The 119516-nt window shown below is 33.5% G+C and overlaps 14 protein-coding genes and 1 long non-coding RNA gene across 19 annotated transcripts in view; 7 read left to right on the top strand and 8 right to left on the bottom strand.

Moving 5' to 3' along the window:
* Positions 1-480, bottom strand: part of LOC108206492 (exocyst complex component EXO70H1) — a 2322-nt gene extending 1842 nt beyond the window's left edge. Inside the window, exon 1 of the mRNA XM_017376813.2 lies at positions 1-480. This exon is cut by the window's left edge and continues 1842 nt beyond it. Within this exon, the coding sequence (XP_017232302.1) occupies positions 1-315 (315 nt within the window). The 5' untranslated portion in view covers positions 316-480.
* Positions 481-3741: 3261 nt separating this feature from the next.
* On the bottom strand, positions 3742-9915 carry LOC108206392 (UDP-galactose/UDP-glucose transporter 5B). The gene is made up of 11 exons (XM_017376674.2): positions 9633-9915; positions 8881-8994; positions 8574-8666; positions 8321-8386; positions 6694-6792; positions 5887-5957; positions 5159-5271; positions 4819-4907; positions 4577-4663; positions 4418-4486; positions 3742-4296 (listed from the first exon to the last, which is right to left on the bottom strand). Exons 1-11 carry the CDS (start codon positions 9741-9743, stop codon positions 4180-4182), a joined length of 1029 nt encoding a protein of 342 aa, XP_017232163.1. The 5' UTR covers positions 9744-9915; the 3' UTR covers positions 3742-4179.
* A 7051-nt stretch (positions 9916-16966) lies between these two features.
* On the bottom strand, positions 16967-19889 carry LOC108207009 (uncharacterized). 3 transcript variants are annotated; one of them, XM_017377470.2, is made up of 2 exons: positions 19666-19889; positions 16967-18596 (listed from the first exon to the last, which is right to left on the bottom strand). In XM_017377470.2, exon 2 carries the CDS (start codon positions 18209-18211, stop codon positions 17303-17305), a length of 909 nt encoding a protein of 302 aa, XP_017232959.1. In that variant the 5' UTR covers positions 18212-18596; positions 19666-19889; the 3' UTR covers positions 16967-17302. The 3 variants fall into 3 exon arrangements, with proteins under 3 accessions (XP_017232959.1, XP_017232957.1, XP_017232958.1); XM_017377468.2 differs by having other exon boundaries at positions 16967-18579; XM_017377469.2 differs by having other exon boundaries at positions 16967-18574.
* Positions 19890-22003: 2114 nt separating this feature from the next.
* Positions 22004-31228, top strand: LOC108209500 (ABC transporter B family member 20). The gene is made up of 11 exons (XM_017380433.2): positions 22004-22529; positions 23751-23805; positions 23913-24088; positions 24223-24423; positions 24764-25023; positions 25098-25408; positions 25497-25720; positions 25818-26158; positions 26838-27616; positions 27719-27960; positions 29489-31228. Exons 1-11 carry the CDS (start codon positions 22155-22157, stop codon positions 30719-30721), a joined length of 4197 nt encoding a protein of 1398 aa, XP_017235922.1. The 5' UTR covers positions 22004-22154; the 3' UTR covers positions 30722-31228.
* A 1496-nt stretch (positions 31229-32724) lies between these two features.
* Positions 32725-34305, bottom strand: LOC108208342 (uncharacterized). Its single transcript, XM_017378866.2, has 2 exons — positions 34136-34305; positions 32725-33709 (listed from the first exon to the last, which is right to left on the bottom strand). The coding sequence occupies exons 1-2, from the start codon at positions 34169-34171 to the stop codon at positions 32813-32815; spliced, it is 933 nt and encodes a 310-aa protein (XP_017234355.1). The 5' UTR covers positions 34172-34305; the 3' UTR covers positions 32725-32812.
* A 1004-nt stretch (positions 34306-35309) lies between these two features.
* Positions 35310-36625, bottom strand: LOC108210081 (transcription factor MYB59). Its single transcript, XM_017381338.2, has 3 exons — positions 36386-36625; positions 36162-36291; positions 35310-36059 (listed from the first exon to the last, which is right to left on the bottom strand). The coding sequence occupies exons 1-3, from the start codon at positions 36498-36500 to the stop codon at positions 35594-35596; spliced, it is 711 nt and encodes a 236-aa protein (XP_017236827.1). The 5' UTR covers positions 36501-36625; the 3' UTR covers positions 35310-35593.
* Positions 36626-58288: 21663 nt separating this feature from the next.
* On the bottom strand, positions 58289-69042 carry LOC108209053 (uncharacterized). 2 transcript variants are annotated; one of them, XR_010288845.1, is made up of 8 exons: positions 68098-69042; positions 66384-66640; positions 65166-65242; positions 62363-64921; positions 60649-60905; positions 59431-59507; positions 59020-59110; positions 58289-58904 (listed from the first exon to the last, which is right to left on the bottom strand). It is a non-coding gene; the product is annotated as an uncharacterized LOC108209053 (long non-coding RNA). The 2 variants fall into 2 exon arrangements; XR_010288844.1 differs by having other exon boundaries at positions 59020-59186; positions 68098-69041.
* A 2258-nt stretch (positions 69043-71300) lies between these two features.
* LOC108209052 (protein SOSEKI 5) lies at positions 71301-72961 on the top strand. The gene is made up of 3 exons (XM_017379761.2): positions 71301-71691; positions 71783-71852; positions 71933-72961. The coding sequence occupies exons 1-3, from the start codon at positions 71436-71438 to the stop codon at positions 72813-72815; spliced, it is 1209 nt and encodes a 402-aa protein (XP_017235250.1). The 5' UTR covers positions 71301-71435; the 3' UTR covers positions 72816-72961.
* Positions 72962-77607: 4646 nt separating this feature from the next.
* Positions 77608-82434, bottom strand: LOC108210105 (ras-related protein RABE1c). The gene is made up of 8 exons (XM_017381371.2): positions 82045-82434; positions 79348-79420; positions 79163-79263; positions 78788-78853; positions 78301-78398; positions 78146-78208; positions 77981-78073; positions 77608-77888 (listed from the first exon to the last, which is right to left on the bottom strand). Exons 1-8 carry the CDS (start codon positions 82115-82117, stop codon positions 77805-77807), a joined length of 651 nt encoding a protein of 216 aa, XP_017236860.1. The 5' UTR covers positions 82118-82434; the 3' UTR covers positions 77608-77804.
* A 2991-nt stretch (positions 82435-85425) lies between these two features.
* LOC108208660 (histone H2B.3-like) lies at positions 85426-86145 on the top strand. The gene has a single exon (XM_017379196.2). It carries the CDS (start codon positions 85518-85520, stop codon positions 85944-85946), a length of 429 nt encoding a protein of 142 aa, XP_017234685.1. The 5' UTR covers positions 85426-85517; the 3' UTR covers positions 85947-86145.
* A 1542-nt stretch (positions 86146-87687) lies between these two features.
* Positions 87688-93944, top strand: LOC108208663 (small RNA-binding protein 11, chloroplastic). Of its 2 annotated transcripts, none has more exons than XM_017379199.2 (4): positions 87688-87814; positions 87899-87967; positions 88042-88148; positions 93573-93944. In XM_017379199.2, the coding sequence occupies exons 1-4, from the start codon at positions 87778-87780 to the stop codon at positions 93630-93632; spliced, it is 273 nt and encodes a 90-aa protein (XP_017234688.1). In that variant the 5' UTR covers positions 87688-87777; the 3' UTR covers positions 93633-93944. The 2 variants fall into 2 exon arrangements, with proteins under 2 accessions (XP_017234688.1, XP_017234687.1); XM_017379198.2 differs by having other exon boundaries at positions 88042-88169.
* Positions 93945-94611: 667 nt separating this feature from the next.
* Positions 94612-95424, bottom strand: LOC108208658 (histone H2A). The gene is made up of 2 exons (XM_017379194.2): positions 95144-95424; positions 94612-95053 (listed from the first exon to the last, which is right to left on the bottom strand). The coding sequence occupies exons 1-2, from the start codon at positions 95357-95359 to the stop codon at positions 94808-94810; spliced, it is 462 nt and encodes a 153-aa protein (XP_017234683.1). The 5' UTR covers positions 95360-95424; the 3' UTR covers positions 94612-94807.
* A 6185-nt stretch (positions 95425-101609) lies between these two features.
* Positions 101610-103727, top strand: LOC108208662 (actin-depolymerizing factor 2). The gene is made up of 3 exons (XM_017379197.2): positions 101610-101764; positions 103017-103282; positions 103386-103727. The coding sequence occupies exons 1-3, from the start codon at positions 101762-101764 to the stop codon at positions 103534-103536; spliced, it is 420 nt and encodes a 139-aa protein (XP_017234686.1). The 5' UTR covers positions 101610-101761; the 3' UTR covers positions 103537-103727.
* A 1854-nt stretch (positions 103728-105581) lies between these two features.
* Positions 105582-107248, top strand: LOC108208657 (tyrosine--tRNA ligase, chloroplastic/mitochondrial). The gene has a single exon (XM_017379193.2). It carries the CDS (start codon positions 105675-105677, stop codon positions 107118-107120), a length of 1446 nt encoding a protein of 481 aa, XP_017234682.1. The 5' UTR covers positions 105582-105674; the 3' UTR covers positions 107121-107248.
* A 7069-nt stretch (positions 107249-114317) lies between these two features.
* On the top strand, positions 114318-119006 carry LOC108207480 (two-component response regulator ARR12-like). Its single transcript, XM_017377922.2, has 6 exons — positions 114318-114437; positions 116080-116175; positions 117613-117715; positions 117903-118049; positions 118426-118571; positions 118742-119006. Exons 3-6 carry the CDS (start codon positions 117619-117621, stop codon positions 118811-118813), a joined length of 462 nt encoding a protein of 153 aa, XP_017233411.1. The 5' UTR covers positions 114318-114437; positions 116080-116175; positions 117613-117618; the 3' UTR covers positions 118814-119006.
* Positions 119007-119516: the final 510 nt, after the last annotated feature.

Below are 119516 nucleotides of genomic sequence, written 5' to 3'. Positions count from 1 at the left end.
GGAGCTCTGATTTTCCGATATGAAGTACTTCATCGCGAACTGTAAGTCCTCAACAGCCTTGAAAAATGCTCTGGATTCAGCACGGTCATGGTTAAACAGAGGCGATGCTGTTGCTTCTGATAACGAGTCAGTGTTCCATCTCATGATAATCAATTCTGCCAATTCCATGTTTTCGTCGATCATCGATGAGCAAAAGGTGGTCCGGGTCGGCTGTGAGGGAGATTTGGGGGCAGAAAACCAGTTCTTCATAGTCATTTGTGGAGTTGGTGAGCATAGAGGGTAAGTTGGAGGATGGAGAGGGTGAGGAAGGGGCATATATAATATAATGTGTTTTCTTTTTGGTAGCTAGGTTTAGTTGACTAGGTACTGTTTTTTTTACATATTTGTTACTTGGATACAGTTGAACGCGGATACAAAGAAAGGCAGGGGAAAGAAGTGGAGAAGGAATTGCAGCAGGAGATTTGTGTGTGTGGTTTTGAATTCGAGCACCTTCAAATTGTGTGAACTTGGAGCTTGTATTCTAGTTCTGCTTTATTCTTTTTGGAGTTTCTACTTTCCGTCCTGAGTTACACCTATATTGACCAAATTTGATTAACTTTTTGCAATAACTAGAAGTCTAGAATTATTAAGTGTAATCAGCGTTCTAAAGATACCTGATTCAAATAAAAAATTTCAATTAATTTATATATCTTATCGATTTATCCACTACATTTCCGATTTGACTAGAAATCGTGAACTTTCCAAAAAGTTCCGATAAATCATGAATTGACACACGAACCGATTTTTTCTGGATTCCGATTTCTGCGATCATGAATGTAATTGTATATTCATCGGTGGATTTATCCTCTATTATCTCACGATACTTGATTTCGACTCTTACTCACCCCGATTATTATTAGATATAGCATGCAAGTCTAAATATTAATTTAATTAAAACAGGCCTTGATGTGGCAAAATAAATAGAGGCGAGTCAGAAAGAGTAACCAACTGCCCTGTACTAGCCATAAATGGTTATGATCGGTCGCCACAGACTTTTACTCAAGTCCTTAAATTTTGCATAAAGTGTAATAACTTCTTCATCTATAAGAATTTGTGGCCTGCGCTTTGCAACTTCAACACAGGCCACAAACCTACCACCAACGCGGAGCACAGTCCACATTTATTAATGCACTGATTTAAACTATACGAAACGCAATAATAATTTCGATTCAAAGCGTTCATCAAAGCTTTGTAACCAATATAGGAACAGAATTAAAAGATCCGTGGAGTCTCATGATGTTAAACTTAAGCATAAATGCATAATGCATACTTATGTGGTAATTAGATTAGTGACAGATTTAGTGCCCTCTGAACGAGCAATGTCAATTTTCAAACATCTGTACCACACAAAGTCGTAGCAGAGACGTAGAGTAACATCAATACCATTTTATATTGTAACTTCTGGAATACAACTCAACTAGACCTAGCAATTTATGACCCAGCAAGGCAACATCAAACTTCTGCATGTAAATATGCCAAAATGTTGTTTTGTTCTCTCCAGTCTCTACACTAAACAAGCTTAAAGATCCACCTAACGTTGATTAATAAGATTATAAACTTCTTATTTTTGTTATACTTGTCGTTTTGTAACACAGTTTTGGAAATATTATTTTGACTTAATCAAATTGAGAGTATGAATTATATATATTTTCAAATTTTAGATTACATATATATATATATACATATATATATATATATATATATATATATATATATATATATATATATATATATATATGATCAAAACTCCTTAAAAGATCAAATCTAAAAGTCGGAGGAGATAATTTTAAGAATTTGATACTTTTAAATATATAAGTGAAATTGCCATCAATAATTTTCTTTTTACTGTGAATGTAAAGTGTTTCTGTGATCACATGATCAAATTATTATGAACATATCATTAAGCAAGCTAAATATTTTGGTAAACCTCTCGAGTCAAACAGGACTACTTCAAAGTTAAGAATCTCTTTAAATATAAATTAGTTACCGCAAAGTATTTGTTTATATACTCTTTTAATGCATTATGATCGGGAGTTTATGATATATTAAAGTAGCGTGTTTCTTATAATAGAGATTTATTTATTGTTGTGATGTTGAAAATAACTCACTTTAAATTGATAAAGTACGTTCAGTTATAAGTTTTGGTTAAGTTTTCGCAGGAAGGAATCTTTGAGAACATCGGTCGTTTTGAAAAGAAATATTTAACAGTATCACATTAACAAACACATCGTCATCCATTCGTAATTGTATAAAAAAGTAATTATTTTTCACTAAAAGTTCTCAAATAAAAATTCTTCACTTATATTTTTAATTGAAATTATTTTTTTAAAAACAATATCTTAAAATACGTGTAAAATTTAAGATAAAGACTTAAAACACGAAGGAAGCGTATAACTTTGCAACTACACAGAACTTACAACTGTGAAAGAAAGAACTAACTTCCAGTCGATAGCAGAAGTAAAATACAACTTTTAATATTTACTTTTTCTTACAGAATTTCCTTTAGATATGTGACCGGCATGGATTTTCTAAAAATTACTTCCACCGTTCTTATTCATACTCCTTTATATGTAGCAATATAAGTATCTTAGAATAGGTTTAAAAATAATATACACAAATAAAAATAAATTGAGCAAATACATTAAACTATAATCTATATTTATTATCTATCAAATCTTAGAACTTGGTTTGACAGGATACTGAAATTCAGATATACCGGAGCTCAAGTATGTAGCATGTACCATAGAAAGTCCAAACAACAATTTGAAAGGGGAAACATCTCCACTAGTGTTATTTTAAATTATCTTACTCAGTGGTCGCTAAAGCAAAAAGGAAAAGAGATAATTCGAGATTTAAAGTATGATTAAACACTACTTAAAACTTTTCTACCTAGGTTTTTATTTTGTGATTGGTGATTACATTACGTCGATGTCCACTACATTTTACACATAGCTTTACAAGACAATTAAAGGACTTGTAAGTGTGTTTTCACATATATAGAGTACCTTAGTGGATGTCTCTATTACAGTTTTAAATCATTGATTTCTGATTACCCATGTACACAACTTTAATACTTTCATTAAGTAAATATTTGTACGAAAAGGATTTTTAAGCAGGAAAATAAGGAATTCTATTCATACTATTCAGTGCGTCGTAGGTGACGTTTTGTTGTTTCTGCGAACTTGAAAGATAATAGTTTTAAACACGGCTTCACTCCTAGAAATCTGGTTTCCGATTCATATCTATATCTTGTTTCAACCATTAACCGAGCCGAATTAACCATAATTTTTAAGGTTTTCTTATTATAATTTTGTAGTAGTTTGGTCTGGTTACTAAATAGGAGTATAACTTAATAACCATAACACTTAAGCGCCACAAGTTCTAGGGTTATCAAGCAAGGAAGACTAACTAGACAATTAGAACGATCATGCGTATAAACGTCTTAAACAAGCACTCAGCAACGGAAATAGCAAAACTATGTTTTAAAGATTGCATTACCTAGTTATTACAAGCATAAATTTCACAATGGTTCACATTCAAAACCTATATAACAGGCATCAGTTGTCAATACACACAGTCTCTGCTATTACTACCACTACAGGCCTGCAATTCAGTTTGACTGGCAAAAGTAGAGAGCCATTTTTAATGAAAATATCTTTGTGTTTCGTATATATTGGGACAAAATAAGTTGAAACATCACCATGCTTAAGTTAATCATGTAAAACAAATATTAATATATTTGATTAGCCTTGGGCCATTACAAAATCTTGCTAATGTTGTTAATGACAAATTATATTGGTGGCCATTACAAAATCTAGGCAAAGTTCTATACTAGGAGTCTAGGACTACACTAATCTAAATGTACCTAGTAGATGGAAAATTTTATCAAAGAACAAAACAAAAAATAAAACAGCTTTGTGGTTACTAGTTATACTTTCATCTTCCCTTGGGGAAATAAATAGCGTGAAAGACTGGTCAGCTAAATTATAAACGGAGTATGAAGTGTTGCTTTTGGAGGAGTAAGAATAAAACCACACCTCTCACAACCTTTCAAGGATGTCACTGCTTACAGGCAAAACTCGCCCAAGCAACATATATATATGAAAGGGAACCACAACTTACCAGACAGGAGTATGTTGCCTATGAATTCACCTTTAAAGGAACAGATTCCGCACTTTCCTCGTATTTTAAGGGTAAAGGCGTTCTAGGCTTCTCTCTGAAAAACGCTCTTGCATAAAGGGTAGAAAAGACGATAACCTATTGAATAAATGAACAGAAGCGGCTATGAGTCACATTATTTGATACTGACAAATACAAGAAGTTGTGAACAATACTATCTATATATATTACTGACAAAGGAACTGGAATTTATACTTACAGCACCAATAAACTGCTCCCAGCTTAACGGGTGACCAAACCACAGACATGATAGCAAAATGCTAACCAACTAAAAGAGATCAAAATATTAAAGAGCAACATAATTAGTAACATGATCTACAAAGCTAAAAAACCCAGACTCTTGGTAACTAATCATTACCTGTCTTGTGGTCATAATGGTAGCAAATGTAAGTGCACCGAATGTGCGGATTGTATAAGATATGAAGAACTGACTAGCTGTTGCTACCTGCAAAAAACTTTATATTAATTGTTCCTTTACAAATAGTATAGGTGCAGTTATATACTCTTGCCATATATTATGGATCAAAAATGGAAAGGAAAGTATAGTAGGTTTTTGCAACAGTTAAAGCTCCCTACAGAATAGCTTTAAAGATAACTTACAGTTGACAAAAACACAATGTCCAGTAAACAATCATTGTGACGGTATATAAAATCAACTGCCATCAGAAGATGATTTTGTAAAATAAGACCTACCAACAACCAGAAAAAATAAATTATTAATCATTTCATGTTCACAAGTGCATCACGTATGTCTAGAAGCAATAAGAGGACAGGGGACCTAGTGACATTCTCCCGAGGGAATAATGGAACATAATAAAGGAGTAACTGCATGAAATAACTTGATATATTGCGACCAAAATAAAAGGTACAAGTCAAGTAGACGTATCTCAATGCAATATACATTTGGAACTAAATAACATTAAAATACAAGGAGACAAACCTATGAAGCTCAGAATGCAAGAACATAGTGTTGTATAGAATATCTGATTGTGTATTTCCATATCATAGCCCTTGAATAGTTTATCTTGGAACGTGCTAGTAAACCCATCAAGCCTGAACAATTGTAGATAAGGAAATAGTTAAGGCAATGGACCAGCATCCTGGAGAGTCATACTAAAGCCATCAAGGTTCTGATTTTTAATTTAAAGAAGCACAAATACATTTTTGGTAGGATTCAGCAGCATCAAACTTCTAGATAACGCATTTGACATTTCTAAAGATCCAGATTCCTGTTTAACACATGTATATGCTATTGCAATGTCTCAAGAAACAATTTCATATAGTTTTCATAATATTAAGGATGTATAACTTTAGTAGCATAAAGAAATTTAGCACTTCAACAGAAGTGAATGAGGTATCTAGCGACTGAAATTTTACAAGAGGCCTCGCAAATTAATGCTTATAAACTTCAAATAGAAAGATAGAGTGCTACGGTTTTCTAAAAGGTCATGAGATTCAATTGAGCTCATTTAGCATTAAATCATTCCAAACGGATACTTAAGCATACATTTTCTAAGCCTATGCTTATCCAAAATTCAACTTGGAGAAGACTCTCTTGTACTCTGGAGGAGATTAGTCAGACTAACTACAATTCTATAAATTTTTTCAAAGTATAATAAATCAGTATAGAGGCATATATAACATAGTAGAAGAGCTTTTGATGTATACCCAAGATAACCGACCATCAAAGAAACGCCCCAAACCGTGCTTTCTCCTCCCCTGCTAATATCACCAGCTGACTATAAGGATATCACTTTCAATCATCAGTATTATGTATAAGCTAGTAAAGACCATTAACACGAATTAAATCATAAATCAATCAACTAAAATATACCTGTTATAGTAATCTAGGAACCTTAATGCACCATGGACTTTTAACTCAACTCAAAAATATATAAATTTCAAAGATGCTTAGAAGGTAGAAGATTGAAGGGAGGGAAAACAACAGATAGATTAGTAGGAGATGCTCAAGGTTGGTAAAAAGTAAAAATCCATATCTAGGAAATCCCAATTCAAGAGAAACCTATATATCAAGTGGTCCACAATAAAATTTCTATAACAGTTAAATTTTTTAAGGGGTGGTAATTATTTAGTTGACACTATCGTTTAATAAATTTTAATCCAAATTTCTGATTCTTCCAGTTTGGTTAGGCCGGAGTCTGTGACTCATCAAATAAAACTGCAACAGCCAATGGGGGTTTACCTCCCTGAAAAATCGTGCCAATTATGTTCACAGTAAAGAACCAAATCATCCTTAAATATTATAATTAGGTTATTTGCTCAATAGATGACATAGGTCATAACAATTTTAGGTCAAATTATAAATGTTGAATGAATATAAATATCATCAGGTTGACATTCAGTATTAGACCTTAGCGCACAACTATATGTTGCAACTTGTGACAATGCAGAGACGAATAGACATCAAAAGAGTACAAATGACCTTATTACAATATAATGGAAAATAAAGTATACCGGATATAAGATGAATAATGCACACCCAAGGGTAACTAGTAACGCAAAGAAATATTCTTGTCCTTTGTATTTTTTTTGCATAATGACAGTGCTCCAAACCTGGATAATCAAAAGAGGATAACAAGTTAGTAGCTTGCTGGTTAATCAAAAACATGACTTAAGAAAAAGATATGTAAACTTTGAATATAGATTATTTCAACAAAGTTTCAAAGATACCACAGAGATAACTTAAAAATAGTATAGGTAAGTATTCCTCTTTCATTACAGCCGACAATGGGGCAGCTAGGCATTGAACATTGCAGAATACAAAGACATTTCTACTATATTTATGTAGAGGCGAGCATGCTAATAATTAAATAGTTGCAACGATATCACCTACAATGCACTGTTTATCAGAGTCCTGAACTGGATGGTTATGGTATTGCCATATTGTGCTTCTTTGCTATGTGTTCCTATTTTCTCAAAAATCTCCGCAACATATATACATTTTCTCTTTTCAGTACAAATAAACTATCATTTATACTAGAGCGCGATTGGATAGCCCAAGTGATGAGTTTATCCTCTATTGTCCCGGGACACCCGGGTTTGACCCTTACTCACTCCGAGAAGAATTAGAACAAATAGTCACTTGTAAGGCGTATAAGCCTAAATTTTCAAAAAAAAGAAGTTATACTTACAAATTATAAAGTTAAGGTTATAGTTGTAAAAAGAGCATATCACTTCATTCAAGAGATGAAGTGATGGTTTAACACATTGCAAATTAGGATATAGGATTGTTTCAACACATTAATGGTTCTTTTGTCTATGCATGTCAAGCTCCTCTAAAACATATGATTTACCTTCAAACTTATAATTGCAGTTAATCCAATGTGCAGCATGAAATAACCTTAATAAACAAGAAAATAGCACAGAATAATGTGAAAACGGCAGGGATAAAGATGAGTGCAATATTTAACTATTTAAGTATAGCGAAGAAAGTATACGTTCAACAGGGCTGATAGAATATTGATATGACAGCCAAAAAGTGCCAAATTTAAAAACAAAAGGGTAAAAAAAAAAAAAGGTTCCATATTTGGCTTTCAGTGGCTAATAATTAGTTTAAAATTTAACTTCTATCAAGGCACATAAATGCAGTCAAGGTTTTTGCTTCTTCCCTTAAAAGAGCTGTTAGATATGTATGTAACCCACTAGTAGCCACAATAGCATTTCACCTGTGCAATGCCATCAGCTCTAATATGTAGCTCCAGGTAGATGCATTCCCAATTTGGTCAGTAAAAATGATTGTGAAGGTTGCCATGTAAGCGCAATTTACAGAAAATTGAGGTTCCTTACCCAGTGCCAATTGTAATACTATAGATTTGTAGATTAAATGGGGCATTACTGCCATTAAAGAAGTTAGCCTCATTAAAGCTCTACTTCTCAGCCTAGGATAAGCATAGCCGATGTCGAAGGCACATGTTGTAACATATAACTTGAACAGATGATAGATTTTATACCATGTCAAAAAAAACTAATAATAACAAATAAATATTTTGAGAGAATAGCATAAATAAACCAACTATCCTACAATGACATATTTAGACAGGTCTAACAGTGACTATGACCAAGTAAACCCATTGTAACCTACCATTACGGGTATCATTTTAGCACACTTGGCCAACGTCTGGACAGGAAAGCTGACATATTTGAGAGCCTGGACAAGCATTAGTGAAAATGTCAAGGCAAACAAATACTTGTAGCTTTATAAATGCCATCTACAATAATTCATTGATATAACACATAATAGTATCAACTATGCTTCCAAGGAACTACATTTGAAGAGTAAATATATTTTACAACGGTGACAAAAAGTAGAAGTTCTGGAACTGATAATAGTATACCTCATACTGACATGTTGTCGTTAATATGTTGGAAACCGACACAACACAATACTTATATACTGGTGCAACAGGGTCCAAGGTCTTCTTACTCGCCTAAAAAATAACAGCAAATATATTCAGTTACAAAGATGTTGAAACCCCTTCCAAGTATGTCTGATCAGTACTGTATAGAAAGGAAAGATAAATTTACTTGGTAAAATGGTAGATAGCATGGAAACATACTGAAGTGCCATGTTTGATATGCATATGGACTAGAAGGAAGCATATATTGTGCCCTCTGAAAATGCATGAATTAATAACTACTTACCAATAAAGTGCCGGCAGACACCGCAGATGTCACAATGCGATTGCAAAATACAAGGAATAATGAGTACATAAAATACTCTTTGTCGGGTCCATATGGAACTCTCATGATCTTCTCCTAAAATAAAAAAAAAAAAATGAAAAACTGATATTTATATTTAGGAATCCAAAAATGACCATACTTCATCATTCTACAACTTTATCTCCCATCAAATCTTTAAGAACATATCAAGAGAGGTTATAAGATAATCAGGTATTAGAAGTAGTTACGTATGGGCTATAAACAGGATACATTATGATGCAACACCTACTGAATACACCATCAAACACATTTCAAGATAATAAGTATGCACGAAGACATCAACATAACGATCCATCACGACCTAACTATGTTACCTCACAATCATTCTTGTAAAACATTTAAACTAATCAACTACTACATGTCTACATCCAATGCTGCAAATTAGCGTAATAAAAAATGCAAATTAATAATGTTGATGAATATAACTATCTATACAATTTTGAAACAACTGAACAAGGTAAATTGCACCTGCTTCACCAATGTAAAGATTTCTGCTCATAAGTTGCGCACTTCATTAAATAAAACAATTGCAATACAGTAATTTAGCACTAAAAACACCAAAATAATGCACAATTAAGAACAACATATTTAAAAAGTTAAAATCAAATCTTTTTAGAGAGAGATTTTTTTTTGGGGGGGGGGGGGGGGGGGGGCGAGAGAGAGAGAGAGATGACCTGTAAAAGGCCATAAATAACAAGAGTTGACATGATTCCCGTGACGGCGAAAGCTCCTTTCAAGAGAATCCTGTCTCTTCCGGCGGAAAGTGACGGTGGTGGTTCCGCCATATCACACAAACTCCACCGCCACCAAATGATGAAATCACTAGGTATATGATTCGCAGATCAACAACAAAAACAAACAGTACAGCTAGCTCATAAGTCCTCCAGACACGAACAGGTTAAAAGAGAGAGGAGATTTCAAGAGTCCTCACATAAACAAATGCGAAAAGTACAATGTAAAAAGACGTCGTTCTCAAAACAAATTACATCGTTGTGAATTTCAGTCCTAGTTAATTTTAGAGTAAATCACAGTTTGCACCTGTATCTTTGGGGTGTTTTGCGATTTGGTCTCATTGTTTCAAACTTTGCAGGTTGCACTCAAAACTTCTAATGTATATACACTTTGCACCGACTTGACAGTTTTCCATCCAAAGCAGCGTTAACTCTAACAGAGGTCAGGGGTATTTATGAATTAACAATAATTCAACGGGCAAATCTCTTCTATATATACTGCCCTTCTAACCCTAAATTAACGTTAACAAAAAAATGGGCTGCAGATGCTTTTGTGGGAAGATGGCTTTGGAGGCAACAGCTTGGACTTCAAACAACGCTGGGCGTCGATTCCGCACATGTCCAGATCGGATGTGTCGTTTTTTTGCTTGGATTGATCCCCCAATGTGCGAGCGTGCTAAGATCGTGATTCCTGGGCTTATTAGAAGGATTAACAATCTAGAAGGAGGGCAAGGGAAACCAGCGCCATTTGAAGCTGAGCTCGAAAGTGAATGTTATGGAGTTGAGGGGAGGGCTTGCAGCACTTCTCTTTTTCTTCTGATTTTAACATGGTTTAGCATATTTGTTTTCTTTTTCTTCTCGGATTAGGTTGAAAGTGGTTGTAGCTTGGTTTGTTTTGTCGTATGAATATTGTAATATATGGTATTGTAATATGAGAATGTTGATGGTTCTAGCCCCTGTGATAAATTTTGGTTGTTGGCAAGTTGTGTATATGGTAAATGCACACACAGAAGCACAATATCAGCACACACATAAGCAATAAAGAGGTTTGCAACAATACCAAACATTGCAATAAAACACTGACAGAAGTAGCAATTCATAGTGGCAATTCAGATAAGGTTTTAATAAGTTTACAACCAACCAAAACATAAATTCTGAGCAGCTTCATCAAAATACTTAAGTTTAAACATAGTCTAAATCACAAAAAAAGTCATAAATTCTGAAAACCACAAGCAAATCAGTCCTTCTTGCCCAATGTTTTCTGCTTGTGCAATCTTGCTCTTTCAAGTTCCTTCAAAGATGTAAACTTTTGGCCCTCAACTGGATGGACCTTACCATCTTGTGCTGGTGGTTTGAAGGCCCTAACAATACCAGCATGGCTTGCATCACTGCCCTCTTTTCTTGTTATGAAAACAAGGCTTGAATTCTTCAATGGAGGTGTGTTCTTGCCTCTCTTAGCCAGTTGCTTAATCCTACCTCCTGGACTCTTTTGTGGGGTACTGCATCCAGTTTGGTTGCCTTTGTTTGGTGAGCCCCTCTCTTCTTCTCTCTCATGTGTCTTCTCTCTTCTTGTGTCTTCTCTGGCTTCTTGTGTCTTCTCTCTTGCCTCTCTTGCTTCTTGCAACTTCTTCTGTTGATCAACAGCCTGCAAAAGAAGCAAATAATAGTACCCCACAATGTCTTCTACAATCATAACAATGACAGATGTGAATAAAAATTTCACCTTTGCAGAGCAAGTTCTGGAGTCATGCCCTTGTTCCTTGCAATATCCACATAGCTTTGGTTTTCTCTGTGGTGCAGATGGTAAGTCTTCATCCCCTGCAGCTTGCTTAGTGGCCTCATCCATTTTCTAGTCAAAGAGAGAAGTGTGAAATGTGTGAAAAATTGTGAAAATTGTGAAATTTGACAAAATATTTGAATTTACAGGTTACTACCTTCTTTTTGCAGGTTCTGACATTATGTCCAACTCCTTTGCAGTGTGCACATTCTATACTTGTGCCTGTCCTCTTCATCATGGTAGGGTCTTTCTCCCTGGTCTCAATCACATCTGATCTACTATCTCTTTTCTTTTTTGGCCTCCCTGGAGCAACTTTCTTGACAGGTGGGAGTAATGGTGTCTCATTTGTTTGCTCCCAAAATTCAGGGCCATTGATAGGTTCCAACACATGGCTATATACTTGCAAGTACCATGATCTTTTGTGGCACTCATGCATGTATTCTAGAGGACTTTCTTTTTGAAAAAAGATACAGGCACAAGCATGGAAACAAGGTATACCTGTTAGCTGCCATTTGTTACAAGCACATCTTCTGTTCTTCAAATCACAGACAATTTCATGTCCACCATCTGTCATGGTGACATGATACTTATCAAGACCATTCCAGATTGGCCTTGCTCTAGCAGCTAATTTCATGGACCTAAAACAACAATAAAATTAGAGGGAATTAGGCACTAAAATAAGAGGAAATTAGGCAGTAAAATTAGAAAGTGAGAGGGACTTACTTGTGAAGTTTTTTCATTGGTTTTGTGCAGAAAGTTGTGTTCCTAGTTTCCATTTTGTGAAGTCTCTTACAAATTCTTTCCATACATGTTGTGTGGATTGACTTTAACATGGTCACAATCCCCATGTCCCTGAAGTTGTTTATTGCATTATTAAAGACTTCACAATTGTTGTTTACGAACATGTCTGATTTGCATATTTCTCTAAATGCACATCTAGTCCACTGGGACTTTGGTTTAGCCATCAACCAAGTATGTGCTCTTGGTGCTATCTGTAAAAACATATGAAAATACAGTGTAAATATATGAAAATATTGAAAAAACCTATGAAAATACAGTGTAAAGTTGTACCTGTTTCAATTCATCCATATGAAGATTGAAAAAGTAATCTGTTGTTGCCCTAGCTGCAGACCATAGAAGTCTCCTAACTCCAATCCCTTTGTGTTCCTTGTGCAAATTCCGATACATGTGCATTACACAATATCTATGCTCAGCTTCAGGAACTTGTTTCTCCAATGCATTCACAAGGCCTTTTTGTCTATCAGAGATAAATGTGTAGGTGCCTTCATTCTCCATCCCAAGGTCCTGTTTCAACAAACCAATAAACCAATCCCAACTGTCATTATTTTCTGCCTCCACTTGGGCCCAGGCTAGTGGATACATCCCATCATTTGGGTCAGTTCCAACAGCTGTTAACAAAATCCCACCTAGTGGGCCTCTTAAATGGCAGCCATCTAACCCAATAATGGGCCTACATCCATCCAAAAACCCCTCCTTTAGAGGCCCTAAACAAACATAACACCTTTTAAATCTTCTGCCCTCTTCTCCAACACCAGCATCTTCAGACATTATCTTAATAGTTGAGGTTGGCATCTGTTTTTTTACCTCATTTCCATATGCAAACAGTTGTCCATACTCTGCCTCATGTTTACCCAAAATGTTCTCCTTTGCTTTGTTCATAGCCCTGTAAATCATTGCAAGGGAAACTCTGCACTTCAAATCATTTACCACCCTCTGTTGGAAAGCTTTGGCTGGCCATGTTGGGTTGATTCTAAGCTCATCCTCATACTTGTTTGCAATCCATGTTGAATTCACACACTTCTGATCCCAGGTTGGATTACAAGTGTGTTGCTTGTGGATTGCTTTAATTTGGATATTCTCACTCCTTTTGAGCTTAGTTCCATAGCATTTCCAGTCACATCCTTTGGCACATACCCAATTGATCCTATCTGACAAGTTTTTCCTCAATCTAATTGGCCTCTGGTGAAGAATTGCATGCCTTCTTACAGCTTCTCTAAAAACTTTAGCACTTGCAAATAACATCCCCATGTCAAACTCTGGGTCTTCCATTCCAGTCACTTCATTAAATTCAGGATATTGCTTGTCATCTTCATCACAGGATGACACAGCCATCCTCTCATCAGCAGAATTCCAGCTATCTTCTGAATCATCATCATTGATCACAAATTCTTCCTCATTTTTTTCACCTACACCAACATGTTCTTCCTCATTTTTTTCATCTTCAGCAGCATGTTTCTCCTCAAGTTTCTCTTCTGGAACAGCAGATTCTTCCTCATGTGCATCTTCATGTTCTTCTGCACCAACATGTTCTTCATCCTCATGTGCATTTTCATGTTCTTCTCCAAGAAGCCTCCTCTTTGCAGGAACCCTCCTCTTTGCTGGAGACTTCATCTTTCGAGATCTCTTTTTCTTACCAGTGCTCTTTTTGTTTGGACTGGTCTTTTTCCTTGGAGTGCTCTTTTTCTCCTTCTCCTGACTACTTTGAGTTGCAGGAGGACCCTCTTCGTCCAAAATCACAGGATTGTCACTTGTGTTCTTAAACAACCCCTGCAAATTGTCCAAAAATTAGAATACATAATACAAATTTTACACAACAAAAGGAATACATATAACAATACTTACCCTGAGCATGGAGTACCTTCCTCTCTTCCTAGTCCTATATGGAGGATTTGGAGGAGGAATCCTTCTCTTCTTCTTTGGTGGAGGCATCTTTGCTTCACTTTCACTTGAATCAATATTTGAATTATCACCCTCAAAACTCTCTTCCTCATCATCATCTGATTTATCTGAACCCTCATTTTCATTGTCCACACCTTCATTTTGATTTTCAATTCCAACTTTCTGTTTGTGTTTCTCAGCCTCATCTATCATTTCACCTACTCTCTCCTCCTTCTGATCCTCAAGAAGTTGTGTGAAAGAAAAATCATCCCATAGAAAGTTCCAATCTTTAAGCTGCCTAGGAGTTGTATACACTACTAAAAGCTTAGAGTAAACTAGCATATCTAAGAAGGTAAAGATATCATCATCAGTTTCAATAGGGGTTAAACCAATTTCCAGAGGCTGCTCAGGAATGCAAAACCACAAATCATATCCACCATCTTCCATCCCAACTTCTCGACACATTGACTGGATGTCACTTAAGTAAAACCCTCTATCCACAACATAAATACTCCTACTCGAACACATATCAAAGTATGATATTTTACCATCAACATAACATTTGCCAGATTCATCTAGATTCCCACCATGGTGTAGTTTAATTGTAAAGTGCATAGAATAATCTGTAAACATTGACTATAATCAAAAACTCTAATTCTAGCAGATAAATTATTCACACATGTACATAGAGACAAAATGAGACATACTTTACAGATATCATGCTTTAGGGACCACCACATAAAGAACCATTATTTTACCCAAATAAACCCTAATTTACCATGCATGCAAAAACTCATTCAAATAGCAGAAAGTGACGGATTACCTCCGTAATCAGGCGTTTCAGACCCTAGAATCATTTTTGGCTCTGGTATTGTTGGAATCTCGGCACCAGGATCAACAACTCCAGCCCAGTATTCAGATGGAATCTCAGCCCAGGTGGTAAAATCGGCACCGACAAGCCGTAAACAGCCTCGCATTGTGCTTCAAATAATTTGATTACAGTTTCAATTAGGGTTTTTTCGATTGGGGGTGTTTGCGATTTGAGAAGGGTTTTTTGTAAAGTGCTGTGATATTAGCGGGAATACGGAGGGGTGGGAGTGCTGTTTAGAGTATAATTTTGTTAATTCAACAATACCCCTGACCTCCGTTAGACTTAACGATGCTTTGGATGGTTGACTGTCAAGTCGGTGCAAAGTGTATATACATTAGAAGTTTTGAGTGCAACCTGCAAAGTTTGAAACAATGAGACCAAATCGCAAAACACCCCAAAGATACAGGTGCAAACTGTGATTTACTCTTAATTTTAAACATGTCTTTAATTAGAAGTATTTTAGTATTTTACGTAATAATTTACTAAGAAAATTTAACTAAATTGTTGTGAAATTTAAGTTCATACAAAAAATTATTTCAAAAAAAAAATTCATACAAAAAATAAAATATTAATTTTGACCTAGTAAAAAAAACAATATATACACACTCTTTTTAATTTACAGGTCATGTTAACATCGACAAGTGAGGTCAAGTCCACTGCCAGTCTTTATGGGCTTGGTCGTATGGGCTTCCATCTTGGCCCAATCAAAGTGCCATGGTGTCTCTTGTGAAAATATTCGTTGTTAACTGTGGTTGGACTTCGTTTGTTTTGCTCTAAATTTTCTTTTTTATTTTTATTAAATGATTATTTATTTATTTGAAAACAAATATTCTCCAACTAACTATACGTCTAAATAAAACAATCATTCAAATAGAGTCATAACATGTTGCGATTGGCTCTGAAGTCTGAACACTCTTGACTCATGTATATTACGGTACATTATGTTTGGGTTCTTTGATTTTCCATTGTCAAATACTTGCTAGTAAAAAAAAAATACAATATCAAATTATGGATTTCAGTTCTTCGATGATCTATTATATATATAATGTTGCAACACGGATTTTGGTAAGTCAAAAAATAGTGTGAAATTACACAATTTTCAAAATAGTATTTAGACAAAAGTAGAATAATAAAGAAAAATAGTTTTAGATTCTATTAATCGTCTGATGTTTCAAAGTCTCTTTGAAATACATGCAATCAAATTAATCATCTAAATATTTTATACACGATATATGAATGCTTACAGGAAATGTCATATTTCTCTTTGATTAAATGTAATTCGCAAAAAAAATGATTATATTTGACATTTGCACTCTTGAGCAGTTGAGCATTTCTTATAAAAATGAGAATAATACAAAAAACTAATATTAAATTTAATTTGGTTAGTATGGGACATTCAGTAAAAGGAAAAGAAAACACACAGGTTCCCCATACAAAAAGCAGTAGATGCCAAACGAGGAAAATGATGAAACACATTTTACTTCCTAGTTCAATCTTTTTCAGTAACTACTCCAACCAATTTAAGAAACTGAACTACTCCAACTAATTTGAGAAACCAGAATCATGACAGCAATTAAGTACGTATATTGATATAAATAAACTCTGATGTTAAAAAAATAAAAAATTGTTTATGGCATATGGACATATGGTTGGATTTCTGATTTTGTTGTCAAGTAAAATATGCCAGAGGTTGGCACAGTTTGAGTAAGCGAAAATTCCACATGGTTGCACACTAGGTTCTGTGGCTTTGGTGCACAAAATGGGAAGCATAAATGAAAATTAAAAACCCCTGGTAGCATATTCCAGGGCAGGGACATTTGCTGCAATTAAAATACAAGTCTGGTCTTTTCTGAATCTTCACTTTGGCATACCATCACTATTACTTGCATATGTAAGAATACGAGGTGTCTACCAAAAATTTAACCTAGACAGTCAAGAGAATACACATGATGACAAACAAAAAGCCAAATCCTTAACTTCTCAGTAACAACAAAGAGCACAAATCCTGTCACCGGTGACAATCAAGAGTGGTAGAGAAATGACATTTCCGGTTTCCCTGTTCTATCACCAGGGATAACTTGCATATGTTAGAATAACCAAAATCTATGTAACAATTTTGATGCCTACCCTTTTTTTAATGCAAACTCAATAAACAACACAACTAGAATCTGAAATACATCAACATAATGATGTCAAAAGACGGGGTTCAATTCGCTCAAAAAGGACATGACAAACTACAATTGACGAGATACAAAACCCTAAATATCTTCATAAAACTCTGCATCTTTAGCATACATCATCCCAATCTTCATCATCGCCTATGATAGTTGGTCCAACTGGATGACACGGCTGCTTCGTCAAAACATCCAATGTTGCAGGAGTGTTCCTGGCAACTGATCTTCGATGAAGTTGAGCAAGTTCTTCTGCAAGCTTCGAAAATTTTCTCTCACCGACAAAATTCTTAAACGATGCGTGCTTATTGAAGTCTCTCTTTAAAAGTTCTCCTGTTGCAGCAAGAGTAGGAAACCTGTTTCTCTCCAGCTTGGCCGCTTGCTCTGGAGGAGCCATATATTTGAAATACTGTGGCATATCAGATTGGCATATCAACTCCAACGCCTCACAAAGATTCATCATCTCTGGTAGCAGCCGAGGATCGGTTAGCACAACAGACTTAGTACGAACCAGGGTTTCATACGTAACCATTATCGCACTCATCTCATTATACTCCAGAATTGTTGCAACATATCTGCAAACAGCATTAATCTTCTCCTCTCCATTCTGCATACTCACAATCATGTTTATCAGCTTCTTCTTAACAAACAGAGAACTTCCAAGAACTGATCTCACACACTGAGCCTTCGAAAGATTGTAAGGATTTGTTACAGTAGTAGAAGCATCCACACCCGCAGCAGCTTTAAGCCCATTCAATCTAACAGTGTTATAATAATTGAAATTCTGACTAGTAGCGGTTTTGAATATGAACAATATGGTTTGCCCGAAGATGGTCAGATATGAAGCATTATCAAGCTTTGGGATGGCATCAAGGTTGATCAAATTCCCTTCAGCCTGTGAAGGAAGCCTAATTGTGTTTATGTTGAATCCTATCCTAGACACACCTGGGGGAAGAGAATTTTCAAAGTTAGAATTTAAGCAGCATAATATCCCAAAGGGCATAGATGCATGCCTGATGTCCATCTGTAGTCTCTATGAGTCCATTAACATTTGAAGCAATTGCATTCATGCTGTTCCTTGCATTATTGTCTGGTAAAAACATCTCACACGTAGGATCATCCGTGCTTGTGGGAAAAGTGAAAGCATGTGATTGGGTATCTGCAGCTTTAGTGGGGAATCTAGGTCTAACTCCTGTTAGGACACGGCGCTTCTTCCTCCTAATCTCGGCTAAGGCTTCTCGCTCATCCTTAGTGACTGCTCGTCTCCGTGTTACATTGTTTCTTCGCGTTCGTTGAGCTAAGATCCTTGCAGTGCGAACAAAATCATTCTGCAGCGGAACCGCTACTTGTTGGTTTGGTTGATTTTGGTTCTGATCAGCCATGTGTTCTATCCTGACCATAATCAAATACTATTCGTAAATTTTAGGTAGTATTCAATTTTGATGCCTACTTAAATGGAAGCCAAAATGGGAGCCTTACTTCTAATTTCGAAAAATTCTCAAAACACAAACGAAGAATTTCTGTTTGAAATGCTGTTACTCATTGCATGCATTTGTTATTGAATTATTGCTCTTAATTTCTGCTCTAAATGCCGTAAAATCTTCAAGCTCTGGTTTTTATTTCATTTAGTATATGTTTCATTTCGTAAGAAACTTATTACTTCTTATATCTTACATATCTGTGAAAAGATGATTTATCGAAGTCCAGAACATAAATAAATCCCCACCATCTTAAATTAATTAATTATCGTCATACTTATCAAACACAAATATAATGAATGATTCAAGGTATCTCATGTGTGTGTAATCTGAAGTCTGAACATAACAAAGTTACTCCGTTCAGCAGTGTGAAGAAAATACGGTTTCAAATAAATGGCCGACGATTCCTTTTATCATAAAATCCAAGATCTTAACAGTAACCAAAAGCAAAAGTAGAGAAGTAACTTCCTCAAGTATACCAAATCAAATAAACAATTTATAAGCAAAATATAGCAAGACTTAGATGACACGTAACAGCCCACGAAATCATATAATATCACAATTTTAAAATTAAAAAAAAACTACCCAAAAAGATATATTTAAATTTCTATTAATCTTTCTTTGTTAGTTACTCCCTCCGTCCCTCTGGGATGTATAGAATTGAATGGAACATCCCAGAAAGAAAAGTGTATAGAAATCAGAGGGACGGAGGGAGTACTTATAGTACAAATTGATTACTCAGTACATAGACCCAGTTAGATATAAACACCAACTAAATCAATACTTTGACGAAAAATTAATTAAACAAGTAATTCCCTAGGCATTATGCTTATAAAGATTGGGCGATTTGTTTCTAAAATGTGGTGAAAAAGACAACAACCCAGTACATTGCAGGTATTTATACATATCACAACTACAAAAAAGAATACCCAAAACAGTATATTCAAATTCAATCGTATTAGATGACAAAAAATATCAATGGAATCAGTGTGTGAAGTACCTTATTTATGAAGAAGCCTAGCTGCCCAGAAAGCAATCGAACCAAATATGGAGATGGAGAAATCGATGCCCGATGGAGAAAGCAAACAAAGGCAGCAGCCTCACCAAAGTCACTAGAATGGGGTGTAACGCCCTGCTCCGAGTTATAACAAGCATCAGGCCGATTCGACCTAAAATTAGATCAAACCCAATCTACTGAAAATCGAAAACTGAAATTTCACTTTTCCAAACCGAAATTTTGTTACGGACGGAATCAAAATAATTCGGTCCGGCTTAGTCCAATCCGGACCGATTTTTTATAAAAAATAGAAAGTTATAATAAAAATAAAACTAAAATTCATGATTCATTAAAAAATATATTAAAAAAGCACCACTACTTCACTAAAGAAAAATATATTTAAATTTATAAATTAGATATTATAATAATAGCTTATAAAATATGAACAAAATTTCATGTAACCCGCGTATTTACTGTAGTACCGTATACCACGTATGTTCTGCAACTATAGAATGGCATAAAAACATTGCAAAATGTGTTATTTTGCAAATCATGTTCTATAAACATCATTATTTTGTTAAAAATTTTGACAATCCTAAACATTCTACAAGTTAAATAGTGAAAAACACATTATTCTGCAAAACATGTTAAATTTGCAGAACATATTTACATATTACAGAACATATGTGTTCTACTTATCAAACATAAATGATTTTCAATATTTTTTTCATGAAATAGTGATATTTATAAAATGTATTTCACAAAATAACAAGTTTCATACATTTTGCAATGTTTTTATGCCATTCTATAGTTACATAACATACGTGGTCTACGGTACTACAGTAAATATGTGGATTATATGGAATTTAATTCTATAATATATATATATATATATATATATATAAATTAAATACAAATTATATTATGTAATGTAAAATGGACTATTCTGTTCATTCGGTATGTACTAAAATATAATTTTAAGAATCGGACCGAATCGAATTGTATATTAGTCTATGATTTGCACTGAACCGAATTTTCAGAAAATTAGTACCAAACCAAATCAAATAGATCGAATTTTTAAATTTGGACCTAATTCACATGGTTCGATTTGATTTTTCGATTCTAGTTCCATTTTACTCACCGCTACGCGCAACTCCAAACTAAAACACTATTTATATATTCGTACCATCCCATCTAAATATATTTATATATAATTCAATAAATGATATAAAATTTAGTGGGAATAAAAGTCATTAGTCTCTCGACTTACATTGTATTTATGTTTAATTTATTTATTTTATTATTGCATTTAATATGTTATAGTATTTATATGTTTTCTTTTCCTTACAATCCAATTACATCATGTTTTAATTTTAATATTCAGAAAATATAATATAAACACATAATTTATATAAATTTATATTAGTTAAAATCTAATATTTATTCAATTATTATAAATAAACTCAAATTTACCAAGACTAAATTATACAATTCATTATATAAATTAAATTTAAATATCTTTTTGGGGCTAGAAGGAGAAAATTAAAATTACATCAATTACATAAACGGAACTTATGGAGTAATTGATCGTGTGTATAAATGTCTGCAATTTAAAAGCACGATTTGTTTCAAAAAAATAAATAATAAAATTCGTTCTTCATATGATCATTAATCTTGGTAAAATTATAACAATCTTTTTTTTTTTTTTTACAATTTAAACATATATGCCTTACAAATCATTTGACGAGGCAGAGTCTAACTCGGATGTGCCGACACAACCGAGAATAAACCCTCACACTCAAGTCAGAGTAATGTTCCGGACAACAGAAAATAAATTCAAAATATTCTGAAACAGAGGATAAACTGCCACCACTGGGCTAATACTTCTCGGTAAGTCACAGTAATGTCTCAGACAACAGAAAATAAATTCAACCGGACAACAGAGGACGTGCTCAAACTATAACAATCTTCGAGTTGTCGTGAATAATTTACTTTCAACCTTCTTTCAATTGTGGCGATTAATTCCCAAAAAAAACCTGATACTCTAATGCAAGTTGGCAGGAAAAAATAACAAGAAAGCGGTGTCTGCATGCATATTATAACGAACTAACGACGGCGGAAAGCACCACGAGGCCCCACACAGGTAGGCGGGAAGAAACAGACAAGCATCGAGTCAAAATGCCTTTACAAACAACACACACAACCTATACATACAAAAATACGTACAAAATCAGCGCTTATTCAAACAAGACGCGCCAGTGTTCTCTGCTCTTCCCTATATTTTACTGCCTCTACATATGCCTCTTCATGTACTGTACATTTCTATTTTATTCACAACACATGCTATATATATTTATATATAATATTACTGCTTCCACTTATAATTGACTACTTTTCAGCGCTAACCAGCTCACCACGCCTCTCGATTTACTTTAATTATGCTCTGTTTTGATGAGATTGTTTGTTGAAGTTGTGTTTGATTTCGTGTGATTATGTCGTCTAGAGGCGTGTTTGGATGGGGCCAGCCGGATTTGATTCCGTTAACGCCGGTGTCGGAGGTGTCGGAGCCGCCGGAGTCGCCGTTGCCGTTTATGTGCGAGAATTTCGAGGATGTGAGGGGAGTGGAGGAGGAGGATGAGGAGGAAGAGGAGGAGAGGGAGGAGTTGGCGCCCGAGGCGGTGCCGATTTGGGGATTGTTTGCTTGTGCGGATTGGATTGATTGGATTTTGATGTTGCTTGGGGGATTGGCTGCGGCGGCTCACGGTGTGGCGATTGTTATGTATGTTCATTTGTTTGGCAAGGTGTTGGAGATTTTGGTTGTTGATGATTCGGTTAGCAAGGATGAGTTGTTTGACAAGTTCACCACGGTATTGAGTTGTTTGATTGTTGATTTTTTGCGGTTTTGTTTTGGTTGATTGTGTTTTGTTGACTGTGTTTTGGTTTTGGTGTTGGTGATTGACTTGCATTTTAGTGTTTTTTGTATAATTGTATGTGATCATTAGTTTAGCAATTGAGGGTATTGTTTAATTCAGTTATCGGTTTTAGGAGAGCTGGTAAATTAACGGTTAGAGTAGTAGAGTACCTGGCAGAGGTCGAACTCTCAATTAAAATGAAGCCATCACTATTAGGGGAGTTGGTAAGTTACCAATTAGAGTAGTAGAGTACTTGGCATTGCTGGAATTCTCAATTAGCCTGCTATGGTTTTTATCTTTGAGTAACTTATACTTCTATATGCTAAATGAGTCCATGATGTGGGTATAAGGTTTCGTCCGATATGTAATCAATGGAGCCCTTTGTTTTGAAAAATTTATGGTAAATTATGCTTGTTCAATAACTTGACAATACAAACGTTTTATTACACACAGATTTAGAGACAATATTATAATAGCAATTAAGGGAGAAGGTCTCCTGTTTGTTTAAGGATGCTACTGCTCAATTATAATACCTCTTTATTGAATGTATAAGAACTTAAGAAGTACTCCATCTCAGTTTGCATAGGATGTTACATAACAATTCTCCCACTTCCAAAAGAGATGGCTCCATGTCTTAATCTAATGCAAAAGGGCACATATATTATGTAGAGTATGAGCCTTAAAATTTCAATTGGTTTCAGATAAAGTATAGGTCCTTTGATGGTTGCACCTGATGTTTTCTTAAGATCTTGAGAAGCATGATTGTTCGCTGCTTGTATTTGAGTTCTTGTTTGCCAATTCTAGCACCTGCAAACATATGTGAGTTTGTGTTAAGATTTTTTGTAGAACCTATAAGATTGAGTTGAAAATTTAAATTTTGTATTTCTTGGTGATATCTTATGTGAATTCTTACAAGAAACATTGTAGTTCTTTATGACATATTTCTAACTGGAGTATGTGTGTAGGCAGAAGAATCTCTGTATGAATTAATTAAGGGGAATATGTATAGGTTGCTTCTCATTTCTTTCAACGGATGAGGGGTCTTGATCTCTACAAACCATGTCATCTAATAGCAACTCTGTTGATGTCAATCAGATTGCATATCCATGTTCAAATATTCTAATATTTTAACTTCTCCATGTATGACACGATTATTTGGTTTTCTTCTGTATGCAGCAAGCTCTGCACATCATGTATATAGCTTCTGGTGTTTTTGTTGCAGGTTGGATTGGTAAGCAAGAAGAATACTTCATACTTTAGTTTAAAATGTCAATCTTTGGTTGATGTAATAATGTCTCTATCTTTTTTTGTCTTTAACATGATATCTCTATGTAACAGAGGTTTCATGCTGGATGCTTACTGGTGAAAGGCAGACTGCTATTGTTAGGTCAAAGTACGTACATGTATTACTTAATCAGGATATGAGTTTCTTCGACACATATGGGAACAATGGGGACATTGTTAGCCAAGTTCTGGGTGATGTGCTAATCATTCAGTCTGCCATTAGTGAAAAAGTATGTCTAAATTGCAGAAAATGTGTTTGCAAACTATTTTAACTACATTAAACCTGTTTTGTGGATACAAGGATCGCTGGATATGTTCCATTTCTTGCAATGCCTTTATTCTGACTGCAATGATCATGTTTCAGGTTGGAAATTATATTCACAACATGGCAACATTTTTTGGTGGACTAGTCATTGGGTTCATCAACTGTTGGCAGATATCTCTTATTACATTAGCTGTTGGTCCATTTATTGTCGCTGTAGGGGGTATATCAAATATTTTTCTCCAGAAACTTGCAGAAAACATTCAAGATGCTTACGCTGAGGCTGCAAGTATAGCTGAGCAGGTTATGGCTATTCTAGTTTAATTTGCTTCTGTAACATTGAAGTCTCTATACTTTATTTTTCATGAACACAATATCTATTTCTTAAACCATTTTCCATAAAGAGTTATGGCTCACATATATACAAATTTATGATATCTTCATTATTCTTTATTGTGCTCCTTGTTGCTAAGCTCTGTAACCTCTTCAAGATTATTTAATCGCTAAATGTCAAATTTATCTTTGTAGTTATTGCCATAATAAAGAAATCTGACTTGATCTTTCTATGCATTTCTTGTCCCATGACTCCTGGTCCTGGTCCTCTCTCTCTTTCTCGCATCTTAGTTTTTTGTTAAATGTGCAGGCTCTGTCTTCCACAAGAACACTATATGCGTTTACAAATGAACCGTTATCCAAGTACTCTTATGCAAATTCTCTTCAAGCAACACTGAGATATGGTATATTAGTAAGCCTTGTGCAAGGACTTGGTCTTGGATTCACTTATGGACTTGCAATTTGCTTATGTGCTTTACAACTTTGGGTCGGAAAGTTTCTAATAACAAGTGGAAAAGCCAGTGGTGGTGAAATCATTGCAGCACTTTTTTCTGTACTCTTAAGTGGCCTGTAAGTTTTGGAGATAAGCATCTATATAATTTTTCTGTTTTCCCTCTCTCTTATCGCATTCTGTTGTTTTTTAGTGGGATGAATCAGGCAGCAACAAATCTCTATTCATTTGAGCAAGGGAGAATTGCTGCATATAGATTGTATGAGATGATAAGCCGTTCAAGCTCTTTTGTTAATCAAGAGGGACATACTTTAGCATCCGTGCAAGGATTTGTGGAGTTTCGGAATGTTTATTTTAGTTACCCATCACGGCCAGAAGTACCCATACTAAGTGGGTTTTATCTTACTATACCTGCTAAGAAAACTGTTGCAATAGTTGGCAGGACTGGATCAGGAAAAAGTAGTTTAATCCCAATACTGGAGCGCTTTTATGATCCTACTTTAGGTATTGCTTATAAACCTAATTGGTTGCATATTTTCTGTTTCTTTTGTCCTAGCTTCTTTGTTTTTAAATGACTTATTCCTTGGTGTAGGAGAAGTACTTTTAGATGGAGAAAATATCAAAAACCTGAACTTAGAATGGTTAAGAAGTCAAATAGGACTTGTGACCCAGGAGCCTGCTTTGCTAAGTTCAAGTATTAGAGATAATATTTCTTATGGGCGGGTCAATGCTACTTCACATCAAATTGAAGAGGCTGCTAAAGTGGCACGTCTACATGCCTTCATAAGTTCTCTTGATAAGGGATATGACACTGAGGTATTGGACTTGGTTTATCTGAAGTCTAGAGGACTGTTTAACTTAATGGCTTTGAAAGACCTTCTGTTCATTATTATTATTTTTTACTATGTCTCAGGTAGGAAGAGCTGGTTTATCATTGAGTCAAGAACAGAAAGTCAAACTTTCTGTTGCTAGGGCAGTGCTTTTAAACCCTTCTGTTCTTTTGCTTGATGATGTTGCTGGCAGCCTTAATTTTGAAATTGGGACAAGTGTTCAGGATGCCATAGATGCCATCACATTGGGACGGTCAACTTTAATCATTACGCAGCGCTTAAGCCTGATTAAGAACTCTGATTATATTGCTGTGATGGAGGACGGGCAACTCGTTGAAGTAGGTACTCATGATGAGTTGTCCAGCTTAAATGGGTTGTACTCAGAACTCCTTAGATATGAAGAGGCACTGAAACTTCCTGAAAGGTCTGTTTGTTTGTTTAGTTTTGTATTATATGCATTTAGTACTAATGACTAGGCTGCGGCATCTTACATATATATTGGAGATACTATGATACTATAAAAATGTTGCCTTGTAAACAGTCCATATAACATAAATAGGACCTAAATAATCCAACTTAAAGGGAGTTAACTAGTTGGCTAGGCATGTGAGTTGGTACTTTCTTTAAGCTAGGTAGTCCAACATTTCAGGTAGGCTCATCCAGACACCTAGAAGGCTTCATCTGATTGTTTCTTGCATAAATGCACCCACTGAAATGATATAACCAAGAAGCTCAGGTAGAGCGCTCAGGTTAACAGTATCTAGTAAACCATTATCGTCTTGAAATGAATCCATTATATCAACCTCATTAATTCAAAAGACAGGAATAGTAACTTTATATAAGCCCTGGAATTTTGTAGAAGGGGGTGAACTGCATCAAGGTATCTGGCCAGATTTGTCAGACAGCAGGAGTATTAAGCTTTGACATTTATCATACTGCACAACACACTGAATCAGTTTTTCAGAATTTCTCATCTACTTCATAGATGTATATTCATTTCTGGTTTTAGTTTACAGCTTTCATTCCGAATTAAAGTTCCTCAATCTTTTTTGTAATATTTAGTTTTCTCTTTTGATTGTACCTAATATCTTCGTGTCCTTTAGGTTGTTGGATAGGAACCAGAAAGAGATTACTGTCCATATGAATAATGACTTATCGTCAAGCAACAGTTGTCAAGAATCTTCATTGCCAAATCTTCTTAAGTCTTCATCACTCGGGGATGGTAATGATGTTGTTGTCATTCAACCTGATGATATGACCTATGGGTCTCAGAGAGCATTGATTTCTCACAGCACAGATTCAGAAAAAACACCAGATGAATGCTTGCCACCAGATGCCGTGGATAATATATTGTTTATAAAATCACAGGAAGGTTTCGAAATAAGATTACCTCAACTATCCATTCATGATGGCACTGCTGAAGGAAAACAAACTTCAGATGCTAAAGATCCCAAATCCACCGTCTCACTTTTATTGACCCGGGATCCTAAAACTGAAACTTGTAATTTAAAGAGTTCCAATCCTACTAGTCAGATGGTTGATGCCTGTAGAGAAGAGAATCCAAATAAAGCATCTCAAAGACTCCCATCTTTCTGGAGACTTGTAAAACTTAGTTTGGCAGAGTGGCTTTATGCAGTTTTAGGAAGCATCGGGGCAGCTATATTTGGAGCTTGTAATCCTCTTCTCGCTTTTGTGATTTCACTAATAGTGACAGCCTATTACAGGGATGAAGGTCATCACCTGCGTTATGAAGTGAACAAATGGTGCTTAATTATCACAGGCATCGGAGTTGTAACTGTAGTTGCGAATTTTTTGCAGCATTTCTACTTTGGCATAATGGGAGAAAAAATAACTGAGAGAGTAAGGCGGATGATGTTCTCAGGTGAGAGCTTTCTATCTTATGTAGCTGCTCAATATACTTTTTTTTTTCATTTTTAACATGGATCTGCCAATTAGATCTTATATCATTTCATTTTTTATTCAGGCATGCTGCGCAATGAAGTTGGATGGTTTGACAAAGAAGAAAATAGTGTTGACATCTTATCCATGCGCTTGGCAAATGATGCCACGTTTGTGCGTGCTGCTTTCAGCAATCGCCTTTCTGTTATTGTCCAGGATGGTACAGCTGTTGTTGTTGCCATTCTTATTGGGATGCTACTGGGATGGCAATTGGCTTTTGTAGCTTTAGCAACCCTACCTGTTTTGATTGTTTCCGGAATTGCTCAGGTCTGTGCCAACTTTTTTTGTATTTGGTAAAGGTTCATCGTAGACACTCAAAAGCACACACCCTGCCCCTACGGGGGTCAAACCCTCGGCCTCTTATCACCAAGGGGAGAGGGGTAACCTGCACCAACATTAATACAGAAAGGAGATAAACACTGACTGCGTATATCAAGTGTATTTGTTTCTGTTACTACTGTCTGCTAATGGTCGTGTTCAGCAAGATGGTCTAGTGTCTACTTTTGATCTATTAAGTGATGTATTAGAACCCACTTTCAATTGGAGTAGACCCTATATAGGGTCTAATCCAATTGAAAATAACTTAGCCTAGAAACTAGAAAGTAGTGTAAAATAGGGTGAGTGATATCATATGGGGGCTGGGCGGAGCTGCGGTGGGGCCCTGGTGGGTGATGTCATATAGGGATGATGGTGTAAAATATTGGTATATATATGGATAATAGGGGCAAGGCTGCATATATCAAGGCCTTCCCCAGACCGAGCTTGGTGCACTAGGTACAGTCTTATTATCTGTTGTAAACATGGTGTCTTTGGTCTGCACAAGCACAACCACCTTATGATGTACCTACTGTCTGCCTTCATTATACAGTCTTATTGTTGTGCATCTGTTGTTCAGATTTAAAAATATATGTATCCTGTGATAACATATTCCTTCTGATTATTAAAAATCTAGAATTTCGTGTCATTTGTCGGTTTTCTTAATCTCAAACCTCTTCTTGAGTAGGGTAGGGAATCCAGTTGGTCAAGACCGAGCTAGCCCGACTAATTTTTATGTTAGATTTGGTGTCTTTTAATTGAAACAGATTGGTTTTATTTTTAACCCAAGTTGCATGAAATTGGTACAACAATTATTTTAGCTGTTTGTAACTGCTTTGTGCTGCTAATCCCAACATATATTGCCCAACAGTGCATGCATCTACTTTAACTCTTTTTCCTTAATCATTTTCAAGTACATTATAATTACTTAATTTCCCATAGTAGTGTTGTTATTGAATAGAACAACTTTTTCTTGCAATAGTCGTTTAATATTTTAGACATCAGTTTTCACGGTCCAAATTTCAAGCAATCAATTTTGTATTTCTTATAGTAATAAAAACAGGCAATAAAATATCTACACAAAAAACTTACCTGATATTGACCTTCACATATATTCATTGAGATGAGTAAACAAAATATTGCAGTTGGCTTAATCCCGAAGCCGATATGATTAGCTAATCTATAAATGGAGCTGACAAATGAAACAGTAATTCAATGGGGTCATTCCTTATATTTCTACTCTGATTGTAAAGGTAGTTTCGCTCATTAACCATTTAAACGGAAACAATGTTACAACTAATTCGATATGAGATTACGCTCTTATACTTTTCTTTGAATTGAGGCTCATGCTTGCAATGAGAACAAACACTTGTATTTTGTTAGGTCTAGCTTAAGTTCTGGCTTGGTCACCTAATTACTGAAATTGTTTCTTGAGTAGTGCATGCCTTGATTTTGCTTTTCGCATTTTTTCTTTTTGTAGAAAATGTGGCTTTCAGGATTTTCAAGAGGTATACAAGAGCTCCACAGGAAGGCATCTTTGGTTCTTGAGGATGCTGTTACTAATATGTATGCTGTCGTGGCATTTTGTGCTGGAAACAAAGTTTTGGAACTTTATGGATTGCAGCTAAAGAAAATTTTTAGGCAAAACATTCTGCATGGTATGACAATTGGTTTTGCCTTCGGTTTCTCACAGTTCCTTCTTTTTGCCTGTAATGCTTTCCTACTCTGGTATACTGCTATTACGGTAAAAAATGGCTACATTGATCTACAAGCAGCTCTTAAAGAATACGTGGTCTTTTCTTTTATAACTTTCGCTCTGGTAGAGCCATTTGGTCTGGCCCCTTACATATTCAAACATCGAAAATCCCTCAGTTCGGTATTCGAGATAATTGATCGTGTCCCAGAAATTGACCCTGATGACAGTGCTGCATTAAAGCCATGTAATGTCTACGGAAATATTGAGTTCAAAAATGTGGATTTTTGTTATCCTAGTGCTCCAAAGGTAATGATCTTAAACAATTTCAGTCTTAAAGTCAGCGGAGGGCAAACTGTAGCTGTCGTTGGAGTTTCTGGTTCAGGAAAGAGTACCATTATTTCATTGTTAGAGAGGTTTTATGATCCATCTGCAGGCCAAATTTCATTGGATGGAAGAGATCTTAAACTTTTCAATTTGAGATGGCTGAGGAACCATGTAGGTCTACTTCACCAAGAACCTGTAATATTCTCAGCATCCGTGAGAGAGAATATCATATATGCCAGACATAATGCAACTGAAGCTGAGTTGAAAGAGGCAGCTCGAATATCAAATGCCCATCATTTCATAAGTAGCTTGCCTCATGGTTATGACACCCATTTGGGTATAGGAGGAGTAGAACTGACACCAGGACAAAAGCAGAGAATTGCAATTGCCAGGGTTGTGCTAAAGAATGCACCCATTTTGTTGTTGGATGAGGCCACCTCCACCATTGAAAGTGAATCGAGTCGTGCTGTACAGGAGGCTCTCGACACACTGGTTATGGGTAACAAAACAACTATCCTCATTGCTCATAGAGCATCAATGATGAGACATGTTGATAATGTTGTGGTTATTAATGGAGGGCAAATAGTGGAGCAAGGTAGTCATGATTCTCTTATACAAACAAAAGGTCTATATGCTAAGTTGATGCAACCTCAATTTCTTAAAAACCACCGGCAGCGTTGGCTTGGTTCGTAGGACAGAGTTGGTTGGAGGGTAATAAATATCACTCCTGTCATGTCCTTGATTATTGACAAATCTCCTTGACGGAAATTTTTGGACTCGTAACATACAATAAGATGATTAAATCTTAAATGTATGGTTCTAGTGTGCAGATAATGAATACAAACAAGAGCAATCTCTCTACTCTTAAACATACAGTTGGTGAGCAGGGAGTAGGCTAGACGAGCCAAGGAACTTTCATAGGCAGTCAAATCATGAAATGATTTGTGCCGTGTAGATTTTTTTTTTGCCAATCATTTGTAGACATGCTGCTGAGTTATTTGTCCTCGGTATTTTCATTTGGGTTTAGAGATGACTATTAGAGCATATAGGAATTTATGTCAGGTTTCTTTTGTATAAACAATAGGTTTCTTCTGGGTATTGATTTGTACATTCAACTGTAAATTTTTTATTGATCTGAGTAAAAAGCAGTATAGGCTTTGAAGGAATAAATGAAATGAACTTAAATTTTGCCGGTGCCCTTACTGTTTGTTGATGTTGGTATTCTTAATCCATTTAGATTTCGGGTTGGATTCATCCATCATCTTTACTTCTGAAGGTGCTTATTCCATGATACAAATTTTTTTTCTTGTGTTTGACATTCATTTCTCCTGCTTACTGATAATATCTTCTGATTTGTGATGTATCTACCAGCTTTTCGCAAAGGCAATTTATATTTCTCTGCTTGTATCAATTTAGTATATAATCATTGGTAATTACAGTTTCCCTGTATAGCTTTATGATATATTGCAATTACAGTAAGTCAGTAACTGTTACAGATATGCATGAACGTTAGTGATTTCTCTCCAGATCAAGTGAATGATTTTGGCGGGCAGGCGATGGTTGTTCTTCGTCGAAGTCTTCCCTCGTCAAAATTGCTTGCAGAGTATATGCACACTCAATATCAAAGATGTGGGCTCTGCAGAGGGGGCAGCTTGAGTGAGTCTGAAACCAGATGTCTATGCAGGACACATGGAAGAAATGAGAGCAGTTTGTAAGATGTTTTATCCACTCCCCTTCTTCAAACTCGCCCAAACAAACTGCACACTCTGTACTAATTCCAGGTAAATCATCTTTTTCGTTCTTTATGTACTGGAAAATGGGAAGGGAGCGTGCAATATAGGATTCAAGCCCTTGGCTATGGAACTGGAGCGATGTATCTTCAGGGTTGGCTTCATGCAATCTTCTCCTTCTTCGGGCTTGGTTTCTAGACGAGGTTGTTGATCGAAATGCACAGCACTGATGATGCATTAACCGGTGGAAAGTTAATATGAGAAATATGCTGCAGAAAGCACACACAAAAGCTATCACTATCAAATGCCAACGAGAAGGCGGCTCAGAGTTTGCCGACGGGGCTGGGGCTTGACTTTGAGGCATGCTATGAACTTTTGTTCAACAGAGTTTTCAACTGATACAGATGGTTTTGAAGCTCTGACTCCCTAGCTTTGTTCAAGAGCATGGAGATTTGGCGTCGATGAAATCAAGGTACACTTGGTACCAACATTTGTAATTGGTGATAGACGATAGTTTTGAAGATTACTTTCGTGCAAAATGGAATGTGCTCTATTATTGAGATATTGGATCCTCCGAGTTTCGAAGACTTATGTTAAACACCTTTATTAGAAGTAATAGTATAATAGAAAGATGGAGTATCAGAGAACCCTGGACTCCAAACGTGCAAAACAGGAAGAAAAAAAAAAGGTAGACTTCAACTGATCATTCTGGCACTTGTGATGATAAAAGATGCTCCCTCCAAAATACCACAAACGGGTCGGCCAGTAAATCCAAAAAGACTTAATTAATTAGTGTGCCTTGTTAGCAGCCCTAAGTAAACTCTCTTTATTTCTCACACACATTTATATATACACTATTAATCCACATGCTAATTTCTTTATTAATCCACATGCTAATATATATTGAGGACCTAATATATGAAATATAATCATTCTGTTCTGTTTGGAGCACACGTTTTGTTGTGTAATGCCAGAACAGAAATGTCAAAGCTATAAGAACTGAAACTAAACATCTAAAAGCCATTCAAAGCCCAAAGCACATGAAATTTTCATCTTAGTGAAACCTCTGTCTCTTGCCAGCTACGAAATGTTCATCTTTTCCTGCAGATGTCATAAACTTTCCATTTCCAGCACACGCGTTTGGAACCCCAGCGCGAAAGCTCATCACAGACGTAGAAATCATCTGAGAAGTGCCACAAGATATCTCAGAATATGACTTCAAGTTCATTAGTAGAGGGTCATGACCAGAGCTTTCACATGCCTCCACGCCAACATTTCTAGGATCAAAACCTTTAATGGGGGGCGGAGGAATATGAACGGACTGAAGAGGAGGCGGATTCTGCCACTTAGGAAGTGGTCCAGCTACAAGAAGTGTCTGAAGAAGCGGCCCTGCTTTTAGTACAGACTGCAACAGATTGCCCTTATGAGGCAATGCCTTGTCTTTCACAAGATTGTTAATAACCAAAGAAGCCTGATCAATTTTTACAACTCCAGTAGGAACACTATAGTCTTGAACAAACTGGTGCTGATTCATGAACGCCATGTTACTACTCAAATCACCAATGTAGTGGCTGTTAATCTTCGACAGATCAGGAGAAGTCGCGGCATCAAAAAACGACTCAGCTGGAGAAGAATTCTGTGAATGGTAACTGCATGTTTGATCAGAGAAATTGCGCGATTCAATTAGGCTTGAGTTAGCTCTTGTGGCCTTCACTCGGGGATTGTGGCCTGCAATTTGAGGTATGGCCGGCAAGATTTCAGTACTTGGCATTGCTGAAGGAATCATAAGCTTGTTTAGTAGCTTATTAAGTTGATCCCTAGCTTCGTCTCTTTCCTGTAAGGTCATGTTCAGGAGTTGCATCAACTGCTTCACATAGTCCTCGTTCTTTTTCTTTAGTGCTTCAAGCTCAAAAGTTGTATAGATCAGCTTTTGCTTCAATTCATCAATACACTGCAAATCCACATACACCAAAAATTATTCTGACACAAAGTACACAAGCAATATCTATCCTTATATAATCTGAAAATTAAATATATACGCGTTCCTGACAAGCGATTGATGCAACCATCACTCAACAGTTTTTCCGCAACAACACAATAAATTTAAAAAAAATTATGTGAATGCAAGTGACTACGACATCTACCACCGATTTCATTATTCATTATAAAAATTTTGTCATTGACCAGAAAATATCTGCGCTTATTTGGGTTGGGACCGATTAACATCTTTAAAATGGCACATATATTATGACAATTCGATAAATGACACGAACTAAAATATATGGTACTCTTGTAGTCTAATGCAATGAGCGAATAACTTAACATGCAGAAATTTGTTGACATATCGAAACTAAAAATCGAAGAAAAAGTTACCGACCTCTTGATAAGTCCAGTAAGAAGCCATTTCCTCCATTGCGAGATGGTAAAAGCAGAGGAAGGGAGTTTGGTGCAGAGGATGAGAGGAGATTTACGAATATATAGAAGAGAGATTTGTGAGAAAATATTTACACGTACATAACATAAATACAGAGTAGATAGTTTTGACACAGCCATCCAGCAAAAGTAATTATGGAATCTATTAACACCTTCCAAATATTAAGAGGCCGTGTTAATTCTGTTGTCAAAAATAAATGTAGGAAATTAATAATTATATAACTGCTTTCCATTCTTTCAGCTCCATGTCCCTTACCATGCAAGTAAAAATCTCCCGCTTCCTATCTTTTTACACGTAAATCTGTAGTTTGGGTTATACTCTCTCTGTCCCATCCAATTCTTATCATTTGAAATGAAGTACTCGGCACGCATCTTAATGCTCATAAATAATATAGTTTCATAACGTATTTTTAAATTTTTTTTTTCTGAATAAAAATTTAAACATTAAACTTTTATTCGGAAAAAGAAAATTTTAAAAATAAGTTATATAACCATATTTTTCATGAGCCTTAAAATGCGTGTCGAGCAGTCCCCTCCAAACGATAAGAATTGGAGGGGACGGAGGGAGTATGACTGTAAAATCACATCTCATGGCTATGCTCATCGCCATTCATGTTTATCTATGGTGACTGGACTATGTGATTCCGCCACCCTGTAAAACTTAGCTCTTTGTAAATTTTAAAAAATCGAAAATTCATAATTGATTATTATTCTTGGTCATAGAAACTATGATTTTTTTTTTTTTTTTGGATTTACTATTGTAATTTTAAAATTTGTAAAATTATAGATCAGTGATACTTACATAATTTCTAGCCAATAATAAACATTCGTTTATGCACACATATGCCTTTCCATGCGCAAATAATATTCAGTTTTTTCTTTGATAAGCCTAAGGATACTCTATCTGTTCTATATTTTCGATATATGTAAGAATCGAACTCAGTTATTCACACGAGTTTTACTTGGCTAGTAACCATTTGCTCTAAACATGGCTTTAAAGGTTAAGATCCCACTAATTACTAATCAACACCACCATGTAATTCACTCTCCATTCTTCTAAGTTCTAATCTTATGAAATGCTCAAAATTTGTTACATCTCTTAAGCCAAGAAACAGATCTTGCTACAAAATAAAACTTCAAGCTCTTGATAATACATAAATATGATACATCTCCGAAGATATATGTTCTTCATGATCAGAGCTTCAGTAATATCTTCCTTGAGTTCCTACTCTGAACAAAAGCTAACCACGAGACGAACTAGTAAAACTGCGCATCAGCTACATGATTACAGTACTAACCAACACAGATCAGGACACTCAAACCCCTGCCTATTTACAATCTGAGTAGTCATGCCACTTTTATTACAGCTACATAAGTGTACTAAACTAATGAATTAAACCACTTACAGATGCTCAGTAAAAAACGCGCTACCTTGTCCAAACCAGGAATGATATGGTTCACTTGTAGGAAGAATTGTCTTGCTATCTTCTTGATCCGTTGACCACAATGAGTCTGGACAGTAATCCCATATTGGAGAAGCCAAGATTTCGTCGTTAAATCCCCCATAAACTGGCTTTACATTCTCTTCTGGAGACAGATCAATGTCATTCCATATTTCATCCATGGAATACCCTTCATCAAGGCCTCCAGTATCGAAGAAGTTTCTCTCCATGGTGTTTGGTATTGGCTTTGAATCCGCTGCTGGATCCAGACTTGATGAGGATATTGATGAGGAGCAATTAGAGTGTGATGGAGATGAGGGCATGGACTTTTTCTTCTCTTGAGCTTCTTTCCTCATGTAAGTTCTCCAGTAATTCTTTATTTCATTGTCAGTTCTTCCAGGTAATTTACGAGCAATTCTTGACCATCTGCATTGAAAACTAGACACTTAAATCACAGCACTATGATTTCTATATGAATCACAAGAAAAGTACTAACAAAAGATATCTTATGTTCAAATATCTTTAAACCTGTTTCCCCATTTGGATTGAAGTTCAACCACGAGACGTTCTTCTTGGGGTGTCATCTTTCCTCGCTTAAGGCCAGGATGGAGATAATTAACCCACCTCAACCTGCAACTTTTACCTGTTCTTTTCAAACCTACAACAAAACTAAGTTAAAAGGTTGCCGTTTGAAAAATAGTACCATGCCCAAATAAGCATTACCTAGTACGTGTCTCCCGCCACCTTCAAACCTGAAACTTTTGCTATGAAATCCCAACGACGATCACCAAACAAGTTTACATAGAAAGCCAGCTGAACATCTTCATGCTCTGTCCATGGACCCTTTCTGACTTCATCTTGTGCCATTTTTGGTCTCTAATTTTCTCCTTGGCCCTCCACGTCTTGTCTGAATTATTCCACTTACCACTACATGAAAGCATATGGCTCTGTCATTCCAATACTTATACTAGACATTTTGAGATGCAAGCAAACAGTCTATTTTGTTGGAGCTCATGGTTTCGAATCCTAGCCGTACATGTTGTTCAAGGATGGCCACTAAGTGATGGAAACTTTGCGCATATGATGTAAGCCATTATAGCAAAAATATTATAGATAAGTGGTCGAGATGATGGTCAGACTTTCAGACCTTGCTCTAGTACATTTTTCTAATTAGTATTAATTTAGCGCCACCCATGTTAAATTTCAAGCCACTGAACTCCAAGGATAGTTTTAATAAGTATTAAATCAAACCTGTTCATATATAATGCTAGATTAGTGATGATAGAATATAATTGTTAGATACTAGAAAGAGACTAAGCTGGAATGTTAGCACAGTAATTAGCTAGATTAATAATGGTAGTCCATGGGATTCGCTAGATTTGCTTCGTGTTCTCCAATTAAAATAAAAACGTATCCATGTAGGCATATTTATGTGGCAATGGTGCTCTTTGAATCAAAGAAAGGCCAGAACAAAATAATAGAGATTAGCTAAATCAAGAAAGAACAGGGAAGGGCAAGTTGCCAAAAGGTTGGAGCAGGTATATAATAGCCAATTAGGCTTGTATTCTGTATTACTTAGTCTTGTTTATTTCAAGAGGTAATTAAGATTTGGATAGGACTATTTGTTCTGAATTTACATGACTAAAGATCAAATTTTATTCCTCAAGATCATGCATAGTTCATTTACACCTGTTCTGAGAATCGTATCAGGTGGTGGCTGTATTTTGAGATATCTTCAAATGACCATTCTGAGAGACGATTTCAGTATAAATTTACTGGGGATTACGGGCCTTGATCAGGTCTATTGTGCTTAAACAAAGTTCATTATAAGGATCCTGACATAATTGCAACGTCGGGGAATATGTAACACTTGTCTCAACAAATTGCTGTTAAATTTCAGACCTTTTTTTTCTCTTCTGCCAAGTGATTCCAGACCCTTTAATAATATCAGATTACACAAGTTGATAGAAACTGATGTCCAGCTACCCTAACTAGTACATGAGTTCACATTCTATGAGTCTGAATGAAAGCAGTTTTGTTGTGCTTGGTTTGTACATATATACAGAATAGTGGAGTAAAACTCAGGATAAGAAGCACTAGGGAACAATTTGATAAAGAGATATTTACAAGTGGGAAATGACATATGATGACCCATAGCTACAACATAGTAAACTATTAATCAACAAGAAAAGGATTAGATTTGTGGTGGTGATGTTACTACTGTATCCAACATTTTTTAAAAAGAATACAACACAAGAACTAATAAGCCTTCACTGGTAAAATGAAGGCCACTTGGAGTTTGAAATGTGGCTCCTGGCTCATGAAGAAGAGTGGTCTTTTAATAATGGGTGGGGATGAAGATGAAAATTATTAACCCTACCAAAATGAGCTAAGGTGATGTGTTGCCACATTCATGCTCTTTTAACCTGTTATCATCTGTCGCATATATATAATGTAGGGGTAAGGTCCCCGACAAATGATTGTTGCATCATTTTTACAGTTAAAAATCGCAATAATTCAGATGAAAATCCTAAAATTTTATCCTAGTAGGTGCTCGCTGCATTCAAATAATGAATAAGTACTTCAAATAAGTGTGGTAAGATATGCTACAACAATCATCTGTCAAAAATGTCCGAGCCTTCTAATATAAACAAGACAATGTGTTTTGTTGTATATAACTACTGCACTGAGTGTGGTGTCACTCCTATCCTTTAGCACCGGGTGTATTGTTTATATAATCCTTCTTTTGAAGATGATATTAATGTATAAAAGGACATTATCTCTAATGATTAAGCAAATTATGAAATCATATTGCTCTGTGAGAAAGAAGATTAACTTTTTATATAGAGAATTTCCAAAACAAACAACTGCATAACCTGATATCTTTATGTAACATGAGTTCTGATTTTGTGGCTAAACCAAGCTAATTCTTAGCTATGAAACTTACAGATGCTTCTCTACTCAAGCCTTTATTCATCACTTGTACCTTCTTATTCTTCTCCATTATTCCTTTGACATACACTGCATATAAATTAAGAGGTTTGAGACTATGAGTATCAATTATTATGAAATTTTGGTTATTTAAAGATTCTAGATGATGCATATAAGTATAATCAAGGTTATTCTAATGCTGTAATGCATAATCACGCGATTAAAATCATATCCGATACTCATTACATAAACTTGTGATGACAATGCCCATTTCCATCCACTTTTCTTATTTTCTGTTTATAGTATTTCACATTTTCCTTTTCCAAGCTTTATCACTAGCTCCATTAATTAATCTCCAAAGTAATTGCTCCTGTTCTCTATATTCCGAAAAAACACAAAACAAAAGTTACCTAAGAGGTATATCAAAGGGGCTAAAATGTTAAATTTTGATCAAAATCATTATTTACAAGTTAAGAGATGGTCTTCAAATTCTGAAACCTGCCTAGGAGACCCCTCACTCGAAAGCCCATTTTTGGGTTAAGAGTCGATCACGGACGACCATGTTTGGGGAGCTCTCGTATCATGTTATGTGACCAATTCTCCTAAAATCTCAAGTTGTTGGGAGGAGGGCTCATCAGAATCATACTGTATTCTAACAACTTGTAAAGAGTACTGCTAATCAATATATCGCTTACTTTCATAAAGACTCTATGGCCCGATTGATAGCAAGTAAACACTTGGACAGTCGCATCAAGCACGACGTATAATTAAGCGAGAAAAGAAGGAACGGTTGAAATCTCTTAATAATGGTTATAGTATTCCACACGGCAGAATATGGTATAATTGAAAAATTGAAATGCAACATGGCAGAATATAGTATATTTGCAGTACATCGACATCACTAGGAATGATATAAAAAATGATAAGTGGTCTAGTATGTATGACATAAGATGATAAGATAACGCGCATAGTGGTGGTAGACTACATTGACGCTTAACTTTCTTTTGTTTACTGCTTAGTGGAAGGAGGAGAAAATGCCATACAAGATGAGGGAGGAACTTGCTAAAGGACCATGCATTTACATCCAAGTGGAGGTGGGCCGAGATGCCCTGAATTTTTGTTACCATAATCTGCAGGGTATAAGCATTGGAGATTTGGAGTGAAAACAAAAACTTGTGATCTTTTGAGGCCCCAAAGTTTGCACTATATTCTCGAGTTCTTGTATAGATGGAGGGAGATTAATCAATAATTGATACTCCATGATCTTTTTCATTTGTTACAACTTACAATGAATTGAAGGCAGCGGTAGAAAAAAAATTGTATATAATAGTTAGAAAAAGAAAGAAAAGTCGGTAAACTAGTGCTTATCTATCATTAAATTAAATTTTTAATATTGTAAAAATTAATTGTTTTTGAAATTTTTGAAATGAAAAGAATTGATTAGGACATCTATAAAATAAAAGTGTCAAAATTTGGTGGGACTAACAGACGGGCTTACTCGAAATTTTAAAGAATTGTATATACATATTATGCAAATAGGACATTGTAAATTTTATATCAATATTTAATAAGAGAGTAAAACAAATTAAATATTTAATGATTAAATAAATGGAGGTGAAGTTTTGCACAAGATTGCTACTTGTAAAGTCCTTTGGCTCATCTTCTTCTTCTTTAAATCTTATAATTTTCCTCTTTTGTGTCATAAGATTTGCTTAGTTTTGGTTATAATTATGTGGATTTAGTTTTGGACTTGATTATGGTTATTCATTATCTTTCATTTTCTTTTAGGTTTTTTAGCAAATTTTTGTTAAGCATCATTTATATGGAACAAGACAACAAGTAATTAGGATGCATGGAGCACTAACGATGCATGTATCAGACGCTGGATCAATTTTACGTCACAAGGTTATCAAAGACTGTAGTTGACGCTCACGGTGGTAGTGACATGCAACATTAGAAAGAGTTAAGATTGTAAACAGAACAGCTTTTGGACTTTGGAACAAGATAATGTGATAAGTATGATGATAAACTATTTTGAAATTATGCAGGCCACCTCTTCTTGTACTCCATTCTTCTAAGTTGCGACCCCAATCATATTTTTAGTGAATTTAGGCCTGGTAGGTCCCTAGTATATATTGAGTTCCTAAATCATCCTCGGATCTTCCTCTTTTTTGTTTGATTTTTTTTTGAGGGGCATCTTCACCATTAAACTAATTAAGTATACACAGATTTGTAAATATTTAAAATCAGATATCTCTCTTATCGCTCTCTCTCCCAGCCGCCTCTCCTCTCTTCCTCTTCTATTAGGGTTTGTCTTTTTTCCAGTAAAATCGAGGGGCTTCCATTGGTTTTCTCCGGTGGAAAGCCCCAACCCCTTTATTATTTATTATTACCCTCGTTAATTTCTTTTCAATAAAACTCAATCTTTTGGGTGTTTGTGTGTCTCTCCTCTTGGAGTGTGTGGTTGTGTATCTCCTTTTGGAGTGTTTGTTATGTCTTTGTTTAGTCATGATTGGGTTGATTTCGTGTTGGATCCGTTGAAAACGAGTTTATTGATATTTTTGGTGATCTACAAAAACTGTATCGAATCTGAGACGGTGGTGATTATTGCAAGAGCTCACCTTTCACAATCAAAGATTGTTCATCATTTACGGGTTTACACTTTCGGCATGTCTATAGCTGGTATCCGGCATGTAGATAGCTGGGGTGCTTTCGGCAAGTCTATAGCTGGTATCCGGCATGGTATCCGGCATGTAGATAGCTGTGGTGCCACTTCTCCAATCTCCATTTATGCGATTGGTGTTTCTGAACATTGGGCTATCAATAGTTTTTATGTGATATGGTCAATTGCGATGTTACTGTTTACAGAGATTTTAGTGCAATTTGGATCGCTTGGAATGTCTTTGATTTCGTTCTTAGCTTCAAGAATTATTGAATTCTATCTGTTAAACGATCAGGAAACAAATCATCTAATTGTTTTTAGCATGCTATTTGTTTTACCACCTGGTTGTATCGACAGTTGGGGCTTTGTCCCGATTGTATTATATTCAAGTTAATGAAATCTTCTTGCATTTGTCAAAAAAAAAAAAAAAGTATACACAGATTTGTGAAATACAATAACAAGATTTTCCCACTGCCAACAAGGCTTTCTTAGAACGGAATAAATGTTAATTTTCAAACGATATATTCAGCCTAAAATATAATCTTTGGCGCACAATTCCTTAATTTTTGATAGGTAATTGTATAATCGTATGGAGTAATTTCTTTTTTTAAAAGAAAATTTATAAATAATAATTTGAATATAAAATTTTTATTTACAAAGAAATAGAAAATACATTATAAAATAGAAGGCCAACATAAACAATTATAAATAAAAATTCAAGTGTAGAATTTTAATAAGAAGAAATAAATTATAGAAGTTGCCTTTTGATACACTTTAAATTACCTGTCAAAAGTCTAACGAACTCATCAATAAAGTTTTTTTTTTTAACCAACTCATCAATAAAGTTTTAAGGGCTTTTCTCATAAATACCTAAGTCTAAAAGAATTTTTGCAAAAATACTATCATTTTTTAAAAACAAATTGCAAAAATACGGTGGTTGCATATGCAACCTTATCTGCAACTATAGCAACCATATATGCAACGACAAATGCAAATTTGAAAAAATTTATCGAAAATTATATTAAGTTGCATAACAAGTTGCAATCAGTTGCAACAAAAAGAAAAATGAGTGCCCCTGCCGGGCCAAAATCAAAATCAACCAATATTATAACTAGAATCAACCAACACCAACCAAACCTCAAAAACACAAAAGAAAAGTGCGGTGAACAAAGTCGATGTGGGGTTTAGAAAAGGTATCGCTAGTGGGAGCAATCATCAGTCCAATCAACACCGCCATTATAATGACCGATCCAACCATCATCAAGAACACCATAATGATTGAACTCACTCTGAGTATGCCTCAGATTTCGCGATGAACAATCATCAGATCGATTTTTGGATGAGATAGGGAGAAAGGAGGAGAAAAGAGCAGAGGAAGGAAAAATAGAAAGAGAGAGCGAGAAGAGATGTTGGCAGAAGAGAGAGCAGGTAGCAACCATATATGCAATGACAAATGCAAATTTGAAAAAATTTATCGAAAATTATATTAAGTTGCATAACAAGTTGCAATCAGTTGCAACAAAAAGAAAAATGAGTGTCCCTGCGGGGTCAAAATCAAAACCAACCAGTATTATAACTAGAATCAACCAACACCAACCAAACCTCAAAAACACAAAAGAAAAGTGCGGTGAACAGAGTCGATGTGGGGTTTAGAAAAGGTATCGCTAGTGGGAGCAATCATCAGTCCAATCAACACCGCCATTATAATGACCGATCCAACCATCATCAAGAACACCATAATGATTGAACTCACTCTGAGTATGCCTCAGATTTCGCGATGAACAATCATCAGATCGATTTTTGGATGAGATAGAGAGAAAGGAGGAGAAAAGAGCAGAGGAAGGAAAAATAGAAAGAGAGAGCGAGAAGAGATGTTGGCAGAAGAGAGAGCAGGTAGCAACCATATATGCAACGACAAATGCAAATTTGAAAAAATTTATCGAAAATTATATTAAGTTGCATAACAAGTTGCAATCAGTTGCAACAAAAAGAAAAATGAGTGTCCCTGCGGAGTCAAAATCAAAACCAACCAGTATTATAACTAGAATCAACCAACACCAACCAAACCTCAAAAATACAAAAGAAAAGTGCGGTGAACAGAGTCGATGTGGGGTTTAGAAAAGGTATCGCTAGTGGGAGCAATCATCAGTCCAATCAACACCGTCATTATAATGACTGATCCAACCATCATCAAGAACACCATAATGATTGAATTCACTCTGAGTATGCCTCGGATTTCGCGATGAACAATTATCAGATCGATTTTTGGATGAGATAGGGAGAAAGGAGGAGAAAAGAGCAGAGGAAGGAAAAATAGAAAGAGAGAGCGAGAAGAGATGTTGGCAGAAGAGAGAGCGGGTGGAGAGAGAGAGAGACAGAGAGTAAGAGAGAAGGGAGAAACGGAGAGACGGGGAGCAGAAAGGGTGTGGCTGAGTCCGTATTTGTGCAATTGTTTCAATCAGAGTCTCAAAAAAAACGTACATTTGCAATATTTTTAGATAGGTAGTAATTTTGTAATTAAAATGTTAAAAAGAGGTATACTTGATAAATACCCAAGTTTTAATCGTAAGCCTCCCCGAAGCTGTTATATACTTAAGAAACATTCTTAGAAATTCGATTTGAACAGTCAAGTAAATGCTGGTGAAAATACTCTTCCAAACTAGTACTACTCTCTAAACCTGACTTGGGAAAGAAAATAAAAGGGTTTTTTTATCAGGCAGGGCTGTTCGTAAAAATGTGTTGGAGTATACTTTTTTTTGTTAAAGCAACAGACGATTTCTATGCGAAAGAACGGTAAACCAAACCAAATATACTCGGTATATCCCGTTTAAAGTAGAGTCTGAGCAGGGTAAGATGTACGCAAACCATGCTCCTACTTTTGAAGTAGAGATTTAGTTTTAAGAAGACCCTCGGCTTAGTGCGCAATAAATAAAATTGTGTGTTATAATAGTAATATAATATCTTAGCCCATGACCTTCTTCACATGAGACTTACCTGTCGATGATGGGTGATAATGATATGAAACGGAGATATCAAACTGGATAAGAATCGTCATTACACACTTTCGTGAATTAACTTGATTTCTTCTTGTGTAATCCATCCATGCCGATTCTCCTTTATCCACACTGCCAAAGTAACAACCATCAATACACTAACCGTCACCAATCTAACAGAGCCTTTATTTCTTTCCCCAACCCCATGTAATACCATTGTAGACTATATTGATACGAATTTAGAGACCCCCACCACAAGTATACAATTGCCACGCCAAAACCATTTAGAAACCGCGTGAAACCCTACAAAATCCTTCGGCGAATCAACATCCGTGATGATCCATTGATACGCACTGATCTCCGTAAAAGATCATGCCAAATTAAACTATTGAAGTTTGATTTTGATTAAAATCGGTTGATAATTATGAAGCGCTAAACCATTCATTTATTGAGTAAATCTAAAGTAGAAAACGTGTATGGGCTTTTCTTTCTTTTTCCGAGTGTCCTCCACTAGAATTGATGCTGATCTTTCACAATTTGACATTACAAATCTGAGTCGTTTTTTCACTGCTAGTTCCACCAACATATTTGCAAAAAGAATGTGAGCCGTAGAGCACAGTGAATGCATTACATTGTGAACCACTTCGACGCAGAGCGGTTACACTTGTGTACTCATACTATACGAGTGAAACAGTGGATGAGTATAGAGAAATTTCAAATTTCTATGTCGAGAATCACAGAAAAGATGAAGAATGAGATCGGGCCACAGAAAGACCCATAACATTCATGCAAATACAATCCTTACCACCCAAACCAACTTCCAAGCCCACCAGCAACAACAAAAATTTCGACTGCAAAACAGATCCAACAAAATTTAACTCGAGTCAAAGATGTTCATCTATATACTCCAATAATAATTATATCTTGCATATCTTTATTGATAGATATATTTGTACATGCAGAATTCATCCTTATTTATAACTAGCTTCTTAACCCGTGCAAAGCACGGGTTGCTTTAAATCACTTATATGTTATATCTCGTTATTTATCTTTTTTATATTTATTTGTATTTTAAATCATAGTATGTTGATGTCTGTATATAAACTTTTATGATATTTATTAAAAATATAAATACAAAAACTATATTAAAATTCGGTTAAATCGATGACTAATTGGTCGAAAATTGGATTAATAGGGTCGACAATCAGGTAAAATATTAAAATTTATAAAAATTTTGGGGAAAATTTAAAATTTTAAAAATAATTATATATATATATATATATATATATATATATAATATTTTTACATATATAATATTAAATTAATTCTTAATAATGATCCTATTAATCATTCTGATTAATCGCTGATTTTCTGATTCCCAATGATCGAGTCGAACAAACTCTACACCAATGATCGAGTCGAACAAACTGAATGTATTTTGAGTAAAGGATAGTTTAGTCATTTTGGATTAAATTGATCAAGATTCAATTTTATTGCTACAAGTATGTGTCAGATACTTAGATATATAGAATAAATAAAAAAATATTACTGGCTAATCACTGTTTCAGGCTTCTGGTCATTAGCCCTTGTACCGGGATGCTTGGCCAAACTGCTTCTTTCATCATCAATTACAGTATGTATTACATGATGTTTAAACACAATTGGAGATATAACATCTCATTATGTCAGCAACCAAACCGCTTCTTTTATCATCAACTACAGTATATATTACATGATGTTTAAACATAATTGGAAATATAACATCTCATTATGTCAGCAGCCGCGTAGCAATCGTCGACTTAGAGTTTTGACTATGACAAAAGAGTATATCTTCATCTACGATCGAACATTAAACTGCTCAGAAAGAATACCATCATTTGACTCTGTTTTACATGATTTAAGGGTCTATTTTATGTAACTTTTCGCAAGAATTTCAAATATACAATTTGTTTTAAGTTTGTAATCAATATAGAGTAAATAAAAAGTACACGAGTGTACCATAGAGAGTAAATTAAAAGCACGAGCGTACCATCGGTAGAAGTCAAAAATGCGATGGTACCATTGAAAAAAACCACTTCTACGAGGGTACCATGAAGAATTTTCCTAGATATAATTTAATTTTATATTTACTTGTATTTTAAGTCTTATTATCTTGATGTCTAAATGTACATATATCCTTACTATGATGATATTTATTAAAATGTAAATATAAAAAATATACACTATTTAAAATTTTATTATATAATTAAATTATCATTCACCTAAAATTTTTGAAAATTTGATAAAAACAAATAAGATTCTTGTCGAATCAGAGTTTGTGTCGTATAGTTAAAAAATCATATATATGATTTTATTAAATAATATATATAATTTTATTAAATCACAATAATTAAATATTCTAAAAATCGGCCGATTAACCGAATAATCGATAACAGACGAATTTTTAATAAGATTTGGTAAAATTCGATTAAATCGATGATTAATTGGTCAAAATTGGATTAATCAATCAAAAATTAGGTAGAATATTAAAATTTACAAAATTTGTGGAGAAAATTTAAAATTTTAAAAATGATTAGATATATATTATTTATATGTATAATATTAAAATAATTTCAAATAATGATCATGTTATAATTAATGTATATAAATGCTTAGATATTAATGTATAATAAATACATTGCTTAGACATTAATGTATAATAAATGTGTTAGTATTAACAGTCAATAATAATCTTTATGTATATTAAAATATTTTGTAGTTTGACCACAAAGTTCCATATATGTTACGGTGGATACAATGTTTGAAAATTTTATTCCAAGAGAAAACCCAAAAATAGTTGATCATGTAGAAAATATAGATCGTGATGATGATCAGAGATATGTTAGTAATGAACTTCAGACGAAGATGAGGAAATTATTGAAAATAATGAAAGTGAGGATATCCCAAAAAAATAGAGAACATTGAGGTTCCCTACATAAAAAGTTTTATATTTTAAATTTTAAATATGAGAAAAATAATTTTTGGGACAAATGCTTTAGAAAATGCCAATTAAAATATAATGAACACAAGATAGCGTGAAACACAAACCGAGATAAATTAATTTAAAATTCTTATTGTTTTATTTATTTATTAAAAATATAATTTCTCTTATGAATTTTGTGATAAAGTTTATTACTGTTGTATTATTTAATGATAATATTTATAAAAATTAATATTTATTGAGTATTATTGGTTGTTCGAACTCCAGCTCGTTAACGAGCCGATCGAGTTTTTACCGAGTCGAGATCGAGACGGTTTAACGACCAGATTACTTCATTTACGGCTCTGTTAACAGATAAAGTGCTCTTTTTCTGTAAAACCTGTCTGATTTAACTTAAAAAGCAGAAATATGTTACATTTTTCAAGTCAAGAAATTACTTAGAAGTCATTCGCAAAGTGGCACGTAATTGGACATTTTGTCTTCTGCAGCCAGATGTTTTCAACATGATCGTTCCTCCAAAGTAGAGTGTTTATTTTTTATTTTTTTTTGAAAAAGGCTACCATTATTCCAGTTATTAGAGTCAAAAGACTTGTTTATAAAATTATAATTATATGATATGCTCTTTGAAATCATAATTTTATCTCAGAGTCCGGTATTTATACTTCATATAATAGAAAAAAGATAAAAATCAGTCTTTTTTATTAACTATCAATTGACTTGATCGTTTTTTTTTTCTTTCATATAATGATGAATATGACTTATTAATATGTAATTATGAAAGATAATAATGTTATAAAGTAGTAACTAATTAGAATTAATTGTGTGTTATAAATATGAGATATTGATAATAATTTAATAAAGTAATTATTATTATGACAAAAAAATAAAATAATCATTGGAATTAAGTGTGTGTCATAAATACGAGATATTAATGCCTATAATTAAATAGGGGTAAGATTGTAATATGAATAAAATTACTAATGTCTAATAAATACGTTAGTGTTAAAAGTCAATAATAACCTTTATATATATAAATATTGTATAATGAGCAAAGGGTAAATTGGTCGTTCTGAATTAAATTACTCATGGTTGTTGTATTATATATATAATAGATATTAAAATTAATAAAATTCGTCCACAAATTAAAAAATATTATTATTATGTCCATGGCACACATCAGAATAATGGCTTCTTTTATTTTTTTTAAGAGGCTATCAACACCAGCATAATCGTTTTTTAAGATGATATAAAGAGTTATAGAGTTCTATGCTTGTTTTTCGGGTAAAAAATTCTGCTTATTGTTTCACTTGCGCACATCTAATTTCCACCTGCGCAATGACCTCGGTCTTAAACTCAGATCAACAAGCACCGTCACCAAAAACCATAGCTCAGATTAGTCGAGACTTGAGAGTCAAAGCTCAACAAACATATTTATTGATAACAATTCTAACTTGACTCAACTCGAATTGGGTTCATACTTATAAGTCGAATCACGTGCACCAGATACGTGTAAACGCGATCCACGCCGACAATACCCCCTATAGTTTATATCTTTAAGTCGAAACGCTGGAGAATGTATTATATACTAGTATAACATTGTCAACTCGGTTTGAAATGAAGAAAATAATTGAGACTCGAGAGAAAGAGAGTGCAGTAGTAGCACTTCTTTATTGTCACCTGCTGCAATTACTTCCACCACTTCCGTTCATTTCTCATGTTTTCACATTCATTTTGAATCGTTGATGAGCGCCAATTTTTTTCCATACATCCATGTGTAATATGTTGGTGTCTGCTTCAGAGCGTTCGGCAGTAACCAGAATATATATTAGGATTCAAATTTTAGTTTGATTTACATGGTTTAGTTTACTGCAAGTTTTTATTCTAGTGATTCGGAACCAGGTCTTGTACTCATATTTTAAAGCAATTAATTTTAATTAATTTTAAGTTGTAACCTGCGCGGACGTCGCTGTTAGCCTGTTATCATTATTAGACTGATTCACAATATTTTTTAGACGATCCACAATTATTTGAAGTTCGTAATTTCACTCCCCCAATATCGATTTGACGATGTCCATCTTATAATTTCTTGTATGCTTGAATTCTGTTCTTTCAATATCATAACAATTTTCAGTCAACTTTCTGTCAAAAAAAAATAATAATTCGGTCAACATTTTAAAATTTCCATCAGTATCACATATTATGTTAGGAACCAGTTCATTTAAAAACTTAAGATATCGTAGAAAAGGGAAAGTTGTCGAACGAATTTTATGTACTCCCTCCGTCCCTTTTTATTTGTCCATTTTGGAAAAAAGAACGTATACCAAGGAATAATTGATTGTATGAACTTTTTTATTAAATACCTCTAATTAATATCTTGAAAATGGTGGAATACCCCTAATTTATGTTTTGAAAACATGAATTCAACCAAGTTTTAAATAAGTCAAGCCTTGAAAATTGAAATTATGGAGATATATTTGAAAAATTATCATTAAATTAGTTTTGAAAGTATAAATGGACAAATAAATAGGGACAAATTTTTACTTCCAAAGTGGACAGATAAATAGGGACGGAGGGAGTAATATTTTAACATTCTATCTCACTCAAAATCCTATTTATTTTTTGGGTTGAAGAGTAGATAATTTATATATTTATTTTTATATTATATTTTGAGAATATATATTATAGTATATTGTATTATATTTCTATATTGAAGTCATGACTGATCACAGTTTTTGGCAGCGGTGGTTTGCCGGTTCCCATAATATTCCATAGTGTTGCTCCATTTTTGTGAAAAATCGTATAATTCAATGAAAACTAATTGTAACGCTGGTGGTTACTTAGCATAATGAAACCTTGATAACGGTTGTCCCTGTCTGGATGAAAGTGACTGAGTAAAGATCACAGTGCAAAGTACTTAGAAGAACAGTGGGAAAATAAAATGTGAGCACCACATGAAAAATATGTGATGCAAATTCAAATATTTGCGTTGTAGAAGAGAGTCATCGAAATCTGGAATTCTCATACTCGCTTATTGGATGAATCACTACAACAATGCACAAGTCGTGCAACTCAATTACAATAATCACTTTCTCATTATTGATTGAATACACAGTACAATAAAGCTGGCCCCTCGCTCTAATTACTGCAAACAAACAAAACTTTTACTCCCTCTTGTTTTTTATTATTTGACGTTTTGACTTTTGGCACACATTTTTAAATATTTTGACCGGATAATTAGAAATATTATTTTTAAATTTTTTTTCCTGAATAAAAAGATATAATCAAAAATTTAATTCACAAAAAAAATTAATCAAAAATAATATTTTTAACTACCCGATCAAAGTACTTAAAAGTGTATGCCAAAAGTCAAAACGTCAAATAATAAAAAACAGAGGGAGTGATTTATAAGTTAAAAACACTTATTTGTATCGTTTGTGTAAAAAGTCAAGAAGCACTTATAAAAAGTTAAGAATGTTAGCTTTTGTTTCACGACTTCTACTTATTTCTCAAATACTTTAATCACTTATATAAGTCTTAACTTGATTCTCACTTCGGGGCCGTTTGGGTGAGCTTAAAATAAGTGCTTATTGCTTAAAATAAATAAGTTGAGTAGAAGTTAGAAGCAAGATAAGACTTATAAGTGATTAAAGTGTTTGGGAAATAAGTACAAGCCCTGAAACAAAAGCTAGCATTCCTAACTTTTTTTAAGTGCTTCTTGACTTCTTACACAAACGGTACGAAATAAGTGCTTCTAACTTATAAGTCGAGAAATCCAGCTTATAAGGGGGGCCAAACACCCACTTCTACTTCACTTCTTTACTTTTAAGTAGGAAGAACTTGTTTTAAACTCAGCCAGATAGTCCCTAAGATATCACTAAGGTTTTAGTATGGAGCAAACGAGCAGTATTCTCTCGTCTCAATTTACAGATCCTTTTTTAAAAATTATTTATCTTAAAATATTTGTCCCTCGCCCTTTTTAAAGAAATGTTTTAAATAGTTTTTCTTAAAACACAATTTCTAATATTTGACTAATAGACCTAAACTCACTACCTCATTTTAATGTGGTGCAACTATGAAGAATTGACAAGAAAATTAATTATTTAACTAACATTTTTTTAAGATTCGTAATATTTTGAAAATAAACTTGTAAATTAGACTGAGGAGTAATAAACATCTTTCCCCGCTGTTTAATACTCGAAACAGTATCCTTTCTTGTTGTTTACTTTTCTCCCGTGTTGGTCCACAATGGTTAAAATCATGATATTAATTCATATTTGATTTACCGACGAAACACTTATTTGTTCTGAAATAATAGTAGTTTATTTTTATAAGGTATTTGAATTTAGAAATATATATATTTTTATTAATTATTTTTTTAAAAATAGTTCTGAATATTAAATTTTTATTCAAGTATATAAATTTGAAAAATAATATATAAATTTTCTCTCCACTTGATCAAATTAAGTGTAAGATCAAAGTGTATGTTATTTAATTTAAAGAAGATCTATGAGAAAATTTAAAGGGAAATTCAAAAGAATGAGAGAATTTATCTGATGCGATTCCAGAGGAAAAAACAAAAATCAATTTTGCTTGAGACGAATACTTCTTTCAAATGCACTCTTCCATTTTCAAATACCCCTCGTGGCGAAAAAAAAATAAAAATAAATCTACAGTATATGTTTATCGTCGTTTTTTTGATTCATTTCGTAATGAAGGAACTAAAGACGCGTACAATTGTACAAACAGAAAATAAAAGAATGTTCTTACATAAAAATCACACATGTACAAATACAGTTTGCAAGTACGGATATTTTATCGGGTAGGACTTAGGAGACCTCAGACCAGTAGTTGTCTCATTTCTGTTGCTCTCCCTTTGACTCTTTGAATCAGTCACCGCCATCCACGCTTTATCTGGATTCTGGATTCATTTTTAAATGGGTTTATCAAGTGTTTTTACGGGCAAATGTTAGTAATTATTAAAAATTTATAAATTTAGATGATTTTGATTGGTGTGGTTGTCGTAAAATGCAGGAGGCATCATTATTAAAGAGGGTAAGTCCAGTCAAAATCAACTAAATTTATAAATTTTAGTATACTATTTAACATGTGTACAATGCACTATAAAAAAAATCATTTTTAAATTTTCGTTCAAATTGAGTTATAAATTTATAATGATAAGTTCTCAAAAGATATTTTTGAGAAAATGCCTAAAATTACTAATATTTAAATCATGTGTGCCCAAAATAACTGTTGACAAATAAAGTATACATTTTATCCAATCCAACTCGCATCCTTCGAATGTGTATACCAAACTCAACAGATATTACTAACTCTAACTCGGAAAATTAACATGCCAGGAATTTTGCACCATATCTCTCCTTGTTCTAGTGTTCTCACATAAGAATTTGAATTATAATTAATAAAAAATAAAGATGGTTAGCTTTTTTTTTTTTGACGGATAAGATGGTTAGCTCAAGAGTGACATTCACTATGAAGAGTTGTATTTGTTATATTATATTCAATGAAATCGGAACATAACTTTGGCAAGGAAGGTACGCATCTGGAATATGCGTATAGACTAGTAACGCATTCCATCAATGCGCAACTTATAAAAAAGAATGATAAATTTCGGTAACCACGCATCACGTAGATGCGTATATGTGTACAAACAAATTTACGTATTTTTTGTCATGCGTATTTAAAGTGATATTTTGGATATGTATTTTGTCCTCTACTCCCTCCGTCCCCTTTTACATGTCCATTTTGGAAAAAAAAATTGTCCCTATTTACTTGTCCATTTACATTTTCAAATTAAATTTAATGATAGTTTTTCAAATCTATCACCATAATTTAGAGTATTTCCAAGCCTTGACTTGCTAAAAATTTAGTTGAATTTACGTTCTCAAGACATTAATTAGGGATATTCTATCATTTTCAAGGCATTAGTTGAAGGCATTCAAGAAAAAAATTTACGTAATCAATTTTTCCTTAATATGTGTGTTTTTTCCAAAATGAACATGTAAAAGGGGACGGAGGGAGTATTATTTTGGGCAACACGGTCTCAAAAAGAGTTACTAAGAGCATTCACCCGATATTTTTCGATTACACAAATGTCTTGAAGAAGTTTTCAATAAAATTTCTTAAATAATCATTAAAATTTTCACCGGTTTTCAATAAATATAAATTTATTCACATGAAGACGTGAAGATGAATGAACTCATCTCATCCACGGGTGAATATAAATTGACCAGCACATTAATATGAGTATATGACTCTAGTCGAACCAATTTTCATTTAGGCTGAATAATTGGAGCTGATTGAAACCGATAGTTAAATGGATTAACTTTATGAAAAATGAGATTAAATTAGGTTGAGTTATAATATACCATACCTCAACACCCTGTGTATACACACCCCGTAACTTGATATCTAACACGCTAACACGAAACGACATCAAAAGAATAGATATGGGTTTTGATTTTTGATACACGAAACACGAAATTACACGATAGATTTCGTGTTGGATCTGGGGTTCCACTTTAAGTACACGAAATACACGAAGTATTTGTACATAGACTTTATTATATATATGTTATAATATATTAAATATATAATTGTGTGAAATATATATATATATATATATATATATATATATATATATATATATATATATATATATATATAGGGTCAAGTTCCGTGGAGACGCACCTTATCAAGAGACGAGAGAGACATAACACCAGCCGTTGATTCCATCAGTATTCTTAGAACAATCAGAGGGGTACGCTGGGCAACAAAAAAAAATTATACGTTGATCTGGATTGGAAGCATACGATCCATATACGTTTTTTATAAGGTAACGTGTATATTCTTCTAATTTGAGCTTCAATCATGGATTTTTTAAATTTGGCATCTTTGTAAGTCTTAATATATATGACGTATATAACTCAAAATCAAGTCTTTAAGAGCTGAAAAGATTTGCAGAGGGTTCAATGTCAATGGAAGCTAACATGGGCGACCCAAGATTTTGTTCTTGCTTTTGATCTCATTGTTTCACCATATTTTATGAATCTCGTAGAGAACACTCTAGAGAACTCTAAATTGTTAATTCTTTATTGGTTCAGGCGTGATAACGGTAGTGAACAGTTGCAGAACATCGTAAGGTCTAACGTCTATTCATCCAAACATTGTTCTCTCAAGGTTCGTTGTTCTTCTTAATCTCTTTCAGAATCAGATACTTATATAGTTGTTTGAAGAATATCACGTAGAACACCAACTAGTCTTTGTTCTTGATGTTTTTGGTTCAGGAACGATAAGCCGATTGTTAGAATTAAACCTAGTATGCTTGTTGGGGTTTTGTCATCGCTGTCTGATGATCAGAAATCATGGATTCATCCACTGCTGCTGAAGTTTTCGGGCCGACAAAACAATGTTATCAAGTCACTGCTGTTGAACTATGCAAGTTTATTATTTCAAACAAAGCTACTAATAATCAGTTCAAAATCAACTTTATGAATCTGTTGAGCAATGTTTTGATAGAGGGTTCATCCACTCCGTACGTGAACACGAATATGGTTGAATTTTCTGGTGATCATGATATTTGCAAAAAGTATAATTGGTGCAAGTATCTCATACAATGCTTACAAGAACAGGTTGTTGTCTGGAATCGAAACAGGGAGAAGAGATTCTTTAACGGATCACTTGCTTTCCTCATGGTTTGTGTTATTGAACTGTTTTAGTTATGAAAAATTAACTTGTGTGGTTTATTACACCTTGTTATGAAACAAATCACTGTAAGGATTTAAACCAGAATTCGACTGCACTTCCTTGTTCCCGTTGGTGTTCTGCATCGAAACAGCTTCCCTTTGAGAGAATTTTTTGTGTGTGTGTGATAGGCTTGTTTGTTTCTCCCTAGTGTTCTTATGGAGATTCTGATATTATTAAGAGATTTGTATTAAAGTTTTACCATATTAAGAGATTGTATTAAAGTTTTTACCATATTGATATTGAAGGTGCATATTAATATTAATGCATATTAATGATATTATTAAAAGATTTGTATTAAAGTTTTACCATATTAAGAGATTTGTAAATATTAATGCATACGTTTACAATCCATGATGTATATATTTTATTTAATGATTTTAAAATTTGAATTTTCTTTACTAGTCTCCTTATTTATGTTTGTGTATTGCGATTTGCTTGCTACAAGTGAGTTTCTTTCCATTCTTTCAGGATTATCTTCGGAATCTTACCTCCAAAGTTAATGTTATAGTTTAACAAATAATAAAACAACAACTTAATAGAATTATTATTCTCAAATAATAAAATATTTAATCTTATACTACAATATTCAGATATTTAATCTTACACCGGAACACTAAAATGAATCCATGATAAAATAAGTGAAAATATAAACAAATATGAAAATTGTATAAAATTGAAAATTCACAATATTTACTCAAAAAAATTATATTAAATTTTATATTAGAACAATTTATATATTATGCACAAATCTAAATATTACGAGCAAAAAAAGGTTCTAGATCTCTCATTACAACCTTAGTATTTTGTAGAACACCTTAATGAATCTCCATATTAATCAAGTAATAAATTTTAAAAAAACACAACTATATATTTTTATTATATGGATACGCAACACCTTAAAGAATCTCTATGAAAGAAGATATTGAATTAATATTTGAGAATTTCAAATTAGCAGGACACGCTTAATGAATTAATTTATTTGTTTTTAAATTTATCATCTAAAATTAAATAAAATACAAAGGTGCAATTTTTATCGTATTCGTAAGTAACATCTCAAAGAATATCTATGAAATCAGTAAGAAAAAATTTGAAAAAATAAGTTATTCCATAAGATATGTTACATTTTTGGTGAAGAACTCATGCATTAATATAAATTTTATTTAAATAATTTAAAATATTTATACATTGTCATCCAATTTTTAATAAAATTTGGATATTTTGATCATGAAATTGTTATCATGTATCTAAGGAACACCAGAAAGAATCTTGTAAAAATAACTTAGTAATTTAATATTAAAAAGATATAAATTAGTAGGTAAAATATACAACAACAGTAAAGTAAGAATGAGGTTTTCTTCTTTAACTCAGAATAGTAATAAATACAAAAGAATTTGCGGATATTAAAAGTAGACCTTATTGATATTATTTTAATTTTAAATTTGTAAATTTTAATATTAGAATATATAATTATTTTTATCACTTTCCACGAACACGTTATAAAATCTCCATATAAATTAAAACATTAAATCCTTAATACAAACTTTTTCAAATCTCTATTCACCTTCCCAAAAAAGTCCAGATAATTTTTCTCACATTTTTAATAATAATAAATTTATGAGAGATTAATTTGAATATCTATTGAAGTATTTATTTTTTTTAAATTTAATAACGTCAATATCTAAAATTTTAAGAAAAATATTATCTACTTTTAACGGATGGTAAAGAGACATTATTGGTTGTATTATGTATTTAAAAAATAAAAGAAATAATTCAACTTAAATTAAATGAAAATGCATCATTCTTAACACTCCATTCACGAACACCTTAACGAATCTCTCTCAATTATACCTTGCCATCTTTAACCAAATTATAATCTTCAACCACTTTTAATCATAGATTTTTCATCAAAACCTTATATTTTAAACTATATTTGAAAATAACAAAAGATATTGTGCACAAACCTTTGAAAAAGATATTGTGCACAAGCTTTTGAAATAGATATATAATTCGAATGAAAAATTTTAAAGAACCCCTTAATGAATAGAGTTATAAATATTTTATTGAGATTCTTTTAAGTGTTTTTCTCGTTTAAATTATATTATTCTTAATTATCATTATATTTATTATTATCGGTAGAATCTTAATTAAATTATTACTAATATATATTATATTAAAATTAAATTCGACCTATTTTAGAATCTTAATGTAATGGTTTTTCCTATGCTATGTCCGACATAAAAAGGAATTCTATTTTAATGGTTCTTCTATACTGATATAAATTATTTAATCTATTGTAATGAATATTTGATTAAGATTTTCTTTACTATTTTATTAATTTAATTAAAGATTTTTCAAGCCGTCTAAGTTTAATGCATCAATTTAGCTAATCATTACTAATGTATCAATAAAATATATTCTAAAAAAATTAAATTTAATTAAAAAGTACACATAATTAAAGTGTATTGTATATTCTATTATGATTTTAATTGTATTAGAAAAAATATAATAAAACTTAATATAAAATGATTATATTCAATAATAATATAGTCGAAATATGATACTAGTGAAATAAGTGGTATATTTTTGATAATATTAAGGTAACACTTACTAAAATTTATATTTAAGGAATTTCAAATTTTTAACATACAATTTTTAGAAAATTCTAAATCTCAACTACTTTTCCAAAAAAATGCTATTATGTAAAAATTATAGAAAGAGATATAAAATGTGGATAAAACGCTTTAAAGAATCTCATTTAAAAAATAAAATACATTATGAAATCAAAAAAATTAAAATATGATGATGTAGTTTGGAGGATAATTTAATATATAATTTCTATTAAGTTTCAAAATATTTTTTTTTATAATATTTTCTAATTATAAATTTATTTTTTATGTCAAATGATTTTTTTTTATAATTTATGATTCTTTATAGTTTTTTGATTCATTAATCTCATATGTGTTCGTGTATTCTTCAATTTTTATTAACGTCTCCTTGGAGGAATATATTTTTAAGTTCTACTAAATAAAATAAATGAAAAACTGTTTTGAGGAATATTATAATGAATCTTTTAAAGATCAAAATTCTAAAACTATCACATATGATTTGAGTTAGGATGATAGCAATCAAAGTCATGAATTTAAAATAATATAATTTCTGAAATTATGTGGTTTATATTAAACATGCCATTCTTGAATTATCTGGTTCTATGAGAACACCTATAGGAACATTTATTTGAACAACACATATATAAAAAATTACAACCAATGTTCTGCTATATTCACTATCATTATTGTTTATTCTGATAAAACTGAATGTGTGCAAGTTTCGGTAAAAGTTCATCTAGACAACAAACTCTTATAAGCCATACAATTGGACGATCATTCCACATGTCAGATAACACAATTTGATGAAGCTAAATCTTTCAGGCGCCTAATTTTGTTTTTATCATGCCTGCATAAAAAAGTACATAAACATAAAATACACGATTCTTTATATACTGTTCTCTGAGTATCTGATTCTATTTAATGAATTGCTCAAAAGCACGATAAAGTTCAATTTGAACTCTTCATCAGCAGCTTGGTTTGCAGTGATAGCTTTGCAAAGATCAGAGGGAGTTACTTGATAACAATGCTTTGCCCTTGTTAAATTATTGGTCAAGCTCTTTATCACATCCGTCCTTTCAACAAAAACAATATCTTGTTCGCCAATGGGGGAACCCATGATTTCCCGAACATCTTCCTCATTTATCTCAAAAATACTTTCATTTATCCTTAAGACTGGAGGGTTTGGTTCAAACGACGATAACAAAAATGCAGAAATTTCGACAGGGTATTCCTTTGACTGGAAACTTAATACAGAACCAAACCCAGTAGAAGAAATCCATGATTTCTGATCATCAGATAGCGGGGAGGTTTAAACCTAATCATCGGCTCTCATGTCTGGACAAAGAACACATAAAAGAAAAATAAGAGAGGATTCTTTACAGTGTTCAGTAATCATAACAAACAAGGTGTAATTCTTTACATCAAAATTAACTTGTTTGGTTTATCACACCTTGTTATGAAACAAATCACTGTAAGGATTCAAACCAGAATTCGACCGCGCTTCCTTGTTCCCGTTGGTGTTCACCATCGAAACAGCTTCCCTTTGAGAGCAAGCAAACAAACGATTTTACATGGATAGCTGTATCTGTGACAGCCCTCAGATCCGGGGGTCTGGATCTGGTGCCACGTGTAAATGAAAATACAAGTTAAAACCAAGAAAAACCTTTTTAAAACACTTTCGAAAACGGATTCTGACGTCACCAACAAAAACCCTTCTAAAACACTTTTGAAAAACTGTATTTCGGAAAACCAAATAATTTAAAACCTGAAGGCATTAATAAAAAGTTTAAAAGGAACACTTTAACCCCCTAAAAACAGGATCGCATCCAGGTTACAGCATTGAAATCAGAAAACAACCAACCTGATCTCTAATGTACTTGACCTCTTAGAATCCTTGCCGCTTAGCATCACTCTCAGATAATCCATCTCTAGCCTTAGCTGAAAGGTTTAGAATTGAAAAGCAAGAATGAGCCAAAAATGCTCAGCAAGTTATAGTAGTAAAACAACTTGTATAAAGATAATTTGAAAGGTGAGCTATGAATCGCTCAGCAGTACCGATTTGAATAAACAAGAGATATAATTGAAAAACAGTTTATAAGAGGAAGAGTATAGAAATCATGCATGCTTTGAATATAAAGCAGTAAACCATCATTTGATATAAAAACCATGTATGCTTTGAATGTAAAGCAGTAAACCACTATTTGATATTAAAACCGTGTATGCTTTGAGTATAAAGCCTTAAATCATCGTTTGATATAAAACTGGAAATCACCTTTAACTAGCATGCTTTTAAAACATAAGAGATCATATCATTTTTAAACTCAGGATTTTTCTCTGGCATTCTATAGGAGAATTGAATCTCAAAACGAATTATCAGATATATTCGGACGCTAACAGGTGAAGATAGCTGATCAGTCTATCAACACCGGACGGCGACAAGGCCATCACGAATAAATGTTCCGGAACCTAAAGACTAGCTAGGTCTTTAGCACGCTGGACTAAGGGGTTTAACAATGTGCACTACCCGACTTAGCCTCTTACGCAACCTCATGCTGGGTCGTTATCAAATAACGGAACCTCTTACGCAGCTCCAAATAGAGATATCTGATCCATTTCCAGTTTTCAGTTTGAATCACCTTTATTATCTATCCCCTTTTTAAAATCACTACATGATATTCGTGAATCAATACCATGTCTCTAGAATTTGAATCTCAGAATTTCATCTCAAATTTAGTAATGATAATTACTAAATAATTTCAGAATTTGAATCTCATTCGGGATAGATAATCACAAGTCACTATTCCCCTAAAACCATTTCAAAAGATAAATGAAATCCATAGCAACCGGGGAATACGTAACGTAAAACATTTGATATAAGACATGCATTCTTGCTCTACTTTATTCATATAATATCTGAACCACAAGAGATATAATCAGAAGTACTCGCAGAAATTTTGAAATATGAATATGGACAATTTTCTTTTGAATAAAACCGGAGTATACTTGATCATTCAAATATAAGAGAAAGGTAGGAATACTTGCACTTTCAAATATATAAGAGAGAAATGAGAATACTTGCCTTTGATCCTTAGCTTATACACTCTCAGCTAATATCCTTATCTTATTCTGCTTTCTCAAGACATCCCCCTCAACTATTCCTGATTCTCTGCTATGGCGCTCATGCGATTGCTGCAGCCTGATACAAAATCTTATCTAACTTCAGTCTTGATCCCCAACGTCTGATTCTATCGTCTCGAACAATCCGTAACTACTGAACCGCTATACAACTCTCCCATTTTCTGCCCTTGCTTGGTATCACGCCCTCAATGCTCGATCCTATTATAAGCAAACAGATACTACTTTAGTATCCTTCCGAAACGACTATCCTATTTCTACCCTTTCGTGATATATATATACACAAATATATACATGGCACATTATATAGCACATAACAAGTAGCACACTTTATAGTTTTATAACTTACAACCATCTCTGAATATTATTCAACACGAGAACGCGTTTTAAGTTAATATTTCTACAGAAAATTCGGCATGACCTATTCGTAAATAGGACTATCCCCCTGTTTTCAAATCAATCAAATCAAGCTCTTTAAACTAATTAAAATACTAATATAAAGAAAATCTGCCTCGACATGCAGTAAATCACATAAGAAAAGTACCCGCCCCAACATGCGGCACCTAACACATAATGATAAATAATCCGCCCAGACATGCGGCACCTAAACACATAATGATTGAAAGAAACTAATAGCTTATCTTTAAAACGGAAAGTAATTCAATATTAATACATTATACTATCAAGAATAACACTCTAACATTTAACACGTAGCACTTAGCAGGTATCACATATTTCCATACATTTACTTACCACTTGCCATAATACTCAATTTAGATACTATTCAAATCAAATATATACAAGTTGAATTAAATAAGCATGGCATTATAAATATTTAAGATATCGCATATTTATATTATTAATATTATTATTTACTATTATTACTACTAGTGCAAGTAATAATAATAATAAAGAATAATACTAATATTTATTAATATTCGACATCCTAAAATTTACCAAGTAAACACAGTTTCACACATTAACAGCAACAATAATGCTATGCAGTACTGCTATTACTACCAAATCACATAAATATTATTTATAGATTTTATAGAAATATCACAAATCAGTAACTATGTAAATTTGATTAGTACTCCGATAATTATAGGATACACCCCCGTATAATTTTAAGATCTAAATTTTATTTAAAAATGGGCAGCACCTCCTCTATTTATCGGACTACCAGTCGATATCATATCGACACAACAAGTCCCAACAACCTGTAATAAGTCTTCGAACAATCTAAATAATTAATTTATAACTACTAACTAAATTTTAACTAAACTCGATAATCCATCCAACGAGCCAGCAACCGAAATAATACATAAAACGTATCAGAAATCAGTTTTATGACTCGAGCCGCACACAATTTTACACATTCATGTCTAACCAATTAACGCCCAACTCGGCCCCAGACAATACAATACATATACACACAGCACACACTCTTCAGTTCACACCCACACACAGAGTACACACACTGAACACACACATCACACACCCACCTGCACACACGCACGCGTACTGAGCACACACATACACACTGATTTTACACACAGACACCAGAATCACACTGCCACAATCGCGCACACACAAATATACACGAATACACGCACATAGCTACACACCCAGTAGCCATAAACAAGAAGACAACAAACCATAAAGAGAAGAGAGCAGGGGAGAGGGATGGAGGAAATCGGAGAAGAGGAGCTGCGGTGGACGGCGGCGGAATGGTGGGCGGTGGCCGGAAAAGGAGCGGCGCGGGAGAGTAAAACAGAGAGAGAGAGAGATTGTGAGAGTGAGAGAGAGATTCGGGAGATTTGGGAGGGATGAGAGATTGGTGAGAAAGAGTTTAACGAGAGAGAGGGGTTTGAGAGGAGAGAGATTTGAGCGAGAGAGAGCAGAGAGATTGCGAGAAAGAGAGATGTGAGAGACTGATATTTTTGGTGAGAAAAGAAAAGGAGTTGAACTGATTAAACTGGAGAGGCTGCCACGTATCTAAAACAAATGACACGCGTCCTCTGATCTGGCTGGCTCCGAACTGATTTTGACAATTTAACGAACAAACTCACAGATAAAATGATTCAGATAAATACCAAAATAATTTTAAAAATCTCAGAATAATTAAAAACTAATAAAATATGATTTTCATGATTTTTGGATCATTTTTGAAATTAACAGAAACACCCCAATTGAAACTACACAGAAAATTATTTAGAGCTGAATAATTAACGAAATGTCATTTTATGAATTTTATAAATCTCTAAAAATATTTAATGAAATTATAAAGCGATAAAAATGATTTTGTAAGCGATACACAATTTTTATAGAATTTAAACAGTATAAAATCCATATTAAATAAAAATTGATAACACGACTCAGCAATCCAATAGAAATAAAATACACCGACTCTCGAGAATATAATCACAGCATTTGAAGAAACAATTATATACCAATAGCACAATAACCCAGAGTTTAAATACAAATTTTGAAAATTAATTAAATAGGAATAAAATATTAAATTTTATTCCCTTCCTTGAAGAAAATCACTTTTATAATAAAAAGTAGATTTTAAAAATCCGGGTCACTACAATCTACCCTCCTTATAGGGATTCCGTCCTCGGAATCAGAGAAAGAAGGACACATAATATAATCCACAGAACAAATATACTCACATATAGACCATCTACCATATCAGAAACCACACATTGATCAATTAAATGCCACGTTAATATCTAGACAAATCAAGTCTGTAGTAATCATAATCTAAGTTTAAAATCTAGGGTATTACATTCTACCCTCCTTATAAAGATTCTGTCCTCAGAATCCGCGACGCAATACCGTATCGTCATTCACTATTGATTAATCCTTGGCATAGCTTCAACTTTAGAGAAAAAGGGAGAGTCAAAACTTTCACAATTGCAGACTTCACTTCTCAGAATCAACCTTTGAGAATTTGATTATGAAACAAGATGTTTTCAAGGTAAGTTTTATTTGAATAAAAGAATGACTGAGAGATCAATATGATCCACTGAACTTGGTGTTGCGTGCCTCTATTAGACACCACTAAAGGTAGTTAACCTTCTTGTAATGTACAACACACACAAGTGATGGCGTCCCATCAAACCTCTATCACATAGACAGATAGTCCTTGTGTCCCCTACAGGTAGGGTTGTTCATCTCAGTGGGAATAGAAAATATGAGAGAAATTGGAAATCAGCTAATAATGATCGGCTTTTGATGAATTTATGAAAAGATGTCAAAATCGAATAGATTCCAAAGGTGTTAATTTCAACAAAAAGAATGATCAGAAGTGATACAGGAAATATTTGCATCATGCTATATTTTCAAGAGAGACACTATACCGTTAAAGAGAAATATATTCTTTAAGGAACATCGCTATAAAAGTGATGTTAAACAATTCAGTGAATGGGAAAATATTCAATATAATCAAAAATTTGAGAAGGTATTGCCGAAATTCTCACAGATGTCTTCTTCACTGATTCCTCTAGCTCGTTTCTATTCTAACAATCCTTCTCGATATTCTAATATTCTTGCCGATTCGTAATCGACTCTAAAGATTCCTTTACCTCCATCTACTTTAGTAAAAAGTCCTATCCAGCTTGGCACTTTCAGAAGCCATCTTCCACTTTATACACTCAGCACCGTAGAGCGTTGACGTTCTAGCCTTCTCATAGTACTGTATCGAGTAGTCTAACACAAAATACATATATAAGCTCTTAAACTGAAAACTATGGATTCTCACTCCAACCCAACAAATCTCATACTCATTTTATGTGAATATTTCTAAACAAATAGATGACCCCTTACCAAATTCTCTAAAAGTGGTAAAGACAATAAGGAATATTCTAGACTAGACAGGTTTCTCCACAAGTCTAGCTGGTAATGGTTAATCAGAATTAATCTCAAGATTTAATAGGTTGGAAACTAAAAGTGTCCCATCACGTTTCTCTTGACATCCAACTCACTAGTTCTAGAAATAGAACTAGAATTTAACCCAAAATGATTGTTCTGAATCAATACTCCAACTCAATATCAGTTCTATTGACAAAGATTATAACCAATAGTCTTGCATCACCTCTATATGAGGTTCCACTCAAAACATCTCTAATCACTATCTACATTCTAATTTCAATACTTTGTAACCTGTAGCTCTGATACCAACTGTGACAGCCCTCAGATCCGGGGGTCTGGATCTGGTGCCACGTGTAAATGAAAATACAAGTTAAAACCAAGAAAAACCTTTTTAAAACACTTTCGAAAACGGATTCTGACGTCACCAACAAAAACCCTTCTAAAACACTTTTGAAAAACTGTATTTCGGAAAACCAAATAATTTAAAACCTGAAGGCATTAATAAAAAGTTTAAAAGGAACACTTTAACCCCCTAAAAACAGGATCGCATCCAGGTTACAGCATTGAAATCAGAAAACAACCAACCTGATCTCTAATGTACTTGACCTCTTAGAATCCTTGCCGCTTAGCATCACTCTCAGATAATCCATCTCTAGCCTTAGCTGAAAGGTTTAGAATTGAAAAGCAAGAATGAGCCAAAAATGCTCAGCAAGTTATAGTAGTAAAACAACTTGTATAAAGATAATTTGAAAGGTGAGCTATGAATCGCTCAGCAGTACCGATTTGAATAAACAAGAGATATAATTGAAAAACAGTTTATAAGAGGAAGAGTATAGAAATCATGCATGCTTTGAATATAAAGCAGTAAACCATCATTTGATATAAAAACCATGTATGCTTTGAATGTAAAGCAGTAAACCACTATTTGATATTAAAACCGTGTATGCTTTGAGTATAAAGCCTTAAATCATCGTTTGATATAAAACTGGAAATCACCTTTAACTAGCATGCTTTTAAAACATAAGAGATCATATCATTTTTAAACTCAGGATTTTTCTCTGGCATTCTATAGGAGAATTGAATCTCAAAACGAATTATCAGATATATTCGGACGCTAACAGGTGAAGATAGCTGATCAGTCTATCAACACCGGACGGCGACAAGGCCATCACGAATAAATGTTCCGGAACCTAAAGACTAGCTAGGTCTTTAGCACGCTGGACTAAGGGGTTTAACAATGTGCACTACCCGACTTAGCCTCTTACGCAACCTCATGCTGGGTCGTTATCAAATAACGGAACCTCTTACGCAGCTCCAAATAGAGATATCTGATCCATTTCCAGTTTTCAGTTTGAATCACCTTTATTATCTATCCCCTTTTTAAAATCACTACATGATATTCGTGAATCAATACCATGTCTCTAGAATTTGAATCTCAGAATTTCATCTCAAATTTAGTAATGATAATTACTAAATAATTTCAGAATTTGAATCTCATTCGGGATAGATAATCACAAGTCACTATTCCCCTAAAACCATTTCAAAAGATAAATGAAATCCATAGCAACCGGGGAATACGTAACGTAAAACATTTGATATAAGACATGCATTCTTGCTCTACTTTATTCATATAATATCTGAACCACAAGAGATATAATCAGAAGTACTCGCAGAAATTTTGAAATATGAATATGGACAATTTTCTTTTGAATAAAACCGGAGTATACTTGATCATTCAAATATAAGAGAAAGGTAGGAATACTTGCACTTTCAAATATATAAGAGAGAAATGAGAATACTTGCCTTTGATCCTTAGCTTATACACTCTCAGCTAATATCCTTATCTTATTCTGCTTTCTCAAGACATCCCCCTCAACTATTCCTGATTCTCTGCTATGGCGCTCATGCGATTGCTGCAGCCTGATACAAAATCTTATCTAACTTCAGTCTTGATCCCCAACGTCTGATTCTATCGTCTCGAACAATCCGTAACTACTGAACCGCTATACAACTCTCCCATTTTCTGCCCTTGCTTGGTATCACGCCCTCAATGCTCGATCCTATTATAAGCAAACAGATACTACTTTAGTATCCTTCCGAAACGACTATCCTATTTCTACCCTTTCGTGATATATATATACACAAATATATACATGGCACATTATATAGCACATAACAAGTAGCACACTTTATAGTTTTATAACTTACAACCATCTCTGAATATTATTCAACACGAGAACGCGTTTTAAGTTAATATTTCTACAGAAAATTCGGCATGACCTATTCGTAAATAGGACTATCCCCCTGTTTTCAAATCAATCAAATCAAGCTCTTTAAACTAATTAAAATACTAATATAAAGAAAATCTGCCTCGACATGCAGTAAATCACATAAGAAAAGTACCCGCCCCAACATGCGGCACCTAACACATAATGATAAATAATCCGCCCAGACATGCGGCACCTAAACACATAATGATTGAAAGAAACTAATAGCTTATCTTTAAAACGGAAAGTAATTCAATATTAATACATTATACTATCAAGAATAACACTCTAACATTTAACACGTAGCACTTAGCAGGTATCACATATTTCCATACATTTACTTACCACTTGCCATAATACTCAATTTAGATACTATTCAAATCAAATATATACAAGTTGAATTAAATAAGCATGGCATTATAAATATTTAAGATATCGCATATTTATATTATTAATATTATTATTTACTATTATTACTACTAGTGCAAGTAATAATAATAATAAAGAATAATACTAATATTTATTAATATTCGACATCCTAAAATTTACCAAGTAAACACAGTTTCACACATTAACAGCAACAATAATGCTATGCAGTACTGCTATTACTACCAAATCACATAAATATTATTTATAGATTTTATAGAAATATCACAAATCAGTAACTATGTAAATTTGATTAGTACTCCGATAATTATAGGATACACCCCCGTATAATTTTAAGATCTAAATTTTATTTAAAAATGGGCAGCACCTCCTCTATTTATCGGACTACCAGTCGATATCATATCGACACAACAAGTCCCAACAACCTGTAATAAGTCTTCGAACAATCTAAATAATTAATTTATAACTACTAACTAAATTTTAACTAAACTCGATAATCCATCCAACGAGCCAGCAACCGAAATAATACATAAAACGTATCAGAAATCAGTTTTATGACTCGAGCCGCACACAATTTTACACATTCATGTCTAACCAATTAACGCCCAACTCGGCCCCAGACAATACAATACATATACACACAGCACACACTCTTCAGTTCACACCCACACACAGAGTACACACACTGAACACACACATCACACACCCACCTGCACACACGCACGCGTACTGAGCACACACATACACACTGATTTTACACACAGACACCAGAATCACACTGCCACAATCGCGCACACACAAATATACACGAATACACGCACATAGCTACACACCCAGTAGCCATAAACAAGAAGACAACAAACCATAAAGAGAAGAGAGCAGGGGAGAGGGATGGAGGAAATCGGAGAAGAGGAGCTGCGGTGGACGGCGGCGGAATGGTGGGCGGTGGCCGGAAAAGGAGCGGCGCGGGAGAGTAAAACAGAGAGAGAGAGAGATTGTGAGAGTGAGAGAGAGATTCGGGAGATTTGGGAGGGATGAGAGATTGGTGAGAAAGAGTTTAACGAGAGAGAGGGGTTTGAGAGGAGAGAGATTTGAGCGAGAGAGAGCAGAGAGATTGCGAGAAAGAGAGATGTGAGAGACTGATATTTTTGGTGAGAAAAGAAAAGGAGTTGAACTGATTAAACTGGAGAGGCTGCCACGTATCTAAAACAAATGACACGCGTCCTCTGATCTGGCTGGCTCCGAACTGATTTTGACAATTTAACGAACAAACTCACAGATAAAATGATTCAGATAAATACCAAAATAATTTTAAAAATCTCAGAATAATTAAAAACTAATAAAATATGATTTTCATGATTTTTGGATCATTTTTGAAATTAACAGAAACACCCCAATTGAAACTACACAGAAAATTATTTAGAGCTGAATAATTAACGAAATGTCATTTTATGAATTTTATAAATCTCTAAAAATATTTAATGAAATTATAAAGCGATAAAAATGATTTTGTAAGCGATACACAATTTTTATAGAATTTAAACAGTATAAAATCCATATTAAATAAAAATTGATAACACGACTCAGCAATCCAATAGAAATAAAATACACCGACTCTCGAGAATATAATCACAGCATTTGAAGAAACAATTATATACCAATAGCACAATAACCCAGAGTTTAAATACAAATTTTGAAAATTAATTAAATAGGAATAAAATATTAAATTTTATTCCCTTCCTTGAAGAAAATCACTTTTATAATAAAAAGTAGATTTTAAAAATCCGGGTCACTACAGTATCGACCTGAAAAGGAAAAAAAGATAAAATTTGGAAGTAAGAATCAATCAAGGAGAGTAATAAAGGTAAGTTTTGTAATAAATCCTAATTTGATACAATGAAGGATACGTATAAAAAAAAAATTTGGTTTAAAAGGTTCCGTATCTGCCCTTGTATTCAATTTAATTGTATTTGTACAGTATGTAGAGTATTTGATTAGATCACAAGATCAAGATTGATCCAACGGTCAGAATTCACATCTCTCCCGTCTCTCGCTAGTGCTCCGTCTCTTTTGAACCTCCCCCTATATATATATATATATATATATATATATATATATATATATATATATATATATATATATATATATATATATATGTGTGTGTGTGTGTGTGTGTGTGTGTGTGTGTGTGTGTGTGTGTGTGTGTAGGCACTTGCTCAAATGAGAACTTTCTTAAAATGAGAACCGTGAGAATTTTTGTAATTTATCAAAATCTCATTAATTTGAAGGGCCCCGCCAGGGGCACCTTCACAAAAATGTATATCATTAAGGTCTCCACCTAGCTAGCCGGAAAAAAAATAATCACCGATGACGTGGCAGTGGACTTTTTTTTTGAATTTTTTTTTTTTGACTAGCTAGGAAAAGAATAGTTTTATATACATTTTTTATATTGGGTACCCACTAGTTTGATGTTTAGATTAGCCAAAATATGATAAATTAAGGAAGTTCTCACGGTTCTCATTTTAAGAAGTTCTCACTGGAGTAACCCTCTATATATGTATATGTATATGTAGATATATATTACAGATACATTAACAAATTTGTAGAGAATTTTATTCAAGCATAAATATATCATTCATATTTAGTAAAATTATACAGAAATATATATATATATATATATATATATATTAAAATTATTTTATGATTAAAATTATATTAATATTTTTATATATACAATGTACACGAAAAATACACAAAACGTTTCGAATCAGATATGAGTTCAAATTAGGCACACAAAATTATAACGGACGGATACAGGTTTCACCTTCAAGTACACGAAACACGAAAATGCACGAAACTGAAAGTATACAAAACGAAACGATTGTGAACTCTGCCTGTGTAGCACGACGCAACCCAACCAGTTTATTGTATTTTGTTTGAAAACTGTACTAATATATAATCTGATTATGTATTGATTATATATGATTAATTTGCATTGTCGTATACGGTTCTACGTATATATCGATTTTTTTTGGCATATATTCTATTCCTTATTCAATTAGTTGTTCCAAACTTTAAACTCTCTTCAAGTTTTTCATTAGAGACCTCCACTAAAAATACGATATTTCTTGATTAAGAGTCAAAACATTTAATATAATTTTTTAATTAAATGTAGTTAATCAATAAACAACATACAATCTGTAGTATTTATTGATTACGTAGCTCGTCAACGAATTAGAAATTTTATAATAAGTTAAACATTTTCCGTTTTAGTAGTCGATAAAATAGTTGATCAACAAATGTATTCATTGTTCAACCAATATATATGTGATTAGAATAATAAATTATAAACATTTCAGTAAATTGTTAAAGTGGAATGAAAATCAACATGTATATTAATACTATCAACTTTTAAAGTATAATAATTCATCAATTGCCATTCTAGATCTACAGACGATTATTTAAGATTAAGCTATTAATTACTGTTCTCACAAATTGTCTAGACTAGTCTAATAAATTATCAACGACTATTCAAATGACTTATCTACGACAATTTTTAAACATTACCAATTGACATCAACAACATAGTAAACAAGACAAATGACGGACAGTTATGAAAAACTTAGATAAACTTCAATTTTCAATAATACAATTTTTCTTATTTTATCAAGTTATATAATACATATAATTTAAGTAATTATTTAATCTTTCGATTATCTAAAAAATAAATAAAATCATTAGTTAAGGACGAATAATATATGGAAGATGATCTATGATGATCGTTTTTCGATAACAAGCATTCCGAATTTTTTATAACAGAAATATAGAAATTCTTGAGTATCTAAAGCGCAAATAATCAAAGTGTCGTCTTGCTATTCAAATAAAAAATCATGTGCTGTATTTCTCAGCAAAATTAATAAATAAATAAATTATTATTAAAAGATTTCAAAAGATCCAGATCCGTATAATAATAATAATAATAATAATAAATTTAAATTAATGTATGCAGTCCAAAAATATTTAGTAATACTCCTATAAGATTAGGAAATAGCGGCACTTATTGGGCAGGACCGGCCAAAGTCCAAACTACCTCCAGCAGTCTCTTCCTCTTAACACACATACCATTCCTATAAACCCCTTCTTCCATCACCATCTCCAACAACCTCACATTCTCTCTTTGACCATCTCCACATTCTCTACAATGGAGCTCAGAACTTCTAATTCCAGATTAGGACGTAGCACAAGCAACTCCGTTGTCGAAGTCTTGTACCGAGACACCAGCACTAAATCAGTAACTACCAGCCCCGAGCGCACCAAGGTCTGGACTCAACCACCCTCTAAACATCACTCTAGTAAAGTCCCTGTTGTCTATTACTTGTCTCGCAATGGCCAGCTTGAGCACCCTCATTTCATTGAAGTCCCTCTCTCTTCTTCTTCCTCTGGCCTTTATCTCCGAGGTAGATTATATTTTTTGTCTTTACATTAAAATTTTTGTCCTTAATTTTTGGTTTGTTTTGTTTGATTGTGTTTTATTTATTTGTTTTGTAGATGTAATCGATCGGCTGAATTCTCTCCGGGGAAAGTCTATGGCCACAATGTATTCCTGGTCTTCCAAACGGTAAATACATTTACACTAATATGTATTTCGCGTATCTTATAAATTGTATAGATATTTATTTATATTTTTGTTTGATTCAGGAGCTACAAGAATGGATATGTGTGGAACGATTTGGCGGAAAATGATTTTATCTATCCAACACACGGGAATGAATACATTCTCAAGGGATCAGAGCTTCTGGAGCCTGCAAAACTGGAAGAATCAATGAATTCCACCTCAAAACAACTAGAAATTTCAAAATCGGCTGACGATTCTGATGATTCACCGGCGATTACTCGCCGGAGAAATCAGTCTTGGAGCTCAATTGATCTCCAAGAGTACAAAGTAATCTATAAGGCGGAGTCAAGCGGTGAGTTATCGAGTCAAGCCGCCAACGCGTCGACTCAGACGGAGGAGAGACGACGCCGTCGCAAAGCGAGAAATGAAATCACCGACTCCGGGTTGACTCGGGAGCCAGCCGAGTCAACCGAGTCGACTCGGGAGATTACTGAGTTGACTCGTGACGAGTTCTCTCCCCCAGGGTCAGAATCGAGTACGGAGACGCTTGAAACGTTAATGAAAGGCGATGGTAAAATGATCAAAAGTGTTGGAGGGAGAGATGATCTGACGGCTAATAATCAATCTAGTGGAAGGATGAAAGCGTCAACGGTCCTGATGCAATTGCTAACGTGCGGTTCGATTTCGTTTAAAAATTGTGAAGATCATCCGGGTTTGTCGCTGGTGACGTCACAGTATAAGCGTGGATTGCCACGTGGAGGAGAGGGGACTCCGGTGGGCAAGAGCGCAGGGGAGAATAGCGTGGGCAAGAAGAATAAGGGCGTGTTTGGGAGTTTAGGTAGAGGGAAGGTGAAGATAAGTGAGGATAGGGAGTATTTTAGTGGGAGTTTAGTAGACGAAACAAACAAGACCGAAGTTCCAGCTTTGAAGAGGTCTTCTTCTTACAATGCAGATAGAAGGGGTTAAAATGGTCCTAGCACAGATTTTGTTGTGAGATTAGTCTTGTTATTTTGGGATTTAAATGTGTAATTCAGATTAGCAAATTACTTGCAATGAACTTTCTCTGTAAGATGTTGCTAGGAATGTCAAATTTTAGAACTAATTTTTTCTAATTTCAGTGTAAGTAGTTGAGTCGGATAGGTTAACAGTTTCGACTCAGCCAAATATTCATCAAAATTTTATTTTTTAAATATTTTATCTCGATTTCAATATTTTACTAGACACATTGAAATTGAAAAAGTTCCGCTCAAGTTTCACTATTGCTTTTGAAAATCTGGAAAGTGATGATAACATTTTAAAGGATGGTGTGTGAGTGTAATTTAAGTGGACATGTAACGAGAATTTCTCACAAGGAACATTAAATATTTATTTAATATTTAATTCTGAAATTTTTTAGTTAATTGTGAATTTTTTTACATATTAATATTTATATTGACAAAAAAAGAAGATATTACTACCAAACATGCCACGGACGGAATATATGTCCTTTTTAAAGCTCACACGGGCACCAAGGTGAGTAGTTAATCTGGGAGCAGTTTCTGAGATGCACTAAAGTTTGGTTTGGTGCATTGTTTTTATGAATAGCTACTCCTGCAAGCACAAAAGTCACTTGTTTTGTCCCCACTGAACATGCTCCTTTTCTAGTCTTAATTTTCTAGGCTGTTTTTCTGAAGGAGTAGCAAATCTTTTGGTTTTGCCAACTTGAGTAGTCAAACATCATTTAACAGTGGGTCCAACTCCATCTTATTACTCCAAAAATAATGAAAATACACTGTCTTCGGTGTTTACCTGCAAATATCATTTTCAAATTATTGTATAAAATATAAATATATCCAGAGTTTGCACGTACCAGTAACATAATATTAGTGGATGATTGTGCATATTTACCTTTTCTTGCTAAATTCTACAGTATTCTTGAAGCATTGAGTTCTGTAAATGCTTCATTAAAGTGCAACTGGATAATATACTAATATTGCATTTGCTCTTGGGTTCAGTTGAGTTGCTTTTGGTTCATCAGTTGGAGCCATTACACAACTCTGTTGCTCTGCTTTACCCCCCCCTTTAAAGAGGGCTTTTGATGGTGTTTTTTACTTTAAATTTGAGTTGATCAAAAATTGAGCTGGTAACAACTGCCTCGAAACGAGAGTTTTGTAAGCACCTCAATCATGGTGTCCAATGTCAATGTTAGTAAAAATCCCAGTATCCTGACTTCCCCATTTAACCGAATTCTCTCTCTTTTTTTTCCGAAAATAATACTACAAATTCAAAAAAAAAACCTTTTGATTGTTCATTGTTTCCATTAATCAGTGACAAAACTAGAACTATAAAAGAAAAGGATAAGAAAACTGAATTTTCCGTGATAGCGCTTATATGGACAATGTCACGTGGCTCAAATTTCTTTATCAAGTGATGTGATAAACAAGTGGGTGGTTGTGATGAGATGATTGATGTATATACAAGAACGGTTTTTCTATGGTGTGCCCATGGGCACATGCTAAGCGCGGAAAATTTTGTGCTTGAATCATTTTGATTGGCTCCTATCTAATGATAATGGTGGACCCCCCTGCAAATACACCAACCAAACCAATCAAAATCTCCCAAAATACAAAAATTTCCGCGCTTAGCATGTGCCCATGGGCACACACTAGCCAAACCGATACAAGAAATCTCATTATTATTGAAGTGAATTCGGCCAATCAGACTTCGACATATCATTTGATAAAAAATTTGACATAACTTTTTGGGTTACCAGCATTTTCTTGAAAATATATTAATCTTCTCTAGATGATTTGAGAAATATTACAAATAACAAAATATTCAACCCCAACACACTTAATCATCGACATTCATTGACTTGAATGTAATATTGTGATTAAAATAAGGTTCGAATCCAGCTAACTCTGGTTTCTTAAAATCAAAACATGAGAAAACTCTGATTTCCGGTACCATATTCTGGCAAGAGATTGATGCGATTTTGGAAAAAGATACGAGGGCTCAGAGTACTTGGTGTTGAACAGAAGCCTTTCTGATCAAAATTTAAATTTGAAAGAAAAGATAGGCTTCTTTTTAACTTTTTACCCATATTGACACAGCCAGCTAACTTTCTTGCTAGGTACTGCTTTCCCTTTTACCTGGAATAGCTATTAAAAACATCCGAGTTGACTCGGCTTGGATTCCCTACTTGTTCATTCATTTAAGTTAGAGGTAATTGCATATCGCACCCCCTAACTATCGTTCAAAAACGATATTGTACCTATACTTTGAGAAACTCAACTCGCACCCCTTATCTTTACATTTCAAGAACGATACGCACCCCCTCCGTTAAATTCCGTTAACTTCCGTTAAATTCCGTTAAAATACTCCCTCCGTCTCAATTTACATGTCCTTTTTGCTGTTCGAGGAGTCAAATTGACTAATTTTTGACCAACTATTAGAAAATATTTATTTATTATTTTAGAAAATAGAAAGTTACATATTAAAATACACTAGATTTACTTTTTGATGATATTTCTTTTAAAAATTTTGTTTAATTAAACTATCCGCAAGTCAAAATGATTTTACATATCAAATGATTTTAAATTTTTAGTGAAATGTGTATTAAGTACTTAAAATATACACTATTATATATATAAAAAATAAATATTATGTGATATTTATTATAAATAATACATAAATTTATATATTGAATAAAATATAGAGGTAATTGCATATCCACCCCTAAAATATATAACTTTATATAAATTTAAGTATTATTTATAATTAATATCACATAATATTTATTTTTTTATATTTAAAATAGTGTATATTTTAAGTACTTAATACACATGTCACTAAAAAATTAAAATCATTCAATATGTAAAATCATTTTGACTTGGGGATAGCTTAATTAAACAAAAATTTAAGAAAAATATCATCAAAAAGTAAATCTAGTCTATTTTAATATGTAACTTTCTATTTCCTAAAATAAAAAATAAATATTTTCTAATAGTTTGTAAAAAAATTAGTCAATTTGATTCCTCGAAAAGCAAAAGGGACATGTAAATTGAGACGGATGAAGTATTTTAACGGTAGTTAACGGAGGGGGTGCGTATCGTTCTTGAAATGTAAAAATAGGTGGTGCGATTTGAGTTTCCAAAAGTATGGGCACAATATCGTTTTTGAACGTAAGTTAGGGGGTCCGATTTGCAATTATTTGTATAGTGACTTAACGGAGTTAACGGCGTTAATGGCAGAGGGGTGCATCTCGGGCTTGAACTGTAAAGATAAGGGGTGCGAGTTGAGTTTCTCAAAGTATGGGTACAATATCGTTTTTGAACGATAGTTAGAGGGTGCGATATGCAATTATCTCTTTAAGTTAGTGTTTGTACAGCCAGTGGATATGGAGTTGACAATTGAAGCTTTTAACTTTACAATTTTTTATTTTTTCTTTAAAGTTTTTAAAGTGAATGAGGATGGATAGATGCATACAAATACACGAACAAAGGAGTTTCAGCTTTTGCAGTTCCAATATGTCTGTACGTGTGGTAGATAATGCTCACTTATTATTTGATCGAAGTTTGACTCGTTTCGCACAAATTTATCCGCTCCAAATTAACTACTACTCCCTCCGTCCCAAATTAGATGACCCGTTGACTTTGGGCACGTAACTTTAGGTGCATTGACCGTCATACTTCCGAAATTTTATTTTATTTTTTTTGTAAATAAAAATTTCATATTTAAATATTTATTTGCAAAAATAAAAGTTTTAAAAATACATCATATAGCTATGCGGTCAATAAACCTTAAACTGTGTGCCCAAAATCAACGGGATAATCTAATTTGGGACGGAGGGAGTAGTACGGAGTAATAAGAAAATAGGAAGGTGTTAGAAAACCGGAACGGAAAGGTTAATCAATACATATTCAGGTACAGAAAATCAAATGAGGCACATTAAAATATTAGCGACAGATTGAAAACACAAAACCATGAAAATGGAACTACTAGAAGGTTATTGACCAGTTACATATCAGTTCTGGTGTGTAGGTCAACAATCCCGTTTGATAAGAATGCTTAGATTGTAAATTTGTGATTGTGACTTTACCAGGACTTTTATGTACCCCTTGTTGACTTGGCATTTAGCAAAATAAACATAATCATATCTATTCCACTCCGACTCCAAAAATATATTCACTTGTTTATTTATTTTTAGTGAGGCGCCAAATCTAGATAGAATATATGAAATAATAGAAAATTTATTTTAAATTAATACAAGAAATATATGCAAAAATTTGATGATTTCGCAAAAGTTAATTGATATGACTAATTTTATATCAAAATTTTAATATTATCTATAAAAAATAAATTGTGAAAACGTCAGGAGAGATTCACAAATAAGAAATATGAAAAGTTTGGTTCAGAAGGAAGAAGTAAATTTTGAAACATGAGGCATAAAGCTATAAAAATAAAATATCTATGCAAAAACTTTTCATCGTATAATCCAGTTTTAAAACATTAAAATTTCTAAATTTTTGTAAGTTACTTGATTCTTTAATACTCTCACACACTTTAAGAAAATTGATTACATAATTTCATTCCTATATTTCTCGAATAAATAATAAGAATAATTAAATACACTTTCCTCCTAAACATACACTTTCCTCCTAAACAAAATTAACAATTTTAACTAGGCGGGAGAGTATATTTTACAGAACAATTCTTTTTTAAAATAGTAAATTATGTTGGATCATATGATAAAAAGATTAGCTATGACAAAAGGGCAGACGAAAAAGTTTGTAGCAAGTATAAAATCCTTGAACGATAAAAACCTATCTTTCACAAACTAGCAAGCGGCTGGGGAAAGAATGACAAATAAAGGAAATTACACACATTAATCAGATAAGTCAACATTTTGGTCTTTTGTGTTCTTTAGGCAGCAAGGTTTCCAATAACTGATTCGGTATTAATTGCTTAATCATATTAAGTGCCACAGCATGCTGATTTTTGAGCAGCTTGACCACTTCCACCTGCAGCGTCTGGTTGATTAATCTTGATTGTACTAGGCTGCAACCACAAAAGAAAAAAATTGTGGTAGATTAACAATCTTATAGTTGTATGCAAACTTGAAAGTGTTTTCCATTAGGAGGTTGATTTACCTCAGCCTTCGAGTCAGTGTCTGCTAACCTCTGCTTAATATCCCTTGCGATTGAATAGAAAACTTGCTCAACATTGAGATTTGTTTTTGCACTCTGCAGAGCATGTTCATTTTAATCCCAAAAGAAGTAGTCTACAACTTGAAAGTGAAATTAGCATGTACTTACAGTTTCAAAGAATTGAATGCCATACTCATCCGCAAGTGCTTGGCCCTTGGAGGTAGGTACTGCCTATATAGAAACAAGAAATAATGTGAATGCCAAATAGAGAATTTGACTACAAATCTTGATGAGGTAGAACAGTGCTGTGCAGTAGAGCATACCCTCTTGCTTTCATCCATGTCAGCCTTGTTTCCTACCAGCACCTTGTTCACATTGTCTGAAGCATGCTGTTCAATGTTCCTAATCCAGTTTCTGATATCTAAAAAAAGCAAAAACATCATTGAAATTCACGCTGCCTAAACCTTTAGAAACAATATTGAGCTGCATTCATTGTTGCAGACTATCAGAGAACTGTTAACAAATACAGGCTTCAGTACTTAAGAATATGTCCTGTGGAAGATTTTAAAATAAGTTGAAGCATGATTTTAAAATAAGTTAAAGCATGTCAAGTACAAGACAGCAGGTTTTTATGAGGTAGATAATGTAACATACTGTAATTGGTTTTAAAGCTAACAGGCTTAATATATGTCATTATACTCTTTCATGCCAAATTGTCAATCCATCCTGAACCCTTGATCAAAATTTGAGAAAACCTTACCTTACAATAAGATTTACTACAATTTAGCAAAAATTATAATAAGTACTTACTGTTAAAAGATGATTCATCTGTAACATCATAAACCAGCAAAATACCCATAGCTCCACGGTAGTAAGCTGGACAAGAAAGAAAGAGGAGTCAGTTATATAGAAAGTTTACCAGGAATTTTTTATCATAGTGATCTCGCAAATTTTACACCCATTGTGCCAGAGCTACATATAAATGATTTCAGACGATATCGATATTACCCTTGTTTTCTTCTAGATTCATTAAAAAGCTAAAATGCGGGAAGGGAGGGGAGTTGAAATCCGTGTAGAGCATATATAGTAATACCATGTATAGTATATAGTTACTGTAGATTTATATACATGATCAAGTTACCTTCATAATAATTCCCATTTAAAGCTAAATGTCTAGAAGCTTACCAGTTGTGATTGTCCTGAATCGTTCCTGACCAGCAGTGTCCCAGATTTGGAGTTTGATGCGTTTGCCATCAAGCTCAATGGTTCTTATCTTAAAATCAATTCTGTAAAAAAAACCTGACAAAGTTAGGAGGCCCTCAAAATAAGTAATGGAACTCCATATCCAGAAAAGTCGCAAATGAACTTACCCAATGGTAGTGATAAAGCTAGTAGTAAATGAACCATCAGAAAAACGCAAAAGAAGGCAACTCTTACCCACACCTACAAGGACAATTTAGAAGATCAATTATGCAAGTTCCAGTCTAAACTAAACATAATATAATTGCAAAAGAGAATTTATAAACTAATTATACACATTTAAGTCTAAACTGAACATAATATAATTGCAACAGAGAATTTATAAACTAATTATACACATTTAAGATGAAACAGGGTACTCGGATATCATAGTATGTAATGGGCGTCTTTAACTTGTGACTTTAACCAATCAACCATCTCTTGTTCTATATATCATAGATACTAATTATATATCTAAGATCCCAAGGCACTCTTAGGTGAGAGCTGCAGCCATCCTTAGGGGTACAATTGCTAGATTTGATATTTTAAAATATTGGCGGCACAGGAATCCCGTCTGAAATCTGTGCATGGGTACAGGGATGCATTAATTTTTTTGATAAACAAATATGTTAGATAAAATTTGTAACAGAAATCGAACGTGATGTTTGTAGAGGACTTCTCCGATTACAGATGTTTTAATATTTTCACTTGTTTGGTAAGTCTATCATCATTCACGTCTTTATTTTAGTATTAAGGCGTATATTCTTTTACTCTTAATTTTCCGGCAGCCTCATTTTCTTTTTTGCTTCCTCAATAAACCCCAAATGCAGTCTTTCGTTGGTCAAAGTGTCCACATCTGAAATGAAATATGGAATGTCAACGATCCAACATGCAAGTACAGCAGCCTAACAAAACAAAAGCCTGCCTTCTGTTGTCAACGAAAAGAAACCTGTGCTGGTCAGGAAGGAAAAAGTGATGCACAATTTGTAACTTCTTCTAATTAAGTTATTTTTTTTATGCTATTATTATCAGTATATAAATTAAACACTACTGTTCTTGCTTTCACAGACGCACAAATGTGTATCGGTTAGCTGAGTCATTAAAATAAATCATGACTATTTACTAATTTCTTAGAAAAGAGTCCAAGGCAGGTGGCCATCTGTACTAAACTTGTTATAATAATATTTGGGGCCTCTACGGGGGCCTGGTGGTTGTGACAAGCTGGTAGTTATAAATTTACAAACTAGATAAATGATTAAGAAATTAACAATCTGTCAAAACTGAAGACTAGTTTCTATAACTTGACAACAAAAGTTTAACAAAGGGCAACTTCTTATTGATCTCTCAGGAGACCAAGATCAACTTGGAAGGATTTACAAATTACTACTCATAAACACTTCAAGAAAATAAACAAAAAGCCCACGTAGTATGATCCATTTGATAGAATTTCTCGTTTTTTTTACATTTAAGATCAGATTGCACCAAAGCAACACACACCTTAATCTTTATATCTTCTCCAAAGAAAAAAAATCACAGGACCATCTACTACAAACTAAATTGAACATAGAAATATGATACAGCAGATTTGAGGTTTCTATTATAAATTTATGAGGAAACCTATTCCAAATCTCTTATCAATATCATCTACCTTAAAAATAACTACAATCAATATACCCGCCACAAGTTCCACAACCTTCAACAAATGCCTTCATCAATTACAGTGGCACGCAGTAATGTATGTGGTGATAGGTCTGAGCACCAACTAAGTACATATTACACAGGATCACAAACTCCAAAAAAATCTCTTCAGCAATATCTATTCACCATTTACTTAGTTTCAAGCTATCATCTATATCTGATTCTTTGATGTCCGTCAATTTATTATTGTAAACATATACTAATTACTAAAGAGGTGTGTGATTTTGTGTAGACATAGAACATATCAGTAATCATATTTTAAAAAATTAGTATAAACAGAGCAAAACTACATGTGATTATAAGCATTATGTTCCCAAACCCCAATTTCCCCAACTGATTCAAGTTGAAGACTTCAATTTCAAAATACTTCTATCCACTATCCTCGCTTCAGGTTTGCATGAACACAATTCTATTGCCTTCTACATGTTTCTTAGTTGTACAAGCAGGAAAAAACGTTACAAAACTTAGAACATAGGAAAACCATCAAATTTCCTATTAATTCTGTTCCCCTAGTATATCATAATTTTTGTCTCCTAATATGCATTAGACCCACATGCACGACAGCCATCACGTTAACTACGTCATCAATACATGAAATGTCAGCTACCCAATAACTTCGCATTTTTGACCAATTTTAACAACATTAGACTTCACTTAATACTTTTAGATTTTAAATCAGGTATAGATCAGTAAACTTCAAATTTCATGAACAAAATCTCAACTAGCTTCCGTCATCAAAGAAAACTCCATAATGTCCGGGAAACAAATTCTTACAGCACGAGTATAAAACAGTACCTCCATCCCAAGTACTAAGCAATCACATATCATCACAAATACAAATTACTATTCTTCGACAATCGAAAAAGTCAAAAAACAGAATCAATCAACCATCCATCACAGTTAACTAAACTACACAGATCTCACAATTTTCAAAATCAAATATCAGCAGCCAATCCAGATCCACAACAGATTCAACATACAAACATAAACTAAAACATACTTACTCACCAAAAAAATCAAAAAAATAACAGCAACTGAAATCACACACATATTTCAATACATCCGATCCATGAATATAAATGAAACATTAAATAATTAATAAGGATTCTCAAAAAAAAAAAGATTCGCACCGCTATCGCCGATGAGGAGGAGCTTAATGAGGTAATCGTAATCTGCACGCGCCCTAGCCGGTGGAGCCGCCATCCGTTTCGAATCTCACGCTTTGTATGTAACGAAACTATACGTACAAGTTTATGTATGTATAGATATTAACCGATGGCGATGTAGAAGGAGAGATGGATGAGTGAGTGGAGAGATCGGAGGCTGGATGCTAGATTGCGCAGTTTCGCCGGCGCACATTAGCAGGCGGAGAGGAGAGGAGCGAAGAGAGAGAAGAAAGAGAGTGAGATGGTCAAGAAGGGAGATGTTAATACTAGCATTTTTGACTGACACGTGGCGGTTCGAGAGTAAGAGAGGTTGTGGGGTGTAGTGTAGGAGGGTGTTGGCTTGCGCAGAGGATTGGAAAGTAATTAATAATCCAGGTTTATATGGAGCGGTGGCTGCGGAGCTTCTTTAAAGAATTAAAGGTACTTGTGGAAAATGTCTGAATGTAGAAGGAAAAAAAGAAAGAGCAAGGAATACTTGGATTTAGCCCAAATATAAGAGGATCTTTCTAATGTGATATACACAAAATATGATGAGTTTGGAAGGTTTTGATTGGTTGAATTGATGTAAATGCAGGGGATCCATCCATATATATGATTACATGATCAATAAAAATGCACCAAACTCATAGATGTTAGCGTTTATTGTGTGCCCATGGGCACACCATAGAAAAACCGAATATAAAATGTCTGAATTAAATAACTCGGTATAGATAAAGATTGATAAAGGGGTCATTTGACAAATCTGAATTGAATGGTTGATATATCTGAATAATCTGAATTGAATTGAATAATTAATATTTGACAAGGTGTTGGTGTGGTGGCGGAGCTCTTGTACCCCTTGCGGGGGTCGAGAGTTCGACTCCCATGTGTGCGTGTGTAATCAACTAGCAAAAAAAAATTCGGAATTAATGATATTGTTTGACGAATTAAACTCGAAATATCCGAATAATATATTAATTATATACATTGATATTACACACGCATATGCACATTAATCTCGGACTCCCCATGTCTGTTAATAGTATCCCCAATCGGAATATGCACATTATTCGGATACGCATATACACACGCATGGATATTACACACGCATACGCATTGATATGTACATTGTTTATAAGATCTGCATGGACTATATACTATTAACAGACATATATGCACACGATATAACATATTTCTGAATGATTGCTTTAACGATTTCTGAATGTTGACTCAGCTATTTGCGAGCGTTTTTAGAAAATAAAACATATCCATCAAACAATCTTAATCACATGAATCGCTCACGTAACACATTCAGTTGTGTTAAGTGGAAAGCAAATGGGTCGTAAGAAGGTTTGATACCGACTCTATTTGACGAAAAATCTAAAAATTCTTTAATCGGGGATTTAATTAATATATAAAAAGCTTCAAATTCATTACTCTCTTCATTAACCAAACAGATATTTTAAACTCCCAACTCATCACATAAATCACGTTAAGCTAGAAGTCATATTAAATCATAAGTCATAAACTCAGCCAAACGGGCTCCTATAAAGCTGGTTACCAACACGAGGAACCAAGTTTGTGGATCTGAACAGGGATGCACATATACACATATAAGAAATTAGATTTGGTAAAACAAGCAGCAAACAGTGTTTCTACATAACCATAAGAAACTTTATAACCACATTTCAACGAGGGCCTGGTCATGACTTTGTCATTTACCTCTTGTTTTAGCATTAATCATTAAACATGCTCTCGAGAACACCATTCAGGACACTAACACACACCATCTCGCAAAATAAGCTACAATAGGTTATGTTCAACATCAATACATGAAAAGGCTAATGAGAAACGAGGTAAAACTTGTTTTGTATTTCTTTTCTAAGTATAAAGGAAATTTTTTGATATGCAAGGTATTTTGAATGAACAAACATTCTATCTCAGTCTCTACGATATTACATGACGAATAGATTAATAGCACATCAAGAAGTTAAAGATCGATAGGAATAAATGAAGGGTAGACGACGAAGACTTCAAAGACACCTTAAAGACTACGAGTTTTACATGAAGACAAACTCTAAAAAACATTAATTAAACTCAATTTTCTCAAAATGAAAAGAAATAAATTGACGTTTTAGAGTTTGGAGGTTTTTATTATTTATTTGACGTTTTAGTATATCAAGGGATAATAAATGAGCTTTTGACATTGTATATCCTTATTTGAATTCCATTCTCTTCATTCAACACAAATAATTTAAGGACAAAAATGAGATTTTACAAGATCATTAACGCATCATGAGTATAATTAACATACTTCCTTAATACTTGTGCATAATTCCTAAACGACAAATAATACCAAACAAAGAGAGTAGTATACAACTAACAATGAACATGTAAAACTAGCAATAATTCACCGAGAAGGCGAGAACCCTACTGAAGTCTAAGATGACTTTGAATAACACATATCATTTATAATGAAATCATCCAAAGAGCCAGAGGTAACTATCACAAATAAATAAACTCACGACCATTAACATATTTCTCTAATGGGGCATGGTCCCCGGCAAACGTTCGCTAATGAGTGATTACATAACAAACACAGCTCTGGTCGTTAGATTAAATATTAGACGTTCAAGATTAAAAGTTCAGCAGGTATCGGGAGTGATTACATAATAAACACAGCTCTGGCCGTTAGATCAAATATTTGACGTTCAAAATTAAAAAAAAGTTCAGCGGGTACCACGGATATTTCTCGCGGTAGGTGTGTACCCTGTGGCCATTGTCCGCGTTAATGTCTGTGCAGGTGTGTTTCTGTGCACTAGATTTATGTGTTTTATATATTATACTTATTAAAAAAAATTAATCTCCTATCCTTCTATAAACTAAGTAAAATTTTTAATAATATTATTAATTTATTATATTCATATTTCATATATTATTTATAGATTATATTTCACATAATTGTTTTACAAATATTTACTAATTCAAAACAAAACTGTGGTACATAAATATAAAAATATTAAAAACAAAACTGACGTATATTAGAGAAGGCGCCCCTTCTCTAGTATGCATTTATCTCCTCTAATATTTATATCCGCTCTTTCTTGTGCTTAAATTAATGCAACCATATGGGCTCTCATTTTAAAAACAATCCAAAATTTCAACTCAAAAAGGCGGTAATCCAAAATTTTAAGCTTCCCTCCCTTGTCATTTGACCACAAAACAAACTCCCATCCTAACCGTCAAATACTGCATTTCCTTGATCCACTTAATCCAACGACTCGCACACACGCCAAGTCATCGATCCCCGTGAAAAAAAACCAGCCAATAGCAATCCATGACATCTCCCTATATATACACTCCTTAAATCTCCTTCAACTCTCACAAACAAACACAATTACAAACAAATCTCTCTCTGTCTCTTTTTTCCCCTAATTCTCAAACACTAGATTTGTTCAATGGCTCCCAAAGCAGCAGAGAAGAAGCCGGCCGAGAAGAAGCCCGCCGCCGAGAAAGCCCCGGCCGAAAAGAAGCCCAAGGCCGGCAAGAAGCTCCCCAAGGAAGCCGGAGCCGCCGCTGCCGACAAGAAGAAGAAGAGAAGCAAGAAGAGCGTGGAGACTTACAAGATCTACATCTTCAAGGTGCTCAAGCAGGTTCACCCTGACATCGGTATCTCCAGCAAGGCCATGGGGATAATGAACAGCTTCATCAATGATATCTTCGAGAAGCTCGCCCAGGAGTCTTCCAAGCTGGCCAGGTACAACAAGAAGCCCACAATTACTTCTCGGGAGATTCAGACTGCTGTCAGGCTTGTGCTCCCCGGTGAATTGGCCAAGCATGCTGTTTCTGAAGGCACCAAGGCGGTCACCAAATTTACAAGCTCTTAAATTTGTCTTGGTGGAGTGCGCTGAAGCTGTTTGATGAAATGTGTAGCTGGTAGATTTTGTTTAGAAGTTGTTAGGAATGTGGATCTGTGGTGGTTTGATCATATGTTTAGTTTATGCTAGTAGTTTGTGATGGGAATTGAATTGCATTTCGGTGTAATCAGATATGTTACATAAAATGATATTGGAACTTTTGCTGCTATCTATTTTGTTTTTATTTAATTTATATTTTCTACTTCAATTCAATTATTGAAATACACTAATTCATGTCGCGTCCTAGTTATTTAAGGGGCTGGTATTGTATCATGATTTTTAACAACTTTTATTGACTTTTAAAATCTAGGTGTATTCAATTACAACTTTTAAATACTCTTTAAAAGTAAGGGCCCTTGTATCAAGATTTTTAAAAAGTCTTTCAAAGTTTGAGGTATTGAATTACAACTTTTAAAGAGTTATTAAAAGTTAGTTGTTATTCAATATATCAATGACTTTGGTGGAAAAATATAATTGATAGACTTTTAATGACTTTCTATGTAAAGTTGCATATATTTTTTCATAAAATTGTCAGGCCATATTTGAAAAGATTTGACATGATTTTATCTTCCCTCAATTAACCGGTCGCTCCAACCTAGGCGTGTCAATGGATCGGGTTCGGATCGGATCAGCCTAAATCCATATCCATATCCATTTATTTTATCGGATTCGGATTCAGATCGGATCGGGACCGGATTTTTTACAGGCCGATCCATATCCGGATCCATTAGGATCACAAATCACGAATCGGATATCCGGATCCATCTAGTTTTTTTTACTTAGATTTAAAAATATTTTAAAAAAAAATCATGTCAGTGATTCTTAAAGGAAAGATGGGATGAAATGAGACGCCGTGATCGAAGTAGCTTCTTACATTTTTATTTTATTAAAAATCACAAATTAAGAGGCAAAATACACAAAATAATAGAATTTTCAAGATACCAATACTATTTGCTATAACTTTATAACTCATTCATACTAGTTAATTAAACGATTAATCAAACACAATCACAACCCATGACTCGCATAATTACATAAATAATATCCAAGGACTACTATAACTAAAAATAACTACTGCAACTAAAAAAAATATAATATATTTATTTATTTATATTTATTATATATATATATATATATATTTATATTTATATATTTATTTATATATATTCTACCAGATCGGGTCATTAACGGATCGGATCACCTTAAATCCATATCCGCTCCATTTATAATCGGATTTTTCTTATCGGATCGGATTTTTTTCGATGAATCCATATCCGCTAAAAAGGCCCCGGATCGGATCGGATCGGGGTTCCGCTCCATTGACAGGCCTACTCCAACCTAGGGTTCATCGAATACACCAGCACTGCTATATATAATACAACAATAATACATTGTACTCGATTTTGTAGTCGCCAGATTTGTGAACATACACCCAACTTGGGTATAGTAGAAAATCGAGAGGGTAGAGCAAAAGGTCTAGAGGGTTTCAGAAAGACTATTTATGATTTTAATAAAAGTCTATTAAAGTATTTCAAAGTCATGAATTTGTAAAAAAAAGTCTGTTAAAGTTTTTAAAAATCATTGTCTCGGGAGTCATGAATTGTTTTTGAAAATCTTAAGAAGTCAAAGAGAGTCATTAAAAGTCTATAAAATCCATTAAAGTCATCCTCCCAAAATTTGTCATTAAAAGTCATGATACAATACCAGCCCCTAAGTTTTAAAGTTAAAATACTAATGCAAACAAAAGAGAATAAGGCGGAGAAACGAGTACTTATTTTTGGGGCTTAGGTATTTGATTTGAATGGCGAAACTTTTAAGCAGGCAGCTTTTCGTGACCAGTACTGATCTCTCTCCTTGATTATTTCTCTTTTACTTATAATTCGGTGCTTTGTAAAGAGGATTGACATATGTTTGTTGAGTAGGGCTTTCATTTTACACCACCAATCAAGAGCTGAAGAAGCTGTTCTCACGCTTTGGTTCAGTTACAGAAGGTAATTTCAGCTTAGTTTTATCTTGGTTGTAAGTTTGGTTTTAGTGTGGATATGACTGGTAATTGTTGATACAGCTAAACTTGTAATTGATGAAAAAACCCAAAGGCCAAAGGGGTTTGGTTTTGTGACATTCAAGTCAGAGGACGAGGCTCGGAATGCTTTGAAAGCTATGAACGGAAGGGTATCTATCTCTCGCCTCTTGGTATTCTGTTTCCATCACACATCACTTATATCGAAGAATAACATTTTGCAATTCCTTTTTGTTTGTAAATGAAATATCGGTACCAGTTGAGATTTGTTGTTTGTTACCTTAATTGTGAATCTCATGCTTAGTTTAGTTGAAAGTAATCAGCGGAGCTAGAATTTTTAATTTTAATGAGTTGAGCATGGTTCTTTGATTAAACAAAAAATTGGGGTAGAGATTGGATGTTACTTGGACCACTTTGTGGATTAATAATCATGATTTCTGGTTCAATCCCACAAATCTGTGAATATATATATTCCTCATCTTTAAAAACTTAGACTGATTTCTGTTATCTTTTGCCTTTCGAACTTCCTTTCCCCTATAATTTTGTTAAAAACCTTAAGTACCACTCCTGCCCATACCAACCCAATCGCAGCTGATGAATTACAAAAAAAACACATTTTACTTGTATATCATAATCTTGATTGAGTATAAATATTTATTTTGGGCAGTGAATCCCTGTTAAGACTATTTAGATTTTGGTCCTACTTCACTCTGAAGACTGTAATTTGCATGAGTTCCAGATGGATTCAAGTATTGATACTATAGGATGGAGTCCATCCGATATTCCGATGGACTAGTAGCATATACCAGCACCCAAGTGTATGACAGTTCTGCCCAAATATTGAAAGGGTTAATTATCAAATGGATCACTTTTTTCGTTCGAATATATCAAGCGGGTCATTGACAAATTGTTGGTCTCGTTTCAATCACTTATTAAAAATAAAGTTACATTTAAAACAAAGTCAGTATCCACTTGATACATTGAAACAAAGCAAGTGATCTTATTGATAATTAACCCCAATATCGTAACATTATAGGATAATATTAGTACTTCAGGAGAGATAAAGTTGAGAATGGTGCCGTGTCAAAGGCTAAACCGCTACTCAATTAGGTGTGACAGTTTAGCTTTGAGATGTGCTCTTTAGTCTTAAATTTTGTTTTTGCTTCGAAGCTAATTTGGATTAAAAAAATAAAATAAAATTGTGATATTACCTTCTTTATTGTCATGTCTCATAGTAATTAAAGCAAAATAGTGGTGCAAAAAACGAACTGCTATTTGATTCATGGAGATACGTGGATGCAAAAGTTCATTTTTGTTGAGGATTTTGATTCATGTTTTGCATTCTCCTGTTAATCATCAGAACTTTTGTTTACCGTGATGCAGTAGAAGTTTACAGAATAGATGTTTGATCAGACAAGACCAAACAATGACAAAGTTAGGTTGACTAATCACAGAAGGACCACATTTACTAACCTATGATTTCTCAACTATAAAGGAGATAAGGCATCTATCCCAATTCACAAAATTTGAGAATGGTCAGGAGTGAAAGTGTATTATAACCTTAAGAGTAATTAATCTGTGTAGTTGTAAACGACAAACCCTGCTAATAAAAAAGAACACACTTCATAAAAGTGATTCTGCCAAAATTAAAAGAATAGAACATAGCTAACAATAAAAAAATTGAGCTATGAGCTGATCTTTATAACCACACCTCCTGCTGCTCCTCGAAAAGTCCTATCTCCGCAACCTTTACATGCTCATAATGACATAGTTCAACTTTCATAGTTCAATATCCATGCCTAGGTACAGCCCTGTCTCTGCATCCTTTACATGCAATTTTCAGATCAGATAAAAGAATCCACTTTTCAATAGATATAGTTGAAATATGTAACAAGTGCAATACTGCTAGTGCTTTCTGTTGACATTGTGTAGTATAAAGACTATAAGTAATTAAGAAAGTGGACATCTGATACTGAGTGCACTAGGTAAGGACTAAGGACTAGCTATCAGTATATATGCCATACTGTCTTTAAATAAAGAGCAAATAAAATATTATCTAGTGCATGCTTGAATAGAATAGCTTACACGTAATATGACATTAGATTGCCGTTAGGGTCCAGATCAGTCGTTAACTTCTGATATGAGCTTTATAGTTTTCAGACGGCATGTCTGAGGAATTATCTGATTAATCATTCAAGTATTCAATGCCATTGACGTCAGTTTTATTTTGTGTCAATTAGTTTTGCTTTCTCTTTGGAGGATAACAATCACAATAAATCATTATGTCTGTTGTCATATAAACTAATCTATATTAGTATATGAGCACAGAGTTGCAAAGTAATGTGAATAATGTTTCATAGTCAAATTGAACTCTAAATAATACATCAGTAAACACTTAATTGACTATGACTCATATAAAGTAAGCAGATGAATTAATTTACTAAGCAAAATTATACTTTTATCATAACAAAGTTTAGTAATAAGTTACATTTTTTAGTTTTCTTTTTAATATAAATAAACCCAAACATGCTCCAAGTATAGAAACATGCACTATAGCATTAATGAAAAACCAAGACTTGATGATTTACAACGACTTGTAAAGTGCAAGACAAACTGTTCATGTGCCCTGTTACAATAAATAGGTTTATTCTGTAAAATGGAAACATGAAGAGTAGAAATTACAAAGTATTAAGTTACTATACCTGCTACTGTAGGATCTAAAGCTTAAACGACAAGTAATTGAAATCTCTGAGTTGAAACTCTTTTGGGCTGCAAATAATTAGCGGTCTTGTGGTTGTGACTTTTAGTTGATTAGAGCTAGAGCATAGATGCGTGTTCAAAAGGTACCTGAGCTGTCTGCTCTGTCCATGAAAGAACAAAAAATCACCGTTGTATACTGGATCATTGCAATTATTAGGAGTGGAATTTCTTTATCATAATTAGAGACACAGACTAAGTCTATAACTATTAAGAACTAAGAATTATGAGATTAAGGCTAGAGGCATGTGGCCACCAATCAGAAAAATCCTTTCGACTGTAGGCAAATATGAGATGGCAGTTCTAGTCATTTGCAATAAACAAGCAAAGTCTGAAAATTGTACAGTGAGTTAACAGATTGAATTGAAAGCACACATCTGTTGGAAATCATGCAATTTAGTATCTGCCTTGTAAAATTCACGTGCAGCTACAGTTGTACACATTTCAAATGAGTTCACAATTGTTTAATTTATGATTGGAGAATAAGCCTATCACTATTTCCAATCTTGTTTCAGCTTTTACCCTAACTGTATCTGTATTAAATTTTCTTTAGAATTTGTAACGTCTTGTCCAAAACTTTCTACTGAGGAACGGTAAGGCTGTCTAAATCTGGATCCCTTTGAGTATATTACCTATTATTACAGATATTGACTCTAGAATCATCTTCTGGTGATATCATCGTAACTGGACCATGTGTTTAGTTTTTTCAGTAAAGATTAAATGCTTTCTTGTAATGGTGGTAAGATGTTAGCATTAGGGAACTGAAAAGAAGTTTTGCCGATTTACTAAATTCGATTGGAATATCAAAACAATTGAATTGCGGAAAAAGAGGAGCAGCAAAATTGCCCATTGTCCAGCTAGAAGTTAAATAGAAGACTCATGTTGTGTTTGGTTGGGTTGTATGAATGAGGAAGGAATGGAATGAAATTTGAACTATATTATGGACAATTGTTCAAGAAATTCATTCCTTCTTCCATTCCATTCCTGACACCCTATACTAGAAGTCAAGTCCCCAATTTAAGAACAAATGCTCCATTCTATCCTGTAATCAATTTTTATCCAAACTTCCCTCGTACCTCTGATATTTTCTTTTATTTTTACTCATTCCATTCCATCCTCCCCAACCAAACACAACGTAAGATAGAGTCAAGTTCCCATTTGATTCATTGGGAGTATCAGAACATTTAGATGTCAGGACTCAAGACTCAGGACCTAGGCTTTAGATTTTGAGTTGAGAAATTTGAGAAATCATAAGAACAAGACTTGAAGACAACAGATACTAGGTTTAGAGATTGAGGTAGATTTTCTGGAGGGAGAGTGATAGAGAGAACAACTAAGGGATGAGTTTAGAGATGTCTCTTCAATCATCAACTCAATTATGATTCAGTAATCAGTATTATAAAAATATCTACAGCTGTTGCTTATTCTTACTGCATATACATGTAAAAGAGAAAGCTCCTGAGTTGCATATTAATTACTCCTCCTTCCGTCCCTTTTTAGTTGTCCAATTTTGACTTCAAATGGTCAAATTGGCCAAAGTTTGACTGAACTTTATATATATATATATAAAGTCCTACTCCAATAGAAACCAAATTAGCCTAAAAACTAAAAACCAGTTTCTGGACAGTTTTTTTATCACTATTTTTAACTACAGAAATCACTAATTTATACATAACATATCACTAATTTATATATAGCATATCTCGCGGATATAAATACACACACACATATATGCAACGTATATGATCATCATCTTCACCCAAATCGTAATAATAGACCTCTTACCACCATTAACAGACGTTTCCATGACTTGCCACCATTTTCTATCATCACCAATAGTCACATACACTTTCTATCATAACTTACAAAACTAACGACTACTTACCATCATCATACAACTTCTCTTGCGGCTTCCTACCGTCAAGAACCTTCCTACAGATGAAATTGATCATCTGTGATTATCAATAGTTTTGATAAGTAGATATTCTCAATTTTGATAATAAAAATCGCTGTTTACATACTGTATAAAAACAGTGATTAGTGCAGTATAAATTAGTGATACCCGTAGTTATAAATAGTGGTAGGGAAACTGGTTTCTACTTTTTATTTTAAGAGTGGTTTCTATTTGATCATGAGCCTATATATATATATATATATATATATATATATATATATATATATATATATATATATATATATATATATACACACATACATACATAATTGAAAAAATATTAAAATTTTATATCATTATAAAATACATACAAATCTATTTTAAAATGTAATTTTCAGTTTCTTAAAATAATAAAATAATTGTCCTTAATCTTTGGTCAAAAATTGGTCAATTTCAACATTTGAAAGTTAAAAATGGACAACTAGAAGGGGAGAGAGGGAGTACATAATTGCATATTAATTTCTTTAAATGACTGTTTGGTCAGCCAGTGAGCCTTTTGCTGTAGGTTAATACAATAACTCGGTGTGCTTTCACTTCCCCCTCAAGAACCTCCATAATAAATACTGCTTCACATACTGATCAAATGGCAAGACATATAGGCTATAACTAGTAGTATGTAGATTGAGGTGCTACAGAGAGTGTGGAGTAACTTAATGCTTCATTAACCTTAAAAGTTTCCTTTTTTGATAAGGTGTTCAACTTATGGGTTGAAAATTCATTATTACACAAACATTGCAGGTAGCCAGGTGCCACATGCATGCTATGTCATTAAGGAATTAATGCCATTCCCTTTATCCCTTTTATTAGTCTTAATATTACTCCTGCACAAATTTACGGAGCTGTTTGTTGGTGCTTATATTTGCAGATTATAAATGGAAGACTGATTTTTGTGGAAATGGCTCAGACTGCACCGCCTGGAGAGTAGATGCAATTATCAGAAGTTAAAGATATTCTCACTGACTAATAATTTTTCACAGGCTCCCCTGTCTATGTCTAAATAGATCCGAAACTTCAAGCTCAAGCAGATTCCCAAGTTGAAGATGTTGTAATGCACTTACTCCAGATGATGTAGCTTGCTTTTTATGTAGAAATTGCAATTTCAAGGCGTATATGCTTGTTATGTGAAAGAATCGAAACTCAAGAAAATAACGTTTAACAGCCAATTAAGAGACTGTTGGAGATTCTCTTTAGTGATCTATAAAGCAACTAAGAGTCTCGCGGAGTAATAATTTTTTCACTTCCTCTTCTTAAGTTAAGAGCCCATATAGAGAGGCTATTAAAGATGCTCTTAGTAGGCGTTTAATTACTTCTTTTATTTATTAAGCAAACATATAGCCAAAATCTAATTAAAAGTACTCTACTCATATCATTTGAAAATTAGATTTTGGTACTGTTCGGGTAAACTTAAAAAAAGTGCTTATCGCTTAAAGTAAAGAAGCGGACTAAAAGTGAGAAGTAAAATTAATACTTATAAGTGATTAAACTGTTTGAAAAAAAAGTACAAGTCCTGAAATAAAAATCAGCATTCTCAGCTTTTTATAACTCCTAACTTTTTACACAAACATGTCAAAAAAAAAAAGTAAAAACCGATTTTTTATCAAAAAAGTCAGAAGCTATCTTTCCCAAACACGCATTTCCTATTGCCTGAACACCAATCATCTTCTCCCAAGCTGAACTGTGAGACAATTCAAGATATACTGCTATCAATTAGCAGGCTTCAGAAAGAACTAGACAATAATCAACCGGAATGTTTAAAAAAAATATAAAGTTTAATCAACACTATTAATCTATATATAAATAAGAATAAACATTACAATCTCAATTCAAGATATACTGCTATCAATTAGCGGGCTTCAGAAAGAACTAGACAATAATCAACCGAAATGTTTAAAAAAAATATAAAATTTAATCAACACTATTAATCCATATATATATAAGAATAAACATTACAATCTCCATAACTCTTGTTAACTCTAATCACATTTCAACATCCAACCTAATCACAAAATAACCATAACTAATCCAACCTAACACTATCACTTAAATCCATTTACTAACACTAACTATTCCAACACAATAACATCAGCCTGAGAAACATCATCACTTGGCAGCCTTCTTCGGAGACTTTCCAGCCACCTTAGCAGTCGGCTCTTTCGCCGCCTTTTCAGTTGTCTTCTTGGGCAACAAAACCGGGTTAATATTAGGCAATACTCCTCCATGAGCAATTGTCACTCCTCCCAACAGCTTTCCAAGCTCCTCATCATTCCTGATTGCCAACAGCAAATGCCTCGGAATGATCCGACTCTTCTTGTTGTCTCTCGCCGCATTTCCTGCCAGCTCCAGTACCTGCATTACAAAATTTTAATTTATTAGCCACAACAATTATAAATAAAAATACGAGGATTCTTTTTTCACGGAAACAGCCTCTCTACTTACTTCAGCAGCAAGATACTCGAGAACGGCTGCAAGGTAAACAGGTGCACCAGTACCGACACGCTGAGCGTAACGGCCTTTCTTGAGGTACCTCCCGATTCTTCCTACTGGGAACTGAAGTCCAGCTCGGACGGAACGAGTCACTGACTTCTTCTTGGGCCCGCCGGCTTTCCTCCCGGCGGCTCCTTTCTTCACTTTTCCGGCAGCTGGGCTCTCCATTTCTGTGAATATGAATGAAATAGTATGAAAATGTATGTGATTTGCTTGAAATGATGAGATTTGAAGCGGGGCTGATGGGGTTTATAAAGGGTATGTATTTGAAATGGGCGTATGTGAACCGTTCGATTGTTTTTACATCTACTGTGATCAGCTGGTTTGTCTGTGATCCGCGTCGTTGGTAATTGACCAATAGGAGGCCATATTTTTTTTTCGAATTTACTTTTGTCAAGTGGATGAAACTGAAGAAATTTGGCTCGTTGGATTTAATTGTTTATCAACGGTGGTGGGATGGTTTTTTTATTGGGATCCGTGTCATTCTGAATCTACCAATAGAAAGCCTCTTAGCAACTTTATTGTTTTTTTTTTTGGAAAATTCCATAAGTGTGATGAGTTTTAATTGAAAACAATTTTGTGTATTCATATCAATAATCTTAATTAAAAAATTTCGCATTATTTGTCATATCATTGTGTATAAGTTTTTTGTACACAATTCTCTGCACCTAACATTACTCTTTTTTTTTACCCAAGAAAGAAGTGAAATTTAAAATATTTTATATATAAAAAAGTGCTTAAAAATTGAGATAATAGATTTATTTTATTATATAATATATATGAATTAATGTGTTCTAGATCTTTCTATGCAGCATACCCGTATTTCATTCTTTATATAACATAATAATCTCCATCCGCCTCATTCTATTTTTTTATAAACCCCCACACACACTCTCTCTCCCTATCCCATCCCTCTCCGCCTCGACATCTCCGTCCTCCACCGCCTCTTTCCAAAACCTTTAAAAAAAATTATATAGCCTCTAAACGATTAAATTCATCCACAACTGTAACAGATCTGCCATCATCTTGTGTTGTTACATGCCATCAAAATCTAAACTTGTGTGCTTTTAGTATTTGGTGAGTTGTTAATTTTTGTCCAGTTTTTGAAATTTATTTTTTCAAATAGCCGCAGATCTACTCTTTCCCGAATTTACATTATATTTTCTATCATGCGTGTGAATATAAGACTAAAATTTTACTCATTAAATTAATAAGTATGTCGCATGAATCGATTATATAACACACTCTTTGAATATATATAATTTCGATTATATATATATATTCGATTATATATATATATATATATATATATATATATATATATATATATGCGTGTCTCTGCGTGTGTGTGTATTACACTAAGAATTTTCTATTGATAATTTTCACTACATGTTGAAACAATTTAGTTTTTTTTTCTTTTACTATAAATCATATTCAAATATGAATTGATCTAAAATTCTTACGTATATTAATAAAGAGATATGGATTTAAATCAGATTTATGATCGATTCGAGTTTGATATGATTTTTTCTGCTATTTAACATATATTAATCAAGAAAAATGTTTATAAATTTTTCAATTTAAATTAGATTTATGATCGATTCGAGTTTGGATATGATTTTGTCGGTTATTTTTCTATACCCAAACACATTCAAATTTCTTTGCGATCAGCTCAAATTTTTTACCATATATTAAGATCTGAATAAACTACCATCCAAACTAAAAACTAAATTAGAATCCATTGCGAAAATCAATTTTTTATTTGTTATATAAGATTTTTCAATATAATGCGCACAAAATATATCTAACGTTTACACTAGAATTTTTTATTTTATAAGTATTATATCATATTGTTACAATTCAATTATACCCATTTGGATTATTTTATTTTGCAGTAAACAATGAAGAAAATGCCCCGGAAAGACTCAATAAATAAAGATCCAACACCATATAATTTGCAGGTAATATCCTATTTTTATTAGCTAAATTAAACAATGCTTATTATTTGTTTGTGTGTGTGTTGCATAAATAAAAATAATGTATTACTCATTTTATACAATTGGCTTACAAAAAATATTGTTAAATGGGACACTATTAATTATAAAATTTTTAATTTTCATGCTCTTGATATATTAGTTGATATATCAACTCTTCAAGTGTTGGTGAAAGTGAACATAACACTTCTTTAGGAACTTAATAGATTAATAACAAATTTTACATGTTCCTTAATACAGCTGTTGTGAATGGGAGAAGAGCAAGATTCTCGGAATTTGAAGCAGATGCAATAGTACAATCCTTATCTGGCAGCATAAACATTGACCGAAATTTGTTTATTCTTAGAATGGATGGGAAAGTACTCAGCGATACGAAGATTCCAAACACTCATATTGTTATTTTAGGTAACAGTTTTGTTGCATTAAAGTTGTTGGATCAAATGACAACCAAGGAGTAGATACTGTTGGTAACATTAAAGTTGATGGCACAATGTAATCTACAACTTTTGTATTTGATGCTAGTTATCAAATAATGCAAGTGTTAATTATTCTGACTAGTAAAAGAATATGTTGTTAATAGTATTTTTTTTTTATTTTTGTAATTTCACGCTCTATACATCTTAACTATCAGTTATATCATCATCCAAAATTTATATGTATTAATCTTAGTGTGTTATGTAAAATTTGTTCAACTAGATAAAACTATGTGTGTGTGTGTGTACTTATCTATATATTTCATCAACTAACAAAATTTTAACACTAAATATTTCTTTATAAATAGCACTAACTATTGAGATTTTTTCGAATCAAAAAGTTGAAGGTAAACATTATAACAAGTATATTAAGATATTTGAAAAAAAAAGAGCTTTTATGCTATTTTACAACTAACTAAAATAGCTTCGAAATCCATATAAATTCACCATTAAAAAAAATAAAAATGAGATCCAAGCAAACAAGCTTCAATGAACAAAAACAAAAGTAAAAGTGAGATAGGCTATTCATGGAGTATTGATTATGATGAAACTTTTTGCTCTTCTTTAAAAGTGAGAATATATAAACACTACATATTGCATAGTTGTAGATTCAAGTATTAAAGTTTATCAAATAATGTGAAGAATGCATTTCATACTAATGACTTGGAAAAAGAGGTGTATATGTGCAATATCCATATTGCTTAAAATTTTCACACTTTATAGACTATTTAGGGACTCAAGCAGGTACTTAGAGCACGGTATGCCACATTGTCCATGTTCTTGATTGGGGATGATTGATAAGACATTATTTTATAAATAACATGGTTATAATATCATCCTTGTGCAAACTTACGTGGATAATATTTTATCCGTTTCTAGTAATGAAAAGTTGTGTCAAAGATTTTGCAAGTTTATATAAAATAAATATGAGATGAGTGTTATGAGATAATTGATAATTATTCTTGGCCTTTAAACTAGTTAAAGAAAGGATGAGATCTTATGAGTCCAATCAAATATGTAAATGATTCATTGAGAATTAGAGTCGGATTAAATATGATCCAAAATATGAGCACTTATATACCCGCTAAGACTAAGTCTCATATTATTTTATATAAAATTACCTAAATACCCAAATAAGATCCACATATCGTGTTTTGATTCGATCTCATATGGAATGTATTTTTAACCTATCACATTTTTATGTAAATAGTCAAACTTTTATGAATATTTAATATATTATTTAAATTTAAATTCCAGATAATATGATTAATTCACCATGATCATGCATTAGGAATCCTCATATATATTTAATAAATTATATATATATAAATTATGTATATATATATATATATATATGAAATTTTAATTATTATATTTTTGTAGTATTATGTTTATTTTAGACAAAATGATATTATTTGAAAAGTTGAAATAAAATTGATATTTAATGTTAGTGGTTTATATTCAGACTTCAGTAGATCAAAAGCTCCCCAATCTGAAAATACAAAATATGATCTTGGATCGTAATCGGTTTAAATCCGAACCTGTTATTTGACAATGCAAACAACGAGTTAGATTGTAGAAGGGGGTTGGATAAAATCTCAAAAAAATCAAGCTATTTTTGAAAAAACAAATTATATTCAAACACAAGAAATATTGAAATCTAAATAGAAATTATAAAGAACAAGGTCTTAAAAAATTTCAGGTGGATCCTAAGTAAAAATCACTTGGTTGCTTACAAAAGAATAAAGAGCTAAAGCTTACAAATTCTTACTTGATATCTCTAATGCTTTGCTCTTCAGTTCTCGGTGTATTGGATATATTAAAATATAAATTACAATGTGAATATATGCTAATACAAACTAAGGTAGTCTACAAAAGCATACACCTGCTCTTTTTTAACAAATACAAATATAGAATTTCTTGGACTTGACAGTGCTTTTGGTAGCTGAAATTCTTGTTGCTTTGTTTGAAATGGTAGGCTTCGAGGTTCTTAATATTTGACTAAACTCTTTTTGGTTTAGCTTCCAAAACTGGTGCAACACCATTCACATCAACCCATGTGACTTTTGTCCTTTACTTGACTTGTAGCTGTCAATTGATTGTCATCAACTACTAGGAAGAATGTAGCCGTTAACAGCTTCTTGAATCATCAATTGATAGCTTTACTGGTTAGCCATTGATGGATTGATGCAGCCGTTGATGATGTGTTTATTCAGTCGTTGATGCTTTGACTATCCATTGATCTTCACTTCACTTGTATAGATTGAATGACTTCAAATATTTCCAATTATGTCACCCTATCTATACATGCATTGATAGAACAATTGCTATATCAGTTGATCACTATTACATCTATCAACTGCTAAGGTACTACAATTTTGTTATAGCACTACATCATCCGTTGATGGGTTATCTGATGAATGTATACTAAAATAAGTATGTTATGCATGGATAAACTACATTGGAAAATAACTAAGTACAATAATTAAAGTACTTTGTATCATCAAGTATAACATATTCCTAATAGAACCTCAAATACCTAAGTTCAGTTTATATCAAATAAAATGATCAAGAATCCAAATATGGACAACTAAAAATAAAATGATCTGATACCTGGACACTTGGACCGATGGATGTACGATTTCGGATACTAAATACGAAATTAACCTAAAGACTAGTTTCTAGCGCCAAACTAATATTTGATCACTGTTTTAAATTGTGAAAATAATCCGGTTGTATATCAACGAGTCACTATTTTATACCTTCCCCTCTTAAGTTGTATATCACTGATCACTACTCCCTCCGTCCCCCTGAGTAGTATACATTGGGGGACGGGTACGCGACACGGACTTTAATGCTCCTGTAAAGTGTAGTTGTGTAATTTATTTTTAAAATTTTCTTTTTCTGAATTAAAGTTTGGATATTATATTTTTATTCAGAAAAAGAAAATCTCAAAAATAAGTTACGGAACTATATTTTATAAGAGCATTGAAAAACGTGTCGAGCAGTTGAAAAGAAACGTATACAATTAAATGGGACATAGGGAGTATTTTGTATATAACAAATCTTTTACTCTCTCTTCCTTCCCCACATCGTCATCATCTTCACCATCACGACCACAATAATGCACCTCCGGTCAACATTACAACCGTCTTCAACAATTGGTCACTATTCGATACCACCATGATTGGTCATCAATACTTGCTTCCGTAACTTGTGATCATTAACGATTGTTTAAAACCACCGTCACATCGCTTTTTATTGCGTGTTGTAGTCATGAAACTCCTATAATTACAATTGATTATCAATAATCAGCCACTAATAACTGATTTTATCGGTTATTATAAATAAATTCGATTATTTTCTTGCATAAAATAGTTAGAGTATTAATAATATATAAACGAGTGATTTTTGTAATTATATATAGTGATTTCGTGAATGGTTTCAATTTTGAGACGAACTTTTGATTTGACCAATTTTATAAATATATAATGTAACTCTAATAAAAATTAGTTAAATATATATAGGAATATTTTTATAGAAAAACAAAAAAGGCATTAAAAATTTAACAAGATAAAATCTTGGAAAATGCTAGGGACCCCAAATATTTATCCCAAAATTTTTTCCCAAATGACGTGGCGAAATTTTATTGGTTGCATTCATTCCCATAATAATGAGGCCCCCTGCAGATTCATCAATCACCCAATCAAATTTCGCCACTTATTATCCACGTCATTTGGTAACAAATTTTGGGGAACAAATTTGGGGTCTCTAGCATTGTCCTAAAATCTTAGGGTCTAAATGACATAAAGACCCGTGCACATATCCACAAGTTGAGGCTATAATCGACATTTTCGCAAGTTGTCCAAACATTACAGGGCCGCTATACTTTACTGGTGTGGGACCTTGACAATGAATCTATATTATTTAGCCACCACACACAAACACCCTAAAAGCTGAAATTTCAATTTCTTTTTTCTCAATTATTTTGAACATCTTTCAAAGTCCCCTGCTTTCCTCTTTATCTTTCATTTCATTTCTCCATACAATCTCTATATCTATATTCTCTCCCTTTATTTCTCTTCACTTGTTCCGATCACACAATGGTATATCTCGAAAACCCACCTTTTACTTTGGCTTGACTCTGTACTCTTCATTACAATAGATGTAAATCTGTTTATGTATTGAGATACGTGTGATTTTGTGCTTGTTTTGATCTTTATAGTGTTTGATCTGTGATTGTTTTGGTTCTTTACTTGAAAAGTTTGAATCTTTATCTATAGATTGTGATCTAGTTGGATGTATATGCTAGTGTAACTTATGGATCTGATGTGTGAGCTTTGATCATTGATCTGCTTTTGCAGTATTTCACCTCTGCTTTTGTAAATTTTCAAGCTCTTGTTTTGTTTTTTTTGAAGTTCTTCATTTTATCTGAATTTGAGTTTTGAGATCTGTCTACAGATTTTGGAAGCGACAATTTCGGGTTTCGGGTAGGATTGGTAATTTTTTTTAATTTTATTTTATTTTAGATATGGTGAATTTGAATAATATGAATATAAAAGCCTAAATTTAGAGGTGAAAAGTTGTATTAAGAAGTATTTTGGGTCATATTCGGGTTGAAGTTGTGTCTGTCAGATTTGGGTTTGTCTCTGTAACCTTTAAATTGTGATAAGGATCGAGCTGGATTTATAACCATATTGTGCTATATGTTTTGCCTTTTATTTTTAATCATTTGGTCACAAGTTTAGTGTTGATGGTAGTAAGGCCTCTTGCCTGATAATGGTGCATGAGCTATCAACTGGTTTTTTATATCTTGATTTGTGCGTCTGTCGAGGGCCGAGGCTACTGTTGTTCACTACACAAGGAAATATAAATAACATATGGGCTGATTCCAGGTCTTGCTTTAGTTTTTTGGGGGTTTCAAGTAGTACAATTAATATTTCTCAAGTCTCATCTACTGTTTGCAATCATTAGCGGAATAAGTATTAGCCCCCATATTATTAAACTTGAGGGATACTTGCATTGGAGCTTGGAGTTGTAGATATGGGAGGATATGGAAGCTTGGAAGTTCGTTTTAGTGGCGAAGACACAAATTGGAGTAATAAATTAACGCGGATATGGAAGACATATATGTTATTGGTTTCACAAATCACAGTTTGTATTAGTTTGGACAACACTATTTTTTAATAGCGCGTCTAATTTGAGTTTTTTGGTTAGGATTTTAGATTGTTTGTTAGCATTATATTAGTTGTAGTGTTGATGCAGTTTAGGGGAGTATTTATGTGAGATAAAAAGATGTAATGGATCTAAGTTGTGGAACTATTTTTGTTTTACATTCTTTATGTATCCAATATGTAGGCTAATGCGGCGTCTGGGATGGCTGTGCATGATGACTGCAAGCTGAGGTTCTTAGACTTGAAAACGAAAAGAACTTTTCGCTTTGTAGTGTTTAAGATTGAGGAGAAGCTGAAGCAAGTCATGGTGGAGAAGCTTGGTGAGCCAGCAGAGAGCTATGATGATTTTGCTGCCTGCCTTCCTGCTGACGAGTGTCGTTATGCAGTTTATGACTATGAGTTTCTGACTCCAGAGAATGTTCCAAAGAGCAGGATTTTCTTCGTTGCGTGGTAAATAGAATGCAAATGTCATAACATTTCTTCTTCTATATTTCCTTTTTGCATTTAATAAATCTATTGTCATCTATTAACAATGTGTTTTATGGTTTCAAAGGTCACCTGATACTGCAAGGGTGAGGAGCAAAATGATTTATGCAAGTTCCAAGGACAGATTCAAGAGGGAACTAGATGGCATCCAGATTGAGTTGCAAGCGACTGATCCAACAGAAATGGGGCTTGATGTGTTCAAAAGCCGAGCCAATTAAGAATCTGTTTTTGTACATCTTCAACAGAGTACTCTGTACTCTTTGCTTTTGCTTAAAGAACACTGTGTCTGGCTTGTTATTGTTCGGTTTGGTATTCTTATAATTGATATTATATCTCGTCTGTTGTTTGGAAGTGCATGTAGAACAAATATAGCAAATTTTATGACGTGGTGTGGCAACGGTTTCATTGATGACTTGATTCACATTTGGGATTTTCAACAGGGCTGAGAAATTAGTATTTGAGCTTTCCTGTACCTTTCTTGGTACCGTTGTTGTCTTTCTTTTGCTACTCTAACATCGTTGATGCTGTTATAGATTGAATTATGATTCTGAGTTAAAAGTGCCTTATTAAAGAAAATTCTTGGTTTGATAGCCGATAAGGCGATGAGAATAATTGCATGTCAATATGTTGGTATGCATGGCATCTCCTCCTTGCAGTTTTTTTCTTCAGTCCTCCCCATGATTGGAAACCACCATCATCCCTCCCTCTCTGCATACAGATATGTTTCAATTTGAACCTTGTTTTGAAAACACAAGACCTGTTAGTTACAGACGTACAATTGCTTGAATGAACAAGACGCACAATTGCTTGAATGAACAATTATTATCCCAAGTAATGGCGAGTGACGTTGAAGAGTGTTTAAGCTTGAGTAATTTGGGCGATTCTGAATCTTGACAACATCGGATGAGTGATTTACTTGAAGAAAAGTAAAACGGAGTTAAATAGAAGCTTTTCAAGTTGTGCGGATTGGTCTAGCCGTCTAGGTGCTTCATTCTTTCCCCCGTTAGCTACAAGCCGTCTTTGCTATGCAGTACAGGATGTGTAAATGCATGCTAGTCCCTGGGCGACTGAAATCAGGAAAAGATTAATCAGTCTTTAGTCCCTCTTAGCTTTAAAATAGGCTTTGAATGGGTTAGGCAGCATATGATTTTCGGAATCCAACAGAATGTCGGATAAGTATCCACCACGATGATTATAACATTCTTTTAATATGTCTAACATTTTTTAAATGTTGAACAAGGACTCTCAAAAAGCAGTATACGAGATCATTTTTCCTATCCAACAGTAAAACCGTTTAATGTGTTAAATAGTTTATTATAATCCTAACTGCCAGATATATATGGTCCGAAATCACATGTCATCTGACAACTTCACGGGCATTGATGATAGTGAGTCGCAACCTAATAAAAAATAATTTTTAAAAATAACATAAAATTATTTCAACATAAAAAATCTCTCTAAAAACACCAAAATAGTAGAAAATGTCTCCTCAAATATTATTCAAGAGTATTTAGATGTCATAAAATATCTCTAAAAACATCAAACAATTATAAAAAAAATATTTTTTTGAATATTTTATAAAATATTCAGTATCATAAAATATATCTCTTAAAAATACCGAAAAATAACTCTTAAAGACACCGAAAAATAATCGAGCATCAACTACTACCTCCGTCCCTTTTTACTTGTCATTTTGACTTTTGGCACGTAACTTAAGGTGATTAAAAAACATAATTCCGTTCATTATTTTTAAAATTATCTTTTTAGGAATAAAAATATAAACAATAAACTTTAATTCAGAAAAAAAATTAAAAATAATAAGCAGAAGTATGTTCTTTAATCACTTTAAGTTACATGCAAAAAGTCAAAGTGTCAAAGTAAAAAGGGACGGAGGTAGTAGCATTTTAAGAGCATCTCCAGCTGCATCTTAGTCCATTCCTTAAATATAATATAAAATATTGGATCTTAGTGGCTTAAGATAATAATAGCTATTCTCACCTCCAACAATATCCCTTATATTCATTCCTTATATACTATTTTATTATTAAAAGTTAACATTATGCAATGGGTGAAGAGAGAGAACATGTTTGTATTTAAAATTTATTATAAAATAAGATTTAGGAGAGGAGAGAGGTTACCTAAAGATAAGACATGGCTAGTGGAGCTAAGATACTGTTGGAGTGGATTATTTTCCCATATTTCTCATATTTTGGTTTAAGACTCCAAATAGGGAAGCTGCTGCAGTTGCTCTAAACATAGTCCTAAACTTAAAAAAAGAGAGTAAATTCTGGAAATAAATCCTCGGGCTAGAAACCAGAAGATACTGTACGCTGATAGATAACTCATCAGAAAAACAATGGCGACGGCTTCTACATTGCCATGTCTCCTCAAAACCTTCTTCTCACACCACCACCACAAGCTCTCTCTCCTCTCAATCTCACGCCACAGCCACCAGTATCTCTCCACTCTCTCTCTCCACAGCTCCTCAAAAACACGCTGCTTTTCATCATCTTCTTCAACAAACGCACCCTCCCCACAAAAAAACATCATCAAAATCCTCCAACAAAGAGGCCTTGTAGAATCAATCACCTCAGAGTCACTCCAAACTGTTTGCACTGCCACTCCTCTTAAAGTCTACTGTGGCTTTGACCCAACTGCTCAGTCACTCCATTTAGGTAATTTAATTGGTCTGATTATTCTTTCTTGGTTTTCAAGATGTGGGCATGTCCCAGTTGCTTTGATTGGCGGGGCCACGGGTCGGGTCGGTGACCCATCTGGCAAAACCCTTGAAAGACCCGAACTTGATGTGAAAACTCTTGAAAATAATGTATCTTGTATTTCTGATATTGTTAGAAAGATTCTTGGTGATGATGCTGTGATTTTGAATAATTATGATTGGTGGAAAGATGTTACCTTTCTTGATTTCTTGAAGAATGTGGGTAGGTTTGCTAGGATTGGGACTATGATGGGGAAAGAAAGTGTTAAGAGGAGGTTGGAGGCGTCGGAGTCGGGTCTTAGTTTTACGGAGTTTAGTTATCAGCTTTTACAGGGGTATGATTTTGTGCATTTGTTTGATAAAATGGGGGTTAGTGTTCAGATAGGTGGGAGTGATCAATGGGGTAATATTACGGCTGGGACGGATCTTATTAGGAAGATTTTGCACACTGATGGTGCGTATGGACTTACTTTTCCTCTGTTGTTAAAGAGTGATGGGACTAAGTTTGGGAAATCCGAGGATGGGGCTATTTGGCTTTCGTCCTCTATGTTGTCTCCATTTAAGTTTTATCAGTATTTTTTTAATGTCCCAGATGCTGATGTTGTGAAATTTTTAAAAATTTTAACCTTTTTGAGTTTGGAGGAGATAAATGTTATTGAGGAGGAGATGGGGAAATCTGGGTATGTTCCGAATACGGCACAACGTAAGTTGGCTGAAGAAGTGACAAGATTTGTTCATGGACAAGATGGGTTGGAGGAGGCCTTGAAGGCAACCGAGGCCTTGAAGCCTGGTGCTGAGACTAAGTTGGATTGGAAGACGATTGAGGGGATTGCTGAGGATGTTCCCTCATTTTCTATGAAATTAGATCAAGTTCTAAATTATGGTCTGGTTGATTTGTCAGTTTCGACTGGTTTGCTTGATAGTAAATCTGCTGCTAGAAGAATGTTGAAACAAGGTGGATTGTATCTGAATAATTGTAGGGTTGATAGTGAAGGAAGGAAGATAGAGGTCGAGGATATCGTTGAAGGAAAAGTTCTGCTGCTATCTGCAGGCAAAAAGAATAAGATGATTGTCAGAATATCTTGACTCTTTGCTGGTAATATCATTGTACTGCAATTTAATTCACAGTTAAGTGTGTTTCTATATGAATTTTTCTTCATGTATAATAGATGAGATGAGTTATGAAATACTATTGAATTTTATTTGTTCCGAAATGCATGATTATATAAACACACTTGTCATCTGCTATATCGTAAACAGAACTTTTTGGTATAAAAGCATAGTTCTCGGAGGGACCCCTGCCCCACACATGCCTCTGAGACTTGAACCTTATCGACAATGCTGCAAGGATATATTTATACAGTATATATAGTGCTTAGATTTCATTGATTCAGATTTAATTGTGCAGCAAAAGTGTACCATCGGATGATTGTTTATAATTATGTGGTTCGACAGGGCTAACTTTGTCACTTTTTTGTCTGAAGTTTGTTTTGTTCTGCGGTGTTTCATATTAATTTGAGTTGATATTGTTTGGAAATCTAATTCACATTATCACTTGATTAGTAGGTATGATTTTTCTGTTCTGCATCACAAAACTTATTGAGATACTTGTCGGTGAGTAGAAAATTAGAGATACAGTACCATGTAGTAAGTTCAAGAAGTTAAAGAAATCCAAGTTCAGAAATCTTGTATAAATAAGCCTTTTTTTACTTTTCACAACACGTAACATAAAGATTATATATGCGTAATACAATATATTATACAAATTGTGTTCCTGCGTGTTTTGCCTTGCACAGTATACACTCGCTAATGCAAATTTATAACAATCCTACGAGTAAATAGAGGAGACGTGCCTTATAACTCTAAAAACATAATTTTTTCTGGATTCCTGGATAGCCTCGGGCCAAAGGCTCATCCCTGCCCTCCCCCATCATGGAATTAATTCACTTCCCCTTCCATTGTACTAGAAAAAGCTTATATAGAGGAACAAAATGTGAAAGCAAAAACTGACAAGATTATGTCTCAGAGTGCTTTGGAAGTTGGGGATGAATAAAAGATGAGGATTGGGACAATTGGAGAGCTAATCATTAAGCTATGTTCCCTGGACTGTCCCAATTTGTGCTTATACCCATGTCCACTGGACATGACATGGGTGTGGGTACGGGATCTGATTCAGATCCTTCTTATTACAACCGGACACTTCAACTTGTAGCATCCCAGGTCAAAATGAAAATTTAGGTCTTGTTACAACTTGTTTATAGAGATCAAGATCCATAAATGACTTGTTTGTATGTTATTTCATAAATTTTATGCTACAATATTATATACACAATTACTGTATGTAATTTATCTACAGTAGACACTGGTTTTGCGAATATACAATAAATTAGTCTATATCAAGTTTTCCAAGCATGGAGCTTAAGTAACAACCCAAGTTCCAGTATATCAAGTTTTCCTAGCATGGAGCTTAAGTAACAACCCAAGTTCCAGTATTCATGTCTAATTTCAGATCCATATTCAAGAATCCTAATCATCCTAAAACTACGAATCTGACTCTTGGATCCGAACCCATGCCAAACACCGATACCCAAGTCCTGGTAATATAGTCATTAAGTAATACATAGGCCCCATTCGGAAAAATTAGAAATAAGTTGGTGATCGAGAATTTTGTTCCTAACTTTGGTTTCTATAAACTTATAGCCACTTTGAAGCATTTGAAGCTGTCTTGTTTCTTTCATATGTATCTACTATGATAGGCGGATAGTGTAGATGATAAAGGAATATGTAATTTTCGTAGAAATAATTTTTTTCTGTGAAATATTAATTGAAATTCATGGTTTATGCTCTTTGTTATGCTCTGCTGTCGGATGCATTCTGATAGTCAATTTAATATCTGAAATAGCTGGCTTAATGGTGCATAATTTACCAGAAAATGCAACTCGCATAATTTTGTATAGTGAACTGCCTTTTGTCGCATATATGATGTTTATATCAATTAGTCCACATTTATAAGTATATATAATAAGACTATTCACTCTTTTGTCTCTGTCTATTGTGGTGTTGATATGATCCAAGCAGGGATGTCATTGCTAACAGGAAATTATACAAGATTAATAAATCACATGTTTAATGGTGTTGCAATCTCACTTTCTCTGTATTATATAGTAACGAATATATAATAATCTCTTGTCAACAATACTAAATTAATTTACCCCTGCCCTCTCTCCATAGTCCCATACACAAGTCCACAGTGACATTCTACCATACACACTTAGGATTCATTTGATCAATCTCTAACGGTTAAAAAAAAATAACCTTTCAAATCTTTGAATTGCTAAGCTGTGTCATTTGATAGATCTTAATCATATTTTCTGAACAATTAAAAAATTGATTTATACTCCCTCCGTCCCATGCATTTCTATTTAGTTTTTTTGCATTGCTTGAAACGCATTATAAGGCTTCTATGAAGTATAGTTCTATAATTTTTTTTTGCTTCTTGAATAAAAATTTAAACATTAAATTTCTAGTTTTTATTCAGAAAAAAAATTATTTTAAAATAATATATGGAACTATATTTTATAAGAGCCTTAAATGTGTACCGCGTCCTCTGTCCCAAACGTATACAATTTGTGGGGACAGAGGGAGTAATAAAAACACATAGTATCTGATTTTAAATTTGTACTGTTAGTATTAAACAATATTGCAATTGTTTTATTCAGTATGTCGAATATTATTTTTTTAATATGCATAGTACCCTATACATTTAACTGATCTAACAATTCAAATTTTTAATCTGTTCTTCTTTGCTAATAACAAATTTTATTTTAAAAAAATTAATAAAACTTTCTAATTTTTAAGCTTAGCTATGTGTTTATCACCTCCCTAATGAGGTACTGATTACCTCCTTAATGAGGATATTAATTATCATAAAAGATAGTCATTTTTGTTACATCATCAAGACAGTAATGTTATTATAAATAGCCAACAAAAAGCAAAAAAGATAGAGTAAAAACTTGATATAATATAAAATATCAAAAACCATTTTGATAAGAGTTCACATGTGGTCTCACATCGAGTCGTGTGGAGACTTTAGTTCAGTTTCTAAGCATAAGTACTACTACCAATTGCACCAACAAATCATGATCTTTTGGGGGCCTGTGGTGGGCTTGTGGATTACCCAAGTTGTTGCAGTTGGGCCAGTTTATTTGGGCTTATTTTCAGATTCGGAGTTCGGGACTTGACCCGATTTTTCGAAAAAGACTCGAGATTTGACCCGGGTTGTTTCCTATCCGTCCAGAACTTTATATGGTCAAGCAAACAATCTTAACAACTTTAACCCATTTGTCTGGTTTCAAATCCACCCATTCACCTACTATCCGCACATTACATCTAGACCATATAACTGTTTACTGAAGGCATCTTTGTGCAAAATGCAAATTGTTTCATATGAAGAATATCTTGAGTTCCTTTTTTTAATTCTCTATACTGGTCTAGCTGGTGAGCAGGAGTAGCTAGAGATATATTTTCATCAAACTTAAAGGATTAATTTGCGAAGGGTCATTATATATAGCTCAAGGTCCTAGAATACAAGTTGTATGTAAAGGTCCTTCAGTAATTTTGTATTATAGTTCTGGTTTGGCTCCTTGAGTCCATTTAGAAAGCTATATGGGTGGCAACCAGAACACTGCAATGCCGCAGCAACTGCTCTGCATTATTATCCCAGCACACCTGGCAAGTTGCTGCAAAATGCAAATCCTGCTAGTGATACATGGCATGGTGACTTTGGCCTCAGACTGCAGCATTTGTCCTGATCCTTGATTACTACACGTGTGCTCATGCAGGTATCATTTAATTTTGCTTCCGAATTTTTGCTCAAGTGATTTCTTTTTTCTCAAAATAGTTATTTACTGCATGTCTACATTGCAACTCATAATATATAAGTTTGTTTTTGGTACTAAATTTTTGTGCGATCCTCATTATTCACGAACAAAATATTTTAGTAATCTTTCAATACAAAATTTATATGAAGGTCTCAAAACCTGTGACACCATCGGTTAGATCGAGATAGAGCAAGGTCATTAGGTGACATTTTATGTTTCTTTGTATTGCGAACCCTATATCTTGCTGCCACTGAACTTTATCCTGCACTTTGCGAAGCATGTATGTGTTATGAAATATGATATATGCACTATTCTACAGCCATTTATTTGTTGTGTACTTGTATTATTATAGTCTTGCCCGCTATCCGAAAAATCTCATGCAGCCTAATCAATCCCCTTTCTCTTACGCCCTAAATCTCACATCTTCATCATACCCATTTTGCAAACTGAAACTTTGTAACAAAACCAACATCGCCATCTCTGAGTTGCTTGGGGTAATTAAGAAAGTTAGGGATTTTTCAAAGTTTGATTTCACTTTGACTTGCTCTGATAATTTCACTTGTTCTCACTCTGATTTGCTTTGGATAACTTCTCTCTCTCTGTGTAAGCTTGTGTAACTTCTTCAGAAAGTATATGCTTTTACTTTTTAGTTGCTTCATACATAACCAGCCGCCTCATGTTTGATGAATGCTTGAAATTCTATACACAGTGCCACCCTACATATAGAGACATAGCTAACCAGACTGCGCTAACTTGGAGTGTTTCTATAAAAGTGCTGTGAAGAAATGGCAATGCTGCGCATATACAAATATTTGAAATAGACTGTTGTTTTCAAATGATTTTTGCGGAGCAGCAAAACATGAACACAAACATCTTTTTAGTAGAAAAACAGGCGCAATTCATCAATTCCTAGTGCAAGCTTACGTATTTCCATTTGATGAATAAAGAACATATAGAATTAATACCATACATGTTGTGCGATTTATGGGTAAATGTGCCAACAAAATAAGGAGTTCGCGCCAATTTTGGACAGGCTGTCTGTGTGCAACCTAGCGAGTGTTTAGCCATCATGGATCCTGGTTGCGATAAGTCTGTTCTTGTCGTCTTGATACTTTAGCAGGTACTTTACTGCTACCAGCTTCATTATACATGCATATATGATATTCAACATTCGTTATATTAACTGTTGTTTCTTTACTATCCCTGTTTAATGTCCTAAGTTTGACACAGTGAATATCAATTGCAGGAAAGTTAGGCACAGATGCAGCAGAACACTCTATTGCTTTAGGGAAGACAAATTTGTCTCAGAAACACTTTGAAGGGTACACCTGCTTAAAAAAGTTCAGGTTAAAAACTTGAAGTTACCTAATACCTAATTTCTTTTATCATATACTCCCTTCTCCCTCTGGATTCTATACGTTCACTATTTGGCATGCACTTTCATGCTTCTTTAAAATATAGTTCTATAACTTATTTTAAGATTTTCTTTTTTTGAATAAAAATTTAATAGTTGAACTTTTATTCAGGAAAAAAATATTCTAAAAATAAGTTATAGAAGTATACTTTAGAGAAGCATTAAAGTGCGTGCCGCTCCCCCTGCGTATACAACTCAGGGGGACGGAGGGAGTATAAGGTTTTGCAAATGGTTGTCAAGGTCTGCAGTTTTCTGTTTTAAAGGGCTATTGCTTCGTTTACTTTGTATTGTGACTGCACTGGAACCCTTTTGCTCAACATAAAGATTTAAATGCATTTCTTCCCATTATAAATATGTTATGGGGACCTACGCATTGCGGACCATGTGGTTTCCACTAAAATTTTTGAACATGGTGCATTCAGAATTTTTTACTATAAAGATACATATAATTGTCTAGAAAACATATAGAAAATTTTAGACCCCGCAATTTTATGGGGCTGGGTCCTCCGCTGCGCATTTACCCTATAGTTTATATGACTCCTCCACAGACACAAATGGCAGTCTTTGTACTAGTTACTATCGATACGTCTAAGAAGACTAAGGTCCCTAAGATTCTTCACTAACGGCAGCAAGTCAGACAATAAAAGAAACCACTATGAATCATACTGTCAGGTATAGCAGCAGCTTGTCAAAGGCTAATAATAAACATTTATAAATTTTGCTGTCAATAATAAAAACGAAAAGTTGTTGTGAATTAAAGTTGTCACCTAGAATATCTGGCCTCAGAGGAGTTTTGACTTTCATCATGATCAGGTGATTGTAGACGAGTGCTGGTACAATATGGTAATGTGATTAGTTTCAAATTTGAAGAAGCGGTTTAGGGATTAGCCATTAGTGGTCAGTCACAGTCCAAGGAAACACTCCACTTATTTAAGAACAGTAGTGAATATTTTGGGAACTTGAGGATAGAAAAAGTATCAAATTTGACCAATGGGTACATGGATGTTACATATTCTGATTTTGAGTATATGTTCAGTCTTGGCCAGATATGATGACATTTATGGTCAAAGTGTGCAACGACAGCAATGTGCAGAACCAATGAAAACATTAGTTGCCGAAGAGAAGCATTTGAAGCTCAAAAGTCAAGAACTTCGTACAGGTCCAGGTAACAAGGTATGTCCATGAGCACAAAGTGGCAGCAGCATAGTTATCTGATAAAAGCTCTCCTTATGTGAGGAATACATGCTGACAAAGAAGAAAATATGTGCATGTTATTTCAAATATCGAAGTCTTTTTCTTCTAATACAAGTCTTGCTCAACTTTTAGATTTTTGTTATTTTGCTCGTTTTGTTTACAGAAATCAAAGCACATTGAGATAAGAATTAGTGATGAATGCAATATTTATAGGAACACTGATTCACAGAGGTAATCTTTATGCAAAAACACTTCCTTATTTGGAGTTATTCTGATAGAGTAACTGAAGCTACATCCATATAATACAAAGGCGGAGCTACAGAAGAGGCTCCGGTGGGCTGCAGCCCAGTGTTAAAAAAAAAAGTTTACAAAATTTTATATTAAAAAGCCCAGATATTTTGCAAGCAGCCTGGGTAGTATTTGCACAGCACAGCCCATTTTACTTGCTGCAGCACGTTCAGTAACAAAACAGAACGTAAAACCAATTAACCAAACTGTAATTAGGTTTTTGAGCGTGGAAAAGGATAGGCAGAGAGTAAAGATTCAGAGGTAAGTAACATGATTAATTCATCTTTTTCTTAGTTCATAGTTTATATTCTTATTTAGATTTTATATTTATAACATATTCAATCTTTTTTTTTTTCTTCTGTTCTTTATTGGATATATAGTGACAAGTCGAGTAAAAGAGGGAGATATTGATTAAGATTCTATAATAGACGAGTTTTATTCTATTAAGAATCGAAGGTTGGAACTCAAATAACAAGGAAGAATGCTCAAATTTGGTAGTTAGTTTTTCAGAGAACATTATCTTATACATATTATAAGCGTGGGCTAATTTTAATCTTGCTTTGCAGTGGTACAAGTGATCTCATATACATTCAAACCTATGGATCTCCTGCTCTTGTAGTGGTACAGGTGATATCGAATTGTCTTGTTATTTCGTGTTTTGTTTTCATTGTCATGGTTGTGATGGTTGTGAGATAAGTTTTTATTGCTATTGTAGTATTGCTAATTTACAGAATCAAGTTAAGAAAAAAATTTAGAAGCTAGCCCAAGTGAAATTTATTTCCGGACTCCGCCCTTGATATAACAAAATGGTATTATTTTTTTGGCTAACAATAAGCATGATTTTTCTATGCAGGCTTTGTAATCTTACGTCTTGATCCTTTACCTTGTCACCTCGCCTCCGCCTTTACCTCCTTCAATGCCTCCTCCCTCGCTTTCGCCTGAAAGTAAGCATAGAAGCGTTTGCCTCTAGGTTATAGTGAAATATTGCAGCCTTGCAGGCAATAGGAGTTTTGGACTTTCGACTTCTTTTTGGCCCTTTAGTCGGCTCTAGTAAATTGGATACTCCATCACCTAGCGTTGCTTTCCTTTCTTTCTAGTGGTTCCATAGTTCTCATATGATGTACCTACCTTTAGGGTGTACTCATTCATCCCCATTAAAGCAGTAATCACCGTCATCTAGATTTCATCGCCCATACTCCACCTGCAGCTTTTTGAGTTTCTTGTCCTCATAATCAAACATTTTCTAGTTGGAATCGACAACAAGAAAAAATCCGGAGGTTTTCACCATTTTCTGGAAGTTTTCACTAATTTTTGCAACACAAATCACTATTTTCTAAATCGAATATCACTAATTTTACTGATTTTTAGTTTTTATTTAAGGGTTGGTTTATATTTGATCACTAGAGTTGGGTTCAATGGAGACCAAAAACTTTGGAGTCCTTAAAAACAGACTACAAGATCTACCGTTAAAATAATCTGGCAATTAATGGACACACGATTAAATATTTTTTGTCCTGCATTTCTAGTAATGTAATATTAATAATTTACACTATTCTTGTCCTGTATTTCTAGTAATGTATTATTAATATTCTTGTCCTGCATTTCTTGTTTTAGTTTTAATTCAAAACTATCTTTATAATTTACATTATTTTTGTCCTGCATTTCTTGTTTCAGTTTTAATTCAAAACTATCTTTATAATTTACACTATTCTTGTCATGCATTTCTAGTAATGTAATATTAATAATTTGTCCAGCATATTTGTGATGGGTCATGTTCCAGAGAGAACCATTAGAGAAAGAACCATAGAACCCTTACCTTATAAGGCAGGGTTCTGCAGCAGAACTTAAGTATGAGTTAGGGTTCTGCAACAGAACTTCACATGCAAAAAATGTCAATATCTATGTATTAGATTTTAAAATTATTTTTGAACACACACAACGATGAAAAAATATGAAAAAAACATGTATTTAGATTTAGATCCTAAAAATCTATTTAAAATTTAGGGTTCCGCAGCAGAACCTTAGTGGTTCTATGGTTCTATTTTAAGGACTGGTTCTCTTTTGAGCGCGACCCTATTTGTGATATATCTAAGTGTTATTTTGTCTTGTAACAAATACAATTCGTTGCAAGACAAATGACAATGAGTTCAGTGCCAATCATAGCAATGTCCAACTACAGCTTTGTTTTGTATGCAATTATTATTTTTATTTGTTAAAATTTCGGTGATTGAACACCAATATTATGGAATTATTATTTTATGTTACGCAGGATTTAGAAGTTCTGCTTGTGTTCACCGATTTAGAAGTGCGGGACCGGATATGGAGGGAAAACAAATGTGCAGGACAAATATCTGCAGCCCTTGGGGTAAGAAAAGGATGGCTGTGATTAAATCTCTAAAGCCTCCACAAAAATTAGTCTCCATAGAACTTTTCTCAAATACCTATATATATATAGTCTTTTAAAGTTAAAATAGCACAAATTTGCATATCATAAAAATAGTTGGATGACAACTTTGAATTTCAAGTGAATTTAAATTCTTATTTGTTATACATATCGAAGATATCCTTTCAAAAATGTTAGTTGTGGTACTTGACAAGTAACATGTGCGTGATAAATAATAAAGATGGGTTAAATATTTATTGACTTTTATAAACGGGTCATATTAATTTAAATAAAGTAGACCGATAATTAGATACATATTGTATTCAAAGTCCTAAAAAAGAATTTGAAGACCAACCAGATAAAATGTGTATATTTATTAATATAATAATAGATAGATATATGTAAGCCGGTCATCTCATTAACCGAATAATCTTCGCTCTTCTTTTTCAAGTCAACAATGATTTACAATGAACATGTCAAAATCACTTTATCTTCCATCTCTTACGTATATTGATTTGACATACATATGAACAATCTATGGTTTGCAAATATTTTTAGAATATACAATATGATCCTGCTATGCCCTCCTAAGAGCATCTCCAAGAGGCTCTTCATTTAGGCTCCTAACTTGAGATTTGAGGAGGGAGAAGCAAAATGTTGCTCCAAGAGACTCTTAAGTGGCTCTTAAATCTTAAGAGCCTCTTGTTTCTCTCTCCTCTCTCCTCAAAGTTAAGAGCCACCACATGGCTCCTAACTTATTTTTTTACAATAAAAAAATCCTTCCCTCCAATCAACCTCCATCTTTCCCTCTCTTTTGTTATAGTGGAGCCCAATATATGAATAAAATATGAAATAGAGAAGAGATGTAGAGAGTATTGTTGGAGTTTACACTCTTAACTTTGTCCTAAATTACTAAGAGCCACATTTTTTATATTATATTTAGGAGCCAACAAGGAGGCTCTTGGAGATGCTCTAACATCTTAAGATTTTAGAAAAATTGATCAGCTAACATGGTATTTGAGCTCAAGTTCACAGAGGTCGCAAATTTGACTCTATGATATTATTATTCCCAATTTATTATGGATACGAAGGCAAATATATGATGATCACCCGTGACCTACTCTTCAACCAAAAAATGATTTTTCGATTGAGTGAGGGCAATTGGTCGCATAACACTCACGCGCGGTCACGTGCATACATATACACACATATTAGATAAACTTATGATCTATACCAATAAAAAAATATATATTTGCGGATACTAAAAAAAACTATCTACGGATACCATAAAAAATAGGATATGGATAGACTACTTATCATATGATCCATTAGATTTTATTAATAATGGTGCCTATATATTAACTTCGATTGAATTCTCATTGCAAATATAAACTGGGTTAATTTCTCAATTTCTGGCAGTCAAACATGTCACAAGAAATATATCGAGTTTTGGTGGTGGACAACGATGACACTAGTCGTGCTGAAAGTTGTGCCTTTCTTAAGGGATGGCAATTATATGATGGTATTGTTTTGTTAATCGTCAATCAATAAATTTACTGACAATTACTTCAGCATATATTATCTTAACACACACACACACACAAAAACAGAGAATCAAGTTAAAATGCTTTTCATTTGTATAAAGATATGAAATATATTTTCATAAATTATATGTACTTTTTTAATGATTTCTATTTTATGTATTTCAGTGAAGGCCGCAAAAGATGCCAATGAGGCTTTAAGCATGTTGAGGGCCGAGTTTTTTCATCTAGTTATAGCTGAAATAGACCTTCCAGATATGGATGGTTTTCAGTTGATGTGGCAAATTCATTCACGATTCAAGTTGCCTGTTGTTTGTGAGTTTGTTTATATATTATATATGGCATGAGGTGGATCCATTTCTAAGATGATATATATACTATATATTAGCTTAGTTACTAATAAAAATCAGTACAGAACCTTCATAATTAACTGGATATTCATGTATACTGGTTATGCAAGTTGAAACAAATTAATATAGATGAATCAAATATATAATTATTTTATAGGTTAGGGGTTCTTTATGACGTGTTTTTAATTTTAAAAAGCCTTTATATGTATTTAAAATTATAGTTTTTTTAATAGTTACACTTATATATTAATTAAGTTTGATTAAGCTGATTTTTTTATATATTACTCCATTTTTATCATAATGGCTAATAAATTAAAATATTGTTATGTTTATATACGCAGTTATGTCAACAGATAGAAATGTTGAGGCTATTATCCATGCACTTGATGAAGGGGCAATGCGTGTCATTACGAAGCCTTTTGTGGCAGAGGATTTTAGATATCTGTGGCAACTTGTGATTTTATGGCAAAATAAAATTCAGGAGGAGGTAATTCTAATATTTTATTTATATATTATATTAATATTTATATTTATATGTGCGAAAAAAAAATACACAAACAGATATATACATAGACACACACACACACACACATAAGCGAGAGTGTGTGAGTTTGTTTGTTTTATTAATATGTTTTTTTAATGTTGGTGTTTGTATAGAAGGGAAAAGGAAAGGCAGATCCAGATCCAAATGAAGATGTTGGCACATCGTCATCTTATCGTCTCATTTAATGATGAATGAAGATAATGAAGAAGACAGACAATCACAATTTCACAGAACTATAAATCTAGTAATTATGCTATAGTAGTGACCATGAGTCCAGAATTTTTATTAAAGCATCTTTATGTATGCAATAGCTACAAAAGTGAATGGTTGTTCATGTATTTCCTGGATCTTTATATAAATAGTTGTGATTATATTTGGTATATTATATACAACAATCATATTATTAATTTTTTAACTTTCTTTAAGTTCTAATAAACTAGGATTGTTAATCCTAGATTGCTTGATAGCCATACTTCTTTACATGCATCTCCGACCCTAATGTCAAAGTGGACGTTAATGTTAGGGTTGACAATTTCGGATCTTAGTCATAAAAGGATAAATTTCGTATTATGTCGAAAACTATTAAAATGTATAAAATTGAAAGTTTGACTTTGAGAAAATAAAGTAATTTAAAGGAATTATTGTAATCAGGCTAGTTTGATTCGGGTTGATAGTCTTAGATAAGAAACTTGATCCAATTCGAATCCGACCCGAAATTGTAATGGGGGGTAAAAAAACTTAACCCAAATCTAGCCTTAACCCAAATTCTCTCTCTCTCTCTCTCTCTCTCTCTCTCTCTCTCTCTCTATATATATATATATATATATATATATATATATATATATATATATATATATATATATATATATATATAGGGGAGGGTTCTGG

Source organism: Daucus carota, chromosome 2, assembly GCF_001625215.2.
Source record: "Daucus carota subsp. sativus chromosome 2, DH1 v3.0, whole genome shotgun sequence".
NCBI classification, from domain to species: Eukaryota; Viridiplantae; Streptophyta; class Magnoliopsida; order Apiales; family Apiaceae; genus Daucus; species Daucus carota.
This window is presented reverse-complemented; position numbering and strand designations above follow the sequence as displayed.

Excerpts from the sequence above, each read along its gene's own strand:
- LOC108208657 (XM_017379193.2), top strand. The coding sequence starts at position 105,675 with ATGGCGACGGCTTCTACATTGCCATGTCTCCTCAAAACCTTCTTCTCA.
- LOC108207480 (XM_017377922.2), top strand. The coding sequence starts at position 117,619 with ATGTCACAAGAAATATATCGAGTTTTGGTGGTGGACAACGATGACACT. Across the intron at positions 117,716-117,902 it reads GGGATGGCAATTATATGATG|TGAAGGCCGCAAAAGATGCC; the intron begins GTATTGTTTTGT and ends TATGTATTTCAG. Across the intron at positions 118,572-118,741 it reads AAAATAAAATTCAGGAGGAG|AAGGGAAAAGGAAAGGCAGA; the intron begins GTAATTCTAATA and ends GTGTTTGTATAG.
- LOC108210105 (XM_017381371.2), bottom strand. The coding sequence starts at position 82,117 with ATGGCGGCTCCACCGGCTAGGGCGCGTGCAGATTACGATTACCTCATT. Across the intron at positions 79,421-82,044 it reads CCTCCTCATCGGCGATAGCG|GTGTGGGTAAGAGTTGCCTT; the intron begins GTGCGAATCTTT and ends TTGTCCTTGTAG. Across the intron at positions 77,889-77,980 it reads ACACTGACTCGAAGGCTGAG|CCTAGTACAATCAAGATTAA; the intron begins GTAAATCAACCT and ends TTGTGGTTGCAG.
- LOC108208660 (XM_017379196.2), top strand. The coding sequence starts at position 85,518 with ATGGCTCCCAAAGCAGCAGAGAAGAAGCCGGCCGAGAAGAAGCCCGCC.
- LOC108209500 (XM_017380433.2), top strand. The coding sequence starts at position 22,155 with ATGTCGTCTAGAGGCGTGTTTGGATGGGGCCAGCCGGATTTGATTCCG. Across the intron at positions 23,806-23,912 it reads TTTTGTTGCAGGTTGGATTG|AGGTTTCATGCTGGATGCTT; the intron begins GTAAGCAAGAAG and ends TCTATGTAACAG. Across the intron at positions 25,024-25,097 it reads TCTGTACTCTTAAGTGGCCT|TGGGATGAATCAGGCAGCAA; the intron begins GTAAGTTTTGGA and ends GTTGTTTTTTAG.
- LOC108209052 (XM_017379761.2), top strand. The coding sequence starts at position 71,436 with ATGGAGCTCAGAACTTCTAATTCCAGATTAGGACGTAGCACAAGCAAC. Across the intron at positions 71,692-71,782 it reads CTCTGGCCTTTATCTCCGAG|ATGTAATCGATCGGCTGAAT; the intron begins GTAGATTATATT and ends TTTGTTTTGTAG. Across the intron at positions 71,853-71,932 it reads TATTCCTGGTCTTCCAAACG|GAGCTACAAGAATGGATATG; the intron begins GTAAATACATTT and ends TGTTTGATTCAG.
- LOC108208342 (XM_017378866.2), bottom strand. The coding sequence starts at position 34,171 with ATGGAGGAAATGGCTTCTTACTGGACTTATCAAGAG. Across the intron at positions 33,710-34,135 it reads CTTACTGGACTTATCAAGAG|TGTATTGATGAATTGAAGCA; the intron begins GTCGGTAACTTT and ends GTGGATTTGCAG.
- LOC108206392 (XM_017376674.2), bottom strand. The coding sequence starts at position 9,743 with ATGGCGGAACCACCACCGTCACTTTCCGCCGGAAGAGACAGGATTCTC. Across the intron at positions 8,667-8,880 it reads TGTCTGCCGGCACTTTATTG|GCGAGTAAGAAGACCTTGGA; the intron begins GTAAGTAGTTAT and ends GTTATTTTTTAG. Across the intron at positions 4,664-4,818 it reads ACATTGTGTTTTTGTCAACT|GTAGCAACAGCTAGTCAGTT; the intron begins GTAAGTTATCTT and ends AGTTTTTTGCAG.
- LOC108207009 (XM_017377470.2), bottom strand. The coding sequence starts at position 18,211 with ATGGACATCAGGCATGCATCTATGCCCTTTGGGATATTATGCTGCTTA.
- LOC108210081 (XM_017381338.2), bottom strand. The coding sequence starts at position 36,500 with ATGGCACAAGATGAAGTCAGAAAGGGTCCATGGACAGAGCATGAAGAT. Across the intron at positions 36,292-36,385 it reads TTTCATAGCAAAAGTTTCAG|GTTTGAAAAGAACAGGTAAA; the intron begins GTTTGAAGGTGG and ends GTTTTGTTGTAG. Across the intron at positions 36,060-36,161 it reads CAATCCAAATGGGGAAACAG|ATGGTCAAGAATTGCTCGTA; the intron begins GTTTAAAGATAT and ends TTTTCAATGCAG.
- LOC108208663 (XM_017379198.2), top strand. The coding sequence starts at position 87,778 with ATGGCGAAACTTTTAAGCAGGCAGCTTTTCGTGACCA. Across the intron at positions 87,968-88,041 it reads CTTTGGTTCAGTTACAGAAG|CTAAACTTGTAATTGATGAA; the intron begins GTAATTTCAGCT and ends TTGTTGATACAG. Across the intron at positions 88,170-93,572 it reads TATCTATCTCTCGCCTCTTG|ATTATAAATGGAAGACTGAT; the intron begins GTATTCTGTTTC and ends TTATATTTGCAG.
- LOC108208662 (XM_017379197.2), top strand. Across the intron at positions 103,283-103,385 it reads AGGATTTTCTTCGTTGCGTG|GTCACCTGATACTGCAAGGG; the intron begins GTAAATAGAATG and ends ATGGTTTCAAAG.
- LOC108208658 (XM_017379194.2), bottom strand. The coding sequence starts at position 95,359 with ATGGAGAGCCCAGCTGCCGGAAAAGTGAAGAAAGGAGCCGCCGGGAGG. Across the intron at positions 95,054-95,143 it reads TCGAGTATCTTGCTGCTGAA|GTACTGGAGCTGGCAGGAAA; the intron begins GTAAGTAGAGAG and ends TTTGTAATGCAG.